General features: G+C 38.5%; 1 pseudogene; it reads right to left on the reverse strand.

Annotated features, from left to right (window-relative positions):
- Window positions 1-11,623: 11,623 nt before the first annotated feature.
- On the reverse strand, window positions 11,624-64,728 carry LOC149213254 (polygalacturonate 4-alpha-galacturonosyltransferase-like; annotated as a pseudogene).
- Between the last annotated feature and the right edge of the window lie 79,451 nt (window positions 64,729-144,179).

The following is a 144,179-nucleotide window of genomic DNA, read 5'->3' on the forward strand; positions in this document are numbered from 1 at the left end:
CCTGAACCGTATATCATCAGATTGTTTTCACCTCCATCAAAATCATTTGCTCCATTTCGTGTCATTGATGTGGGATTCATTAAGGCCCTCCTTTGACGGATCGCTTCTTGTCGACATCAGCTCATTATCCAAGAAGTTGATCTAAGAACACCCCATTCAGTACTTTGAAGCTTGCATGCCTTAATGGCAAGTTTCTCACTTCCGGCGACAGGTTTACATCAATGGCCTTCGACCGAAAGATTTTGCATGGTGTTCGACGCCAAGTCCTTTATTCACACTGCGTGAATTGTACTGTAGTACCTTGAGGGTCATTATCATTATCGGTGATTCCTCTCGCGCTTGTTAACAGTTTACATCATTGAATGGTAATCAAGCGATGTCTTTCGAAGTTCGACTTTAGAACATTTCTCACATGGATCGACTTGTACTTCGAGTGAAGATCGGACGAGATTGAAGACCCCGGATCTAGTTTCATCCATCCAGGCTGCGATATATATTCAGGAAAATAAAGACATTAAATGTACAGCATTGTAGAATAGATAATCATCCTACCAAAAGGATGATGGCTCTATCAGAATCATCAGTCTACACTCAGATGATTGTCTGTCCTATGTACATGAGAATGAATTTATAAAGCTGAGCATGGGAATGCCCGCCTCAGCTAGATCATGAAAAATAGTATGAAGATAATGTATTGTATCGTATCTTATTACAGGTATCCTCCCAGCATTGAAAGAACTTCAGATCCTCATAATAAAGCATGTCACCTGATTAACGACCTCATACTTTAGGGGGCAACTATTATAGACATTTTTGTGCCTTGCAGCTCCAAGCATGAAATGTCCATAAACCAAGGGATCCTAAGCCCTAAAAGTGTTGTTCCGACCCCTAAAGGAAGAAGTCCAACAAATTACAACTTCTCCCAGAAGTTCTCCACCAGAAACTGCTCAGAATCAGTCAAATCAGGATCATTTTAGCTGCTCCACTGGCTAGCTGTGTTTCATAGCACCCAAATACACTAGCTAGGTGCGTTGCAACGCACATAAATGCACTATCAGGGTGCGCTGAGCGGGAAATAACAAATGGCAGTGTCATTCCACGAGGTGGAAAGACAATGGAAGCTTCCAGAATCTTCTCCAATGACACTTGCCTCACTAAACTCGACCAAGGATGAGTAAGAGGCTCTCAGTCTCCAAGTGGAAGAAAGAAATGATAGAGAGAAGACAGTAGTCAAATTAAGCTGACTCATCCTCCTTGCATACATCTATATATGGATCCCTCATCCCAGAGATCCAGAGGCTGGAATTTTGTACATTGCAAAGGATCGTTGTTGGTTTTGAGATAGATATCAGAGTATTGGGTGATTTATGCTTTGTTGGAGGTGAAGAGGGGCTTCTTTGCTGGGAGGTTGATGCTGGATCAGGAATCATCGGTTGTAACTCCTCCTGGATCTTCTTGTTATATCAATAAAACTATTTGAGTTTCTCCTACATGCTTGTGTATCATTGATGTTTGTTACATTTGTATGTTTAGCTTAAAACTGATCCTAAGCTTTTTATGAATATAGATCCATGTCTTTGTGTAGTTTTCTTCTTCTGTGATCTTACAGGAACTTGGTGAAGCTGGGAAAGTAAGGAAGCAGGTAGTTGGAAGCTATCAAAGAAGAGAGGGATTGGATCAAAGGATTAGCGCAAGACACAGGTCGGTTCTTTCTATCCCCCTCTATCTTTAATTCATAAAGGAAATACAAAAGTAGTTTTCTCTGTTTGTTTCTAAGGTAACTGTCACACCTTTTTGGGATAGAGTCGTTCTAATAGACACTTTTCCCGGTAACAATATTCTTCCTCATGTGCATTTTCAATGTTGCTCTCATAGTCCATAGAATTAGGACTAAGTGCATCATCCTGTCCTTCATCACTGCTACGTTTATACTAATTAGAATTAGGACTAAGTGCATCATCCTATCCTTCATCACTACTGCTCTTATAGTCCTTAGAATTAGGACTAAGAGGACATTGTGACACTCCATTATTTTGAAATTCATCATCACGCTCTTCATCACTGTTGCTCTCATATTCCTTAGAATTAGGACTAAGTGGACACCGTGACACTCCATTCTTTTGAAATTCACCATCTCACTCTTAATCACTGCTGCTCTCATAGTCCTTATAATTAGGACTAACTGGACACCATGACACTCCATACTTTTGAAATTCATCATCCTACTCTTCATCACTGCTGCCCTCATAGTCCTTAGAATTAGGACTAACTGGACACCGTGACACTCCATACTTTTGAAATTCATCATCATGCTCTTCATCATTGCTACTCTCATAGTCCTTAGAATTAGGACTAAGTGGACACTTTGACACTCCATTCTTTTGAAATTCGTTATCACGCTCTTCATGACTGCTGCTCTCATAGTCCTTAGAATTAGGAATAAGTGGACACCGTGACACTCCATTCTTTTGAAATTCGTCATCATGCTCTTCAACACCTGCTCTCACAGTCCTTAGAATTAGGACTAAGTGGACATTGTGACACTCCATTCTTTTGAACTTCACCATCATGCTCTTCATCACTGTTGCTCTCATATTCCTTAGAATGAGGACTAAGTGGACACTGTGATACTCCATTCTTTTGAAATTTTTCATCAAGCTCATCATCACTGCTGCTTTCATAGTCCTTCGAATTCAGACTAAGTGGAATCTGCGATTCTTTATTTATTTGAAATTCTCCATCCCCTCTTTCATCAGTGCTGTTCTCATAGTCCTTAGGATCAAGACTAAGTGGAAGAATTGACTTTCTATTAATAGTGGAAGACTTCCCGCTATATTCATCCATATGAATAGAGTTGTTACGCGATGAAGATATTGATGCTGTATAAATCGAAACTTTACTATCAGGACAATCCATCCCTTTCAAATAGAAGATGTTGAATGATACAAATGGAGAGTCTCATAAAGATATTATATAGCTTAGAGAATGAAATTTTCCCTCCAAAAATCCCCCCCACAAAAAGTTTCGCGAAAATATTTCCCTCCTAAAATTTTGTAAGATTTATTTCTCTTCATTATTTATTTCTACAATTTAGTGAAAAATGTAAACTAAATTTTTTTATGAAATAAATCATTAAAGTTAAAATTGTAAACAACAACTTCTACCTAAATTATTTTAATAGTCAAAGTATATAATATCTACTAAACAATTGAATGCTTTTTTTTTAATTTTTATAATACATTCTGAAACAAATTAATCCCACATTCACCCCTTGCTTTATCATATTTTCCTTCATCGCCATAAAAAAATTAACATGTTAAAATCTTTTAAAACTAATTAATCTCGCATTCATCGTACTGTAAAACATCTTTGTAATTTCACCTATATAGTAAAGTCGATTATCACTATTACTCAGATTACATCAAGGTTTTTTGAGGTTCGTTGAAAGACTTGGAGAAAATTTGTGGAGCAGCTACATTGCTATCAACAACATATTCAACAAAGAATTCTCGCAATGAAAAGTTTAGTTAATTTTTTTTCCTTGAAAATTTTCATATGAAATTAGTTTAATGAAGTAGTTTTTTTTTTTAATTAATACTTTTTGTGAGCGAAATTAACTAATACATCCGTCGTGAGCATGGTGGGCCCAGTAAAGTTGGGAACCCCCACCCCGCGCGGCCCCGGCAGCCCACTTGCCAGCCCGGGGTGGTCGGGCGAATCTTGGAATCGCCCGGCCACCCCGAACGGGCTTGCGGGCCGCCGGGGTGGCATGGGGTGGGTGGCAGCGCCCCACCCTGTGCCACCCCGGCTGCCTGCCCGTCCGCCCGGGGTGGCCAGTCGATTTTGAGAATTGCTCGGCCACCCCAAGTGGGCGAGCGAGCCGCTTCGGTGGCACGGGGTGAGGGGCGGCACCCCACCCCGCACCACCCCGGTGGCCCGCCCACCCGCTCAGGGTGGCCTAGTGATTCCTGGAATCGATCGGCTACCCCGAGCGGGCCGGCGGGCCAGCAGGGTGGCGTGGGGTGGGCGGCGACGGCCCACTCCGTTCCAACCTGGCGGCCCGCCTGACCACCCTGTGCGGGCGAGCAGGACGCCGGGGTGGCGCGGGGTGAGGGGCGACACCCCACCCTGTGCCACCCTGGCGGTCCGCGCCGCCCGCTCGCCTGCCCATCCCCCCGACCACCTGGTGCCCACCTGCCCACTTGCCGACTCGGTGCCCACCCGCCCACCCACCCACCCGCGCACCCGACGCGCGAGCGCCGACCTGCCTGTCCACCCGGCTACCCCATGCCCACCCACTCGCCCACTCGACGCCCACCCAGCACTCGCCTGCCCACCCAGCCAAATCCCCACCCACCCGCCCACCCGCCTGCCCACCCCCCTGCCCACTCGCCCACCTGCCCACCCAGCGCCCATCCCCCCGCCCACCCAGCGCCCACCCGCCCCCCTGCCCGCCCACCCGCCCGCCTGCCCCTCTCTCCTGCCCGCCCACTCGCCACGCCCGCCTGCCCACTCGGTGCCCACCCGCGCACCCGACGCCCACCTCCAGGCCTGCCCACCTGCCCGCCCGCCAACCCAGTGCCCGCGCCCACTTGCCCGCCCACCCAGCGCCTGCCCACCCACCACCCACCTGGCAACCACCTGCCCACCTGCGCACCCGGCGCCTGCTCGCTTGCCCGCTGACACAGTGGCCACCTGCCCGCCCGCCCACCTGGCGCCAACCCACCTGCCCGCACCCGCTCGCTCGCCTGCCCACCCACCCCGGCGGCCCGCATGCTTTTGCGTTGGTGGGCGAATTTCTTAGTGTTAATATTTTTTTAATTTCAATTATCTAATTATACAAATTAAAAATTTATGATATACTTTCGTTGTGGATTTAAGTTAATATGTTTTCGTTATTTACTAATTTATGTGTTTCTATTTTTCAGGAAAATGGCATCAAAGAAGATTTCTGTGAATCTTTCTGAGCCAAAGAATCTTAAAGGTGCATCTTCAAAAAACATTGGTGAACGAACTCCACTTGAGCTCATGGCTACCAATATTTCAAGTGCCTCAAACGATAAGAATATGATTTTATACTGGAAGAATTCAAAAGAGGTGAAATTTCCATCAAGAATCTGGTATGTGAAAGAGAGAGAAAGCCAAAATGTGAATATATATCTATATATTGATATATCGAATGATAATGGAATTTATGAGGTGATGGGAAGAATCATAAATATGTGTTCGGTAGCGGACACTGAAGTTTTTACATACTTACAAAAGCTCCCAAGTCACATGAAAGGATTAAATACCGACTATCATATTCATTGTATGACATGAGAGAGGTATCTACAAAGTTGTGTAAACAAATCATAAATGAGATGAAACAAAACATCGTAAGTATTGTTCTTTATATTTGTATTTTGCGTTCTTGAAAGTGTCTTGCTATATTTTTTTAACTTTGTTTTTATTGACATATGATATTTTGTTTGGCAGAATTTTGTTAAAAGTTGTTCAATTAGGTTGGGATGCATTCATTTCATAGAGCATGATATCACAAAAGTTGTCAACAGTTTTTACTCAGTGCCAGAAGAAGATATGGAAAACAAGCAAACTGTAGTAATTGATGATGCTACAAAACTACATCCATAGGATAAGAAAAAAAGGCCTCTAGTGGATAAATCTAGCAAGGGTAGACAAGTTACTTTTGAGGACGATGAAGTTGAAACTGATAGTGAAGCATATGTTGTCGTTACTGAAGATGACATTGGAACTGAGAAGAGCCGTAAAAGACCAAAAGTAACAATGCCCAAGAATAAATCTGTTGAGAATGTTATGATGAAGAAAAGTAAAGTTGAAGATTTTGGAGTAGTCATTACCAGCAGTCAAGAACCTAGTGAAACATCAAAAGGAAGCAGAGAAATTGTTACACTAGGAGCTGATTTAGTGGATGGCATTATCAAAACAAAACAAAATGCCATTCGACAGAATTTGACAAAGAGAAACTTAATTGATGGTGGTCGTACATTTCAGCTTAATGTCAGACAAACCTATAAGGCAAGTGAAGGACAATGTCAATATCAAGTCAGAAAGCCACATCATCTGCATGTTCACAACTTGAAGACATTGAAGAGGTACAATCCATATGCTTATGTGGTTAGTTATGTGCCTCTTATTGATCCAGTTCAAGTTCCCAACAAAGAAACATTTGATAAGTCAAAATGTTTTGAATACAATTGTTATGTGCTTGGGGGGAACCATTCTGTAGAAGCTCAAAGACAATTGATGGAGGAATATCCTAATAACCCACGTTTTGAAACAATGAAATGTATCATTTATGCTGGTTTATCAGATACAGAAGCAAAGTTAGTGGCATGGGATCATAATTCAGATAATGAATATAGGATGTCTATGACTTTCATCCAAAGGGTTAGATTTATTCATAGTGAATTTCAAGAAAAATGTGGTGGGGATAGGATAAATGTTACTGCAGATTTCTGAAAGGAATGTTGTATGGAAATAGGCTATCAAATTGAAGAGAAAACCAATTCAAAAGGTGGAAAAGACAACAAAATTAGTGATTTATTTAAAGGTGTTGATAACATTTTCCAATTGGCATTTAGAACTGGAGATGTTTGGAAGTTGATTGATGAGATTTTTAGCATGTGGGAAAACATTGGCATTAAAAACCAGAAGGTCAAAAAGACTAAGCCATTGATATGTAGCAGTAGTAAATCAGCTCCTGAAATGAAACAGCTTCCAGAAGATATGACTATCACACCTTGGAGAGCAATGCAAGGAATGAAAGATGAAAAAATTGTGAAAAAAATATTATCTCGTGTGAGGTCAGGGGAATTATCATTGGAGGAAATGTCTGAGGAATTTCAAAATTAAGTTTGTTGAATTATTTTTATTTATTTCTAGATTATAATTTTCTTTTAAATAAAACAAGTTGTTCTTGGTAGTATTTGTTATACATATCATTATATTAACTTTTTGTTACTTTATCTATGTAGTCACAAAGTTTACATGAAAATTTAAGAACAAATGGTTAAATTGTTGAATGAAGATAGTTGGGATGATGTTGTACGCAACTATCCAGATTCAAGTTCTACATCAACATTAAAATCTTTTTATCTTGCATTTAAAAAGGTATCTTGATTTATACATTCATTTTTATTCATCTATGTACTATTTTTAATTTATAACTTACACATATATTTGTTTATTTTATAAAAGATGAAGAAGGATGATAATGGAGCACCAGATAGCTTCAGAACCTTTATTGAAAAAATAAAGATCGAAAGACTGAGGAAGCAACGTATTAAGAATGTTGAACTTGATCCAACTCTTACTCATTTCATTTGGAATGGGCTAGACACTATTCAATATCAAGTAATACAAAGCGACTGTGAAGACATCGCTAAACTCATACCTAAAAGGGATTATGCCCTAGTTATTGCAGATATTCTCCATGGTTTCAACATTCCAAACATTGACTATGATAGTGACCCTTATACTTATCAAGCTCTTAGTAAAGTGGTTGCAGGATTTGTAGAAATCACGTCATCACCATTATGGAGATTTGTGACATTTCATTCAGACACACAATTGGCAATGATATTGTCAAGCTTCAAAGGGAAAACAAATTCAAGGATGCAACTTACATGGTAAGATGTTTAAATTGTATATTTTATTAATGTCGAAATATTAATTTATGTACAAGTTAATTGAACTTTTACTGTTTCATGTTACAGGCAAAAGTCAAATCTTCTTAACCATGAGGATCAACTATTTATAAATGATTGTGAGTTCATTCATATTGATAGTTGGGCAAAAGATGATAGCTATATATCTATGATTTTTAATTGGGTAGACGGAAAGATTCATAGCCAAATATTGACTTATGATGCTGTTGTGAGAAAACTAACATATGAAGACAAAGAAGAAAAAGGAGAGATAGTTAACATTTATCAAAAACCACAATTATTGATTAACTATCTTATAGACATATGTTCAAATGAAGGAGATTGGGTTCTGGATTTATTTTCTAGCTTAGGGAATTTTTATTATATAGAATTGAATTTCACTATGTTATTTTTTAATTAATATGTCATTGTACTAATTTACTTCATTATTTCTTTTGTGCTCGATAATTAGGTACAACACTAGTATGTTGCCTTCAAAAAGGAAGAAATTGCATTGCAATTGAAAAAGATCCAATACAGTGCAATTTCATTCAACAAAGAATTAATGTTCTTCAATTTCTTCCAGATGCAGTGCAAGAAATTGGGTTGAAGAAAGGGGACTTTAGCGAATCACGTGTGGAAAAAAACGCAAAGGAACCCCAAGCACCATTACATGGGATGTTTGGAAAGACATACATTGGGAGATTCGCAGACATCAAAGATCCATTAGAAGACGAAAATGAGCAAAAGGAAGCATAAAATATTGTAGAAGAAGACAATGATGAAACTCTAGAGGACGAAGAGTTTGGATTACATGACATTGTTGACTAAATTTAAGTTATGCTTGGAAATCAAGCTCATTTTTTGTAACTATTAAGTAGTTATACTTGTAATGTTTTGACTTTGACATTTTATGAGAAGAATATACACCCAATTAAGGTTGTTATGCGTTCAATATTTGTAATATGTGATTTTCGCATTAATTTTTAAGTTAATCATTAATTTTTGAAAAAAAATGATTATTATTATTTTTTTGACATGAAATTCATAAAACTCGGATGCGGGTGCCACGCAGCATAAGGACAGCGCTCCACCTGCTCAGCATGGGCGGCCTCATGTCTGATCAAGCCATTAACTACCCTCCGCCGCCCTGGATGGCAAGCGTGAGAGCTAAGGAGGGAGAGGACGGCAATTCATTGCCGAGGTTAGGCGCCATCAACCGTTGCAGAGAGGAGTTATGGCTTTCCAGTTTCGAGGCAAGCCAGCACAGTTTAAGTATGGCAGGCATTTGGAATGTTTTGCATCGAACAAGGTTCGAATTGGGGATTTGGGCTTCTGGGCTTCAGGTTTCAGGGCGCAAACGCGAGAATTCCCTCTGGCATCTGAAGGTGGAGATAAAGCATCACAGGGGGGCGAAGTTGGTTTCACTCCCTCATCGAACTTCAAGGAAGCCATGCCGCCGAGACAGAGGCTCATTAGCCGTCGAGGCACGGGTCGAGGCGGATCCTCACGCCCCCCGGCTGCCAATCCATCATCAAGCTGCTGCCGCTGTCTGTGCCACCGGGTGGCTGAAGCAAATCCCATCCAGTCGCAGCAATACATGGACGCCAGGACGCCGGATTCAAGTGCTGCTCCGCTACCCGCGTTTGGTACAGCGGTATTCTCCTTCAGCGGTGCCCAAGGCAATTCCAACATTCAAGCTCACGTCTCAGTCCTATTCCTGGAGGAAGCGAAAGAAGAGATTGAGGAGCAACCCAGCGCCCAAATTCACATTGCTGAAAGCTCCAGAGCAGCTGAGCAAAAGGCAGAAGCACAACCTGAGCCAGGGGTCGCTCCACCTTCATCTCAACCAGCGCCCGCTTCAGGCAAGGCCAAGTATGATTGGGGACCTCCCCCAGAAGGCGAATACTGGATTTATCCGGAGGACTCGGACGAATAATCGCCGGCTCAACCAAGCCCCTGCCCTCAGACAACGTTCAGGTTTTTTTGTAAACTGTCTCTCTTTTCGCAAATACTCAATGTATGCCGTGAATGTTTATGTTTGGCCTCACAATTATGCAGTTTTGTGCATGACCATGCCCCTGCGAGGGATTTTGCTGGAAAATTTCTTACTCTCTCCCCTGCCCTTGCGTGGGCTAGTTAATTTTGTTTTTTCTGGTCTTCAAAGCTCTACAGCCCCTGCGTGGGCTTCCAGTCTCAGTTACAGAGCCCATGTACGGTTGAATGGTTTAATGGTGTCGCCCTTGCGTGGGTTTTCAGTTACTGGTCTTAATGGTGTCACCCCTGCGTGGGCCTTCAGTCACGATGAAGATTACCATCCTTCCAGAGTGCCACCCCTGGCCTCTGACGACTTGTTATCTTGGTTGTAATTGTTTTTTGCTGATACTGTAAATAATAGAAGTAGCATAGTTTTTAATGATAAAAAAAAAGACATGAAATTCATAAAAAAAGCTATTATTTAACCATTTTTAGTTAAAATTTTTGTATAAAAATTGTGATTTTTTCATGTCAATTGTAGCAAAAAATTATTAAAACATGTAGTTTTTTAGTTATATTTATGTTAAAAATGGCTATTTTTATGTCCATTGTTAAAAAATATTGTTTTTTAGAAACAATTATTTCTTGTGGATTGAAAAATTAATTAACGATGTATAAATATGTAGAATATCGAAAATTCAAAATATTGTCATTCTTCTTTAAATATGGAAAACAATAAAAACCTCACTACAAAAATATTAAAATTAAAATAAAAACAAGAAAATATGAAGAAAAAGACCACTTCAAAAATGATTAAATTTACAAAATAATTATTTACATTTCATACATTAGAAAAAAAAAAAAAAAAAAAAAATTAAGAAAAGGGTCTACTGTAGAATTACCAAGTTTTTAAATCAGCATTAAAAACACTACCATTCTAAAACACAATGTACATAAAAAAATTTATAGTGCCAAAAACTATGCTCTAAAAAACACGTGTGTTCTGCATCACTCCTTTTCAAAATCAAGTCATTTTTTTGCAAAACGGGTAACAGTATGAGTTCCCGTTTCAAAGTTTACATCGTTAGAATGATATCGAGGCATTTTAGCCTATATTCGACCTCTTTTGGGTAGCAACCAAGAAAGTGAAAAAGCTCGAAGTCTATAATCCAATAGGAGAAGAAAAATTGAGGATAAAAAGAAGTCTACATCACTTGAAGAAACCGAAGTCTGTGACTAAGCCGAATCTTAATCTAAAGCTATCTATTTGCAGCAGGATCTGAATATTTGTGGTAAAGAGTCAAGGGTTTGCTATAGTAGCCAAAGATCAGTAATAGAAGGCAAAGAGTCTGTAATTGGAAGTCATTGTATTATAATAAGAGATTAAACCCGCAATAAGGACAGAAATTCAGAAGCTACTTCTGACTTTGACTAGGTAGAGACTCAACTATTGACCTTGACTTAAATAGGAGGGCTGACTTGGAGGGAATCTTTGGTCTTTTGTTGGATATCTCATTTTGAATAGATTCAATAAGAGGAGGATTGTTGGGTTTTCCCCTATTGAGAGGTTTTACCTTGCCTTGAAAGCCTAAATCTTTGTGTTTCGTACTTCTTTGTGTTCTTGGAAGAACAATTTGTGTAATTACTTGATGAAAGAGAAATATTAACTAACAAAGAAAAAAATACTTATATAGGAGTTTACTTCCAACTATGAAGGAATACAATGAGGACATAAAATTTGTAAATCTTAAACTTGGTTAGGCCACTGCACCTCCAAAAACCTGACTCATTAAGCCATAAACTAGAAACCTTCTGTGGAACTCCAAAAACAAATGAATTGGAATGAATTATCAACCAGAATCAAGGGCCTTTACACTTTACATTTGACAATCTATTGCAGTATGAATATTGAGGTCACAACTATTCATTTATATTGCACTGTGTAAGAAAGCATGATCATATTTTTTATATTTTGTCTAGTAAGGCTTGTACTTCATCATTGCCAGCTCTAACCAAGGTTTCATGTTCCCATTGTAATGAACAATAGTTGCATTGTCAATCTCTCAACAGTCCACACTAGGATTATATCCTAAACCTAGCACATACCAAGACTTGTCCAAAGGATGGGTCAGGCCATAAAATGTTCAATCCAGGGGGTAGTGTTCCAATCTTCCACAACACTCTATCCTCATTTTGACATACAATAAAAGAAAAACTTAGAAATTGAACAAAGAAAAACCGATTAAGTTTTCTAGCTAATTACTTCAGATTTACTTCAAATACTTTAAAATAAGCATCACAGGAATTAACATAAATAAACCAAACTACACACTTACCATGTTCTGCCACTTGTGATATATTCCAGTTATATCTTGTTTCTCCCATTCTTTGAGATCAAATACATTCATCCCATATGTCCAACCACAAGCATTAGGATCAAAGTGCCCGACTATGTGCGGATTGGAAAAATTAAGGTATTTATCAAACCGGTGAAAGCTTTCTCCACAAGTTTCCACTGAACCATTAGCCTTTCCATGAAGATCTACTGACCACAAGGGCGTCAAATATTTCTGCACAACAATATCATCATCCAAGAAAAGGATCTTTTCCATTTTGGGATAAACTTGTGGAAGATAGAAACGAATATGATTTAGCATTGACAAATATTTTGGATTTATATATTTCAAATTGGAGGAATGTGCTGAGAGTGTAGTCGAGTGATCTGCCTTGAAATAATACTCTTTCATAGCTGCGGATTCAAGTTGGCGAAGCACAGGGCAATAGGAGGAATTGAGCCATTTAAAATCATCTACATTTTCTACATGTATCGCAGCTTTCCCTAGGGGATTAAGTAAAAACCACATTTTCATGGCCCCAAAATTTAACTTGTCTATGATGGGACAAAATACATGTTTCTCAGATTCCTTCAAACACAAGTAAATCACCTACAATGAGATCCAAATATTAAATGTAAAATGCAGCACAACTGTTGGACTTCCAAACTTTAGAGTAATTTAAATTAATAACACTTCACCTTAGCATTCATGACAGTTGAATTCACAAACACAGATGTCAGATCCTCCAACTTGTCCTTTTAGGAAATTATCACTTTCCAAGAGGAAGAAAGTAATAATCTATGGTCAATCGCATGGACAGATAGTGCAAGCCCTTGGAAATAGACTTTGTTGCCACCTAACTTAAAAAATTACTTTGCTTTTCCAAAGTCCTTACTTGCTCGTCTGTAGACTGAAGCATGGCTTGCAACTTCTTTGTTACTTTTTCACAACCATAAAATTGTTTTCTAGCCTTGGATAGGACATTACCCATAGCCTTGATCTTCTCAGGTGCACTGAAACAATCATGTCAATTACCAGTCATGAAAAAGAGAATGAAAAGCAGAAAGATTGACACACAGACTGCAACTTTAAAAGAAACAAAGGATATGAACACCAAATTCAAATGGAAGCACTTACTACTCTTGATTTAGAAGCAGCCAATGTACAAATCCAGGGGGTAGTGTTCCAACCTTCCACAACACTCTATCCTCATTCTAACATACAATAAAAGAAAAACTTAGAAATCGAACAAAGAAAAACCCATTAAGTTTTCTAGCTAATTACTTCAGATTTACTTCAAATACTTTAAAGTAAGCATCACAGGAATTAACATAAATAAACCACACTACACACTTATCATGTTCTGCCACTTGTGATATATTCTAGTTATATCTTGTTTCTTCCATTCTTTGAGATCAAATACATTTATCCCATATGCCCAACCACAAGCATTAGGATCAAAGTGCCTAGCTATGTGCAGATTGGAAAAATTAAGGTATTTGTCAAAACGGTGAAAGCTTTCTCCACAAGTTTCCACTGAACCATTAACCTTTCCATGAATATCTACTAACCACAAGGGCATCAAATCTTTCTGCACCAAAATATCATCATCCCAGAAAAGCATCTTGTCCAGTTTGGGATAAACTTGTGGAAGATAGAAACGAAGATGATTTAGCATGGATAAATATTTTGGATTTATATATTTCAAATTGGAGGAATGTGTTGAGAGTGTCTTCAAGTGATCTGCGTTGAAATAATACTCTTTCATAGCTGCGGATTCAAGTTGGCGAAGCACAGGGCAATAAGAGGAATTGAGCCATTTAAAACCATCAACATTTTCTACATGTATCACAGATTTCCTTGGGGGATTAAGTAAAAACCACATTTTCATGGCCCCAAAATTTAACTTATCTGTGACAAGATGAAATACACGTTTCTGAGATTCCTGCAAACACAAGTAAATCACCTACAATGAGATCCAAATATTAAATGTAAAATGTAGCAAAACTGTTGGACTTCCAAACTTTAGAGTATTTTAAATTCATAACACGTCACCTTAGCATTCATGATAGTTGAATTCACAACCACAAATGCAGCCAATACATTGTCAGAAAATAATGCATAGTGATAAAGAGTTGGATCCTCCAACTTGTCCTTTTTAGGAAATTTCACTTTTCAAGGGAAAGAAAGTAATAATCCATGGTCAATTGCATGGATAGACAGTGTAGGCCCTTGGGAACAGTCTTTGCTGCCAGCTGACTTAAAAATGTACTTTGCTTTTTCAAGGTCCTTGCTCGTCTGTAGACTGAAGCATGGCTCGCAACTTCTTTGTTACTATCCCACAGTGATAAAATTGTTCTCTAGCCCTAGATAGGACATGACCCATAGCCTTGATCTTCTTAGGTGAACTGAAACATTTAGATCAATTATCGGCCATGAAAAAGAGAATGAAAAGCAGAAAGATTGACACACAGACTGCAACTTTAAAAGAAACAAAGGATATGAACACCAAATGGAACTGGAAGCACTTACTACTCTTGATTTAGAAGCAACCAATGCGAAAACTATTACCTTTAAGGTAGATCAGAATCTGCATTAGCCTCACCCAATGTATGTTGACATTCTTTAACACGAAGCATCAATTCATGGTATAAATCAAGATTATGCCTAGCCTGGGAAGTGCTTGAATACACCCTAGCCATGATCAGTTGGTCTCGCATCAATCTAACAGTGGAGTCATAATTCTCGTTCTCATTCTCAAGCCTCCAAACGCAGTATTTTTCTAGGACAACAGAATCTACCTCCTTGGAATGTTTAATTGCTGTGTTTTCAAGCTCAACTCATTTTTCTTCATCCTGTTGAATCAGCTCTGTTGACATTTTCTCTCTCCTCTTTTGTCTCAATTGTTGTAAGCATTAAACTACTATAAATTAAAGCATACTATGCTAAAATCTAAGAAATATAAAATTTTTCTATTGGAGAAGTAACATTCAAAAAGCATTTTGGAAAATAATATAACAATTTGCTTTTCCATGAGAACAAAAAGTAGCGATCTAGTGTAGCCAAGAATTTTACCCTCCGTGAAACTTTTGTTGGACTTCCTTCAAGCTGCAAATGGTTTCATTACAACAACTGTTATAGACATTTTTGTGCCTTACAGCTATAAGCATGAAATGTCCATAATCCAAGGGATCCAAAGTCCCTAAAAGTGTTGTTCCTGCCCCTAAAGGAACAAGGTCAACCAATGACAGCTTCTCCCAGAAGTTCTCCACCAGAAACCACTCAAAACTAGTCAAATCAGGATCAATTCAGAAGCTCCACTAGCTGCCTGCGTTCTAAGCACCCAAATGCACTGGCTAGGTGCATTGCAACGCACTTGAATGCACTACCCAGGTGCGTTGAGCAGGAAATGACAAGTGGCAGAGTCATTCAACGAGGTGGAGAGACAATGGAAGCTTCCAAAATCTACTCCAATGACACTTGCCTCACTAAATTCGACCAGTGATGAGTAAGAGGATCTCAGTCTCCAAGTGGAAGCAAGAACTGACAGAGAGAGGCCAGAGTCAAAACATAAGCTGACTCATCCTCTCTGCTTACATCTATATATGGATCCCTCATCCCAGAGATCCAGGAGGCTGGAATTTTTTACTTTGCAGAGAATTGTTGTTGGTTTGAGATTGAGATTAGTGCATTGGGTGATTTATGATTTGTTGGAGGTGAGGAAGGGATTCCTTTGCTGGGAGGTAGATGCTGGATCGAGACTCACTTGGTTGTATCTCCTCTTGGACTTTATTATCAAATCAATAAAATTATTTGAGTTTCTCCTACATGCTGTGTATCAATGATGTTTTATTATATTTGCATGTTTAGCTTAATCTGATCCTAAGCTTTTTATGAATGTAAATCTATATCTTCATGTAGTTTCTCTCTTCTGTGATCTTGCAGGAATTTGGCGAAGCTGGGCTGGTAAGGGAGTAGGGAGTTGGGAGCTATTGAAGAGAGGAGCGATTGGATCGACAAACTAGCGCAAGACACATGTTAGTTTATCCTTCCTCTTCGTTTACATTTCATAAAGAAGAATACTCAAGTAGTTTTCCTTGTTTGTTGCTAAGGCACTATCACACCTTAGAGTGGGATAGGGGCGTTCTGAATAGATACTTTTCCCAACAACAAATTGGCGACTCCGCTGGGGATCGTATCTAGTTAGTTTATTTGTGTTTCTATTGTTGTTCTTCTCATAAACTTAGGAGTGGCGAATCGAACTGCATTTGCCGTTTACAAATGCAAAGTAGAGATCTGCTACTCTAGTCCATTCACTGGGCCTGTTTATGATCTGAACAACTGATCCAGAAATGCTCTAACTGCCCTTTGTGATAGCTCTTAGTCATCCTTTAAATCATCCCTCTAATTGTGCCTTACTAATAGCTTTTATCCTGCCAAAAACCATAGATTAAACTGCAAACCGTGACCCAGAACCCAGAGAAAATTCTCGTTTCTGCTTCAGCGCAGGCTCTGTGAAGACGTTCTGCATTTCAACGCAGGTCCCGAGAGGGATACCTGCGCTGCAATTCAGTTTCTCTGTGCAACAGGTGCGCTGACCAGCCTTTGCCCTGTGCAGCTGAGGTTCTTTGCTTCTCTTTTCAGTTTTATCTCTGATTTTTGTAGCCTGTTATCAGTGTGTGTACCTATCTGAAAACCCCTTTTCTCTGCCTTAATTCCGCCTCTTTTGTACAAAAAGACTGTAGGTGTTCTTTGTGTATTTGTTACATCATTTACAGTTTTCCATTGAAAAGTGAAATAGTCATACTGTCGTCCTTAGATTTAGATCTGTCGTAAGTGTCGATTTTGATCTTAGGAAAAAGTTCCTTTGCTATTGACAGTTGATTATACTTTTTACTTTTTCTTTGGTATGAATTTGTCTCTTTCTAGTGTCAAAACGAGTGTTTACTTCAAAATCATAAAGTGTCGTAATCTTCTATACCTTTTGATTTCGAAAAAGAAGCTTGTTTGTGTTTTTTTACTTGAAAGAAAATTCAAATTTGTACATCAACTTTCTTTTTAGGCATCAATATTAAGAAAGTGAAAACAAATACATGCATTTGTGCATTTTCATATTGATAGTTTGTATGGTTTGATTTAGGAAAAGTGCATTTACAGTGTGCTCTTTTCTCTTTGAGAAAAGATTGTGTCTTTCTTTTCCCCTTGTAGCTAGGATTTTCATTGTTGAAAAGAGATAAATGCTTGCTTATCATCTTTAGATTGCATTTAGGAATTTCATCTACATCTCGTGGTGATCCAAAAAGGCAAACTTCTAAGAAAGATCAACCTAAAATAAATTGAATGAACTTAACAACGCTTTGTAACTTAACGCACAACATAGAGGTCTAGGCTAGAGATGTGTTCCGGCGTCGTAAAACCTGGTGACTGTCGGCCTCACTGATGGTTGGGTGATTCCTCCTGAGAGACGATAAGTGCCAGTACGGATTGTGCTCCCACGTACCGTCGAGTATATATTGGGAGACCCCTATAGGCTTAAAACCTTTATCCATAGGAAGCCGTGTCGGCCGCCCTACTGATCGCAATGCACTGAACACAGCATTCGGGAAGATTGACCGCCCGTACCCTAAAAAGTATTCTGCGGTTTTGCGATTGGTTTGGCACACCCTCTACCTAGAACTCCAGAGCAGTCCCTTTCGTTCCTTTTCAGACTCCTTAACGGAAAAGGTCCATCTGAGCACTTGTCACTTCAGGCTCATTAAAAATCGAAGGAGACTAGAGTCATCTTTTGTTTTTTTTCAACTCTTAAAAACTGAAAAAACAAGTTGTGTCTAAAGCGTCTAAAATTCATTTAATTCGGAAACATATTTCCCCTTTTGTATTTTAGTGGATCGAGTAATCCGCAATCGTGGAAGAAAGTCAATTGAAACCCCGTCGTTCGCGGAGGCTTACGAGTCAACCGTCTTTGTCTCTGGAATCGAAAACAGTACGGACAAAGCGAACTCGTTTAACCAGCTTGAAATCTCCTATTAAAGTTAGAACAAGTGTTCCAACAACATCCGAGATTCCAGTTACTCCAAACATTTCTAGAAACCCTGCCTCTACAGAAGAAGTTCAATAGCCACAGAGGGACAGTGATGCTCATCCTAGTCTGAGAGCAAACACTTGTGTTATTGAACCAGTTCCATCTGCAACCGGTTCAGAGAGTCTTGCTCCTCAAACATCTTTCGCTGTCGATTCAACCCCTTCTTCGGCACCAGAAATATTTTACGGACCTGACGGTCTTCCCCTTCCACCTGGTTTGATTGCGATAGAGGAAATTGTAGAAGATCCGCAAGCAAGTACTCCAACACATTTTGGAGTCGGGGTCACTCTATTTCCTTCGACATTAGAAGTTAGTCTACCACCAGTGGAAGTTCCTATAGAATCGCTAGGTAATCTTTTGGATAGACTCAAAATGTCTGAACAACCGTCAACATCTAGGACTGTGTCGAATGACACAGCGACAACAGAACTCCCTACCGTCACTCCGACAATGTTTGCCGGCGTACCATCTCTCCCGACTAGCTCACAACCGCTAGAAGGAGTCCATCCAGGGGCTATTTCGACAGTATGGTCAGTTCCTGTTTGTTCCTACGGAATAATATCCGGCAACTCTTATGTTGAGACTCGCCAAATTGATCCATTTGGAGGTCAATTTGGGCAATCCAGTCCCCAAGGGCAGACAATCCCCTGGAGTTCCGGATTACCACCGTATGGGGGGCAGTATGCCCTTCCATTACCCCCTCCGGGAGGATATCCATACGGGAGTTCACAACAGTATTCAAGTTATACTGGAGTTACGTCAAGTGGTTGGGTACCTATACTACCCCAACAACCAAGATTTGTGTTCTATGCAACAATGTGTACCTATGTCAAACATCCCGACTACACCAGCTATTGTGACAGTGTCACAAGTTCAAACGCTGCCCGTTGTATATCAACCTCAGATTTCTCCGGTTATAATGCAACAACCCCTTGACCCTGTTGTTATAGACATTTTTGTGCCTCGCAGCATGGAGCATGAAATGTCGATTACAGGGATCCAAAGTCCCTAAACATGTTGTTCTTACCCCTAGAGGAACAAGGTCAGCAAACCACAGCACTTCCTATCAGTTCTCCACCTGAAAACACTCAAAAACAGGCTATTTTTGGATCATGTCAGCTGCTCCACTGAGCAACTGCGCTGAATGTCAACTGCTCCTCCTTGTACCTGCGCTGAAAGTCAACTCTAATGAAGGCTACCTGCGCTGGGCGAGATTGGCCAAGTGGCACAGTCATTCTGCAAGGTGTCAACTGCCCAGGAAGCTTCCAAACTGACACTTGGTTCATGGAATTTGCCCTATGATGAGTAAGAGGTACTTGATCTCCATGTGGAAGCAAGGATCTCCAAGTGGACTCAAGAACTGAAGTTTAACTGAAGAGGGAGAGGACACAAGGCAGCTTTATGTCAGTCTCAAGCTGACTCATCCTTTCTCCTTCTACCCTATATATAGAGCTCTCTCATGAGGTCTAAGGAGGCTGGAATTTTGTGCAAAGCAAGGAAGTGCTGTTGGTTTACAGTTAGAGCTATTGAGTGATTGCTTTTATAGAGGAGAAGAGGAGATTTCTTGCTGCTGGGGAGGTGCTGCTGGATTGGGGCCATTTATGGTTGTAACCTTCTCAGAACCTTTTTCTTCTATCAATAAAGCTTTGATGTTCTCCTATATACTTGTATTGCAATGATGTATTGTTTTCATCTGTATATTTGATTCATCCTAATCCATGCATCAGTTATGAGTACATGTTTCTTGTAGTTTCCTTCTCTCGTTTTTGCAGGATCTGTGTGTAGCTGGGCCGGCAAGGGAGCAAGGAGCTGGGAACAAGAGGCAAAGAGAGAAGACAGGATCGACAAAAGCGAAAGACATCGGTTGGTCAATCTTTTCTTCCTTCTCTGTATTTTCATAAAGGAAAACTATCAAAGCTTTACTTTCAGTTGTTGCTAAGGAACTATCACCCTTAGAGTCGGGATAGGGTCATTCCGAGTCGGATACTTTTCCCCACAACAAACTGGCGACTCCACTGGGGAGCCTAGTATCTTGTTGGTGTTTGTAGTATCTTTGCTATTCATTTCTTGAACAAAAGAGTACCAAATCGAAAAGCTTTTGACTATATCAAAAGCGAAGTAGAGGGGCTGCTACTCTTGCTCATTTTCTGAGCAGATTCATGATTTGAAGAGCTGATCTACAAAAGACTCTTGTGCTCTTTGTGATAGCTTTTCATCCTCTTGATCATCCCTTAGCTTGTACTTGACCTATAGCTTTTTATTTCAGCAAAAACAATGAATTTTTGAGCTTTTTATGACCCAGAAACCCTTGTAAACGCAACTCTCGTGTCTCAGTGCAGGCTGTCCAAAGGCAGTCTGCATTTCAGCGCAGGTACTCCCTTCAGGAACTGCGCTGAGAGTCAGTTTGACAGACCAGAGCCTGCGCTGAACCAGTTAGGCTATGTCTTCCTGAGGTTTCCCACTGAGTCTTGGCCTTGCTTTCACTGTTATTTTGCTGTTGATTGCTTGTCATTTGTACTTGCTGTACACCAACTTTCCTTGACATTATTCCGCCTCAGTTGTGTGATGAAACTGTGATTGTTCTTTCAGTATTTCTTGTTTCAGTTACAGTTTCCCATTGTGAAAAGCAAACCAGTATAGCTGTGGCCTCTTAGATCCTGAACTGTAAAAGTGTCTTTGTGATCTTAAGAGCTAGTTTTATTACTGTTCATGGCTGTTTGAGTTTGTTTGTTTTTCATTTTGTGGTTTGAATCTATACATTTCCAGTGTCTAAACAAGTCGATCTTAAGGTGTCTTTTGATTTTGGACAAGCTTGTTTACTTTCGCTTGAAATTAGATTCAAAGTTATACAACAGTTTCCTTTTTGTCTTACATCAACATTAAGGAAAAAGAAAAGAAATATCTGCATTGTGCATGTGCATTATTGACAGTTTGCATGTTGATTTAGGAAAAAGTGCATTTAGTGTGTGTTCTATGATCTGTGTGAAAATTTGATGTCTTTCTTTTCCCTCAGTAGATTAAGGTTTTCAAAGTTGAAAGATTGAAAAGTTTTGCTTCTCATCTTAGATTGCATTTAGGAAGTTGTATATATACATCTCGTGGTGATCCTTAAAGGAAAACTGCTAAGCAAGATCAACATTAAAATAAATCCAATTTACATAACAACGCTTTGTAACATAACGCAAACATCTAGAGGTCTAGGTAGAGACGTGTTCCGGCGTCGTTAAACATAGTGACTGTCGATCTCTACGAAGGTGGGTGATTCCTCCTGAGAGTCGGTGGCACTAATACGGACTTGTGCTCCCACGTACCGTCGAGTATATATTGGGAGACCCCTATAGGCAATTATCCTTTATCCATAGGAAGCCGTGTCGACCGCCCTACTGATTGCGATGCAGTGAACACAGCATTCACGAAGATCGACCACCCGTACCGTAAAACGTATTCTGTGGTTTTGCGAAAGGTTTGGCACACCCTCTGCCTAGATCTCCAGAGCAGTTTCTTTTGGCCTTTTTCAAACTCTATAACTGAAAAAGTCCAACCGAGCATTTGTCACTTCGGGCTCGTTAAAACATCGAAGGCGACTAGAGTCATCTTTAGCTTTTTCTCGACTCTTAAAACATGAAAAAGCAAGTTTGTGTCTAAAAGCGTCGTTAATAAAATTTATTTTAAGCGGAACAAAATCACCTGTTATTCCCACGTTGATCTTTCAGTTGAAGAGTATGGAGCCCACCAACCAAGGAGGCAACCTTGGCAGAAGTCCAAATCCCTTCTCCTCTTGGGGAGATGTTGGTGCGCCTCATATGGCGACATTGTCACTTCCAGGATTGACGATTGGCCTACCTGTATGGCTCTTTTCAACTAATGTAGTCTAGATCGCCACTAATTCTGAGCAGTCGAATCAACAGTCAGAACAGTCTAGAACTACCCACCAGCCTTCCACTTCTTACAATACTTCCTCTGATCCTTCATCTTCGCAAGGTAGAGCTGGCAAAAGTCAACCTCCCAAGGAGAAGAAGGAAAAGAAGAAGAAAGAAAAGAAACAGAAGGAGCCTATGGCGAAGGCGACTGGGGGCAAGCAGAAGACAGCTGACAAAAACTCACACACTGCACCGACCGGGCCTAAATCGCCATGTGTCATTTGCAAAGGGACCCACTTCCATCGTGATTGTCCTTGTATTCCCCGGATACTAAGGGACTGGTCCCCGAGGTTGCACAATCCGGTAGCATCGACCTCTGATAGTCATGTTGATTGCAGTCCGTCGACTAGCGAGAGTGAAGGACGAAGAGGGAGATCAAGATCACCCTGTGTATTGTGTGAAGGTAAGCATGCCATCCACAAATGTCCATTCTTAGATGAGGCCAAGAGAGTTTTGGAAGATTGTCCGGTTTCACCGTTACGACTTCCTCCTGGATACCAAAAACTCGCGCCTAATCCCTTGATAGTTGAAAATCCAGCTGACCCGCCCAAGTGGACAGCTGAAGTGTCGGTCATTGAGAATGAACCTACTGAATCCAGACCAGACGAAAGTCCAAAGGTCGATACGGCAGTTGACCCGGTTCTTCCTTCAGAGGTTTCATCGTCCAACGACTCTGTCATTGAAGACCCATCTTCAAATGACACCGTCGCCGGAGAGTCATCCTCATGCGACACCCTCACTGAAGAGAATAAGGATGACACCATCCAGGTTCTTTTCATTAGCACCGACTCTGATGAGCGTCAGGGCAATGTGCCCATTCCTTTATCGCAGGAAGGAACATCATCAGGGTCATACCCGGCCGTATATTCGGTCCCACCACCAAGCAACCTGGTTGTATCCTTTGATTGGAATCAACTAGGCAGACCCCGGTTACCAGCCAGTATACCATTCAGAATCATTGTCCAGATCTATAGAATGATTATGGCTGGTACTATCATTGATGAGGGGGCGTGTTATAGACATTTTTGTGCCTCGCGTCAAGGAGCAGGAAATGTCGATGATTACAGGGATCCTCAGTTCCTAAACATGTTGTTCTTACCCCTAAAAGAACAAGGTCATCGATCAACAGCACTTCCAATCAGTTCTCCACCTGAAAACACTTCAGAACAGGCTTATTTTGGATCATGTCAGCTGCTTAACTGAGCTTCTGCGCTGTATTGCAACTGTCCCACTCTGTACCTGCGCTGGAAGTCAAAAACAATGAAGGCTACTTGCGCTGGGCGAGATTGGCCAAGTGGCACAGTCCTCCTGCAAGGTGTCAATTGCCCAGGAAGCTTCCAAACTGACACTTGGTTCATCAGATTCGCCTTGTGATGAGTAAGAGGTACTTGATCACCATGTGTAACCAAGGATCTCCAAGTGGACTCAAGAACTGAAGATTAACTGAAGAGGGAGAGAACACTAGTCAGCTCTATGCCAGCCTCAAGCTGACTCATCCTCTCTTCTTCTCTCCTATATATAGAGCTCTTCTATGAGGTCTAAGGAGGCTGGAATTTTGTATAAGCAAGGAGGTGCTGTTGGTATACTGCCAGGATTATTGGGTGATTGTTTTACTAGAGGTGAAGAAGAGAGTTCTTGCTGCCGAGGAGGTGCTGCTGGATTGGGGCCAACATCATTGGTTGTAACTTCCTCTGGAACCCTGTTACTTTCTATCAATAAAGTTTGCATGTTCTTCTATATACTTGTTTTACATAGATGCTTTTGTGTTTACATGTATATTTGATGCAACCTAATCCATGCTTCAATTATGATTGCTTGTATCTCGTAGTTTGCTCCCTTTTGTTGTGTAGATTCTGTGTGTAGCTGGATCGGCTTGGAGAGTAAAGAGCTGGGAACGGGATACAAAGCGAGAAGGACAAGGATCGACTAAGCGCAAGACACCAGGTTGGTTGATCCTCTTTCTATTCTCTCTGTGCTTTCATAAAGATGAACATGAAAACTTTGTCATTCAGTTGTTGCTAAAGTCTGTCACCTTTAGAAAGGGTTAGTGTCATCCGCATCGGATACTTTTCCCCACAACAGGGCGTCTGTGAGTATCCTTTCCTCTGTTGCTTGGAAAGCACTGGGTTCCCCGGCGCTTTTACCTGAGTTAAGAAATCTCTCAGGTTTTGATAAAGGAACCAGTCGACCGTTAGGAATCCTCCCCAATGTGCCTGTTACATTGAAAGGGAAGACCGTCAATTTGAACGTGATGGTCGTCCAGGGACCCTTGGATTATAACCTACTCCTTGGACGTGACTATATTTATTGCATGGGAGCGATAGTCTCCTCACTCTTTAGAGTAATGTGTTTTCCACACGAAGGAAGGATGGTCAAGCTCGTAGACCAACTTTCGTTTCCGGGATCTCGCATCGCAAATAGTCAAATACCATTCCTAAATGGTCTGTTTACTCAAGATTTGCCTCCACCCCCAGTCCTACTTCCCGATGAGTGCGAGTGATTCAGAAAGAAAGATTGGAACCCAGGGGGCATGCACCCTGGTCTGCTTCGGGCAGAAGAAACCCCGGGTATAAGGCAGAATTTCCGCAGAAGAATGGACTAGTCCGTACCCCGTCCGGCAGTGGAAAGGAGGGTTGTTCTAGGATAAAATTCTTTTGTCAAAGTTATGTGAGCGAAGCGGTCGCTCCATTTGTCTAAAGAGGTGGGCTCTACTAAGGAGGGGGTCCATTTGTGACAGCAAGAAGTAACCATCTTTGGGGAAAAGCAAGCCTCACCCATTAAAACAAATGTTTTGAAGGATAAGTAGGGGCAGCCTCCAAAGAAGGAGACTCTGTTGTTGTGACAGAGGGTAACCATCTTTGAGTAACCCAATGATAGACATCGCCGAAGAAAGAGATTGATTTGCGGCAGCAAATAGAACCCTCTTCGGATAATAAGAAAGAGGCAGGCCTCGTTGAGAAGGGGCAGCCCGAAATTCTATCCTATACCTGGGGGCATGCAAACTTTTGGAATGTGAGCGAGGGACGACTATTTATTTTTTAAATTTTTAGGTCCTCCCTTTAAACCTGTAGGTCTAACCCTTTAAACTTGTAGGATTAGCCGATTCCGACCTTGCATGAAGAAAGTCTGTGGGGTAAAGGTAAAAACTTGCCAAATTTGGAGCATAGCTTCGTGAGATAAAGCTCCTTAAAAAATAGCTATCTCACAGGAGGCGTTTTTATTCTATGACTGGTATATCGAGCAGTTTTAGCACATAGTTCATGCTCTTTAAAAAATAAACGCAAGATCCGAGCAGTTTTAGCGCATAGTTCATGCTCGTTAAAAAATAAACATAAGTTTATGAGCAGGCTTTCCTTTAGAGTTCAAGCTCATTCAGAAAAAATGAACTGGTAAATACCCTTCTGAGATCGTAAATTCATCAGCCATAAAAGCCTTGGTTGTGTTTGTGCACCGTCACCTCCACCGTCATTTGGCCGATCATTCACTTCCATTTGTGTGTTTACCTCTTTTGAGAAACAGCTGGGAAGAGTGATTTCACCTAGCCATCCTTGTGACACTGCCATGATTGGAATATTCCAACCTATACCTGGAATCTGCTGCTGCCCTGTTAATCACTCGTTCCTCGAAAGACGAGTCATCTTTGAGCTCTTTTCTGACTCATAAAATATGAAAAGTTTGCCGAGTTCTGGCCTTCCAGCTCGTTAAAGGGACCGGAAGAGTTATCCCTCCTCTAGATTTTAATCTTTTTGGACCTGAGGGATTATTGCACAAAAAGATCGAGCGCTTGTTTTGTTCGGCTCGTTAAAGCAATCGAAAATTCATCCCTTCTGTATTGTTTTATACTTTTTCGGACTTAAGGGATTAGATGACGAAAAAGGAATTTTGGAGTTGAATTTATGTACCTTTTCAGACTCTCTAAAAATGAAAAGGACCGAGTTATCCTTGTCGTTAGACTCGTTAAATTCATTAAATAGCGACAAACTTGTCTTTAGACGAGAACGAGTTTCCCTATCGCTAAGCTCGTTAAATCATAGCGATGGGCTTGCCCGAAGGGCAGGTTATAGAACAAGCATATGTTGTCCTCCTCAAGCTTGACAAAAATAAAGAGGTACTGGTCAGAAATGACTGGGGAAAAATTGGGAGAACATCAAGGCTTAATGGTAGCAAGTCGCTCTTGAACATGACACTTTTCTTCCGTACCACATCGGGTTGGGTTGTTTCATTCACCGGTCTCATCACCATGGTCTTCGCCAAACCATCCACATTTTGGGGTAATGCTACCGATCCATCGCATCAGTGTCATTATATGTTCAAGAGAGGTCATTCTGAAAGTGTCAACCGTGTCCCATCCACTGCCATACATTATCCTTCATCCATTCATGATCGCCACCCTAAATCATATGTCACAGTTTGTTTTCACCTCCACTAAAATCATTAGCTCCGTTCCGTGTCATTGATGTGGGATTCACTAAGGCCCTCCTTTGACGGATCGCTTCTTGTCGACTTCAGCTCATTATCCAAGAAGTTGATCTAGGAACAACCCCATCAGTACTTTGAAGCTTGCATGCCTCAATGGCAAGTTTCTCACTTCCGGCGACAGGTATACATCAATGACCTTCGACCAGAAGATTTTGCATGGCGTTCGACGCCAAGTCCTTTATTCACGCCACGTGAATTGTACTGTAGTACCTTGAGGGTCATTATCATTATCGGTGATTCCTCTCGCGCTTGTTAACGGTTTTCATCACTGACCGGTAATCAAGCGATTTCTTTCCATGTTCGACTTCAGCGAAATTCTCACATGGATCGACTTGTACTTAGAGTGAAGATCGAACGAGTTTGAAGACCCCGGATCTAGTTTCATCCATCCGGGCTGCGATACATATTCAGGAAATATAAAAGCATTTGTCATGTACATCATTGCAGCAGATGATCATCCTACTCAAAGGATGATAATTTCAGCAGAGAATTATCAGTCTACCATCAGACGATCGTCTGTTCTATGTACCAAAATGTATTTATAAAGCTGAGCATGGGAATGCCCGCCTCAGCTAGATCATGAAAGCAGAATGAAAAATAATGTATTGTATTGTATTGTATTACAGGGCACCTCTCAGCACTTGAATGAACTTCGGACCCTCTGGATAAAGCATTTCACCCGATAAACGACCTCATACTTTAGGGGGCAACTGTTATAGACATTTTTGTGCCTCGCAGCATGGAGCATGAAATGTCGATAATTACAGGGATCCAAAGTCCCTAAACATGTTGTTCTTACCCCTAGAGGAACAAGGTCAGCAAACCACAACACTTCCTATCAGTTCTCCACCTGAAAACACTCAAAAACAGGCTATTTTTGGATCATGTCAGCTGCTCCACTGAGAAACTGCGCTGAATGTCAACTGCTCCTCCTTGTACCTGCGCTGAAAGTCAACTCTAATGAAGGCTACCTGCGCTGGGCGAGATTGGCCAAGTGGCACAGTCATTCTGCAAGGTGTCAACTGCCCAGGAAGCTTCCAAACTGACACTTGGTTCATGGAATTCGCCCTATGATGAGTAAGAGGTACTTGATCTCCATGTGGAAGCAAGGATCTCCAAGTGGACTCAAGAACTGAAGTTTAACTGAAGAGGGAGAGGACACAAGGCAGCTTCATGTCAATCTCAAGCTGACTCATCCTTTCTCCTTCTACCCTATATATAGAGCTCTCTCATGAGGTCTAAGGAGGCTGGAATTTTGTGCAAAGCAAGGAAGTGCTGTTGGTTTACAGTTAGAGCTATTGAGTGATTGCTTTTATAGAGGAGAAGAGGAGATTTCTTGCTGCTGGGGAGGACCTGCTGGATTGGGGCCATTTATGGTTGTAACCTTCTCAGAACCTTTTTCTTCTATCAATAAAGCTTTGATGTTCTCCTATATACTTGTATTGCAATGATGTATTGTTTTCATCTGTATATTTGATTCATCCTAATCCATGCATCAGTTATGAGTACATGTTTCTTGTAGTTTCCTTCTCTCGTTTTTGCAGGATCTGTGTGTAGCTGGGCCGGCAAGGGAGCAAGGAGCTGGGAACAAGAGGCAAAGAGAGAAGACAGGATCGACAAAAGCGAAAGACATCGGTTGGTCAATCTTTTCTTCCTTCTCTGTATTTTCATAAAGGAAAACTATCAAAGCTTTACTTTCAGTTGTTGCTAAGGAACTATCACCCTTAGAGTCGGGATAGGGTCATTCCGAGTCGGATACTTTTCCCCACAACACCTGTGACTCAAACACAATCGCCGACTGGTGGGGCGACACAGGTCCAAATGGGTACAATTACCCCACACCTTGGTCCAACGGTTAGTATAGCGCAACAGAACATGGCTTCACAACCGTGGCTGGTGCAATACTAGCGACCACAATTCCAACAAGTATACCAAGGTTCTGAGCAGCAGATCTTTGTGAACAGTGGACAACCGTACATTCAAAACGGTCAAAATCAACCACTTTACAATGGTCATGTCCACCAACCGTATCAGTCGTACTAGCATCAACTACATTATGCTGGTATGCAAAGGCCAACTGCTCAAGCAATTCCATCATATCCTGGGTATGCTTCACCTAACCTGAATCAACAGTTACCATTCATGGCAACTTTAGAGTTACCTAATTTACACCAGTTAACAAACGATCCAATTGCTTACGGCCCTTGGTGGCCAGCGATCCCTCATAAACTTCCATAAGATATTTCTAAATTTAATGGAAATCCAGGTGAAGATCCATCGAATCATGTGATGACATTTCATCTATGGTGTTCATAAAACACCCTAAATGATGATTCGATAAGGCTTCGCCTTTTTCAGAGGACGTTAACGGGTCCAGCAGCAAAATGGTATATTGAATTGCCTAGAGCTTCGTTCGACAACTTCAGTACCTTAGCCACGACTTTCTTAACCCATTTTCAATTACCGATAAGGTATGAAATGGGAACGGAACTCCTAACCAACTTCAAACAAACAACGACCACTCACATATCTGATCATATACATGAGTGGCGACGTCGTCGTAGGATGGTAAAAATGTACATTCCCGATCAGATATTAGCTGAATGGTTTATCAAATCCTTACTTCCTGCCATCACGAAAGATGTGGCAAAGGGGGGAGTCGTAACGGAAGAGCAAGTCATCGCTCGTGCGCAATACCTGGACTTGGTCTATACTCAGTCTGGCACGCTCTACGACAAAATACCTGACGCTCCTAGACCGGAATTCTCAATTCCTCCTGCTCCAAAATCAAACAATGACTCTCACGCTGGCGATGGCGTGATCGGCACGACAAACACGAAATCGACAAAGGCTACGTCCAAGAAAGCCCGTAAGATTTCAAATCAAAATGCAAAAGACGAAATTGTTGCTTCGGAAGTAAATGCCGTATCAGCAGATAAGGGCAAAGAAACCAAACAACCAGGAAGCAAGAACAAGAAAGGCAAAGGGAAGAAGAAGAAACAGGATGAGTCATCTCCTGAAAAAACTTCTTCAAACCCTCCTGGGAATAGGAAACCCCCTTTCGGGTGTCAAATATGTGACGAGGATCATTGCACGGAAGAATGTCCATACAAAGCTGAGCTTAAGAAATTCTTTAAAAGTTCGAAAACCTCAGCTATGTTAACTGATCCGTTTCCAAATCCAGGAACAAATCTGGTTGATAGTGGAAATGCTTCCTCGTCTCAAGTGCTAATGCTGTCGGTTTCAAAACAGCAAAATGATGCCTTGATTTCGACAAGGAACAAAGATTACGGGAATCCGCAGCTGTCGAACGACAAGGATAAAGATCAACCAAGTAGTTCGACAAAAACTTCGACAGAAGTTGTACCACCCATCATTCCTGAATTAACAATAAAACCGCCAAAGGGAGTAGTACACAAGTCGACGTTTAATCCCCGCGCTAGATCGGCGCAACATTATAACATAGTGGAAGATTTGGCCCAATCGCCATCCGCTATGTCGACTCTTGAGGTGCTACAAAATTGCCCATCCCAAAGGCAGGCTTTATTATCAGCCGTTGGTGGGATTGACCCAAAGGATTCCAATCTTGTATCCTTCGATCATAAAGGATACGATCCTCAGTTACCAGCTCAACTAGCTTTCCTTGTTCAAGTGAAAGCTCTCAAAAAAACTGTTCATCGAACAATTATTGATGAGGGGGCATCTACATGTATTATGTCGATGAGTTGCTGGAAAACTTTAGGATCTCTAACCTTGTCGCAATCTTCAACGACATTAAAAGCATTTGATGGACGGACGTATGCCCCGTATGGTATCCTAAATAACTTGAAAGTTGAACTAGGAGGGAAAATAGTAGAAATAGATGTTGAAGTCATCGATGGGAATCTTGATTACAACATCCTACTAGGAAGACCATGGATTTATGCCATGGCAGCTGTTGTGTCGACCTATTTTAGAAAGATTGCATTTCCCTTTCAAGGAGGGATTACAATCGTCGATCAACAAAACTTCCTCCCCAATGGTTCTCAAGTTACTGGAAGCATTCCCATGATCCATGGAAGTGATCATTCGCTCCAAAATATCGGAGTAGGTCTCCTAAAAGACCCTGCCTTAATGGGTACTTTTGCCCTACCGCCTCTGAAAAATCTGGCGGAAGTGGCCTCAGTGGAATATGAAACCTTCTATATCTAATGGACTTGGGTTCCGAGGACAGTTCTTATCTCGTGTCAACCTCGTTAAAAAATGAAACAAGGAGTCTTGAGGATGGTTCTTTTACTGTGTCAACCTCATTAAAAAATGAAACAAATCCCCTTTCCAAATCTCAAAGGTAAACCTTCATTCCAACCACCGAGTTGAATGCAATGAAGCTTGGGGGGCATGCACCTCGATTTGCGTTATTATGCTGGGGGCATGCACCTCGATTTGCGTTATTATGCTGGGGGCATGCAAACTTATCATGAGCAGTGTTACCGCAGGGTTCAATCTCGTTAAAAAATAAACCCGCCTCGAGCAGTGTTACTGTAGGGTTCAAGCTCGTTAAAAAATAAACCTGAACCGAGCAAATGTTTCCACCCGCGTTTAAGCTCGTTAAAAAATGAACTATTCCCCGGTAAATAACCACCGTGAATGTAACATTATCAGCCATTAAAGCCTTGGTCGTGTTTGCACCGTCACCTCCACTTTTCTATTGGCCGATCATTCACCTCCATTTGATTGTTTACCCATTTTAAGGAACAACTGCGAAGAGTGATTTCACTAGCCATCCTTGTGACACTGTCGTGCTTGAAAAATTCCAGCCCTTACCTGGAATCAACTGCTACCCGTTTTATCACTCGTTCCTCAAAAGACGAGTCTTCTTTAAGCTCTTTTCATCTGACTCGTAAAATATGAAAAGATTTCCGAGTTTTGGCCTTCCAGCTCGTTAAAGCGACAAGAAGAGCTATCCCTCCTCTAGATTTTAATATTTTTGGACCTGAGGGATTATTGCACAAAAAGATCGAGCGCTTGTTTTGTTCGGCTCGTTAAAACTATCGAAAATTCATCCCTTCTGTATTGTTTTATACTTTTTCGGACTTAAGGGATTAGATGACGAAAAAGGAATTTCGGAGTTAACTTTACGTTCCTTTTCAGACTCCCTAAAAAGGAAAAGGACCGAGTTATCTTTGTCATTAAACTCGTTAAAAACATTAATAGTGACAAACTTGTCTTTAGATGAGAACGAGTTTCACTATCGCTAGGCCCGTTAAAACATAGCGATGGGTTTGCCCGAAGGGAAAATTATAGAACAAGCATATGTTATCCTCCTCAATCTTGACAAAAATAAATAGGTACTGGTCAGCAACGACTGGGGAAAAATTGGGAAGAAACTCAAAGAACCTTTATTGGTAGCAGGTCGCTCTTGAACATGACACTTCCACTCCATGCCTGAGTCGGGTTGGGTTGTTTCATTCACCGGTCACATCACCATGGTCTCGCCATACCATCCACCTTTGGGGTAAATGCTACCAATCCATCATATAAGTGTCGCCGATATGTTCAAGAGAAGTCATCCAGAGAAGTCACCCGTGTCCCATCCACTGCCATACATTATACTTCATTCTTTCATGACCGCCACCCTAAACCATATATCATCAGATCGTTTTCACCTCCATCAAAATCATTTGCTCCATTCCGTGTCATTGATGTGGGATTCATTAAGGCCCTCCTTTGATGGATCGCTTCTTGTCGACATCAGCTCATTATCCAAGAAGTTGATCTAGGAACACCCCCTTCAGTACTTTGAAGCTTGCATGCCTCAATGGCAAGTTTCTCACTTCCGGCGACAGGTATACATCAATGACCTTCGATCGAAAGATTTTGCGTGGTGTTCGATGCCAAGTCCTTTATTCACACCACGTGAATTGTACTGCAGTACCTTGAGGTTCGTTATCATTATCGGTGATTCCTCTCGCGCTTGTTAATAGTTTACATCATTGACTGGTAATCAAGCGATGTCTTTCCATGTTCGACTTCAAAACATTTCTCACATGGATCGACTTGTACTCAGAGTGAAGATCGGACGAGATTGAAGACCCCGGATCTAGTTTCATCCATCAGGGATGCGATATATATTAAGGAAAAGTAAAGACATTGACATGTACAGCATTGCAGAACAGATAATCATCCTACCAAAAGGATGATGATTTCATCAGAATCATCACTCTACCATCAGACGATTGTCTGTCCTATGTACATAAAAATGAATTTATAAAGCTGAGCATGGGAATGCCCGCCTCAACTAGATCATGAAAACAGTATGAAAATAATGTATTGTATTGTATCTTATTACAGGTCTCCTCCTAGCATTGAAAGAACTTCGGGTCCTCCTAATAAAGCATTTCACCCGATAAACGACCTCATACTTTAGGGGGCAATTGTTATAGACATTTTTGTGCCTTACAACTACAAGCATGAAATGTCCATAATCCAAGGGATCCAAAGTCCCTAAAAGTGTTGTTCCTGCCCCTAAAGGAACAAGGTCAACCAATGACAACTTCTCCCATAAGTTCTCCACCAGAAACCGCTCAAAACTAGTCAAATCAGGATCAATTCAGAAGCTCCACTAGTTGCCTGCGTTGCAAAGCACCCAAATGCACTGGTTAGGTGCGTTGCAACACACTTGAATGCACTACCCAGGTGCGTTGAGTGGGAAATGACAAGTGGTAGAGTCATTCAACGAGGTGGAGAGACAATGGAAGCTTCCAGAATCTTCTCCAATGACACTTGCCTCACTGAATTCGACCAGTGATGAGTAAGAGGCTCTCAATCTCCAAGTGGAAGCAAGAACTGACAAAGAGAGGCCACAAGTCAAAACATAAGCTGACTCATCCTCTCTGCTTATATCTATATATGGATCCCTCATCCCAGAGATCCAGGAGGCTGGAATTTTGTACTTTGCAGAGAATTGTTGTTGGTTTGAGATTGAGATTTGTGCATTGGGTGATTTATGCTTTGTTGGAGGTGAGGAAGGGATTCCTTTGCTGGGAGGTAGATGCTGGATCGGGACTCACTTGGTTGTATCTCCTCTTGGACTTTCTTATCATATCAATAAAATTATTTGAGTTTCTCCTACATGTTGTGTATCAACGATGTTTTGTTATATTTTCATGTTTAGCTTAATCTGATCCTAAGCGTTTTATGAATGTAAATCTATATCTTCATGTAGTTTCTCTCTTCTGTGATCTTGCAGGAATTTGGTGAAGCTGGGCCGGTAAGGGAGCAGGGAGCTGGGAGCTGGGAGCTATTGAAGAGAGGAGCGATTGGATCAACAAACTAGCGCAAGACACGGGTTAGTTTATCCTTCCTCTTCGTTTACATTTCATAAACAAGAATACTCAAGTAGTTTTCCTTTTTTGTTGCTAAGTCACTATCACACCTTAGAGTGGGATAGGGGCGTTCTGAATAGATACTTTTCCCAACAACAACAACCATTGTCCTAGGAGTTTGACTAAACTTACCTTACAGTAGGCTACCAACATCATAAATCATTTAACCAGGGAAAATCAAAATTTACCATCAAGAGCATTTTCTTTGATGTCTCGATGTTCACTTCATGTGTCATCCTCTTGAAACCTCTTAAGAAGTTCTTCATCATTGGAAGTTTTTTTTTCTGCACCTTGTAATTCATTTTACCCCCCTCAGGATTTTCCTTGCCTTCTTCATTGAAGATCACACCATCTTGTTGTGAATGTAACTTTTCTGAGCTGTCTCCAAAATTCGTTTGCCTCTGCTTGATGTACACCGTTAGAAATAGAGAAGCACCCCTGCCAATGTCAGTTTTCACTTCCTGCTTAATACAACCCTACTCAACTACATAGATCATCATCACATAGGTTTCCTTACATGTTCAATAGAGAAAATAACAAAAATCTTCAGCAATCCTACCTCAGAGTTAGTAATATCCCTTTGGTTTACTTCAGAGGGCTTTCTAATACCCATGAGGAAGATAAGTCATTCCATCCAACAAGTCATTCCGTCCAACAATATTTAAGTTTAGCTTTCTCGAGTCCTCTGTGATAGCTGTTATGACATCAATCACCTACCCAGTAAATAAAATTTATTTTCAATTCTCTGCTCAATAGGGGAGAAATCAAATTTAAGATATCCAAATGCAGCAGGTTTCTTATACTTGCCTCCTTTGGGAAGAGAGAGTCAATGCTCTCTGTTAAACTCTGCTTTCTCCAGTCATATTCCTGTTCCTGTGAACCCCACAAATAAATAGATAAGAGTGATTTTAAACATATGGCAGAGCTCCAATATCCTCAATAATTCCTCTCTATTTCAATCCACTCAGGTCGATTAAATTTTAGTTTAGGGACATTATTTATTTTCTGGGATTAAACTAACGTAAGTCCAAGTGCATTGCCCAGATCCTGAAAAAGAACAAAATGGCCATAGAAACGTGGAATTGATTTTCAAGATGTGGAAAGAGAATACCATTCTAACAGATCCATCTCGTGAGAAGTTGTGCCCTGTTGTTTTAAATGATAAAAAATGCATAACAGGTCAGGTAGAAATAGTTGATGGAGAAGAATATCTATAAAAATACTGAAACGCTAAAAAGGGGGTTGCTTTACTATCATGCATATGCTAACATCGAGATTTCGTTACACATCAATAATAAAATGGTGTGTATAATATCTATCATTTGTTTTGGCCAATGTGCTCTGAACACTGTGGGAACAGTGTGAAAATGATATGTATAGCAGAAAGTAGCTGGTGAACAAGATTGTCATTGTGAATTGGGTCTAGGTTGGGTGGATCAGAACTGGTTTTAGCTTGACTGATGAGAAGTGGATTTAGCTTTATGGATGGAAAGTGGGTCTGGCTTGGATAATGAGTGGATGGGAAGAATGATTGTTACCCTTCCCACCTAGATTCAATTCCCATGAGTAAGATGTTGAACTGAACTCTTAACAAATATATTTTTATAATACCCATCCAGCTTATGCAGAATCCAGCGCACACTTAGTACCATCCTACTCAGAATGAGGAGTGCCTAGCAAATTCACCGAGCAGTTGCCCAGTGAATTTACCAGTCATATGCATTTCCCTTTATTAAAAAATGGAAAGAGCATTGTTATTTCTTGCTATTGGGATGAATGGTTTCATTATCTTTGGCAAGGGAAATTACCCTAGGGGCAGTTGGTAAAACCTTTGCTCTTGCATGAGAGAGGTACAAACTTTGAATCTTTCTCCTGGTAGGTATTGTACTGTGTTAATGCAGAGATGGATTTCACAGCTTCACATAGATCAAATGAAAGGAAACCTATAAAGAAAACTCACAAAATGTCAAGAAAAATGATAGAGGTGCTAAACTTTTGACAATAAGCAAGGAAAGTGAGTTGGATAACATATGCACCTTCAGATCCTACGAAAAAGCTAAAAGGAAAATCAAATTCCAAAGTAGGTCCATGGGGTTTTGGTTCAATGGTTAACTAGGGGTGGTGAAGGCAAATCAAATTTCGAAGCAGGTCCATGGGGTCTTGGTTCAATGGTTAACCGGGAGTGATGATAATTCCCCGCCAAGGCTCAAATCACATAAATACATTGTTCAATGGGTTCTCAATGAAAGGGATATTTCTAAAATAGTATAAGACGACTACACTTCATTGCAAGGGAGATCTTACTTCAATGTTGTAAGAAGTCTACACTTCATTGTAATACTACCAGATTAAGAAAGGGCATGCTTACCAATAAAGATAAATTAAATAATGAACCACCCCAAAAAAAGAGACAGAAGCAACCTGACAAGGGAGGAGGGAAGGAAGAAGCTTACCAGCAAGGGAGGAGGGCAGGAAGAATCTTACCAGCGAGGGAGGAGGGAAGGAAGAAGCTTACTAGTTGCAAATGTAGATACAAAGTGACGAAACCTAGCTGCAAAAAAAACCAATGGCATGACCACAAAGATAACAAGGAAGCCCGCCACAGCTATTCGATGATGAAAACCCCGACCTCCCCATCCTCCATTTCTACCAAGCTGGTAGCCCTGCCACCCTCCATTCCACACACCTCCTCTTTTCACAGGAATCTTTAGCTCTCAACCCTAACACCACTTTTCTCCTTCTCCTCCTCCTAAACAGATATAGAGCAATGCAAACCTTACACAATCATAATCCTCTACATCAAACCCATATCATGGCTAGCATAAATATATGAAGTCAGCAACAACCAAAACAACACTTAGATCTCATATATACTTTAGAGAATTTGATAGAAAAATTTACCAAAGGCATTACAAAATGGATAGATCAACTGATTTCATGCAGTTTTGAGAAAGAAAGGGACATTGACATGGTAAAAACCTAGATGAAAATGGGCATAGGGGCCGGAAGTAGACAAATTTGAGGGTCTCTATCTCTGTTAGCCTTTTTGGTTAAAAAACGAAAACATATGATTAAGGGAAACATGTCATTCTGATTCAGATGCCAACATATATGTTATTATTAATGGGGATCCTCACCAGTCTGGTTGACTGTTCATACGCTACGAGATAGGAAGAGGAAGAACAGGTAGGCAGCGTTGGGTATATATGATGCCCCTCAACTTACTAATTTAATTGAGTAGGTACCGACTTCGCATGCCTTGCATTGAGGCATGTAAAGGTAAAGGGAATGCTAGGGGGGTAATTTGATGCAAAGCAAGGGTGAATTATGCCTCCCTGAATGCACATCATGAGACTGTGTTTAAGATTCGTGATTCTGAAGCTGCGAGAATGCTAGAGTGTAAGCACAAGAGAGAAGCTAAACATATTGTGATCTAACATTTAAAATGGTGACTTGTTGATTGATTTCTCATTCAGAATGAAGAGAAAAAATTTGATTATTAGGGAAGAGAAATGATGAGTGTTCTATTGAGTAAAGGAAATACATCATTTGAGGCCATGGATAGATATTAATGGTCTGGGATGCCAGTGTTAGTAAAACCTTACCTAAATGCCTTATGACTACCACATGGATGAGTGTTACACTTACATTATTGATGCACTAACCATAGGGAGTTGGTATAATATTCATGGTTATGGGTGCTTACAAAACTAGGTTTTCATATACCTATGAAGTGAAAGGGAAGCAAGTACCCTTTCTTCAAGATATGAGTAAGGCTATAAGCTTTAAACCAACCGACAGAGAAATTTTTTGTTAAAGAATACATTTTACACATACTGTGTCCATTAGTATGAATCGGTTTATAAGCATAGTGTTGGATTAATGTCATAGCACTTCTAGAAGTTGTTTTGATTCTTAGAAAACATGTTGTATGTTGTCGTCTGCTTCGAAGTTTGCACAAGAAATAGTTGGTCCTTTAACAAGACTTGAGTGTGCCAACATGGACTACAGAAGAGCTTATTAGAATTGCAAATCCTCTTCTCAGATCAGTATGTCATTTTTAAATTTAGCAGAAATTGGCAATAAAACATATGATGTTCTAGAAGCTAAAAGACAGACAACACAAGAATCTACAACTTCTTACCTCTATTGTTGTCATGTTTAGCTTGCCCCGCCATAATGGTATCAAAGTTAAGGTGAGGGCAAGCCCAATCAAGGAAGAAAGAAATCACAAGAAGTTTTCTGACAACACTGACCTCCTTCGTCTTCAAAGATCAGTCATCATGAAGCACTGAAACTCCTCTAAAGTTCTAGGTTGTAGATCCTAGAAAGGAAATGAGATCAAGGCCTCATCAATCAAGCATCTCTAGGATAGAGCTCTTTGTCAAATTTTTGGTCAAATGGTCTATATCTAAGGCCTTTTGTCATGACTACAGCCAAGAAGCTTTGGTTAGTTTAGGGTCAAATCTTCTATTATGAAATCACCCTTCAATTGAATTTGGTTTGGAGATAGTGTCTCACTCAGAATTCCTTCTCTGTTATCTGAAGCTATAAAGTTCCTAGCATCTAAGATTATATATATAATATTATTCTTGAGCTCATTGACATGCCTTCGGCCTTGTATTAGCGCTTTGTCTGTCTCACAGAGAGGTATAAAAGGCTACAAAAGGTGAAGTATCCTCGACCCTTGGACATCAATCAAGAGGGTTTGAAAAATAGTGTTCATGGTTTTCCATTGGGTAGATGCTTATTGAAGGTAAAGGATCAACCTTTGTGCGTCTCTGAGATTCTGGTATCAAAGGAAAGGGGGTTCATGACAAATAAAGATCATTTGAAGGATCTTGAAATATGAAACACAATGTTCTAAAATCTCATTTAAATAGGTATGACTTTTATTGGTGTTTAAGCTAAATGCATCTCAACATTTCTTCTCATATCAACTCATTCAGGCAATCAGGACAGACACGTGGGTTTAGCCTAGAGGCATCAATTTTTATATGATTTTTACATCTTGAGTTTAAAAAACCTTTATATACTCTAATTAGTAATTTCTAGTACCCATGCTCAGTGCATGCTGCACATTATTTTTCATAGCTGCCAAATTTGCATTCCATCAGTTAAAGCTAGGATAGAATCATTCTTAGTTAAAGAAGTCTATTTTATTTGATGGATTCAAACTGAATTTAATTTACTATGGTTTTTCCTTTCCTTTAATTTACTTTGGTTTCAATAACCATCAAATCTTCCAAAGACAGAAATTCGATAATAGAACTAGAGTCGGATAGAGACTTACCGCCGCGAGAAATGGATATAGTCGAAAGTTCTTTCCCAAGGCTTGGCGGGTCGACGAGCTCCATTTATTTTTTTCCCTCTTCCCCAGATTTATCAACGGCCTTTGCTGTAGCAACCTTAGAGGGGTTTTTGCTGCCTGTGCTAGGGAAAATGTATGATTCTGAAGGGGATGTCCAACAACCAAAGCTTTTTCATCAGTTACTCGAGTCCAGAATTTATAGAATAGGTCTATCAACCTCTTTCATTGCCTTGGAGGAGAAGGCGAAAACCTATAGAGAGAAAGTGGCATTTTTTGGGTGACGGTGGAAAGGAAAATCCCTGTTTGAACCTTATGTGGGTCTGGGGTTCCATAGCAAAATGAAGGAGCCGCACAAGTTCCAATTAGGTGTCCTGTTCCCTGCACAAAACCCCAACAATCCCATACCTCTATCAAACTAGAAGGGAAAAATAGAAAAACGTTGGTCTCCATTTCTGAAACCTCCTCCAAAATTCAAAAATTCATGGTTTCAACAAAATTGCTGAAACCTTCTCCAGAATTAAAAAATCCAGGTTATGAACAAAATTGCATTGCCCATTGTTCTTCTTCCATTATTGAAAGCTCCTTGAGGGTTTGAGCAAAAATGGCATCACCCACCTCGAAATTTTATTTGGTGACTAGTACGCGGGAGACATAATGTCTTCAATAAAGTTATTAAATTTCCATGGTATGTTTTAACAAGCTCTTATGAAAAAAAATATATATATCTTCTAATGCCTTTCAATGTCTTCCATGGGGAATTTTGATTATGATAAATTTAATAATAAAATGAAATTTTAAGATGAATTCATGTAGTAGTGATTCAATGGAATGGAATCATTTTTAAATGCTTTGGAAACTTTTTTTCACGATATTTTCAAATATATTTTTTTCTAGACAGTTTCACCTTTTTCAAAGGGGGAAGAGGCGATAGTCTCTTGTAGCAGTGATTCAATAAAATGGAATCATTCTTAAATTTCTGGAAACCTTTTTTCATGATGTTTTTAGAGATTTACCCTTTTTCTAAAAAGTTTCACCACTTTCAAAGGGGCAAGAGGCGACAGTCTCTTGTTGCTATTTCACAAAAGGTGTCATGTCACTCGTCAAAGGGACTAGAGTGACACGCTTCAAAATGTCACATTCTGCCATGGTTTGAGTCCAGATTTTAATTAAGTGAGGTGGAAGGGTCTCTAAGCTTGTTTAGGTGTACAGTTAAAAATGAACATTTCACTATCATTCTCATCTTCAAATAAAAGCTCATGGAAGAGCTCAATCTTCTCTTTTTATCAATCTGATAAATAGTTTACATATGGAAGAGGGTATATCTTGGCTACAAACATGGGCTATAAAGTTTGGGGTGCCATGGGACAGCAATAAAAAGGTTTGTTGACAAATGTAGATCCTCCCAATCTCCCCCCAGGAATAGGCCTCGGTGCAAAATGGCTACATGAATCTTCAAAGGAAATTTAGGATGAATATTGTGCTCGCAAGCTAAAGTTTCATGAACAAGAGATGGGAAAGGATATTGTTGGGACGTTTAAGAAGAATTTAAAGCAAGATACGTAAGCTCAGAAACCCCAAGGAGAAACCCAAGATAAACATATGAGCTCTAACCCTCGTCCTGAGTCATCCAATGCTACTTCTTCACCAAAAGTATATTATTGGTGTTGGTGGATAAAGAAAAAAAGGAGAGGGATGCTAATGATAGGGAAGGGAGAGTGAAGATGAGATAGATGATATTGACGTTTCCCCTAGACAATGCCATTTCCCCTATCCTCCAAAGTCTGTTTCCTCTTCTTAATGAAAGGCATATTACATTAAATATATAAATAATTAAAGCATTGCATTTTGACGCCCTTGTACATTCTTTTTAATTAATGAAAAATCTTCGACATACAAAAAAAAATAACACACTATACTCACACACAATGCAATAAGCAAGCCCCCATCGATGTTATGCACTACTTTAAATGGGCTTAATAGCCTTTGATGGCTCTAACAATCATAGTTGAATGTATATGATGTTAACTCATTTAACCAACAAAACATGCCTTCGACAATGGTAACTAGATTTACACTCCATTTACTGCATTAAACAATCAAGTGAGGCTTTAATAATTGTAACCAAACATACAAGTCGTTGAACAAGCTAACCAACCTAACACAACTTTAATAGTGATAACCAAAATGTACACGTTACTAATCAATTGACAATTGTGTCATGCCTCTAACATGTGTAATAAAACATAAATGTTGTTGATGGGGTTGACCTATCTAACATATCTCCCACAATTATAGTCAAACATGCATGTTGATTCGGTTAACATCCTAGATAATGTTAATCAAAAATACATATTAATATTCAACCTAACATGTCACTAATAGTGACAATGGAATGTGCATGTCAATGGCTAAGCTAATTGACCTTATATGTTGTTCATTGAGATGATTAACACATAGCTCACTAAGCTGACCAAGTTGACAAACCATTGCTTTTGTCATTGAACTAACATGCCTTTAATAGACACAACTAAACCAATAAACCATCATGACATGCCTTTAACAGTAGTAACAAAGTGTGCAAGTTCTGGATTCGGAAAACCAAACTAATATACCTATGATAATCATAATTGACCATACATGTTTGTTGTGATCAACCCTTCAAGTTTTCCCTTGCTTCTATACAAAATTAAGCATTCCATGCAACTCTCAAAGTAACTTTGATACGTATACAAATTAAGTTTGTATTTACATGTTCGATTTGTGTTAAAGTGTTTCCTCTTTAAAAGTCATAGGATTCGATCCAATGGAAATTAAAATATGTACACATCCATAGATTAAATAGTTAAAGCATTGAATGGAGGGCATCCCTTGTCTCACAAACAAGGGGGTCTCATATGTCAACTTGGCAGCTACCTGCATTATAACTTAATATTAAATAATACTCTTATTTTTTCAATTAATATGAATGCTTCTAATATTTAATATATTGTTAAGGAGATTACCCCTTGACTAATTAGTAAAGTATTTAATATTGGATGAGAGAATTGTAAGGCTGAAATTTTGGCTACCACGGGTTAAGTTTGGTGTTTGTATTATGTCAATGCAAAATTAGATTTCACACCTCTCCAGGAATCAATCAAAATCATTTACACATACCAATCAAAGGCATTCAATAGATGGTTAAAGAAGTGGTTGGGAGGAGTTCACTGTGATATCCATCCAAGGGTTTCCAAACTAGAGAAACAAGGGCATGTGTTTGATTTATGGGCTAACGTTTGAAATATTGCTATGAGGAGAGGAGTTGGTGGGAGTCCTTATTATGAAAAGGCCCTGCACCTCTTCGTTTATTTCTTAAGGTAGGCTTGAAATAAGTGATTATAGATATATGATACATATAATATGAAAACCACTCACAACAAAACAATATTGAACATTTGCATGAGACATAACTTAATTTATTTTCAATATATTTTTGCTTTAAAAAAGGCAAGATATGCTACCATGATGTAATACAATGATCCACCAATATTGGGCACCAAACAAATGACTTCGACCACATATGTTATGTACGATGACAATCATCCACTATAAGCTATGATTATTAGCCACTCTGACACCCCTCATTTATGGTCACTCATTGAACATTCTCATGAAATTTGAGATCATTGGACATGGTTAACATGCTTTGGTTAACACAATCTAGTATCGTGTGAGGGCCTTGCCTACAATGCAAGCTTTATAACACCCTTTACAACAACATTGCTTCACAAAAGGCATTTGACATTGATTCATAACTTTGCCTTTGTATATGAGAGAGAAACTAAATGTTACTTCTCCCTTATCTAAGATAATGCTCTTGATTACAAATTGAACAATTGATCATGACATTGCCTTTCTCTCTTTGTGTGAACTTGCTCAATTAGCATCTAGATACCTTGTGAGACAAAACTCAATGTATGTATTGTATTTGGTATTGTGTCAATTATTCATTTTTTATGTCCTAATATTGTGTTAATGGCCTTCCAATGCATGGTCAGTCTTGAATTAAAATTTTGACATGGAAAATCCAAATTTTACAATTTTGGCAATCAAAGGCACAATGTTGGGACAATGTGTATCCATCTTGGTGGAAAATGGGGCAAACAGAGTTTTTATTGATGCACAGTTTGTGGAGTGTAGAGGCAGTCATAGATTTATATATATCCTGAACAACATGGGCGAGAGAGGATTCCCATGCTTCACCTCAGTTGTCTTCTTGATTGTTGGTTCGATATGTTGAGGATATGGTTGATGGGACAAGTGTTGAGGATATGGTTGATGGTTTGATATTGAAGTCAAAATCCTTCGTTGACCCTTTAGCCAAAGAGGTGTCTCCTAAAGTATCTCCAATAATATCCTATGAAGATTCATAACATTTAACCTCGAATTATGGCCCACCATGATCATCTAATAATTAATTGAAATACCGCTAAAACCCAATTTAGGTATTGGGTGAATCATATGGTGGGACTATGCTAGTGGGAACCCTAAATAAATGACTTGAAAACCCCTTGATTTTCTACCTTGATGTCATTCATCTCCCAATTTTCTTGTTGGATACACAAGTCCTAGAAAACATGACAAGGAAGATGAGAGGGAGTTGAAAAGGACATTAGGTTGTCCTAGAACATCATAAAGTGCATCCACATGGATGAACATGGAATGGGAATTAAGGTCATAAAGTATACTAGAGTGTTAGACAAATAGGGTGCATCAAAATATTTTTGGAGTGTCCCAAAGGGAAATATACAATTCTTATCTCCTCTAAAAATATAATATACATTTATTGTGGTGATAGTAACCACAAGATTATTAGAAGTAGTGGTATAGTCTTTTGTCATCAATGAATATGTGGAAAATAAATCTAAAGCTTTCGAGTCACTGCCATAAAATAGTTCATGGGGCCGAATCAAAATTTCAAGGGACATGTCAAGGATCTCTGATAAAATGGGGTTAGTAGCCAAAGGATACCTTTCAAATAATTTAAGGAAAGTAGGGAATATTTAGAGGAGGCCAACTCAAGAAACCATAAGCAAGAAAAGGGGGAAAGTATCTAACAAATTTGGTTAGAGTAGGCATCAAAATCCCCATCCTTGAATGAAATGGTTGTTTACACAGGGCTCATGAGAGAATACGTGATGGACGGTATATTGGCATTGTTAGAAAATGAGAGAAGGGTTTTATCTACTAAAGGAATATGGGATGGAGGTTATGTCTAAGTTCAGGGAGGCCTTTAGCTTTTTTGACAAGGATGGAGGTGGATGTATCACAACATAGGAGCTTGGGACAGTAATGCATCCTTTGTGTCGAACCCCCAATGTATATTGGAAGTGGTCCAAATGTTTTATATTCAATAATCTAGTGCCAAATACAATAAACCACAAAATAGTAGGTCTATTCTTCCTGTAAATGGAACATATTAAATACACCATTCAAAATTGATTTTTACTTTGGAGAATCAAAGAAATAGATGATTATGGTCATCCATCGCCTCCATATAGAGTAAACAACAACCAGGCCCACTCTATCCTTTATGACACAAATTGTCCCATGCCAAGATGAAGCCGGAAAGATACATTTAGTCATATTCTTAGGCAGAGCGAAAATATGAAGCCAATATACAGAGATGCTCTGAAGGATTTCTCGAACTAGAGTCAACTTGCCTCCTAGGGAGAGCCTCTTGTGTGCCCATGATAAAAGTATACAATGGATTTTCTCTATAATTCAGCTCCAATCCTAAATTCTATAACAATTAGGTTGGATCATAAATCTAAGATATTTAAAATCTGCATCCAATGTAGTGGATATAACACCAAAAATATGATAAATCTCCAGTACCAATGTATCATCTGGGTAAGAATAAATCATGTGAAATTTAATATTATTCATAAGGAGTCCAAATACCGATAAAAAGAGGTCAATCTACCAAATAGTAACACATCATCGACAAAAATCAAAGGAGTAATTGTAACTTGTCTACCTACACACATGCATCCAAAATTACATTTAATCCATCTACCTCCACACCTGCAACCAAAATTACCACCCTTGTGAATTTTGTGACTAATTCTTCGAAAATCCAATCTTTTATCCTCAACGTCTTCTTCTCACAAAAGTTCTCATGGATATTTTGAAGTAGTCATATTGTCTACTAAGGAATATTCTGTAATTTGCCTCCACCATCCTTGTAGAAATTATGGTGTAGAGTTGCAACTACTCATGAAGTTTTAATCTAAATCATAAGATACAAGCCTACTCTACTGCTCTCCGGAAGTTGATTCACAATTTAGAACCAAAATTTCATACATGCAATAAGAAATAACACACATGCACACAAAATTTTTCCTAAGGAAAACAATATGCTAAAAACCCCAATGTATGTTTGCACTAATATGATCAATATAAATGTATTGCAATTTATTTTCTCAATTGAGCACAACCTACAAGTGAATAACCTATCTCTCTGCTCACTGAGAAGCTCTAAGCCAGAGTTAGTAAATTTATACCTCTGCTTGAGCCCATATTTCCTTGTGCAATTCCTTGAGAAATTAGGCCCCTATTATTTAAGAATTTTTACAAAATGGATTGCAAAATTCCCAAGGTTGATCATCTGATTGTATGCAACACCTATACACTCAAGGCTAGTCTACGGTTGATGTTACGTTGCCTTGGAAACTCCACCACAACTGGGGAACTCGAATTCTCCATGCATTAGATTGATTAGTTAATTGGATGATCACTGAGTTTGACTGAAGTCCCACTGCATAATTGGCCTTCCACTAGTTCCTTAAGCAGTTGGAACTAGTTTAACTAAAAATAACTTGAGATAACTGACTTTGATTTCTACAAATTAACAATCATACATGCTTAACTGAACTATAACTCCAACTCGAATTTACTGTGTAAACCAGGTGACACAAGCCATGTCACACAAGTTAACTGCATCCAAGCTGTCCGTTGATGTGGAAATTCAAGTTTTCTCAATTTAATCAAGGGAAAATCAAATTGAGAATTTATTGCTACATTTTTAAGACTCCCTCTCTGTAAGAAAGGGATTATTAACCACCCCTATCCTGCACCTAAGGAATTTGAACTTCCCTCTTGACAAAGATTTTGTCAAAATGTCAACATCTTACTCCTCTATCAAAATGGAGTGTAGCAACATCATCTGCCTCTAGTCACAGTCTCGTAAATGTTGGTATTGGATATCTATATGCTTGGATTGATCATGAAATATAATATTCTCGGAGAGATTGATGCAACTCTGATTATCACAATTGGATCGATCATCTGACCAAATAGTCCAACAAGTATCTTTCTCATCCATTTCGCATCACATGTTTCTTGACTTGCAGCCATGTATTATGCTTCTGTCTAGCTGAGAACCACAGATCTTTGCTTCCTGTCATACCAAGAAACAACTACAAACCCAACACTAAAAATTATAGTTGATGTACTCTTTCATTCTAATGGACTTCGTGCCCAACTTGCATCTGTGAAGCCGCACAACTTCACTCCCTCTGCTCGTCTATACCATAGCCCAAACTAGGCAGTGCCTGTGACGTACCGTAAAACATGCTTAGCTGCCTTCCAAAATAGTTTGGTTGACCTAAACATAGCATGTCTTAGCTCGTTGACTGCACATCACATATCTGGTGATGTGTTCACAAGATACATGAGTGGACCCACTAGCTGTCAATAAATGGTAGCATCCACTTCACCTGAAGTGGCATCCTCTTTCCTCTAGTTGTTCATTAGAGGTGTTTCCATGGGTTTTGTTATCACTAAAATAGGGCCTTGATAGGCTGCTGATCAGACTATCTCAGTGTAACTATTTCAAACCAATCTTTTAGGTAAGGCTTAGCCTCCTCAGCCTGAGAAGGCTCTCTCAAAGGGTTAATGATATTGATTAAAGATATAGATAGATGGCTAACTCTATGGTTTTTTATTTTATATGTTTATAGGTTGAAAGATGGAGACTTGCTGCCATTGGGCTATGAAATTAGTGAGAGAGATAAAGATAACAAATAACTCTTCTTATAAAACTGAGGCTTGTATATACTTCAATGAAAGAGTAACACATTCAGGAAAGTTTCAATAGCTTGAAGTTCATAGGAGTCAAAGCATGTGGGCATGAATTCTGAGTAATGACACATCAGGGTATTCAAAAGGAAAGTATTTAAAGTGATTCATCAAAGTTTAATACTCAAAGGAAGTCAAAGCATGAGTAACCATGAATTCTGAGTGATAAGTATTAAAACATTGAAGAAAAACATCCAAAGATAGGACCCAAGAACTCAATTCACCATAGTTTAACACTTAAATGAAGTCAGAGCATGTTCCTCCATGAATTCTGAGTAATAAGCATTAAGACTATTGAAGTAAAACATATCAAAGATAAAATATAAAGCTCACTGAAGTACACTAAGAATCTCAGCTTCAGAAAAGTCAAACTGCTTCTGTATATATCAGTCCCTGCACAACATTTACAAAAGTAGTCTTTTTCTATCTCATTTTCCAACCCTTTCTCATTTCCTGTCTTGCTTCATATATAGCTTTTACAATAAGGATTCCATCATCCCTCATCAAGAGAATTAGAATTTGCTATGAGTGACACCCATTCTAACCATAAAACAAACCTTTAAATGCATTTGACAGCTAACTAATAGTCCTAGATTCCTAATACAATTAGGAGTACAACTCTTTGTTATGACTAAACCACCTTAACTAAACATTGAATGCATTCTTTGACAGTTGCAACCTCATGAGGTCGAATTTGATGAAGCCTCCCACGTTGTCACTTTGCTGCTGATGATAAACCCTAGAAATTAGGGAACATGTTTCCCTATTTTTAGGTTTAGGATCTTCGAACATTAGCACGTACGACAGAGCCCTTATCTTCTAATCCATGACATATTTTATGAAATTGAAGGAGGTTTTTGTAGTCCATGCTGTCTAGAACAAAAACCTCTCTTGGTTTTTAAAAGACTTCTATAGCAGTTTTGTAGTGCAAGTTGGGTCATCCATTTCTCCCAGATCATAATGAATTTGAAGAAACTGAATGAGGTTTTTGTAGTTCATTATGTTAGGAATAAAAACTTCTTTCAGTTTTCCAAAATATGCTTTCAGCTGTTCAAAAAACCTCCTAGAAGTTGACTACCTAAAACATTTTTTTTTTTTTTTGTTGAAAAAAGACTGCTTCAGTGATTTCGTAGCGCAAAACTGGTTTTTTACACTGTCTGCGCTACGAAAACGTGGATTCATAGCTAGTTTCAATTATTATTTTTTTAAATGGATAAACATATGACTTTCAAAACATGATATGGGACCCATAATGTGTAAAACAAGGTTGTTGAAATTTATTTGATGATTGAAATGAGACTCTAACCCTATGACTTGGACTCTAAAAACCACAAAAGTGACTTAACCACCATCTAACATTATGACTTAGGAACAAATGTAAACTGTCCAAGTTTTAGAAAATTTTAGGGTGATAACAGTGGCTCCACTAGGGATAGTGTACCCTTGTGGTACACTAAGAACCTGTAGCTCCAGTGCTGCTATCCATCCTCTAGAATAAAACTCTGAACTTCTGCCCAATCTGCTCCTCAAGCCTTTAATGGTTTCTATAAGAGGAATTCAAATTTCACCTACTAAAATAGATGCGCAGTCAACCTACCCTGAGCTTATTTGCACATTACTACCTACCCTATCAGCTGCAATCTCCACTTGTACCTCAAGGAACATGAAATTTCCAATGAAGCCAGTCATCGATCTGATTTGACAATTGAATCTCTTGATTGTGCTTGAACCAAAAATAAACTAGATACTGAAATAACCAAGGCAGCATGAGGTGTAACTGTTCTTCAAGATGAAAATATAACTGGAAGCCTGAACAATAAATCTTTTCCATGTAGTCAGCTATAGGGTCAAAAAACACATGGTGAGTTTGATGTTTCTTGTGATATTCTGCAGCTTTGGACAACTCACCAATACTTTGATCATCTGCATAAGGCTTCAGATCCAAAATAGGACCCTGATAGGCTGCTGATCAAACTATCTTAGTGTAACTATTTTAAGCAAATCTTTTAGCTAAGACTTAGCCTCCTCAACTTGAGAGGGCTCTCTCAAAGGGTTAATGATATTGATTAAAGATATAGATAGATGGCTAACTCTATGGTTTGTGATTTTATATGTTTATAGGTTGAAAGATGGAGACTTGCTACCATTGGGCTATGGAGTTAGTGATAGAGATAAAGATAAAAAATAGCTCTTCTTATAAAACTAAGGCTTGTATATACTTCAATGAAAGAGTAACACATTCAGGAAAGTTTCAATAGCTTGAAGTTCATAGGAGTCAAAGCATGTGGGCATGAATTCTGAGTAATGACACATCAAGCTATTCAAAAGGAAAGTATTTAAAGTGATTCATCAAAGTTTTAATACTCAAAGGAAGTTAGAGCATGATTAACCATGAATTCTGAGTAAGTATTAAAACATTGAAGAAAAACATCCAAAGATAGGACCTAAGAACTCAATTCACCATAGTTTAACACTTAAAGGAAGTTAGAGCATGTTCCTCCATGAATTTTGAGTAATAAGCATTAAGACTATGGAAGTAAAACATATCAAAGATAAAATATAAAGCTCACTGAAGTACACTAAGAATCTCAGCTTCAGAAAAGTCAAACTGCTTCTGTATATATCAGTCCCTCCACAAAATTTACAAAAGTAGTCTTTTTCTATCTCATTTTCCAACCCTTTATCATTTCCTATATTGATTCATATATAGCTTTTACAATAAGGATTCCATCATCCCTCATCAAGAGAATTCGAATTTTCTATAAGTGACACCTATTCTAACCATAAAACAAACCTTTAAATGCATTTGGTAGCTAACTAACAGTCCTAGAGTCCTAATACAAATAGGAGTACAAATCCTTGTTATGACTAAACCACCTTAACTAAACATTGAATGCATTCTTTGACAGTTTCAATCTCATGAGGTCGAATTTTATGAAGCCTCCCACGTTGTCACCTTACTACTGATGATAAACCCTAGAAATTAGGGAACATTTTTCCCTGTTTTTAGGTTTAGGATCTTTGAACATTAACACGTGGGAAAAAGCCTTTATATTCTCATACATGACATATTTTATGAAACTTAAGGAGGATTTTGTATTCCATGTTGTCTAGAACAAAAACCTCTCTTGGTTTTTTAAAATACTTCTACAGTTGTCCAGAATCTGTCCTTGAAAAACACGTGTAAAATAGGAAAAATATGTTCTCTAAAATTAGTGTTTCAAAGAAATCTTAGTATCTCCCAACTAATAACACTTATGAAGAATGTTAGATAGGTTATTGTAGCTGGAGAGTTTATGAAGACAAAGCTCCTTCATAATTCCAAAATACCTCTTCCTGTGACCAGAAACTATCTTTGAATATGAGGTGTAAACTGGAAATTCTGATTTGTGAAAAACTCCACCTACAGCAGTTTCGTAGCGCAAGTTAGGTCATCAATTTCTCCCATATCATAATGAATTTGAAGAACTTGAAAGAATTTTGAGTATTTAATTATGTTAGGAATAAAAACCTCTTTCAGTTTTCCAAAATATGCTTTTAGCTGCTCAAACAGCCTCCTGGAAGTTGACTACCTAAAACAGTTTTTTTTTTTTTTTTTTTTTTTTTTTTTTTTTGCTGTTGAAAAAAAGGCTGCTTCATTGATTTTGTAGTGCAAAACTAGTTTTTTACATTGTCTGCATTATGAAAATGTGGATTCGTAGCTAGTTTCATTTTTTTTTTTTTGAATGGCTAAACATATGACTTTCAAAACATGATATGGGACCCATAAAGTGTCAAAAAAGGTTGTTGAACTTTATTTTATGATGGAAATGAGACTCTAACCCTATGAATTGGACTCTAAAAACCATAAAAGTGACTTAACCACCATTTAAAATTATGACTTAGGAACAAATGTAAACTGTCCAAGTTTTAGAAAATTTTAGGGTGATAACAGGTTTACAACTCTCCATGCAGAATCTTTGTAGTATCTCATTTTCATACTTGCCTTGAGAGACAAATAACTACCCATCATCTTGTCATACTTCCAACCCGAGAAAGTAGTGCATGAGACCCATGTCCATTTAAAATTCCCTTGCAAGGTCCTCCTTGCAATATATGATCAACGTCTCATCACTAGTTAAAATAAAATTATCAACATGTAAGACAATAACGACAAATTTACCTTCTATCCATACGTGATGAGGTTTACATCTGGTTCACTTATGGTGAAGCCCAAACCGGTGAGATAACTATTGATCTTGGTGTACCAAGAATGAGGTGCTTGCTCGAGATCATACAGTGCTCACTTGAGTTTGAAAACATGAGACTCTTGATCAAATGTCTCTTTTTGTTACTCTATGTACACCTCCTCCTTAATAACCCCATTCATAAATGTTGTTTTTACACCCATCTATTGGATATTTCAGAACATCTGTGTAGCGAGACGAAGAATTGATCTAATGGATCAGTACCTTACTACAAGAGAAAATGTCTCCTCATAGTCATTTCCCTCAACTTGAGAGTACCACTTGGCCACAAATTTGGCCTTATACGTCCCTATTCTTCCGTTTTTTGCCTGCTTCACCTTGAAGATCCATCTCAAACCCACTATTGATTTATATGTTGTTCTTGGGATCTTCTCCCAAACATGGTTCTTTGGAATCAATTCATATTCCTCCACCATTGCATCAACCCATACAGGTTTCTCTATTTCTTCCTCAAAATAGGATGGCTCAATCTCTATAAGCTCAGTCATAAGAGCCATGTCGCTAGTGTACCTTTCAGGTGATCTCCTTTTCTTACACAAATTTGAAGGATATCCCACATTCTCCCTCACATCCTGCACAAGTCTATCAACTTCCTTATTTATTTTTCTGCCTTCTCTAGAGGTTTTGCTTTAGTGAATGTCTCCACTCTTTGCTCCATAATTTGTGGTTGCTCTACAACTTCTTGAGGTTCCTCTTTTTGAGCTAAAATCTAATCTTTTGGTGGCATCTAAAGCTCCCTCTCAAGAGAGCACCACATGGATTTATCTTCATCAAAATTTACATCCCTTAACATAACTATCATTATGAGTGATGGCAAGTACACATGTTAGTTGTGGGGATTTTTTGTATAACCCACAAATACCCCTAATTTTGTTGTTGACTAAAGCTTCTATCTTGATTCTTTGGAGACATGGCAGTAAACAAAGGCTCCAAAAATCTTGAAGTGAGACACATCTGGCTTTCTTCCTGAGAAAGCCTCCTCAGTGTAATATCATGCCAAGAATCTGATGAGAACTTCAGTTCTGCAAACAAATTGTTGTATTGCATGCCTCAACCCACAAATGCAGAGGTAGGCCTTGGTCATGCAACATCACCCTTGTTGCTCCCAAAATGCTATGGATATTTCTCTCAACCACCCCAGTCTGATGTGGGTTGTGCGGTATTGTCAACTCTCATCGAATGCCTTCTTTTGCACATAAATTTTTAAATTCATTCAACACACACTCACCTCCATTATTGCTCCAGAGAGCCTTCACCTTCTTGTTGGATTCTTTCTCAAACAGTGCCTTGAATTCTATGAACTTAGAGAATGTCCCATCTTTCTTCCGCATGAAGAGATCCAACACTTATGTGAGAAGTCATCAGTAAAAGGACAAAATATTTGTGTCGGGCAGTGGAGGCTATAAAGAAAGGTCCACAGACATCAAAGTGGATCCTTTTTTGGATTGCATGCGCTTTGTTGTCCCGATCATGAAATTCGGATTTTATGTACTTCCCCAAGGTACATCCTTTGCATACATCTTGTTGCTCAAGTGCTCCTTTAGGGAGGCTAGTGGATATTTGTTGTATACTATTCGAGGTGCCATGATGCAAATGGCCAAGGCTTATGTACTAAAGTTCACCTACATCATGGCCCTGCACTTTCTCTTCCTTGGTTTTTAATGCAACACAATCATCCACATCTAAATTATATAGATTCTTCACACAAACCTCGATCTTCTTCATTTGTCTCGTGGCTATGTGTCTCAGGAATGTTTTTCCTTTGTTGACCATCACGTCATAACCAAGGTCTTCCAAAACGGAAATAGAGATGAGATTTTTCTTTAGGCCTGCAACAAACATGACATCCTTGAGCCTGAGAGGGGAGCCTGACTCCCTCTGAAAGTTGATTGTACCAATACTGGTAATGTTGTACCTTCCATCATCCCCTAGCTTGATGTACATATGGAGATCGTTCTCCTCCAAGTCACTGAAAAGTCTCTACAACCTGTCATGTGGAACAATGCACCTGAGTCCTAGTACCACACACTCCCCATCACCATGTTGGACATGCATGCAATAAGGGTAACGTCAAGGTCAAATTATGAATCCAAGGCTTCACCCACTGCTCCTCCTATGGTCTTCTCACTTGCCTCTTTCTATGGGCACTTCGTGGCATAGTGCTCGTATTCGTGACAATGGAAGGATTTAATTTTTGACAAATATTTCTTATTTCTCCCATGGTTGGATTCTGGTTTGGTCTAAGATTTCTTACCCTTTTCCCTTCTTTCCCTTTGCAATCAATGCAATTTTTTCTTCATCCTTTCCCTTGGATGAGGTCCCATCTCTAGTATTCTAGCTTATTTCCTCTTGTACCAAATCGTACCATGAGTGTTCCCAATTCGGTAGTTTCTCCCTCCTGTTCACTTAATCTTGATAGGTATGCCAACTCTTGGGAAGGTCCAGAAGGGATATTCTTACCAAGTCATCCCTTGAAAGAGTAACACCAACTCCTACAATCTCATCATGAACTTGTGTGAACCTCCTCAGATATTGCAGGGTAAACTCATTCTTCTACATCTTGATATTTCAAAGTTTATCCTTGAGCACCAACTTTTTGTGGTCACTACTATTCTAGAACAGATTTGTGAGTGCCTACCACATTCCATAAGGATTTTCTATCCCATGGAGATTGCTGACAATGTGGTCTCGTACTCCCTCTAATATTATTATCCACACCTTGGCTACAACTTTCTTCGACTGAGCAAGGTTTTGGGCATCAGATTCTGCTGGTTTTGTAACATCTCTCTTGATTTATTCTAGCAATCCATTTTCATTGAATACCTCCTCCATGCGATCCTTGCAGTCAATGAAATGAGAGTTTCCTTCCAAGGAAAACTCTAGCCTCAGCCCGTTGAAGGTCATATTTTCAATTCCTAAGAGCTCTTGCTACACTGAACTGCAAATTCGAACCTCCTGAGAAACAAATTCGAAATTCATGCTCTAATGTGAATCCTGCTATGATACGATGTAGAAATTATGGTGTAGATTTGCAACTCATCATGAACTTTTTTCAAAATCATAAGACACATACCTACTCTACTACTCTACGAAAGTTAATTCACAATTTAGAACAAAAAATTCAGACATGCAATAAGAAATAAAATACATGCACACAATATTTTTCTTTGGGAAAGAAATCTTCTAATAACTCCAATGCCTTCTTGCATCAATCTTATGAATATAGATGTATTACAATTGATTTACTCAATTGTGCACAGCCCGTAAGTGAATAACCTATCCGTCTGCTCACTAAGAAGCTTAAACCAAAACTTTGTCAATTTCTACCTCTGCTTGAGCCCCTATTTACTTGTGCAATTCCTTGAGAAATTAGGCCCCTATTATTTAGGTCTTTTCCAAAATGGATTGCACAATTCCTAAGGTTGATCATGTGACTGCATGCAACACCTGTACACTCAAGACTAGTCTACAACTAATATTAAACTACCTTGGAATCTCCACCATAGCTAGGGAACTCGAATTGTTTACATGCACTAGCAATTTTGGGATGATTGATCACTTAACTAGATGATCATTGCATTTGACTAAAGTCTCACTGCACAACAAGCCTTCCACTAGTTCCTCCAACAGTTAGACCTAGTTTAACTGAAAACAACTTGAGATAACTGACTTTGACTGCTACAAATTAGAAATCACACATGCTTAACTGAACTCTAACTCCTCCAACTCGAATTGATTGAGTAAAATTGGTGACACAAACCATTTCGTACAAGCTAATTGCATCCAAGTTGTCTGCTGATGTGGAAATTCAAATTTTCTCAATTTTATCAAGGGAAAATCAAATTGAGAATGTCTTGCCACATTTTTCAACAATCCTTCAAGTGAATCTAATCCATGTTGCCAATCTAGCACAACAATTTGCTAATAACAACAACCAATGTATATAGGTAGCGTTCAAAATAAATAAAACAATAAAAAAACACATATTAAAACACAATCGATGGAGACACCAAAAAGTACTCCAACTATGTTACCACCCATTAATGTTCTTCGAAAGTGCCTCCATTGGTCCTCTCACAATGCACACCTCTATTTTCAGCCTCGATAGCCCTAAATCACATTAGTTGTTGTCAACTTCCATCACTCTATTTCCCGAAGAAACCATCAATAGCGTAAAGATGAACCCCTAATCCTTTACCATTTTTACTAGCACATCATATTTGAGAATTTTAAGACAAAAGATGTATTTTGTCTTAAAATTCCCCTCCATGTAGTAGTCTAGAATGCAACGACATACTTTAGGAAATTGGTTCACTAAATTATTGCCTAAGGTAAAGGAAGGTTTTAATATGTAAAACCCTATCCTACATGGTGCATTTTTATCAACCTAGTAATACATGACTAGGTGATCATTTTTTGGGTGATAACAGATTGTTTCCCAACATAAGAGTTTGAGGAGCACATCGTATGCTAGAAATATGTTGTAGCTTCACTTTCGCAAAACACCGAAGGGAAGTCATAGGGAGAGACAAAGATCACTCAAGTAATAGGAAGGAGTGAAGTTGGACGGGGTGAATCCTACCTGTGAGATAAAAGTTTCCTTTATTGATGAGTACAAGATCTCAATAAGGTGGGGGAGATATACCCATACCTATGATATAACCGCGTACAAATGATAATGGCGTGCCTAACAATCTAGGTCTGAGGTAAATAGTACATGATACATGATATCTTGGCATCAATGGGGCAAAAAATGATACAATGAGATAATGATCCCCATATACATAATTTCCTCGAATACAATGGCCAGGATTGATACAATTACGTATGTTGATTTGAGGACATGAGACATAATTCCCCCACATTGGTGTGGTGAAGGGTGCAGGGGGGGAGATCACAACCAAAGAAGCCCTGATGAATAGGAGAGGTATTTAAATATCTCAATGGACCATTTTAAATAGAGGTTCATGTTGTGTGTTATGCAATCGGCAGAAACAAAGCCATTCAAATAAAAATAACTTCTTTGAGGCTAGATCATAATTTTCTGACATCTAGGTATTTGATGGGCTACCTGAAGGGACATCTCCTGATGAGGTCTAGAACATCTCACACACACCTCAGAAAATCTAGGAAAATATGCTAGATCACTATACTTCCAAGTGTATGTTTCTTGATTGTGTGATAATGAGTTGAATTTGAGCATGTGAGAAAAAACCAAGTAAAAGGGAAATAATGATTCACTTTGCTTGATTAGAGGCACCAAGAAAGGATGAAAGATGAAACCAAGGTACACCATCCTCTAGACTACTCTCCTGGAATAAATGTGTTGATGTTAACAAAAGCAGGCCCACCAGAGTTTAGGCAATTATGAATCCTCAACAAAGGCACAAGGATCATAGTATTATGGCTAATAACGACTAACACTGGGGATGATAATTGGAAGATATGGGGACTCGTGGAGTTATGATTTACCTTGTCAGAGCATAACATGCAAGGTTGACCTCGTAGTGACTGACACAATTCCATAAGGGATGGTCAATTACTCAGATGGAGGATTTTCAAAGGCACATGAGGATAGATGGAGGTCAAATATAAGAAAAATGGGATGAATGTGACACATAGATGGATAATATATTGTAACAGGACTCAATGGGACTTTGAACAGACTCCATAGATGTAGGGGTGACTCATCTCTAATGCTTTGAAGAAAGGTGACTATATGATGCTTCCACATGGGAAAGGCCCACAACGCGCCATAATAGAATCAGTAAATAGTGATTACTCATGCCATAAATTGACTCATAATTCTAAAAGTTGAACAGACAAGTGGTATGAGAGTACATGTGACTCATATTAAGAGATTTGATTTAATGCGCCAAAGTGAGACCTCATGGAAAAAATGGCTTTGTGGCGAAGTTTCAAATTACGAGAAACATGGAGACCCATTGTAGAGATCGGTGAGAGAATTCCAACAGTGCTGACGGTTTGTCAAACTGAGCTACCATTTACTCTTAATGGCCAAAAGAAACTAGAGTTTTTCCTAGAAAAGGGCTTCTTGCCCCCAATTCCAATTCATTTGTACATTGATTTGTTGGAGAACTTAGAGAAGAGTAAGAGGTACTAAATCTTGGTGAGCTCATAGCAGAGTTGTTGGATTTCGAATCTATGACTTAGTAGGTGGCCTTACTTATCTGGAAATGGTCTTAATGCCTCTGGGAAGGATGGTTTGTCATGAAGAATTATGGAAATAAGGTTGTCCATTTAATTTATGGAAAAGAGACATTATGTATGGAAAAGATACAAGTGAAAAGATGTTTATTTTTAAAATAGACAATATCTCCTATCTCTCTCTCATCCAAATCCCAAAATCAATAAGGGATATCATTTAAATTTACTGCCCCGAGCTACATTTTTAAGACATAGTTAGGATTCTTAAGAAAATTACCCAAAAGGTAACACAATTCTTGTTATTGTTAGACCTATGCATTAGGGATTTCTCTAACATCCACTTTAACAAGCATCTTTCCATGTGCTCAATATTCTCAATAAAAATAACATACTTTGTGGTGTTGATGAGTAATTTCTATTAAGTTTCTTCTTTTATGGATCTTGGGGAATTCCTAAACATAAACTTCTTAGACTAAATAAGAAGCGATCGATTTGTAATATTCTTTTTTTTGTGGATATGGTTAAAGTGGACAGAATCTACCCATGGTATTTACCGTGGTAGTTGCTCATGGCATTGACCCATGGTAGTTGCCTTTGTTTTTCGAGTGAAAACAATAAAATAAGTCTCTAGAGATTCAATGAAGCATATAAAAGAGGATAAAAGCCTAACAATGTAATCATCAAGAGTTATTTATCTATTTTTCTTTTGTTGAGAGCTTGTCAATGCAAGTTCTAGTTGATCCCAAGGACGGAAATCCCATGGGAGTAATTTCTCTGGTGGATCCATTGAGGATCTAAGGTTGTGCTTCAGCATCTTTAATTTCTCTATTGATGGGAAGCCATACATGCCAAGGCACGAGCTTTAGTAGTGCTTCTGTGGGCATGTAATTTTGTTTATATTTTTTTACATAAATAAGATGCTGCATTCTCAAATCTTTATTGTGTTCAGTGTTTTTACTGCAAGAATTTTATTAGAACACCTACAATGTACCATAATTGATTAAAATTTCGATGATTGGGAAATTACAGTGGTATCAGAGCTGTGCATCCCACCAGCCTGGGGGTTTTATTGGAAAATTCTAAATTATTTGCAGGGTTATTTGGAGGTTTCATGCAGGGAACTTTGGTGGAATTTATGCTCACCCTAGCCAAGATTTCCATCTTCGATGGTATTTCATATCATCCTAGTTGGCTCTATTTTTTGGTTGACTGGAAGGATAATTTTTTGCATTTTTTTGAGAGTTATTATTTTATTGGAAACAAAAGAGAAAACATTACTCTGCAAAATTTTTAGATTGGACCTGGGTCTGCTTTACCATATTTATCCATTCAAGTTTACGGGGTCAAGATCGAACCCCTATCAGATTTGAGGGTCTCTTTTCAATTGTATTGCAGGGATGTGAGATTTGTTGTAGGAAGTACTACCATCTTGACTATAATTTGATTATAGGTCTATAGAAATGCAACAGAAGAGTTCATCTCCTTCTAGTGGGTCAAACACCAAGGGTTCAAAGGCTAAATTCTGAGCACAAGTATCATATCAAATTATGTCCGTTTCATTTCAAGATCAATGGTATGAATATATTTTTGTAATCTATATTGGAAAGAGGCTGGATCATTTAAATCTAAGGAGGAGACCCTGCCTTTCGATGCCATTTTTAACTTGCTCATAGATCTAAAGTGTCTCCTTGAAATAATTGTGGATTGATTTCATTGGAGGTAAAAGAGGTCAAATTGCAAAGGTTGGAAGGTCGAGTTTCTAAACTTGATCCCAAGGAAGAATATAAATTGTTTAATCAAGCTCATCCTAGGATTGAGGTTGAACCCATAGCCAAACTTGGAGATTGATCACTTGGAGGCCACATTTCTCTTCCAAAGACTGAGGGTTTCAAGGGTCCTTGCTCCACGCATTTTCCAGAATTCTTTCTCTTGTAGTGTTTTCTTCTCAAAGATGTACGAAAAGAACCCACTTAAGACTGTGGATGATAAACAGTATCAATAATATAAATGGTTGCTAAAAATTGTAGATTTGCAACAAATGATAGAAACAAAACCTGCGAAAGTCCTAACCTATGCCACAATCATAGTTAAACAACAAAAAGAAACAGTAATAACTCAAATAATCCAATGGAACTTTTTTTTTCCCACCGGAAAAATCGTAATATTTCATTATATGGTGAAAAACTACATGTAGTATATATTGTTCTGCATATGCGATTTGAGCCCATATATCTATAATATCTACAAACCATTCCTGTAAATGGCTGTGTCAAAATAAAAAAATCGTCACGCAGGATGATGCTATATCAAATTCAAAAAATCATCACGTAGAATGATGCTGTAATAGTGTTCTATATGATGATGTAGATAATTTAGTTTTATTTATGATCAGCGCCCTGCGAGGTGTAAATAATTATTATTAAATGAACACTCAATTACCTAATATAACTAAATTCTAAAAGTAAGAGTATTTTAATACCATTTATGCGTATTTAAATAATATTAGAATAATAATAATTATAGATTAATTAATTAATTTAACCATTATACGAGATATAATGACCATTATATTTAATAAATATGGATATTATATTATTTAATATACTCAAATTAACCAATGAATTATCTTAATACTGAATTATATTTAGATATACATATACAGTTAATTAAATTGAATTCTTTTATTTACCGGGTTTAGCTATTTATAGGAATATTAATAATTAAATTAAGGGTTTGACTAGGTTCATTGGGTCAAAATTAGCCGTTAAAAATATAGCCGTTGGAGTCTCTGCACACTTTATTTAATCAGCTAAGCCAGATTGGTTCTGCAACTTGTCCTGATGATGAAACACACTGGTTGGTTCGAAACGCGTCGACAAAAGATGGTTTATGTGATTTTGCCGAAGATTTTCTAAACATCATCATATATGTTCGATAGTTCTTCAAAACTTTAGTGGCCATGCACCCGATGATAGATTTGATCTATATAAGGAATGTGGTAGTACTGGTACTGTGAGGTACCCCTCTGTTCTTGGATTATCCACTGTCCTCTTGGCAAGTTCGTGGCTTCCTTGAATAATCCGTTGGCACTTTGGTTATGATCCCTGTAGATATGACGAACAAGAAAGGAATTATATTGAGATTTGAGATGCATTACTTCGTCTAGAATATTTAAGAGTGTGTGAGCGTGACATCTAGTATTCTGATTGATCCAATTTATGATAATATTTGAGTCACCATATATCTGTAAGTCTCTGCATTCATGATTTAAAGCAAAATGCATAAGATGACGAAGAGTTATGAGTTTTGCAATGTTGTTCGTTCCTACGCCTAGGTCCATCTTGACTTTGTAATAACGCTGATCTGATAGATATAGAATGAAAGCCCCCCCACATCCGTGTTGTTGAGCAGCTCCATCAAAAAATTCCCATGGTGAGGAGTGGTCTATGGGATTGGGCACAGTTGGTTTTCGGGAATGAGGAGGAGTATGTTCATGCAATTCGTGATATGATGCCATGATTTTGGCAATAATGGACTACCAGCAAATCGGGCCATTTTCAAAGGTCAATTTGTTCCTTGCCAGCCAAATTTCCTAGCAAATGATGAGAGGAAGACATGGGAGGTAAGTTCCTGAATGTGCTTGGTTCCAGGCATCCCATGCTGCTGTGATGTTGTCACTTTCCCATGTTCTCGTGAACCTAATTCCATCAGCCACGTCATTCCATATTTGTTTTGTGGTATTGCAGGAAAGGAAAAGATGTTATGTCAATTCAGAGTGCTTTTTGCAAAGTATGCACTAGGTGGGACCATACACGAATCTGTGCATAAGCAAGTCCCCTGTAGGAACCTTATTTCGGAGAATGCACGAGAAAAAGAGTCTAGTCTGGGGTGGAGTCTTTAATTGCCAAATGAGCTTCCACCATCTCTGAGTCATTTCTGGTTGTTTCTTTATAATCAAACACAAGTAAACTTCCTTGGGGGAGTAGTAACCAGATTCGGCCTTTCTCCACATGAGCTCATCTGGGCCTTCCTTGATGCAGATGTGGGATTCACTCAGTGCGCTTGTGTAATCCTCCTAGTTGTGGTGCCAGATTAGAGGAAAATTTAGCTGCGCTGCCGATTTCCATGCTTGTGTGAAAATGGATGAATTCTCATGGTCTGTAATATGGGTGATTACTTTTATGTTCTGTTGATCCAGTAATCGAATAAGCTCACGAGGGAGGTAACATCTCCCCCCTCCACTGGTCCATGGGTCCATTCCAATGCGATCCCTGGATCCATCATTGATTCTCCAAGTAAGATGGCTGCGAATGAGGGGGAGTGAGCACAATAGAGCTTTAACCGATGAGATGCCTATTCTGTTCCAACCAAGCAGTCGGATCCAATCCATAACTTGTAGGGGCCAGATGTATTTGTAGTATGAGATAGATGTCCAAAGATTTTTCTTGGTGAGTAATGTCCATTCCATTTTCGTAGCTAGAGCATGTGCAAAGGATGATAGATCTTTAAGACCCCATCCTCCCCATTTTTTAGGCATGGCAATATTATCCCATCTAATCCATGCAAAAACTCGTTTATCCTGTCCTCCATTCCAAAGGTATCTGCAACAAATTTACTTGAGATGAGCTAGAATACCTCTAGGTATCTAGGCTAAAGCCATCCAGAATACAGGTGTAGCCTTCAGGATAGATTTAATAAGCACCAGCCTTCCTGCTTTGGATAGAAAGCAATGGCTCCAATGAGAAATCTTCTTCTCAAATTTGGAGATCAGCCAAATCCAATCCGCTATCTTGTGTCCCAAGGGCTTGATCCAGTAACCCAAATATTTGAAGTCCTGCTCCAGAGGTCGAGGGGTATATGGGAATCAATGAAAGGAAATATTGGAGTCTTGTGCAGAAGTATATACCTGGGAAATAGTAGATTTTTAGTGGTTTTCCATCATACCAGTGGTTCTGTAAAAAGTAGCAAGGATCTTTTCGAGAGTGATCAAATATTGAATACTTCTGTCCAAGAAGATGAGGACATCATCCACAAACAGGAGATGAGTCAGGTAACACTGATCAGTAATATTTAAACTTGATAATCTGCCATTCTGCTTTCCATGATAAATAAGTTTGCTCATGCATTCCATAACAAGCAAAAAGAGGAGAGGTGAGAGTGGGCAACCTTTCCTGAGTCCCCTTTCAGCATGGAAAAAAGGAGAGGCAAAGCCATTAATGAGCAGACTATAGGTGGGGGTTGTTATGCAAGCCATTATCTAGTTGGTAAATGAGAGGGGAAAGCCTAGGTGGATAAGAAGCATTTTGATATAAAGCCAGTTCACTTGATCAAAAGCCTTGGCCAAGTCAATTTTGAGGATGATACCTTTTAGTCTGCGGGCACGAATGAAAAGAATGGCTTCTTGAGTAGTGCCAATAGCTTCATGAATATAGCAGTCTTCAAGGAAAGAAAATTGTTTAGGGAGGATATGCCGAGAAAGGATAGGCCTGATATGATTCGCAATGATTTTTGGAGATGATCTTGTAAAGGCAATTGCAGAGAGAGATGGGACGGAAATCATCAAAAGAGGTAGGGGAGTAAGATTTTGGGATGAGGACGATGAAGGTAGAGTTGATAGCATTATACAATCTACTTGATGATCAGCATTCCTCCACAACCTGTAGAAGATCCAAGGCCAATAGATCTTAAAATTCCAAATAGAATTTGATTGTCCACCCGTCAAGTCCCAGGCTTTTATCCTTTTTGAACCACTTTAATACCCCCTCAAGTTCTTCCAGAGTGATAGGTGAAATCAATTCATTTGCTTCTTCTCCCCTACAAAACGAGGGAAGAGTCCAGCCACTTGTATGATATCTGCTAGATTAGCCTATGGGGAGATCTAAACAGAGTCCGAAAGTGGGAGGTGCCAAGTCTGGAGAGCTTTCGGAAATTTTCAGCTTGCTCTCCATCAGGAAGGGGCATTTTCCAAATCATGTTTGTAGTATTCCTTCCCTTGGAAAAATTTTGGTAAAATTTGGTGTTTTCATCTCCTGCCTTTAACCAAATGGCCCTGTTCTTTAGTCTCCATGATTCTTCCCTCTCCTTGAGTATCTTGTCTTTCTGCTTCTCAAGCTCAATCAACTTGGTCTTCTTTGCTGCTGAGGTAAAACCAAGATTCTTGTCATCCAACAATAATTCCAACTTAGCTTCAATGGCTGAAATCTTCTGATCATCCTTAGCCTTCTTCTCCTTAGCCTAGGCCATGGTTAGTTGTTTTATCTGAGAAAGGTTGTGGCAGAAACCTTATGCTGTTGTTCTGTGATTTTTTATAGGGTGGGTGACCCAAAAGTGCTTGACTAAACTTGTATATCCCTCATCTTGGAGCCAGACATGATTGAATTTGAAGGGTGCCTTTGGCTTGGCAGCAGGTCCAAGAATCTCTAGGTAAATAGGAGAATGATATGATATTCACCCTGACCCCACCCATTGTCTGTATCTGGTCAATCTTTGAAGCAAGGGGATTTTGATTAGGAATATGTTGAGTCTTCTAGCCAGGGCTGCATCCCCTACTCTTCGGTTCCTCCATGTAGGCATAGGCTTGTTCATGGGGATGTCAGCAAGATGGTGCTGGTCTAGAATGTCCTTAAAGAAATCAGACAATGGGTCAACTTGGATATGTGATCCCCAAGATTCCCCATATCCCATGGAGAAATTAAGATCACCCCCTATGATAACCTGATCCATAGATGTTGAGTTTAATCCAAGAAAATACTACCAGAATTCCTCTCTCTACTAGCATGGGCCATATACATTGATGATCCTCAAGGTCCCCCCTAGCTTAGCCGAGAAGAGATCCATACCTATAAAGCCCACTCCTCCCCAGGTGACAGATACGTTGATGGTCCAGGGATTATATCCGATGGCTAAGCTCTCAGCTCTACGTATGGCATCCAGTGCATGGAAGTGCCATCCAGGTCTGATGGTGAATAGGGTTTGCTCAATAGAATCAGCATTGCCCAAAGTCTCTTGCAGCATAATGATATCAGTCGGTTCATTCTCAATCAACCTCCGCATGGCTAGTTTTTTGGAGGTACTAGCCAAACCTATACAATTAAAGGAGAGGCATTTCATGGTGGAACTCCATCTGGGGTTTGCAATGCTCTAAGAACCCCTTCCATGGTAGATTGCTTGCCAGATGCAACCCAGCACCGCCTTTCTGAATGGCCTTTGTCAGGAAATATTTTCGTCCTCGGGAAGATTGTGCAGGGGGTCCAGGGTAGGTTAGCCCCAGCCCAATATGTGAGTCAAGACCCGGTATGTGCCTAGAGCGAAGGTTGTAGGAGTAAGGCAATACCAGGTGGGAAGAGGCCGAAACCCTAGATGAGGATGGGGTTGGTTGGACAGTAAGGGAAGAGGGGGCTATGATGGGGGGAGGGATGGAAATCATGTAAGTAATGGCAGGAGAAAGAGGTTCAATAAAATCCAATGATGAACCAACGGAAAGTCATAATGAAGATGAGTGAGAGGATAGGGGAGAGAAAGGAGTAGTACCTATTTTTCGTGCCATCTTCGTAGTAGCAGCAACTCTTGCCTGAGTCAGAGGGGGGAGGGCGGCTTGTAGGTTTCTTCCACATCCTTTGAGGATTCACCCAAGTTATATAGATTTGGGACCGGGATGTAGTCACAGGAGCTCGAGTTGTCGACACAGGTGCTTTTCATTTTTGTGGCGGTGGAGAGCCAAGGGGATCAGCTGGTTTCGTGAGCAGAGGAAATTCCTTGAATACGTACCCTACCTTATGACACCTTCTATAGCAGAATGGAACACCCTCGTAATCCTAGATCTGTGTTCTGGTGTAATGCCTCCATTTCAAGCTGATCTTCTCTTCTAGACCCTCCCTTGTGTCCAAGTGAACCAGGATTCTTTTCAACACATGGTTTTTTGTCTGAACATAGGTTTTATCATATTCCAGATACGTCCCAAGGGCATTTCCAATCCTAATAAACACCTCTTTAGACTAGAATTGTAGAGGAAGACCTGGTAATTTCACCCAGATAGGTCTTGCTCCAATTTTCTCCCGTTCCGGATCAAATAGTGGTGACTAGCGCTTGAGGAGGACCAGTGCCATCTCTATGTGCTAGTATTTTGCAAGAATCAGATCAGTATAGTCTACCTTTGAAAAATGTAGGGAAAACTAACCCCAAGCCAGGCTTTGAACCTATGGGAGTTCTTGAAGAATGCCACCCCAAATCTCTTTTATCCAATTTGTGAGCTTGGTTGCTGAGTAATCCCTTCCTCTCACATGCCCAATAAGTACTTTGTTGGCCTTGTCCACCACCTTGCCCATTGGTATGTCTTCACAAAATGTGATGGTAAGGTCCTTTGCTAAGGTCTTCATGCACTTGACCTTTCTCTTCCCTGTTCTTGGCGCCCATGGGTGTTCCGTCAATGGATCTAAGCCCACATCCTTCAGGGGAATCGCCGCTTTTGATTTTATGACCGGAGAGTCGAAACAACCCGAAGGGAGGGTATTAGGGTTTGCAGTAAACGAAGGAGGCGAGCTCAGGGGGGCACCGGATTATGGAGAGGGAGCGGATCGAATGTAGGTGAGGGAGGCGATATGGCGATGAGAAGATCAGGAGTGCTAGGGGAGAGCGGGGCGCAATCGAGTCCCGAGGTTTCCAGAGAGAGAGATCCAAAGCGTAGCAGTGAGGCTGAGGTTCCCGGAAGCGTGATAATCGACGAAGAACCTAAGTAAGGAGAAGCAGAACTGTCAATGTTAGGGTTAGGGCTATGACTGCCAAATATGGTTTGTCCCTCGAACGGATCCTGGGAATAATCAAGGGCCTCCTCTTCGATATCCATCTATTCCATTAACGGAAACCGCCACCAAAACCACCAGGAAGATAGTTGACCGTGCGCACAGTAAACAAATGTCGACAGGTCGAATGGTAGGGTAACAGCTATCGCGGGTGCCCAATTTACTGAGTTTAATATTTGTTCTATCTCCATCTAGGTGCAGGGATGCGCACGTGCCACCTGCCCGCCTGTGGCCACGTTAGAGCCTTGAACATTCATATCAATTATCGGTCATGAAAAAGAGAATGAAAAGAAGAAAGATTGACACACAAACTACAACTTTAAAATAAACAAAGGATATGAACACCAAATGCAAATGGAAGCACTTACTACTTTTGATTTAGAAGTAGCCAATGCGAAAATCCATGGGGTAGTTTTCCAAGCTTCCACAACACTCTATCCTCACTCTGACATACAATAAAAGAAAAACATAGAAATCGAACAAAGAAAAACCCATTAAGTTTTCTAGCTAATTACTTCAGATTTACTTCAAATACTTTAAAGTAAGCATCACGGGAATTAACATAAATAAACCACACTACACACTTACCATGTTCTACCACTTGTGATATATTCCAGTTATATCTTGTTTCTTCCATTCTTTGAGATCAAATACATTCATCCCATATGCTCAACCACAAGCATTAGGATCAAAGTGCCTGGCTATGTGCCGATTGGAAAAATTAAGGTATTTGTCAAACCAGCGAAAGCTTTCTTCACAAGTTTCCACTGAACTATTAAACTTTCCATGAAGATCTACTAACCACAAGGGTGTCAAATCTTTCTGAACCACAGTATCATCATCCCAGAAAAGGATCTTGTCCAATTTGGGATAAACTTGTGGAAGATAGAAACGAAGATTATTTAGCATGGATAAATATTTTGGATATATATATTTCAAATTGGAGGAACATGCTGAGAGTGTAGTTGAGTGATCTGCCTTGAAATAATACTCTTTCATAGCTGTGGATTCAAGTTGGCAACACACATGGCAATAGGAGGAATTGAGCCATTTAAAATCATCAAAATTTTCTACATGTATCACTACTTTCCTTGGGGGATTAAGTAAAAACCACATTTTCGTGGCCCCAAAATTTAACTTTTCTGTGACAAGATCAAATACATGTTTCTGAGATTCCTGCAAACACAAGTAAATCACCTACAATGAGATCCAAATATTAAATGTAAAATGCAGCAAAACTGTTGGACTTCCAAAATTTAGAGTATTTTAAATTAATAACACTTCACCTTGGCATTCATGATAGTTGAATTCACAACCACAGATGCAGCGAATACATTGTCAGAAAATAATGCATAGTGATAAAGAGTTGGATCCTCCAACTTGTCCTTTTTAGGAAATTTCACTTTTCAAAGGCAAGCAAGTAATAATCCATGGTCAATCGCATGGATAGACAGTGCAAGCCCTTGGGAACAATCCTTGCTACGAGCTGACTTAAAAATGTACTTTTCTTTTTCAAGGTCCTTACTTGCTCGTCTGCAGAGTAAAGCATGGCTCGCAACTTCTTTGTTACTGTCCCACAGTCATAAAATTGTTCTCTAGCCTTAGATAGGACATGACCCATAGCCTTGATCTTCTCAGGCGCACTGAAACATTCATATCAATTATTGGCCATGAAAAAGAGAATGAAAAGCAGAAATATTGACACACAGACTGTAATTTTAAAAGAAACAAAGGATATGAACACCAAATGCAAATGGAAGCACTTACTACTCTTGATTTAGAAGCAGCCAAGCGAAAACTATTACCTTTGAGGTAGATCAGAATATACATTAGCCTCACCCAATGTACGCTGACATTATTTAATATGAACCATCAATTCATGGTATAAATCAAGATTATTCCTATCCTGGGAAATGCTTGAATACACCCTAGCCATGATCAGTTGGTCTCGCATCAATCTAATAGTGGAGTCAGAATTCTCGTTCTCATTCTCTTGCCTCCAAATGTTGTATTTTCCAAGGACAGCAGAATCTACCTCCTTGGAACGTTTAATTTCTGCGTTTTCAAGCTCAACTCATTTTTCTTCATCCCGTTGAATCAGCTCTGTTGACCTTTTCTCCCTCCTCTTTTGTCTCAATTGTTGTAAGCATTAAACTACTATAAATTAAAGCATACTATGCTAAAATCTAAGAAATATAAAACTTTTCAATTGGAGAAGTAACATTGAAAAAGGATTTTGGAAAATAATATAAAAATTCCCTTTTCCATGAGAAAAAAAAGTAGCGATCTAGTGCAGCAAAGAATTTTACCCTCTGCAAAACTTTTGTTGGACTTTCTTCAAGCTATAAATGGTCTGCATTACAACAACCATTGTCGTGGGAGTTTGACTAGACATTATTACAGTAGGCTACCAACATCATAGATCAGTTAACCAGGGAAAATCAAAACATACCATCAAGAGCATTCTCTTTGACGTCTCGATGTTCACTTCCTGTGTCATCCTCTTGAAACCTCGTAAGAATTTCTTCGTCATTGGAAGTTTTTTTCTGCACCTCGTCATTGATTTTACCCCCCTCAGGATTTTCCTTGCCTTCTTCATTGAAGATAATAGCATCTTGTTGTGAATGTAACTTTTCTGAGCTATCTCCAGAAGTCGTTTGGCTCTGCTTGATGTACACTATTAGAAATAGAGAAGCACCCCTGCTAATGTCAGTTTTCACTTTCTGCTTAATACAACCCTACTCAACTACATAGATCATCATCACATAGGTTTCCTTACATGATTAATAGAGAAAATAACCAAAATCTTCACCAATCGTACCTTAGAGTTAGTAATATCATTTTGGTTTACTTCGGAGGGCTTTTCTAATACCCATGAGGAAGATAAATCATTTCGTCCAACAATATTTAAGTTTAGAGTTCCCGAGTTCTCTGTGTTAGCTGTTATGACATTAATCACCTGCCCAGTAAATAAAATTTATTTTCAATTCTCTGCTCAATAGGGGAGAAATCAAATTTAAGATATCCAAATGCAGCAGGTTTCTTATACTTGCCTCCTTTGGGAAGAGAGAGTCAATGCTCTCTGTTAACTCTGCTTTCTCCAGTCATCTGCTTGTTCCTATGAACCCCACAAATAAATAGATAAGAGTGATTTTAGACATATGAAAAAGCTCCAGTATCCTCAATAATTCTTCTCTATTTCAATCCACTCAAGTTGATTAAATTGAATTTGGTTTGGACATAGTGTCTCACTCGGAATTCCTTCTCTATTGCAGGTTTATATAAAATCATATATGAAGCTATAAAGTTCCTAGCATCTAAGCTCATATATAATATTATTCTTGAGCTCATTGACATGCCTTCGGCCTTGTATTAGGGCGTTGTCTGTCTCACAGAGAAGTATAAAAGGCTACAAAAGGTGAAGTATCCTCAGCCCTTGGACATCAATCAAGAGGGTTTGAAAAATAGTGTTCATGGTTTTCGATTGGGTAGATGCTTATTGAAGGTAAAGGATCAACCTTTGTGCGTCTCTGAGATTCTAGTATCAAAGGAAAGGGGGTTCATGACAAATAAATATCATTTCAAGGATCTTGAAATCTGAAACACATTGTTCTAAAATCTCATTTAAATAGGTATGATTGTTATTGGTGTCTAAGCCAAATGCATCTCAACATTTCTTCTCATATCAACTCATTTAGGCAATCAGGACACACACGTGGGTTTAGCCTAGAGCCATCAATTTTTATATGATCTTTACATCTTGGGTTTAAAAAACCTTTATATACTCTAATTAGTAATTTCTAGTACCCATGCTCAGTGCATGCTACACATTTTTTTCATCGCTGCAAAATTTGCATTCCATTAGTTAAAGCTAGGATAGAATTAGTCTTAGTCAAAGAAGTCTATTTTATTTGATGGATTCAAAATGAATTTAATTTACTATGGTTTTTCCTTTCCTTTAATTAACTCTGGTTTCAATAACCATCAAATCCTCCAAAGATAGAAATTCGATAATAGAACTGGAGTCAGATAGAGACTTACCGCTGTGAGAAATGGATACAGTCGAAAGTTCTTTCCCAAGGCTTGGTGGGTCGACGGGCTCCATGAATTTTTTCTCCCTCTTCCCTAGATTTATCAACGTCCTTTGCTACAACAGCCTCAGAGGGGTTTTTGTTGCCTATGCTAGGGAAAATGCATGATTCCGAAGGGTATGTCCAAAAACCAAAGATTTTTCATCAGTTACTCGAGCCTAGAATTTCTGGAATAGGTCTATCAACCTCTTTCATTGCCTTGGAGGAGAAGGCGACAAGCTATAGAGAGAGACGGGCATTTTTTGGGTGACGTTGGAAAGGAAAAGCCCTATTTGATCCTTATGTGGGTCTGGGGTTCCATAGCGAAATCAAGGAGCTGCAAAAGTTCCAGTTAGGTGTCTCGTTCCCTACACAAAACCACAACAATCCCCTGCCTCTATCAAAATGGAAGGGAAGAATAGGATAATCGTAGCAAAACGTTGGTCTCCATTGTTGAAACCTCCTCTAGAATTCAAAAATTCATGGTTTGAACAAAATTGCTGAAACCTTCTCCAGATTTCAAAAATCCAGGGTATGAACAAAATTGCATCGCCCATTGTTCTTCTTCCATTCTTGAAAGCTCCTCGAGGGTGCTCCTTTAGGGTTTGAAGAAAAATGGCATCGCCCACCTCGAAATTTTATTTGGTGACTAGTACGCGGGAGACAAAATGTTTTAAATAAAGTTATTAGATTGCCATGGTATGTTTTAACAAGCTATTATGAAAAATATATATATATATCTTCTAATGCCTCTCAGTGTCTTCCATGGGGAATTTTGATTATGATAAATTTAATAAATAAAATGAAATCTTAAGATGAATTCATGTAGTAGTGGAACGGAATCATTTTTAAATGCTTTGGAAACTTTTTTTCACAACGTTTTTAGAAATATTTGTTTTTCTAGACAGTTTCACCTTTTTCAAAGGGGGAAGAGGCGATAGTCCATTGTAGTAGTTTTTCAATAAAATGGAATCATTCTTAAATTTTTGGAAACCTTTTTCCATGATGTTTTTAGACATCTACCCTTTTTCTAAAAAGTTTCACCACTTTCAAAGGGGCAAGAGGTGACAGTCTCTTGTTACTCTTTCACAAAAAGTGTCATGTCACTCCTTTTCAAAGGGACTAGAGTGACACGCTTCAAAATGTCAAATTATGCCATGGTTTGAGTCCAAATTTTAAGCCAGTGAGGTGGAAGGGTCTCTAAGCTTGTTTAGGTGTATAGTTAAAAATGAACATTTCACTGTCATTCTCATCTTCAAATAAAAGCTCATGGAAGAGCTCAGTCTTCTATTTTTATCAATCTGATAAATAGTTTACATATGGAAGAGGGTATATCTTGGCTACAAACATGGGCTATAAAGTTTGGGGCGGCATGGGACAACAATAAAAAGGTCTGTTGACAAATGTAGATCCTCCCAATCTCCCCCCAAGAATAGGCCTCGGTGCAAAATGGCTACATGAATCTTCAAAGGAAATTTAGGATGAATATTGTGCTCACAAGCTGAAGTTTCATGAACAAGAGATGGGAAAGGATATTGTTGGGACGTTTAAGAAGAATTTAAAGCAAGATACATAAGCTCAGAAACCCCAAGGAGAAACCAAAGATAAACATATGAGCTCTAACCCTCATCCTGAGTCATCCAATGCTACTACATAACAAAAAGTCTATTATTGGTGTTGGTGGATAAAGAAAAAAAGGAGAGGGATGCTAATGATAGGGAAGGGAGAGTGAAGATGAGATAGATGAGATCGATGTTTCCCCTAGACAATGCCATTTCCCTTATCCCCCAAAGTTTGTTTCCTCTTCTTAATGAAAGGCATATTACATTAAATATATAAATAATTATAAGCCATGCATTTTGACGCCCTTGTACATTCTTTTTGATTAATGTAAAATCTTCGACTTACAAAAAAAATAACACAGTATACTCACACACAATGCAATAAACAAGCCCCCATTGATGTTATGCACTACATTAAATTGGTTTAATAGCCTTGGATGGCTCTAACAATCATAGTTGAATGTATATGATGTTAACTATTTTAACCAACAAAACATGTCTTCGACAATGGTAACTACACTTACACTCCATTTACTACATTAAACAATCAAGTGAGGCTTTAATAATTGTAACCAAACATACAAGTCATTGAACAAGTTAACCAACCTAACACAACTTTAATAGTGATAACCAAAATGTACATGTTACTAATTAATTGACCATTGTGTCATGCCTCTAACATGTGCAATTGAACATAAATGTTGTTGATGGGGTTGACCTATCTAACATATCTCCCACAATTGTAGTCAAACATGCATGTTGATTTGGTTAATCTCCTAGATAATGTTAATCAAAAATACATATTAATATCCAACCTAACATTTCACTAATAGTGACAATGGAATGTGCATGTCAATGGCTAAGCTAATTGACCTTATATGTTGTTCATTGAGATGATTAACACATAGCTCACTAAGCTGACCAAGTTGACAAACCATTGGTTTTGTCATTGAACTAACATGCCTTTAATAAACACAACTAAATGTACATGATGTTACACCAGTAAACTTTCATGACATGCCTTTAACAGTAGTAACAAAGTATGTAAGTTCCGGATTGGGAAAACCAAACCAATATACCTATGATAATCATAATTGACCATACATGTTTGTTGTGATCAACCCTTCAATTTTTCCCTTGCTTCTATGCAAAATTAAGCATTCCATGCAACTCTCAAAGTAACTTTGATACATATACAACTTAAGTTTGTATTTACATGTTTGATTTGTGTTAAAGTGTTTCCTCTTTAAAGGTCACAGGATTCGATCCAATGGAAATTAAGGTATGTACACATCCATAGATTAAATAGTTAAAGCATTGAATGGAGGGCATCTCTTGTCTCACAAACAAGGGGGTATCATATGTCAACTTGGCAGCTACCTGCATTATAACTTAATATTAAATAATATTCTTTTTTTTTTCAATTAATATGAATGCTTCTAATATTTAATATATTGTTGAATAGATTACCCCTTGACTAATTAGTGAAGTATGTAATATTGGATGAGAGAGTTGTAAGGCTGAAATGTTGGCTACCACGGGTTAAGTTTGGTGTTTGTATTATGTCAATGCAAAATTAGATTTCACACCTCTCCAGGAATCAATCAAAATCATTTACACATACCAATCAAATGCATTCAATAGATGGTTAAAGAAGTGGTTGGGAGGAGTTCACTGTCATATCCATCCAAGGGTTTCCAAACTAGAGAAACAAGGGCATGTGTTTGATTTATGGGCTAATGTTTGAAAGATTGCTACAAGGAGAGGAGTTGGTGGGAGTCCTTATTATGAAAAGGCCATGCACCTCTTCGTTTATTTCTTAAGGTAGGTTTGAAATAAGTGATTATAGATATATGATACATATAATATGCAAACCACTCACAACACAACAACATTGAACATTTGTATGAGACATAACTTAATTTATTTTCAATATATTTTTGCTTTAAAAAAGGCAAGATATGCTACCATGATGTAATACAATGATTCACCAATATTGGGCACCAAACAAATGACTTCGACCACAGATGTTATGTACGATGACAATCATCCACTATAAGCTATGATTATTATCCACTATGACACCCCTCATTTATGGTCACTCAGTGAACATGCTCATGAAATTTGAGATCATTGGACATGATTAACATGCTTTGGTTAACACATTCTAGTATGGTGTGAGGGCCTTGCCTACAACACAAGCTTTCTAACACCCTTTACAACATTGCTTCACAAAAGGCATTTGACATTGATTCATAATTTTGCCTTTGTATAGGAGAAAGAAACTAAATGTTACTTCTCCCTTATCCAAGATAATGCTATTGATTACAAATTGAACAATGTATCATGCATTGCCTTTCTCTCTTTGTGTGAACTTGCTCAATTCGCATCTAGGTACCTTGTGAGACAAAACTCAATGTATGTGTTGTATTTGGTATTGTGTCAATTATTCAATTTTTATGTCCTAATATTGTGTTAATGGCCTTCCAATGCATGGTTAGTCTTGAATTAAAATTTTGACATGGAAAATCCCAATTTTACAATTTTGGAAATCAGAGGCACAATTTTGGGACAATATGTATCCATCTTGGTGGAAAATGGGGCAAACAAAATTTTTATTGATGCACAGTCGGTGGAGTGTAGAGGATTTTATAGATTGATATATATCCTGAACAACGTGGGCGAGAGAGGATTCCCATGCTTCACCTCAGTTGTCTTCATGATTGTTGGTTCGATATGTTGAGGATATGGTTGATGGGACAAATGTTGAGGATATGGTTGATAGTTTGATATTGAAGTCAAAATCCTTCTGTTAATTTCAGTCTTTGTAGCCTTTCTCTAGTGATCAAACATGCTCTTACAACGTGATTTTAAGGTGTCAAGGTCAAATTTTATCATTTCAGTGAGTCTTCAAGTAAAAAATTGGTCACTAGGTATTAGGTCTAGGGTTTGCTTTTACTCCTTTCAAAGTTGTCCAAATGTCGGTCCATGTCACCATTCAGCTGAGTGCACCATCATTCAGAGGGTTTTCATCATCATGTCAAGTTCCACTGGGTCATTTTACACCTTGTTCATGCTTCAGTTGCGCCTAGGTAAGGTTCATTTCCCTCTCCTAGGGTTTTGAAGGCAATTTCTCTTGGATGGTCAAATCATCAGCAAAACTTGTATCCTGATGTTCATACACCTTCCCCTATCCTTAATGTACCTTATTAAACACTTCCCATCACTGAGATCCCCCAAATTCCTCATTTTCGCACAAACCCTAGTTTCTTGCTACAACTTGACAATTTTCTAGGTTGGGCCTGTGTTTAGCCCTTTTGGACCCCTTACCCTCACTAAATCTTTTAAATTACACTTTCCTATGCTTCCTAACATCCCTCCCTACTTCCAAAAATTTTCTCAAGAATTTATAAGCCCCTTATCCCCTTCATTTCGCTTCATTTTGACAAATCCCCTGTTCCACACATCGGGGTAGGTTTTACTCAAATGATGTTTATGAGCAAGAAAAGATGAATTTTGGAAAAATGAGAGAGGTGTTTTTCCACAATAGGCCAAGTAAGAAAAACCTCCTTCACTTTTTACACATGTGTCATGGTTTTAGAGAAATGTAAAAAATATAGTTTCCTCGAGAGAATTGATGCACCTCTGAAGTGACCTTGGGAAAATCAATTTTTTGCCTCGATTGGTTGGCCACATGACTTGCTTGATGCATCAAATGATACCTAGACACAAATATATTTCCAATTAGCTATCATGAGCTCAATTTGGAGTTGTGGAAGACCTTCAAAAGTTGACTGCAACAACACTCTACCTTTAGGCAGCCTCATTTGGCACATTTTGACCAGTCTTGGGAGATTTGATTTTGATAGGGAAAATGAACTCAAAATTGAACAATTCCAATTGTTTTGGAAATTAGACGCAAATACATTTCCAATGAGATATTTCGTGGCCAATTTGGACATTGCGAAGGCCTCCAAAAGTCTCCTGCAAAAAGCGCTATGCACTAGGTGGTGGCGCGGCGCACATAACAGGCGCGGCACATTGGGCAGTGCTCTGCAGTGTAAATTTACAAAGGTGGAGCGCATAGAGAAGGCGCGGCACGTTGGGCTTGAGGTGTATCACATAGAGCTTCCAATCCCAATTTTCTCAAAAAATTCATCAGATTTCCCAAAACGCGTGGATTTGTCTTGCTACAAGTAGGTTGAAGCTTCTATCATAGTTTTTTATCCCATGTTGGTGTTTGTTGGATGGTGTTTGTCTTATGGTATTGAAAAAGGAAAATCAAACCCTACCTCTATCTCAAAAGAAAACAGTGCTAGGGTTTTGTATTGACTGTTTTGCTACCAAGTTATCCCCTCACCTCACCACTCCCTTGGTCCATTTTTTTTCTTGATTTCCCTATTCCCCAAAACACACCCCTAAATTCACTAAATCCCATGCCACAATTCCCATTTCCTAAAACCAAAATACAAACTCCCAAACCCTAACCCCATACCAAAAATTCTTAAATCATTTCCTAATTCCCTAAATCCCTCACTATTTGTTCTTCCCCCTATAGTTGTATCACTCTTCCCCTTGGTGGCAAAAGTCAAACCACACCATCAAGACAATTCAACACATCACAGCTCACCTATTTCTCATCAAGGCAGCTCCAAGACAATTCATCCACTAGCAGAGATGGAATCTGATCCTTCATATGATCATGAAGAAGAGACACACAGTGACTCTCCCACAGAGGTACATGCACCCAGGAGGCCTCATAGAGGTGGCGAAAACATAAAGAAAAATCGCCAAGTTGCCCAAAGGAGGAGGGTGGAGTTCACTTCACTTGAGCAAGAGATCAATGCCGATTGGGAATCATGGCTTGAAAGAGCCAACATACACTTATAGAGATTGTTGGAGAAGACCAACAAGGAGAAAAACTTGTTGCAACACATGGCGAGGAACAAAGTTTGCAAGGCGAGAATCAAGAATTTGAAAGCAAAATTGAAGAAGGCACTAAGGAGGCAAAAAGATGATGAAGGACTTTAGATCTTGGTTGAGGCTTCCTTGGACCAACATAGCTCTTGATAGAGAAGACTCAGCCCAAATTTCAAAAAATTTGGGACACTTTTTGCATTTTTGAAAATTTTGGACTAAAACACAGAATTTTTTGCCTTACGCGCCACGCCACATGGCGCTCACTTTTTCTAGAGGGCTCCAAATCACAAAAACTCAGCATTTTTGGATTTTTCATGAAAATTTATGCTTGCCTACCTATGGCCAAGAAATTTGGGCAGGTTTTGAGCCCTCAAAAAGGTCAAAAACACTCAAAAAATGACCTCACTTCCCCTATTTTGACACACAGGAAGCAGTGTTGGGATAACTGACTTTGGGAGGGGTAAATGGAGGCCAAATTGAAAAATTTCATTTGGGTTGGAAAGTAGACAGGCAGGCCTTTCCAACAAGCACACCAGGAGCTCATTTGGACACCGGGAAGGCCTCCAAAAGTGGGTCGAAATAGGAACGGCACATAGAGAATCAGGGGCGACGCATAGAGGAAAAATTGCCAGTTTGACCAAGTTTTGCTCTGTTTTTCACCCAGCTTTGCCTAGTTTGACTTTTTTACTTTCCTAATGGAAAATTTGTGATGTAATTTGATGAAAATTGATGGATCATGATGTAAATATGTTAAATTTTCACTTGTAGAGGTAGATTCATCAGTTTAAAGATTGTTTGAAACTGAATGAATCAGTTCCCTTGTTCCTAGAGGCATGCTGTTATGTTGCCTATTTTCTATTTCTCAGTTTAGAATTAGTTTTATCAGCTCCTAAACATGTGAGCTCGACCCCTAGAGGCAAGGATGAGCTATGTTTGTCTATATTATGTTGTTTTTCAGTCATTAGCATGGTTGGACTTTTGAGAAAGCCTTGAGCTTCATTGTACACTCATATTTTCATTTTGGCTAAGGAATTGAGACTAGGATTTGCAGTACTCTTTGGGATCCCTGTGGCATTTGTTGTGCTTTCTTATGTGTTTGTGAATTTATTCATATGTGATTGTATGCCATTATCTATCTTATTTCTTCTCAACTAAATCAAACAAGAGTGTAAGTAGAATACATTGAAATTGCAGTGCTTTACTTGAAGTTTGCTTTTAGTTTTTGATGTTTTCCATTGTTTGGAGAGGATCCATGGCTTCTATTGCCCTATTCAACTCCTCCTCTATCTGTACCATCCATCTCACTTGATTTAGAGTGCCAAATTCAATTGCCTACCTTGCCCCATCAAGATCCCTGCAGGGCTGTGCCTCATTCCCCGCACCCAAAATCTGCCTTCTCATCTGAGCCAAAGATCATCACTTTATACAATAAAAATCTTGCATACATATACCTAGCCTAAAATCAGTAATCAAATCAGTCATCTCAGGCCCTTAGTGTTCATAATTTTCCAAGATTGACCAGGAGAGAGCCCTCTCCTATCCTGGTAGGGCTAGCTACCAGCCTGAGTGTGGTTTGATGTTGGTCCTGGATCCTACCTTTTCAGCCTGAGGTAAATCTAGGCTCTAACACCTTCCTTGACCCTTTATCCAAAGAGGTGTCTCCTAAAGTATCTCCAATAATATCCTATGAAGAGTCATAACATTTAACCTGGAATTATGGCCCACCATGATCATCTAATAATTAATTGAAATAGCACTAAACCCCAATTTAGGGATTGGGTGAATCATATGGTGGGACTATGCTAGTGGGAACCCTAAATAAATGACTTGAAAACCCCTTGATTTTCTACCTTGATGTCATTCATCTCCCAAATTTCTTGTTGGATACACAAGTCCTAGAAAACATGACAAGGAAGATGAGAGGGAGTTGACAAGGACATTAGGTTGTCCTAGAACATCATAAAGTGCATCCACATGGATGAACATGGAATGGGAATTAAGGTCATAAAGTATACTAGAGTGTTAGACAAATAGGGTGCATCAAAATATTTTTGGAGTGTCCCAAAGGGCAATATACAATTCTTATCTCCTCTAAAATACGATATACATTTATTGTGGTGATAGTAACCACAAGATTCTTAGAAGTAGCGGTATAGTGTTTGGTTATGAATGAATATGTGGAAAATAAATCTAAAGCTTTCATTTCACTGGCATAAAATAGTTCATGGGGCTAAATCAAAATTTCAAGGGACATGTCAAGGATCTCTGATAAAATGGGGTTAGTAGCCAAAGGATACCTTTCAAATAATTTAAGGAGAGTAGGGAATATTTAGAGGAGGCCAACTTAAGAAACCATAAGCAAGAAAAGGGGGAAAGTATCTAACAAATATGGTTATAGTAGGCATCAAAATTCCCATCCTTGAATGAAATGGTGGTTTACATAGGGCTCATGAGATAATATGGGATGGAGGGTAGATTGGCATGGTCAGAAAATGAGAGAAGGGTTCTATCTACTAAAGGAATATGGGATGGAGGTTATGTCTAAGTTTAGAGAGGCCTTTAGCTTTTTTAACAAGGATGGAGGTGGATGTATCACAACAAAGGAGCTTGGGATAGTAATGCATTCTTTGGGTCGAACCCCCAATGTATATTGGAAGTGGTACAAATGTTCTATATTCAATAATCTAGTGCCAAATACAATAAACCACAAAAGAGTAGTTCTAATCTGCCTGTAAATGGAACATATTAAATACACCATTCCAAATTGATTTTACTAAGGAGAATCAAAGAAATAGATGATTCTGGTCATCCATCACCTCCATACATAGTAAACAACGACCATGCCCACTCTATCCTTTAAGACACAAATTGTCCCATGCGAAGATGAAGCCAAAAAGATACATTTACTCATATTCTTAGGTAGAGAGAAAATATGAAGCCAATATACAGAGATGCTCTGAAGGACTGCTCGAACTAGAGTCAACTTGCCTCCTAGGGAGAGCCTCTTGTGTGCCCATGATAAAAGTATACAACGGATTTTCTGTATAATTAACCTCCAATCCTTAATTCCATAACAATTAGGTTGGAGCATAAATCTAAGATATTTAAAATCTGCATCCAATGCAGTGGAGATAATACCAAAAATATGATAAATCTCCAGTACCAATGCATCATCTGGGTAAGAATAAATCATATGAGATTTAATATTATTCATAAGGAGTCCAAAGACCGATCAAAAGAGTTCAATCTACCAAATAGTAACACATCATAGACAAAAATCAAAGGAGTAACTGTGACCTATCTACCTACACACATGCAGCCAAAATTACATTTAATCCATCTACCTCCACACCTGCAACCAAAATTACCGCCCTTGTGAATTTTGTGACTAATTCTTTGAAAATCCAATCTTTGATCGTCAACGTCCTCTTCTCGCAAAAGTTTTCATAGATATTTTGAAGTAGGCATATTGTCTAGTAACGAATATTTTGTAATTTGCCTCCACCATCCTTGTAGAAATTATGGTGTAGAGTTGAAACTACTCATGAATTTTTAGTCAAAATCATAAGACACAAGCATACTCTACTGCTCTCCGGAAGTTAATTCACAATTTAGAACCAAAATTTCATACATGCAATAATAAATAACACATATGCACACAAAAATTTTCCTAAGGAAAGCAATATGCTAAAAACCCCAATGTCTGTTTGCACTAATATGATCAATAGAAATGTATTGCAATTTATTTTCTCAACTGAGCACAACCTACAAGTGAATAACTTGTCTCTCTACTCACTGAGAAGTTCTAAGCCAGACTTAGTAAATTTCTACCTCTACTTGAGCACATATTTCCTTGCACAATTCCTTGAGAAATTAGGCCCCTATTATTTAGGAATTTTTACAAATTGGATTGCGAAATTCCAAAGGTTGATCATCTGACTATATGTAACACCTATACACTCAAGGCTAGTCTACAGATGATGTTACACTACCTTGGAATCTCCACCACAGCTAGGAACTCGAATTCTCCATGCATTAGCTATTTTGTGTTGATTGATTAGTTAACTGGATGATCACTGAGTTTGACTGAAGTCCCACTCCACAATTGGCCTTCCACTAGTTCCTCAAGCAGTTGGAACTAGTTTAATTGAAAATAACTTGAGATAACTGACTTTTATTGCTACAAATTAACAATTATACATGCTTAACTGAACTATAACTCCTCCAACTCGAATTTATTGTGTAAACCAAGTGACACAAGCCATGTCTCACAAGCTAACTACATCCCAACTATCTGTTGATGTGGAAATTCAATTTTTCTCAATTTAATCAAGGAAAAATCAAATTGGGAATTTCTTGCTACATTTTTTAAGACTTCCTCTCTACAAGAAAGGGATTATCAACCACCTCTATCCTGCACCTAAGGAATTCGAACTTCCCTCTTGACAAAGATTTTGTCAAAATGTTAACATCTTACTCCTATATTAGAATGGAGTGTAGCAACATCATCTGCCTCTAGACATAGTCTCGTAAATGGTGATATTGGATATCTATATGCTTGGATTGATCATGAAATATAATATTCTCAGAGAGATTGATGCAACTCTGATTATCACAATTGGATCCATCATCTCACCAAATAGTCCAACAAGTATTTTTCTCATCCATATCGCTTCACATGTTTCTTGACTTGCAGCCATGTATTATGCTTCTGTCTAGCTGAGCACCACAGATCTTTGCTTCCCGTTGTACCAAGAAACAACTACAAACCCAACACTAAAAATTACACTTGATGTACTCTTTCTTTCTAATGGATTTCTTGCCCAACCTGCATCTGTGAAGCCGCACAACTTCACTCCCTCTGCTCATCTATACCATAGCCCAAACTGGGTAGTGCTTGTGAGGTACCGTAAAACATGCTTAATTGCATTCCAAAACAGTTTGGTTGACCTAACCATAGCGTGTCTTAGGTTGTTGACTACACATCACATGTCTGGTCATGTGTTCACAAGATACATGAGTGGACCCACTAGCTATCGATAAATGGTAGCATCCCCTTCACCTGAAGTGGCATCCTCCTTCTTCTACTTGTTTGTTAGAGGTGTTTCCTTGGGTTTACAACTCTCCATGCAGAATCTCTGCAGTATCTCACTTTCATACTTGCCTTGAGAGACAAATAATTACCCATCACCTTGTCAAACTTCCAACTTGAGAAAGTAGTGCAAGAGACCCATGTCATTCATTTAAAATTCCATTGCAAGGTCCTTCTTGCAAGATATGATCAACGTCTCATCATTAGTTAGAATAAAATTATCAACATATAAGACAATAATAAGAAATTTACCTTTTATCCATACGTGATGAGGTTTACATCTAGTTCACTTATGGTGAAGCCCAAACCAATGAGATAACTATTGATCTTGGTGTACCAAGCATGAGGTCCTTGCTTGAGACCACACAGTGCTCACTTGAGTTTGCACACATGACACTCTTGATAAAATTTCTCAAAACCTTTTTGTTACTCTATGTACACCTCCTCCTTAATAACCCCATTCATAAATGTTGTTTTTACACCCATCTGGTGGATATTCCACCCCATCTATGCAGCGATACGAAGAATTGATCTAATGGATGAGTACCTTACTACAAGAGAAAATGTCTCCTCATAGTTAATTCCCTCAACCTGACAGTACCCCTTGGCCACAAATCTGGCCTTATACTTCCATATTCTTTCGTTTGTTGCCTAATTCACCTTGAAGATCCATCTCAAACCCACTATTGATTTATATGTTGTTCTTGGGAGCTTTTCCCAAACATGGTTCTTTGCAATGGATTCATATTCCTCCACCATTACATCAACCCATACAAGTTTCTCTATTTCTTCCTCAAAATAGGATGGCTCAATCTCTATAAGCTCAGTCATAAGAGCCATGTCGCCAGTGTACCTCTCGGGTGACCTCCATTGCTTTCGCAAATTTGAAGGATATCCCACATTCTTCCTCGCATCACGCATAAGTCTATCAACTTCATTAGTTATTTTTCGGCCTTCTTTGGAAGTTTTGCTTTAGTGAATGTCTCCACTCTATGCTCCACAATTTATGGTTGCTCTACAACTTCTTGAGGTTCCTCTTTTTGAGCAAAAATCTCATCTTTTGGTGGCATCTAAAGCTCCCTCTGAAGAGAGCACCACATAGATTTCTCCTCATCAAAATTTACATCCCTTCACATAACTATCATTATGAGTGATGGAAAGTACACATGGTAGTTGTGGGGAGTTTTTGTGTAACCCACAAATACCCCGAATTTTGTTGTTGACTAAAGCTTCTTCCTTGATTCTTTGGAGACATGGTAATAAACAGAGGCTCCAAAAATCTTGAAATGTGACGCATCCAACTTTCTTCTTGAGAAATCCTCCTCCGATGTAATATCATGCCAAGAATTCGATGAGAACTTCAGTTCTGCAAACAAACTATTGTATTGCATGCCTCAACCCACAAATGTAGTGGTAGGCCTTGGTCATGCAACATCACCCTTGTTTCTCCCAAAATGCTATGGATATTTCTCTCAACCACCCTAGTCTGATGTGGGTTGTGGGTTGTTGTCAACTCTCATCGAATGCCTTCTTTCGCACATAAATTTTTAAATTCATTCAACACATACTCACCTCCATTATTGCTCTAGAGAGCCTTCACCTTTTTGTTGGTTTCTTTCTCAAACAGTGCCTTGAATTCTATGAACTTGGAAAATGTCCCATCTTTCTTCCGCATGGAGAGATCCAACACTTATGTGAGAAGTCATCAATAAAAAGGACAAAATATTTGTCTCGGGCAGTGGAGGCTATAAAGAAAGGTCCACAGACGTCAAAGAGGATCCTTTCTTGGACTGCATGTGCTTTGTTGTCCCGATCATGAAATTTGGATTTTATGTACTTCCCCAAGGTACATCCTTTGCATAAATCCTACTGCTCAAGTGTTAATTTAGGGAGGCTAGTGGATATTTGTTGTATACTATTCGAGGTTCCATGATGCAAATGGCTAAGGCTTATGTGCTAAAGTTCACCTACATCATGGCCCTACACTTTCTCTTCCTTAGTTTTTAATGCAACACAATCTTCCTTATCTAAGTTATATAGCTTCTTCACACAAACCTCGATCTTCTTCACCTGTATTGTGTCTATGTGTCTCAGGAATGTTTTTCCTTTTTTGAAGATCACGTTATAACCACGGTATTCCAAAGCTGCAATAGAGGTGAGATTTTTCTTTATGCCTACAACAAACATGACATCCTTGAGCCTGAGAGGGGAGCCTGACTCCCTCTAAAAGTTGATTGTACCAATACTGGTCATGTTGTACCTTCCGTTGTCCTCTTACTTGATGTACATATGGAGATCTTTCTCCTCCAAGTCACTGAAAAGTCTCTACACCCTGTCATGTGGAACAATGCATCTGAGTCCTAGTACCACACGCTCCCCATCACTATGTTGGACATGCATGCGATAAGGGTAAACTCAAGGTTGAACTATGAATCCAAGGCTTCACCCACTACTCCTCCTAAGGTCTTCTCACTTACCTCTTTCTGTGGGCACTTCGTGGCATAGTGCTCGTATTCGTGACAATGGAAGGATTTAATTTTTGACAAATCTTTCTTCTTTCTCCCTTTGTTGGATTCTGGTTTGGTTTGAGATTTCTTCCCCTTTTCCCTTCTTTCCCTTTCCAACCAATGCAAATTTTTCTTCATCCTTGCCCTTGGATGAGGTCCCATCTCTAGTATTCTACCTTATTTCCTCTTGTACCAAATCATACCATAAGTGTTCCTAATTCGGTAGTTTCTCCTTCCCGTTCACTTAATCTTGATAGGTATGCCAACTGTTGGGATGGCCCAGAAGGGATATTCTTACCAAGTCATCCTTTGAAAGAGTAACACCAACTCCTACAAGCTCATCATGAACTTGTGTGAACCTCCTCAGATATTGTAGGGTAAAGTCATTCTTCTACATCTTGATATTTCAAAGTTTATCCTTGAGCACCAACTTTTTGTGGTCACTACTATTCTAGAACAGATTTGTGAGTGCCTACCACATTCCATAAGGATTTTCTTTCCCATGGAGATTGCTGACAATGTGGTCTCGTACTCCCTCCAATATTATTATCCACACCTTGGCTACAACTTTCTTCGACTGAGCAAGGTTTTGGGCATCAGATTCTACTGGTTTTGTAACATCTCTCTTGATGTATTCTAGCAATGTACAAATTTCACTTGTAGAACAAACCGATATATGCAATGTCCTAAAGCATTATACTTGTTCTACTTCCACAAAACATTAAGTGGAAACATAATTGAATTCATGAGCAACATCAAGTAGAAACATGCATAACTGATCAAGAGAAATAATGACACATAACACAAGATATATCTAGGGGAAATCACCAACATAAAACCCCAACAATGTATTATCAATCAAGTGTAGATCCTCAACAACATACAAAAAATAATTAGCTTAATAGCTATCTTGCTCTCTCTATAATCATAAGATCCTGATGATCTTGAATTCGAGGATGAAAATCACGGACTACCTAGACCTCATTATCTATGCCACAAGTCCTCCAATCTCCTATAATATGTATTTCTCTTGAAATATATCCTTCTCCATGCAAGGAATACCTACTAGAAATATCCAAGCATTAGATAGTACATTGTCCCTCATTTGATCTAAACTGGGTCTCTGACAGAACTAACATGCAACAGTTATCCATGAGTGAATCCTCAGTTATCTAAAATAATAGTTGTCACATGCATGCAAGCATTAACAAACCATATTTTATTATTTTAACAACTTGTTAAAATAATCTAACTAAACTTGACTAGTTAGAACTAAGTCAACTGATTCTCTCATTATAGAACTCATACTTATTCCCTTAATCAGTGGAGGAAATTAAGGATAAATTCCTCAATCAATGGGACAACTCATGTGCGTGCTCACAAAGACTTCAAATTCAAATTTCCTTAACTAATTAACTCAACTGAATTAATTAATTAATATTTCCAACTGCTATTAAGACCAAAATTAATTTTACTTCCTATAGATAGACTAGGGACCACTATAAATAGGAAGGGACCCATAAATGTTACTTTTAGAACTTTCTATTTTTAGCAGTTTCACCTCTCACCCAATGTGGCCAATGACCTCACTAGCCAAACTACTATTTTTAGACATGCTATTTTTAGCAGGTCTATTTTTAGCACATTCTAAATTTAACATTTCTTGTTGCACATTTTTCAACACTCCCTCTCAACAAGATCCTGTAACTCTGGAATGTTCTGCATGTAACACATCTACCAGGTTCACTTGCTCCAACAACACTTGGAACAAAAACACTCCCAATTGACCACTCTGTTGGGCTAGGAACATACTCTGATGCTGATGCTCTACCTATTGCTGACAAGTGCTCCCTCTCTAACATCTGCGCTACTACAACATCTCCATGCATCTCACACCATTGCACACCTCTCTGTTCCACCTGGCACTGTGCAAAACACTTGTGCCTCTCGCATTGCTGCAGCCTGGTAGCTATGCACTGTCCTAGGATTCCCTGCACTCGCACTTTCGATTTTTCAACCTTCTTCCCATCATTGGAGGAACTGGACTCAGAAAGAGAAACCTTCTCCTTCCCCTTCTTCACCTTACTCGCTAAGGCACAATTCTCGTCATCATGTATGGATGAAGAACTGTCTTTGGTGCTCTGTGTGATCTCCTCCTGCATCAAATCTGACCATAGTTGTTCCCAATATGGCAGATTCTCCCTTCCATTCACCGAGTCTTGGTAGCTATTCCAGCTCTTAGGAATGCCAAGGAGTGCTAGACTCACCATATCCTCATCCTATGTCTCGACCCCTACACTTGCAAGCTCATCCCTGCATGTGATGAGCTTGCTCAGATACATAGAGATTGTCTCATCCCTTTCACACTTGATCTTTCAAAGTTTGTCCTTTAGTGCCAGCTTCCTCTGATCACTACTATTCTGATATAAATGTTTCAATGTTTTCCACATTGCATGTGGGGTCTCCTTCCCATGGAGGCTTGAGACAATGTGATCTTGCACTCCCTCCAAGAGAAATCTCCTAGCTCTAGCCACACACTTCCTCCATTCCACCTTCTTAGTCTTGTTAGTAGGTTTAGGGATTTCTTGATCAATGAAATCCTTAAGACCATTATCTTCCAAAACTGCCTCCATGCGATCCTTCCAAGCTATATAGTTTGAGCTGCCATCAAGGGAATACTCAAGCCTCAAACCATAGAATGCCATCGATGAAATAGATGTGATAAGAACTTGAGATCTATATCCCGAATAATAAACTTTGAATTTCTCCTACTAGTATATTGTTCATTCTTGATCACCTGTGCTCCAATACCATGTAGAAATATCACCTCTAGAACAAACCAATATATGCAATGTCCTAAAGCATAATACTTGCTCTACTTCTACAAAACATTAAGCAGAAGCATAATCGAATTCATGAGAAACATCAAGTAGATACATGCATAACTGATCAAAAGAAATAATCACACATAACACAAGATATATCTAGGGGAAAGCACCAGTATAAAACCCCAACCATGTATTATCAATCAAGTGTAGATCCTCAACAACATACAAAAAGAATAAGCTCAATAGCTATCCTGATCTCTCTGTAATCAGGAGATCCTGATGATATTGAATCAGAAGATGAAAATCACGGACTACCTAGGCCTCATTATAAAGGCCACAAGTCCTCCAATCTCCTATAATATGTATTTCTCTTGAAATAGATCCTTCTCCATGCAAGGAATACTTACTAGAAATATCCAATCATTTGATAGTACACTGTCCCTCATCTAATCTCAACTGGGTCTCTGACAGAACTGACATGCAATAGTTATCCATGAGTGAATCCTCAATTATCTAAAATAATAGTTGTCACATGCATGCAAGCATTAACAAACTATATTTTATTATTTTAACAACTTGTTAAAATAATCTAATTGGACTTGACTAGATAGAACTAAGTCAACTGATTCTCTCATTATAGAACTCATACTTATTCCCTCAATCAGTGGAGTAAATTAAGGATAAATGCGTCAATCAGTGGGACAACTCATGTGCATGCTCACAAAGACTTCAAATTCGAATTTCCTTAACTAATTAACTCAACTAAATTAATTAATTAATATTTCCAACTATTGTTATGATCAAAATTAATTTTACTTCCTATAGATAGATTAGGGACTGCTATAAATAGGAAGGGACCTAGAAATGCTATTTTTAGAACTTTCTATTTTTAGTAGTTTCACTTCTCACCCAATGTGGCCAATGACCTCACTGGCCAAACTACTATTTTTAGCAGGTCTATTTTTAGCACATTCTAAATTTAAAATTTCTTGTTGCACATTTTTCAACATCATTGTCATCAAATACCTCTTCCATGCGATCCTTGCAGTCAATGAAATTAGAGTTGCCTTCCAAGGAATACTCTAGCCTTAGCCCGTTGAAGGTCATATTTTCAGTTCTTAAGAGATCTCGCTACACTGAACTGCAAATTTGAATCTCTTGAGAAACAAATTCGAAATTCATGCTCTAATGTGAATCCTGCTATGATACGATGTAGAAATTATGGTGTATATTTGCAACTCATCATGAAGTTTTTTCAAAATCATAAGACACAGACCTACTCTACTACTCTACGAAAGTTAATTCACAATTTAGAACAAAAAATTCAGACATGCAATAAGAAATAAAATACATGCACACAATAATTTTCATGGGGAAAGCAATCTTCTAATAACTCCAATGCCTTCTTGCATCAATCTTATGAATATAGATGTATTACAATTGATTTATTCAACTATGCACAACCCGTAAGTGAATAACCTATCCCTCTGCTCACTAAGAAGCTCAAACCCAAAATTTTGCAATTTCTACCTTTACTTGAGCCCCTGTTTCCTTGTGCAATTCCTTGAGAAATTAGGCCCCTATTATTTAGGTTTTTTCCAAAATGGATTGCACAATTCCTAAGGTTGATCATGTGACTACATGCAACACCTGTACGCTCAAGACTAGTCTACAACTAATATTACACTACCTTGGAATCTCCACCATAGCTGGGGAACTCGAATTGTTTGCATGCACTAGAAATTTTGGGATGATTGATCACTTAACTAGATGATCATTGCATTTGACTGAAGTCTCACTGCACAACTAGCGTTCCACTAGTTCCTCCAACAGTTAGACCTAGTTTAACTGAAAACAACTTGATATAACTGACTTTTACTGCTACAAATTAGAAATCACACATGCTTAACTGAACTCTAACTCCTCCAACTTGAATTGATTGAGTAAACTGGGTGACACAAACCATGTCATACAAACTGATTTCATAAAAGTGGTTTGCTGATGTGGAAATTCAAAGTTTCTCAATTTAATCAAGGCAAAATCAAATTTAGAATTTCTTGCCACATTTTTCAACAATCCTTCAAGTGAATCTAATCCATGTTGCCAATCTAGCACAACAATTTGCTAATAACAACAACAAATTTATATAAGTAACATTCAAAATAAATAAAACAGTAAAAAAACACATATTAAAACACAATCGATGGAGACCTCGAAAAGTACTCGAACTATGTTACCACCCATTAACGTTCTTCGAAAGTGCCTCCATCGCTCCTCTCACGACGCACACCTTTTTTTTCAGCCTCCGTCGCCCTAAATCCCATTAGTTGTTGTCAACCTCCATCACTCTACTTCCCAAGGAAACCATCAACAACGTAAAGACGAACCCCTAATCCTTTACCTTTTTTACTAGCGCATCATATTGAAAATTTTAAGACAAAGGATTTATTTTGTCTTAAAATTACCCTCCATGTAGTAGTCTAGAATGCAAGGACATACTTTAGGAAATTGGTTCACTAAATTATTGCCTAAGGTAAAAGAAGGTTTTAATATGTAAAAACCTATCCTACATGGTGCATTTTGATCAAACTAGTAATACATGACTAGGTGATCATTTTTTGGGTGATAATAGATTGTTTCCCAACATAAGAGTTTGAGGAGCACATAATATGACAGAAATACGTTGTAGCTTCACTTTCGCAAAACACCGAAGGGAAGTCATAGGGAGAGAAAGAGATCACTCAAGTAATATGAAGGAGTGAAGTTGGAGGGGGTGAAACCTACCTGTGAGATAAAAGTTTCCTTTGTTGATGAGTACAAGATCTCAATAAGGCAGGGGAGATATACCCATACCTACGAGATAACCGAGTAAAAATGATAATGGTGTGCCTAACAATCTAGGTCTAAGGTACATAGTACATGATACATGATATGTTGGTATCAATGGGGCAAAAAATGATACAATGAGATAATGATCCCCATATACATAATTTCCTCGAATACAGTGGCCAGGATTGATACAATTAAGTATGTTGATATGAGGACATGAGACATAATTCCCCCACGTTGGTTTGGTGAAGGGGGGGGGGGAAGATCACAACCAAAGAAGCCCTGATGAATAGGAGAGGTATTTAAATATCTCAATGGACCATTTTAAATAGAGGTTCATGTTGTGAGTTATGCAATTGGCAGAAACAAAGCCATTCAAATAAAAATAACTTCTTATGAGGCTAGATCATAATTTTCTAACACCAAGGTATGTGAGGGGTTACCTGAAGAGACATCCCCTCATGAGGTCTAGAACATCTCACACACACCTCAGAAAATTTAGGAAAGTCTGCTAGATCACTAAACCACCAAGTGTATGTTTCTTGATCGTGCGATAATGAGTTGAATTTGAGCATGCGAGAAAAAACCAAGTAAAAGGGAAATAATGATTCACCTTGCTTGATTAGAGGCACCAAGAAAGGATGAAAGATGAAACCAAGGTACACCATCCTCTAGACTAATCTCCTAGAATAAATGTGTTGATGTTAACAAAAGCAGGCCCACCAGAGTTTAGGCAATTATGAATCCTCAACAAAGGCACACGGATCATAGTATTATGGCTAATAACGACTAACACCGGGGATGACAATTGGAAGATATGGGGACTCATGGAGTTATGATTTACCTTGTCAGAGCATAACATGCAAGGTTGACCTCATAGTGACTGACATAATTCCATAAGGGATGGTCAATTACTCAGACGGAGGATTTTCAAAGGCACATGAGGATAGATGGAGGTAAAATATAAGAAAAATGGGATGAATACGACACATAGATGGATAATATATTGTAATAGGACTCAATGCAACTTTGAACAGACTCCATAGATGTAGGGGTGACTCATCTCTAATTCTTTGAAGAAAGGTGGCTATATGATGCTTCGACATGGGAAAGGCCTACAACGCACCATAATAGAATGAGTAAATAGTGATTACTCCTGACAGAACTTGACTCATTATTCTAAAAGTTCAAAGGAAAAGTAGTACGAGAGTACATGTGACTCATATTAAGAGATTTGATTTAATGTGCCAAAGTGAGAGCTCATGGAAAAAATGGCTTTGTGGCGAAGTTTCAAATTACGAGAAACATGGAGACCCATTGTAGAGATTAGTGAGAGAATTCCAACAGTGCTGACGGTTTGTCAAACCGAGCTACCATTTACTCCTAATGGCCAAAAAAACTAGATTTTTTCCTATAAAATGGCTTCTTGCCCCCAATTCCAATTCATTTGTACATTGATTTGTTGGAGAATTTAGAGAAGAGTAAGAGGTACTAAATCTTGGTGAGCTCGTAGCAAAGTCATTGGATTTTGAATCAATGACTTAGTAGGTGGCCTTACTTGTCTAGAAATGGCCTTAATGCCTCTTGGAAGAATGGTTTGGCATGAAGAATTAAGGAAAGAAGGTTGTCCATTTAATTTATGAAAAAGAGACATTATGTATGGAAAAGATACAAGTGAAAAGATGTTTATTTTTAGAATAGACAATATCTCCTATCTCTCTCTCATCCCAATCCCAAAATCAATAAGGAATATCATTTAAATTTAATGCCCCGAGCTACCTTTTTAAGAGATAGTTAGGATTCTTAAGAAAATTACCCAAAAGGTAACACAATTATTGTTATTGTTAGACCTATGCATTAGGGATTTCTCTAACATCCACTTTAACAAGCATCTTTCCATGTGCTCAATATTCTCAATAAAAATAACATACTTTGTGGTGTTGTTAAGTAATTTCTATTAAGTTGCTGCTTTTATGGATCTTGGGGAATTCCTAAACATAAACCCCTTAGACTAAATAAGAAGCGATCGATTTGTAATATTGTTTTTTGTGGATATGGTTAAAGTGGACAGAATCTACCCATGGTATTTACCGTGATAGTTGCTCATGGCATTGACCCATGGTATTTGCCTTCGTTTTCGAGTGAAAACAATAAAATAAAGTCTCTAGAGATTCAATGAAGCATATAAAAGGGGATAGGAGCCTAACAATGTAATCATCGAGAGTTATTTATCTATTTTTCTTTTGTTGAGAGCTTATCATGGCAAGTTCTAGTTGATCCCAAGGATGAAAACCCCATGGGAGTAATTTCTGTGGTGGATCCATCGAGGATCTAAGATTGTGATTCAGCATCCTTAATTTCTCTGTTGATGGGAAGCCATACATGCCAAGGCATGAGCTTTAGTAGTGCTTCTGTGGGCATGTAATTTTCTTTAGAGTTATTTACATAAAGAAGATGCTGCATTCTCAGATCTTTATTGTGTTCGGTGTTTCTACTGCAAGAATTTATTAGAACACCTACAATGTACTAGAACTGATTAAAATTTTGATGATTGGGAAATTACAGTGGTATCAGAGTTGTGCATCCCTCTAGTCTGAGGGTTTTATTGGAAAATTCTAAATTATTTGCAGGGTTATTTGGAGGTTTCATGCAGGGAACTTTGGTGGAATTTATGCTCACCCTAGCCAACATTTCCATCTTCGATGGTATTTCGTATCATCCTAGTTGGTTCTATTTTTCGGTTGATTGGAAGGAAAATTTTCTGCATTATTTTGAGAGTTATTATTTTATTGCAAACAAAAGAGAAAACATTACTTTGCCAAATTTTTAGATTGGACCTAGGTCTGCTTTACCATATTTATTCATTCAACTTTATGGGGTCGAGATCGAACCCCTATCAGATTTGAGGGTCTCTTTTCAATTGTATTGCAAGGCTGTGAAATTTTTTGTAGGAAGTACTACAATCTTGACTATAATTTGATTACAGGTCTATACAAATCCAATGGAAGAGTTCATCTCCTTCTAGTGGGTCAAAGAACAAGGGTTCAAAGGCAAAATTCTGAGCACAATTATCATATCGAATTATATCTGTTTCATTTCAAGGTCAATGGTATGAATATATTTTTGTAATCTATATTGGAAAGAGGCTGGATCATTTAAATCTAAGGAGGAGACCCTACCTTTCGATGCCATTTTTAACTTGCTCATAGATCTAAAGTGTCTCCTTGAAATAATTGTGGAATGATTTCATTGGAGGTAAAAGAGGTCAAATTGCAAAGGTTGGAAGGTTGAGTTTCTAAACTTGATCCCAAGGAAGAATATAAATTATTTAATCAAACTCATTCTAGGATTGAGGTTGAACCCATAGCCAAATTTGGAGATTGATCACATGGAGGCCACATTTCTTTTCCAAATACTGAGGGTTTCAAGGGTCCTTGCTCCACGCATTTTCCAGAATTCTTTTTGTTGTAGTGTTTTCTTCTCAAAGATGTACGAAAAGAACCCACTTAAGACTGTGGATAATAAACAGTATCAATAATATAAATGGCTGCTAAAAATTGTAGATCTGCAACAAATGATAGAATCAAAACCTGCGAAAGTAATCTATGCCACAATCATAGTTAAACAACAAAAAGAAACAGTAATAACTCAAATAATCCAATGGAAACTATATATACAAAGAATAGATTTTATTATAACACCTGTGAAGGGAACAAATAAATGTTACCTATCTCCCTCTATGGGATGGGTTCTTGGCTATCCTCAAATGTCTTCATCTTCTTTAGAGTCTCTCTCCTCTATAATGTGAAAACCCAACAAATAAAATGTATGAGCTTAATGGGAACTCAAATGGCAGAGAAATGGAGTGCATCAATGAAAGTAATCAAAGTTACAGTAGTGAGTGCAACAATGAAAATAGTCAAAAGTGAATAAAGAATGGAAAACCCTTCTATTTATAGCAAAATATTGAGTTATCCTCGAATAATGAGAATTAATAAAATATTATTAACCCCATTCTTGGAATAACCACTTGGAATATTTTATTGTATTTGTTTAAGAGGGAAAAAATATTTAGACTTTTATTTAGAAATAATAAATAAATAAATGATTTATTTATCATCTCACCAAATTGGTTAAGGAATAATAAGGAAATAATGATTTATTTAATTATTCCCAAGGGATTTTTAAAATTTAACAAGGAATAATAATTAATTATTCCTAGAGAAAAATAAGATAATTAATAATTTATCTGTTGATTTTTCATAATTGGGTCAAATATGACACAGAATAATAATTGAACAATGGTTTAATTAATTATACCTAGAAGGAAATCAAATAAATAGTGATTTATTTAATTATTCTGCATGAGTTTAATTCTAAATTACTTAACAAAGGTGGTTTATTAAGTAATTTTTCATAGTGAAAGAAATTTTACTATTGTAAAATTCACTTTACATGGTGTAGTTCGATCCATCTAGTAAATTAGGCTAGATGATCAATATTTTGGTGATAACAGATTTCCCCCCAATGTACGAGTGTTAGGAGGAAAACATATGACCGAACTGTGTTGTAAAGACATAATCACTACACAACAAAGTGGAGAGAGAGAGAGAGAGAGAGAGAGAGAGAGAGAGAGAGAGAGACCAATACAACTGAAGCAGGAGGATAGGGACAGAGGGGGTAAGACCAATGCAAGTCACCTTTTATGTTGTGGTACCAGACCTCAATGAGGCGTGGGAAGCATACATATATCCGTTGGGATAACTTAGTACAAAAATAATGGTGTGCTGAGAAACATCGAACTATGCAATGAAGTACATGCTGAATGGTACATGACACGTTGGCATAACTGAGTCAGAAACTAATACAATGTGTCCCATATATATAATGCACCTGGAAAAATATGAGCCAGGATTGAATATAATATGAAGTGATTACATGAGATATAATGGCCCTTCCCTCAAAAAATGGGTTGGAGGGAGGGTAGAACAACCGAAGATGCCCTGTTGAACAAGGAAGGGATTTGCAAAACTAAATGGATCATCTAAAGGAGATGTGCATGCTATGAACACTGTCATTCGTAGGAACCGAACCCATTATATTTGCGGAAATGCATCTAAGGCTGTAGCATAATAGGAATGCATTCGAGCATGTGGGGGGCTACCTGAAGGGCCGCCCCCTCATGAGGTCTCAAACATCTCATGCACACCTAGGAACCACTGGTACAATCTGTTGCATCACTCGACCATCAAGTGTATGGATCACGAACATGAAACAACCAAGTCAAAGGGCAATAATGAGTCCCTCTTCTCGATCCAAAGTACCAAACAAGAGTGGAAGCTGGAACTAAGATACACCACCCTCTAGGTCGTTCTTATGGAATAAATGAGCTAATGTCGACAAAATAGGGCCCATGATAGGTGAGGCAATGAGGATCCTCAACTAAGGTATGAGGGAAAATAGTAATGTGACTGATGGACTGACACTAGGTATAATGGAAAATGAGGGATTGAGGGACAAATAGACAACTTCCCTTGTCATAGCATAAAGTGCATGGTTGACCTAGCAACAACTGACTCAACTCTGGATGGGATGCAGATAGTATGACTGGAGGCTAAAATGGGAAAGAAGGGATGAACGGTATCAAAATATGGATGGAATACTGTGATATGATATAATGGGATACGAAACAGACTCCATGGATTCAATGGTGACTCATCGCAGATGCTCTGAACAAGGGTGACAAAATGATGCTGCCACACAGAATAAGCCCAGTGGGGACCATGAAAAAATGAGGAAATGATGGTTACACATGATGAAAATTGACACGTGAGATGACAAGTTCCAAGGGAAGGTGGTCCCCAAATTACAAGCGTTTCATATGAAGAAATCCGATTTTGAGAGGCGATGAAGTGACCCTTCTTGGAAAAATGGCTTCCTAGTGAAGTTTCAAATCATCCAAAATTGAGAAAGACTCATTATAGCACTCGATGAGAGATTTCCAATGACGTTTATGGTTCGTTGAGCTGAGCTACCATTTGGTCAAAGCAGGTGACAAAATAATTGTGGATTTTTCTATGAAAGGACATTTTCCCTCCAATTGGAATTCATTTTTTAAGTGAGTTGTGGTAAATTTGGAGAGGAGGAAAAGGCCCTAAATCTTATGGAGATCATAGTGGACAAACTGGCCATCAAAATCAGGATCTATGACTTTCAGGTAGTGGCCTTACTCATCTCTTCAATTTCAATTATTTATTTCGTGATTTTTGGCTCTTGACAGTTCCCTGGGAGACCCTTGCTCCTCTTCACAGTCTAATCACACTTTTTGTGCCTAGAAGTGCAATTTGGATCACAAGAAACAGGTGAAAACCTGTGAGCTCACACTTTCTGTGCACAAAAATGTGATTTGGGGTTGAAAAGAGGGGTGGTTTGCTTGCTTGGTTGGGGTTGTAGGTTGATTAGTGTGGACCAGTGTTTCCTTCTCTCATCTGACAAGACATGTGGTGTTTTCCAGGCATGGCAGAGCTAAAAATCAACTGGTGTGAGTGAGACTTGGATACCCTCTAATCCAAGATTCTAATGGGTCAGGGGGTTCGAGGGGCATTGGCTCGCTATGGGGTTCTCAAGTTGGTAGAGAACCCATTGATGAGGGTAGGTGAGCCCCCTCTATTGAGAATTGTGAGCTATTGGGATCCAGACCATGAGGTATTTGTCGTGCAAGGGCACAATATTGAGATCACATTACAGGATATTTATTTCTTCACCGGACTCCCTCCCCTCAGAGTGGTGGGGGATATACATCTGGTGTTTCCTTGTGCGAGGAACATTACAAAGTTTGTGGAGCGCCATTTTCCACAGGATGTGCATGTGAAGGGTGCGACTATCCCGATTGGTGATTTAGACTGGCTAGAGACATAGGTTGTTTTCGTAGCTATGCTACGGATCTTGGGCAACCATGTGTTCCACCACATCACTGGTGGGCAGATGATGCTAGTTGAGAGTGTTTTGGCTAGGACCTACTATGGGTGGGCTGAGATGATGCTGTCGTCAGTGAAATGATAGTTAAGTCTATGTACTATGTTTCTAGTACAATATTGTGTGCATTCTTCATTGAGAAGATACCCACCATCCTTCCTCATGTATAGATATGATATGGGGGCCCATAGGAGCCCAGGATCCACCATTGGGGGCAGCTACTGTGGAGAGGAGGACGGGGAGTCGGACGGGTATTCCAACCTGTGTTTTTTGCACATTGGGATCAGATGCCCCTCTAGATTGATGATTATCCTTATAGCAGGATGAACTATCAGGGAGATCCTGACTTGCCGCTTTCGCTCAGGCAAGCATGGGGACCAAACGGTAATTGTTAAGTTGCTATTTTTACGGTGCATTTCATACTTTTATCACATGTATATGGTACTAAGTGTAAAATATGTGGTATGCAGACATATCATTAGTAAAACCAGCAAGAAATGCAGGACAAGCCACAGTGCCTGTGGCTGCAGATTGGGGAACATTGTCATATTGTCAAGGTCCAGAGGATAGTGTGCTACTCATTTATCTATATCGTAGATGTGGGGTACTCTTGACCAGAGTTTCTGAGCATGGATGGCATGTGCTAGATGATTGATACGTATATGAGTGTAACGACCTTCCCTTAGAGTGGCGAGGTATCATGTGGCGCATGGCGACGGCTGGTCATGCAGCACATGCTCTACGTGCAAGTGGGGCAGAGCATTTGGTGCGTGATCCTTCGAATAGTGTCTAGATATGGGGACATGTGGATCCCTTTGATTTTGATTTTTGTAACATGTTATGGGCATGTCAGATGTATTTAGAGCTATGGGCTGCAAACACTTATATGATGCATAATATGATTATGCATTTTTATATGATGATGATGGTTCGCCATGTGTTTTGTTTATGGTTGTCTTCTGTGGTATACATGTGATAAATGCCAATCTAGAATGTTATTTGCAATGGTATCTACATAGTTATTTTCAGCTCTAGGAACTTGACTAAAAGTAATGGTTTCAAAAGATGACGGATGAGATGATGCATCCTACCTAACTTCATGACAGAAATAAAGACATGGAAATCAAAGAGATAAGATATGAGAAAAATTTCTTTAGGTAGATTGCATTGGGATTATTAGGAGGGAAATGACCTTTAGAATCCTCTAAAAAATATTCCCCCTTGCCTAAGTGCAAGGGTAATTAGGGGTAGACATAGCTTCCATGATGTCCTCATCAAAATTGAAGATGTGCGAACGAGAGGAATATTTACTACATCATGTCGCGGTACCTAGTGCGTCAACCTAAGAAAGAAGGTTCACATATGCATCATATGGAATGGTAGATGATGAGATAGTAGATGAAGGATCTATGTATGTTGAGACCTGGGATTCTATCGAAAGAGGTTGAATAGAAGCATGCTGAGAAACCTCAGAAAGGATTGCCTACGAGGAACTCAAGGATGATGACAGGTAAAGGATATGGCCCGTGGTGTCCGTTATCTCGACAGCCGGGGAAGGGATCACAATGGTGGGACTAGATTCCCCCTATTTTGGTTTACTATTGGTACAAAAATCCACAGGAAGAGGAGAAGGTGATCCATTATGAGTGGTCTCGTATATGCAAAGTGCCTTAAGGAAATCATAAAATTTGTTGAGATGAGGGCAACAATGGGAGTAGTCACCATGATGATCACACGGGGTACAAGGGTGAATTTTGCGTAACATTGTGAGTTTCTTGGGTGGACCCTATAATTTAACATGGACTTTAGGATATTTGACTCAGGGAAGGTTTCATGAACCAAAGGTTTGAGATGAGGAAGCTCAGGACAATTATTGGTTGCGTGCCCCACAACTTTACACAAAGTGCACAGAGGTGACGACTTTGGGGTCTTGGGGACTGGAGGAGGTTGGGGAGCCTTGTCCTTAAGTTCTTTCCTCTTAGCTTTCCCCTTGTCCAGATGCTTTCACAACAACAGTGAGTTTCTCTTAAGGTTGTGATGGAACTAAAGTAGTGGTAGGGGCCATAGGGACCATTTGAACCAGGGTCAGAGCACGATAAGGTCTTAGCTGACCAAGAAGAATGCTTGCAGGGGGATCAATGTACCATACGGGGATCCCTAAAGTCATGTTAGGAAGGACCAACAAAGCCATGAAAGGGACATAAAATATTGAGGGAGGGGGAAATAAGAAAGACATTTGGCCTGCAAGGTAATGTCCCAGCGGAACAACTCCTGGATGGTTGAGACTTGGAGGAACAGTTCTTGGGGGAAGATAGGAGAGGCACCCACAAATGGAGGAGGTCCTGGGGGGTGGATCTGGATGGCTTGGCTGGGATGGTAACCGCACGGTGCAGAGGAGCTCATTGTGGATGAAATGTACCAAACTGCTTGAGGACAACTCGTGACGCTAAAAGATTTAGGCTCTAAGATGAGAGGGGGAGGACCATGGAAAGAAACCAACAATGAGGAATCTTTATAGACTCTCGATGAAACACTAGTGAGAGGAGTTTAAGACTTCTTATCTAACACTGATGAGATAATGGACTCGAGGAATGTCACGGATGTTGGCTCGTAGTAAGTCAATTGATCTATGGTAACGATCTTCCCTTCATGGGGGAAGCACATCTTGCAGAAAACCGTAGATGTGACAGCTGACATGGCATATGTGTAACTACGACCCAAGAGAATGTTGTAATCTAAAGGGGCATCAATAACCTCAATATCTACATGGACAGTCTTGCCCGCAAGGGTCACTGGATAGTTGTGGTACATGCTAAGAGGTTAGGAGGAGTGTCTGTCCCAAGCATGCAAAGTGATGGTGGAGGGGGACAACTCAGGTGACTAAAGTTTTTTCCAAATGGTAGCGGACATCACATAGGTGGATGCACCATCGTCAGTAATGCATCGGGAGATGATGACATTACGGACTCGGACTAGTACCTAGAAAGCAACGGAGCAAGGAAATGGGGGATGTTCTGATGTATCAACTGGGAAGACAATCAAACGATTGTCAGAAGGATCTACTATGCCTAAAGAAGTTATTAGAGCTTTCTTTTGAGAAGGGCATGACTGGAGTACATCCAGCATCGATATGGTGGTAGGTGATTGCGCCAAGTCATCTACTATACTGTATATATGGGAAACTCGGTTATAAGTCGTGTTATGGCATAATGGTCCCTTTGGGATCTTGGGAATTGCCTCAGCTTTAGGTTGAGGGATATGTAATGGAAAATTTGATGTCGTAAGAGGCTCATTAGAAGCTTTGGCTTTGGACTCAGTGGCTGACAAAGTTGATGGCTTATCATATTGACGCGATCGTGTTTGCAAGTTGATATCAGAGGGATTAACCTCATCAAAGCTCATCATGAGGATCTGGTAGTCACCAAGACCAGAAGGTTGGGGAGGGGGGGCTGCTTGACCTGGGTGAGGTTGAGAAGAAACAAATCCTTGTTGAGGGAAAGGATTTGTAAGCACTGTTGGTTGAGATGGTGTAGGATTCTAAGGTAATTGTTGGCCTCTAGAAGTTGCTTGAGCTTCCCACATTTGGCGCATCTGGGGTAAGATAGCACACTCATGTGTATAATGGCCATGTACACCACAACATGCACAAGGCTTGTTCATGTGAATAGCCTTGTTTTGCTTGGGTTGGCTTCCCTGTTGCTGGTTGTTGGTGTTAGGCTGGTTCCCCTGGGATTCACTGGGTTGATTACCTTGATTACCCTGGTTACCCTTGTTACCCTTCCCCTTCTTATTTTTTCTTCAAATTTTGGCGATTGGTTGCACTCTGCTGTGCAAACACCTGACCCTAAGGGGGTAGTAGCTGCGGGGGCTGAGGATGCATGGGAGGCTGCGGTGTTAATGCTTGAGGGGCTGGAGTGCTTGACTGTTCATAAGGAGGAGCAATGGTTTGGTAGATAGGTTGGGGCCCTGAAAACATGTTGCTAGTAGGAGGGGCATAAGTGTTGGAGGAACTGGTGCCCCCCTGTGGATGGCCATAACTTTGTTGAGTATATGGGGAAGGATGTGAAAGGGTTCCAACGATACGTTGGCAATGTGAGATTTCCCTGGTGCATTGGAACCTCCAGGATGGGGAAGGTTTGGAATGATGGTATAGACAGAACCAGATTGCACATAAATCAGGTCATATCTCAGAGCGGTTTGGAGAGCTTATTCCTCAGTCTGAGGAAAATGGGACACAACATCTTTTCTAATGGGTGCTAAAAAGCTCTTGAGAAACCAATCTAGATAGACATGGTCTTCGAGGTGAGGGGCACGACATGTGCTCCTCCTTCTATGCCACTCTTGAACATGGTCAGAAAGGCGAGTGGCAAAGTACTGACGAAATGAGGTCAATATCTTTTTACTAGTGTCGTATCAGAGAGGTAGCTAGAAATATGAGAGGAACAATTATCAAGCGTCATGAAAATGGAATGAAATGTGGCAGGCTAGTCTACATACCATTTTGTAGCGTCTCTAGTGAGCGTGTGTTGGAACAGCCGAAAATGAATGAAGTCATCGGTAATGGAGTTGGATGAACACCACATGTGGAAGGAGCAAACATGATCGGTAGGATCCTCTCCAGAATTACCCTCAAAATTTGGGATATTTGAGGGAAGCTTAGTCGGCATAGCATGCCAACCAGCATCGTGGTGTATTGGGTCGTTTATCAACTGGCTAAAATCCAGGAGACTTAAGCCAACCATAAAAGGGAGTATGGGAGTTTTCTGAATGGTTCATGAGATTGCTCCTCTAGATGTGATCACTAGGGTAGAACTGGAGCCAACACTAGGTTGGGTTCCTACACCAGTTGTGGGTCCAAACATGGTGACAATATGTGGTGAAGGAGGCTTGGAATCAAATGAACAAGGAGAAGAGTCGATATGGGGACTCAGAGGGCTATGAACTCGAACCCAGTGGGGAGGAGTAATATGCCCAAGTGGAAAATGGGGATGAAGCTATAAGAGTCTCTGTGACAAATGCCTTGGTGGCACAATGGTGGTAAGACACATGTGACATGAAAATGGTGAAGGGAGATCAACAATATGACTTTGTCTCAATGAGTGGAGATAAATTTATTATGTTGAGTCTTGGCTTGGGGGTGTAAATCAATTACCCTTCGCTTAAGGTGTGCTTGTGTGTGCAAGTGTATTTATTGATTAAGCCCAAATCGTGTTTGTAAAAAAGAAAAAAGATTGTTGAAAATAAACTAAAATTAACAATAGTAAATGAACAGCAAAACCATTAACTAAACCCCACCCAAACTGAATTTGCAAACACTGTGCTGGTTGGTGGTGAAATCGACTGAAAACACACTAAAAAGTTCAAGGGATCTAAGTGTCGGTGTGACTGGGATGAAATGACACTAGGCTACTAGAAAGTGGTGCAACAACAACAAAAAACCAGAGAGGAAGATCGCTACAAAAAGATAGGGAGATGGGTGTAAATCCTAGGGAAACCAATGGGACCCTAAGGCCAATGACCAAACAAGGTTTAATATGAAACCATGGATGGAAACAACCTATCTTTGGAGATCTGAAAGAAAATGGTATAGATCTGGAAAATATGGCTGAAAGTGCTGGAGAAACTCAAACTTCTTACTCAGCTAAACTCCTCCTATAAAGGTGGAAGCGTACTAGAAGCCCTAAGGGGATAAATTCCACTTTGATGAGTAAATCAGAGTATATCAAGGCCTAAGCAAGATGAGACAGAGGTCAAACAACCCAACACACAGCTCTTGACAAAACCTAGAAACAGATCTGATAAAAACTCGGAAACCCTAAAATCGTTGGTACTAACCTATTTTTAGGGGAGCTCACAGTTTTTGGGGTGAAATATGCACTCTAGACTCGAGATCGCACTTTTTGGGCTAAAAAGTGTGATTTATGATCCTTGATTCCCGGTCGGAAAATCTCATTAAAAACTACCGTCTCTGTCGCAGCTCATTCCCGTGACATGTGGAAAAGACCAGAAAACTTGCAGAAGTTAGAAATTTGACATATCTAGGGTTAGAAAGCTAGTAAATAACATTAAGAGTCTGAACAAATAAGAAACCCTAACCTGAAATTGAAGGTCACCCAAGGTTTCTGGATCTGAAGTAAAAAACCAATGGAGTTGCAAATTTTGTTGTAGTGTTTTCATCTCAAAGATGTATGAAAAGAACCCACTTATGACTGCGGATGACAAACATTCTGAACAATATAAATGACTACTAAACATTGTAGATTTGCAGGAAATGATAGAAGCAAAACCTAGCAAAGTCCTGGCCTATGACACAATCATAGTTAAACAACAAAAAGAAACAGTAATAACTCCAATCATCCAATGGAAACCAAATATACAAAGAATATATTTTATTATAACACCTGTGAAGGGAACAAATAAATTTTACCAGTCCCCCTCTATGGGATGGGTTCTTGTCTATCCTAAAACGTCTTCAGCTTGTGTAGAGTCTCTCTCCTCTATAATGTGAAAACCCAACAAATAAAATGTTTGAGCTTAATGGGAACTCAAAGGCAGTGAAATAGTGTGCGCCAATGAAAATAATAAGAGTTACAGCAATGAGTGCAACAACGAAAATAATCGAAAGTGAATAATGAATGGAAAACCCCTCTATTTATAACAAAATATTGAGTTATCCTCGAATAATGAGAAATAATAAAATATTATTAACCCTATTCTTGGAATATTTTATTATATTTGGTTAGGAGGGAAAACGTATTTAAACTTTTATTTAGAAATAATAAATAAATAAATGATTTATTTATCATCTCAAGAAATTGGTTAAGGAATAATAAATAAATAATGATTTATTTAATTATTCCTAAGGGATTTAGTCAAATTTGACAAGGAATAATAATTAATTAGTGATTAATTAATTATTCCTAGAGAAAAATAAGATAATTAATAATTTATCTTTTGATTTTTCATAATTGGGTCAAATATGACAAGGAATAATAATTGAACAATGGTTTAATTAATTATTCCTAGAAGAAAATAAAATAAATAGTGATTTATTTAATTATTCTTCATGGGTTTAATTATAAATTACTTAACAAAGGTGGTTTATTAAGTAATTTCTCACAATGAAAGCAATTTTACTATGGTAAAATTGACTTTACATGGTGTACTTTGATCCATCTAGTAAATTAGGCTAGATGATCAATTTTTGGTGATAACACTTTCATCAAAGGGGACCGAGTTAAACAGGGAGAGAGGGCGGAATATTTTTTCTTTAGCAAGTGAATCTGAGGGCCATTGAGGATAGAACCAATAGCCATAGGCATAGATTGCATCAAAACACTCTACCGACATTGCTGAGCCATGGATCAGGTCAACAATGGTCTGATCCACCGTTTCACCTTCCGGGAGGCACCTCACCACGAAAGGGAGTATTCAAATCACTAGAGCAAGGAGGTCAGCCAAAAATCGCGCAGACCCATCGAATCAATCGCATGGGACTATACCACTGACAGAAGGGAATTCGAGGCACTCATAACCAAACAGTCGCATTGCTGATCTGAAGGGTGATGTTTCTCAGTAGTAGTCGAGGTTGTGAGGAGGGTAATTTTGTGTGTTAAAATGAACACCGAGCCATCTAATGGTAGAGGTGTTAGATTGGTTTCAACCTTTGATTCATTTCAATGGAAGGCGAAAGGGAGTATGAGTGTTGCATGCTAATTAGTTGATATAGCCTGAGCATTGGTCGCTTTGCCAAAACACTATCACAACAACTGCCTGAGTAGAGAAAGGAGTTGAGCATCCCCATATTTGTTCCAGGTGAAAGGAAGTGGACATAGCCTGGGCGTTGCACTATCACCACAACCCTCTAAGTGCAAGAAGGTGCTGAGCAAGTTTCATAGGCTTCGGTTCTAGCATTAACCATCGATTCATTACGGGAGCCAAAGTTGTCATCACTCGTAATAGCAGAGACAAGATTATTTTTACCATAGCGTCGGTCAAGGAGCCATCCATGGTCCTCTTCAGGTGCACCCCAAAGTATTTGTTTTATTACATTAGATAAATTGATCTCACTACATCAAGATCATTCACACATTAGTCATAGAGGCAAAGACACCATGTTTTGCGGAATTGAGTAAATTATATTTCATCAAAAGATTTCGTGGTGGGTCACCATAATTAAATAAAGTAATGCTATGCCTTTTTCCGTTATATAGTATGTTGCATTATGTGTTTGTATTGGTGTAGAGGTTTATCATTGTCGAATATAGTCTTATCCCTATACATTGGAAACCTCTAACATCAAGTTCAATGTCGCACATGATCCATTGATTAGTCGTAAGGGAATAATTATTGGGTCCACAGACTCTTGATTAGCATATGAAGATCTAAGTCTTTACCTGGAAACTGATTCTCTTTCCATCTAGACAGATTTTCCGCTCAAAAATCTTAGTGTGGAAGCATGAAATGTGGCAGGTTATGGACTAAATCGTGTTTATAGTTTTGAAAATTTTTATTGGTTTTAGCATTTGACAAGGGGTTTGTCAAATTTTGGAGTTTGACAATAGAAATGAGATTTTGTGTTAAAAAAAAAGGGGGAATAAGAAAGGAAGGAGGTGGTACAATCATCTTACTATTACCAATCAAGTTTGTATTTACCTTATCTTGGGGCGAAATCCATTGAATAATTAGTGTATTCATGCTTTGGTATGAGGGGAGATGGGACTTTCCCTAGAAAACACTCATAAAATTTTGGACAAAATTCTAGATAAAATAAAAGAAGCATGGGGCCTTTTCTTAGCGATACCACTTTATAATAGAATAGCAAGTCTTTCTCAAAAATGGTCTATGCCATTATGCAACAAAAATTCCCATGGGAAGTGAAGGAAGGACAAGGAAGAGGAGCTAAGTTCTTCGCACTTGGATCTTAATTGCAACGAAAAAAGTCAACCATAGACCTTCAGAAATTGGAGGAATTAGACACATGGCTCTTAGAAGTGGGGCAACCAGAATGGAGGAAACTCAGTTGGAATCTCAAGCCATCTATGCTTTCATTAATACAACCCAAACTCTCGGAGCATCCTTGTGAATAGGTCAAGCTCACAATTGCTTCTTGTCTCAGCAAGATCATAGCTTTAACATCCCGAGTATTGTCTTACAATAATGATATTATGAGGGAGATATTGTAGTTGATAGTGGAAGGCCTTAAAGGGTTGAATAACATCATGCTTCCTACCTTTAGAACCGATGTATAAATTTTAACATTCATGGTAGAATTCAAATTTGGCACATTCATACTGAATTTGGAATGTGATGAGTTGATCTTTTAGTTTCTCCATAACTTTTACACTAGTATTACATTGGCTCATTCAGACCATGTCAAAACAAGCATGCAAAAGATTGTGTCTCTATTATTAGAAGGCCATGCTCACATATGCAAGATACTAAGATGTAAATTGTTAACCATTTGGAGGAAGGACCACAGGGATCCTATGTTCTAGTCTAGAAGTTTGTCAGGAAAAACATAAAATTACTCAAAAGGGTGCTCACTACGAAGGAGTTGATAAGGATTGATGGAGGAAGCAAGAACAAAATATGCATCAATAATGAACTAAGGATGAGAGGACTATGCTTTATCTGCAAGGGACCTTGGGCCCTTAACCATTCATGTCCAGGTGATAAGAGGAAACAAGGGAAGATCGTGAAGATTCATCCATAGTTTGTTTCACCGTTTTTAGAAGAGAACCTATGAAGGATCCAAGTAGTCAAGTACAAATGGTGAGCAACAACACCATGTTTTTCAGAGAAACTTACAGGACAGGTCGATGATAATCAATCAACTTGACAAAGTAAATCGGGAAAGGAAGGAGGGAATTCCTCCTGATGATGAGGTAGTTGAGTCTATAGATATCCAGGAGAACATCCATAAAGAGTATGGGCAATCAGGTATAGATAACAGTCCACCAATACATCCATGTTTGACAATCAAAGAGGGTGGACAACTTATCCCCACATGTGAAAAAGGCCAGGAAGAAGACATTCTAGGAGAACCAAATGAGGAGCCAATAATAATAAACCGACATGATGAGCATGATCATGTAGGGTATCATGACAAATATAGTATGCAGGATAAGCCATTTCTAGAGGGTCAAACAAAGGTTCAAGTTAAAGTTGTGGTCATGGGGCATCCTGTGCAGTCAAATATAGAGACATTCTACAGGGCACAAGAATTTCTAGTAGAGAACTTTTGGGAAAGGATCATGCATTTCAAGATAGATCTTACGAAGTTGAAGTAGAGAGTCGGGGTAGCCTGAGACACTGTCTTACAAGAAAATAGAAAATTTGAGAACCTCATAGGGGTATGTGTGGAATCAATGACCCAGTTGTCTAATGTTGAGGAACAACTCAAGTCCCTCACAAGGCAGGAAGAGGAGTGCATTTGGGAGTTGTAGAGTAGCCCTCTACAAGAGTACATAGATAAGGCTTGCAACTCTACCAACCTGCCATTATACATTGGTGATAGCAAGGAAGAGTTATACAAATGGATCATGATGGGTGATCAGGTTGAGCAACATGAGTTGAGCATTAGGCAACATCAGCATGGTAGATTTATTCCATGTGTAGGGATACAAATAGATTATGAGTTGAAACAATATTGAAGGGATACTCTTAGCCAAGGGCATATTGGAACTTGGGCCCTCAAGCACAAGCAATGATGGAGGGCTGCGGTGGTGTCATAACCAACATGTCCTAGGACTTAGGTGGAATTGGGATCTAGGAGAATCCATTGGGGGTAGGATTGACCAAAGGATTGTTTTGGATTCAGGTATCGAAGGATCCATTCGTGATCATTTATAATGGAGGCATGGAATAACACATTGGGTTGTATGGGATCTTGGTATCAATATACAAATGCTTCTTTTGTGGATAGAAGTGGATTACCCGAGGGAAAACAATCTTTGGGCGGGAGGATTTGTAATATATCATATATATATATATATATATATATATATATATATATATATATATATATATATATATATATATATATATATATATATATATACATATATAGATATATATATATATATATATATATATATATATATATATATATATATATATATATATATATATATATATATATTTGGATATGGTTAAAGTGGGTGGAATCTTCCCATGGTATTTAATGTGGCAGTTGCCCATGGCATTGGCCCATTGTATTTGCCTTTGTTTTTTGAGGGAAAACAATAAAATAAAGTCTCTAAAGAGTCAATCAAGCCTATAAAATGGGATAGGAGAGTTATTTATATATTTGGCTTTTGTTGTGAACTTGGCAAGGCTAGTTCTAGTTGATCCTAGGTATGAAAACCCATGGGAGTAATTTGTGTAGTGGATCCATTTAGGATCTACGATTGTGCTTCAATATATTTAATTTCTTTGTTGATGGGTAGCCATACATGCCAAGGCACGGGCTTTAGTAGGTCTTGTGTGGGCATGTAATTTTGTTTCTATTTATTTACATAAAGAAGAGGCTGCATTCTTAGATCTTTATTGTGTTAGGTGTTTTTAGTGCAAGAATTTCATTAGAACACCTAGAGTGTACCATATCTCATTAAAATTTTGATGTTGGGATATTACAGGATTCAATCATGCAATATTTGCATGTTAGTGGAGCCCTATAAGCCAAGTAGACTTTCTTCATGGTTTTTCTAATATTTTGACAAAATTATCACCATTCAACAATGGGGTTAAGGTCCATTGCAATTTATTCTTTTTAAATGAAATAGTCAATGAACACTACTTCCATAATTAAGGATAATTTGTATAAGTTCAAAATATAGATCCAAATATGCATATACCAAATAAATGGCTAACATGCATGCATATAAGCGTAGTAGTTATATTTCTCATAATGTGTTTTTAATGGGGGATTAGCCAAAAAATATATTCCATCATTCCCAACATAGCTTCATCTACAATATCCTAGTACGAAAGAAATAACCAAAATTGCTTCTCTAGAAGGCTTTGAGAAGACGGAAACTTCGAAAGGAAAGACAATTTCAAGAGGAGCGACTGCTTTTAGGAGGTAATGAGACAATAGGTGTTTTACTTGAATTGTTATTAGAGTTTTAAATATTGTGACGAGGGATTTTCATTGTTTTTAAGTATTTTTAGAAAGTATTGACATCTTGAAAATAAAAATAGAGATGTAGTTAGAGTAAAAATAATTGGGAAACAATCATGAGACATCATGGCTTATTGAGGAGGACATCATAGCTTGCTTAGAAAGATTTTTGAGTTTAGCACACTAATAAATAAATTCTAAAAAATGGTATTTTGGACAATAGCTTGGCAAGGCCACAATAAGTGGTGTCTAAGAGGAGTTATGGCCACAATGCGTGGGTGTCTGAGAAGAATAACTCCTCTGAAATAGTACAATGAGTATTTTTCTCTTTAAAAGTCTATGTACATTATTTTTAATGTGAGGACAATAGCTTGGCAAGGCCACAATAAGTGGGTGTCTAAGAGGAGTTATGGCCACAATGCATGGGTGTCTAAGAAGAATAACTCCTCTGAAATAGTACAGTGACTAGTTGTCTCTTTAAAAGTCTATGTACATTATTTTTAATGCGAGGACAATAGCTTGGGAAGGTCACAATAAGTATGAATCCTATATAAAGGATAAAGGCTCCCCATTGAGATATATCGAGTCTTATTTTGTAATCAAGCTCTGCACTATTGGAGGTTTCCCCCTCGAAGAGGCAAGTGAACACTGCTTTCATCTCTTAATAATAAAATACTTGTTGTTTTTCTCATTTTGTTCTATGTTATGGGTTGTATTTCTTTGCATATTTGGTATTCTGGAATTTCTCGCAAGTCAAGAGCATAACAATTTATGAGTGGTACATGGAGGCTTTTCCAATGGTTTTTAAAACTACCATTCTCCTTCAACATACCTTGTGTGGTTCAACAAGTGCAAGGTTATGTTATGATTGTGACACATTGTTAATCTTTGAAATATCTTGCAACCTTTTCTTTGCGAAGTATACATGAATTTGATCATTCCATCACATTTGTCTTTCTATAATCCTTGGATTTACTTCCAACATGTGAATGGATTTTATTGAGACTTGTATATTGAAGATGCCAACTATTGACATGATTTTAATGGTGTCTTGTGCTAATAATTACAAATCATGGATAAGCTTACATAACACAATGCCTTAATTTGTGGATGAGATCATCAAGGCTACCTTTATTCATGAAATGAATATAGTACTATGGATGATCCGAGTCATAATTTTCTAAACAATAATCACAAAAAGTTAAAAATGTACCTTATTTTTAAAAACTAAAAATGTTTACATTTTTCACTTTAATCAAAACAAAGATTGTTTTTAAAAATATTTACATTTTTCACTCTAATAATAACAAAGATTTCAATTTTTTTTTTCCGCCCAAGCAAAATAACTCTGCCCCTTTGCGCGTGAAGAAATCCAAGAAGAAGAACTCCTCTGTCACATTGCGCGTGCAGAAATCCTGGCAGATTTTTTTTCTTTTTTTTTCTCTTTCTTAGGATAAAAAAGAATAACTCGTCTGCCCAACTGTGCGAATAAATCTAAGTGGTTACATCAGTAAACAGGGCAAAAAAAATATATGAGGGTTTGAATCGTGTTTTTGATGGTGGAAATGGATTCAGCACCATCAAAAACATTTTGAAGTTTAACAATTATAATTTGGATTTACAAAAATCCTTGCCAGATTTTCTCTAAATATAATCAGAATTTCCATAACTTTCCAGGCAACTCCTCTGCCTTGTTAGACTACGAGATTTTTAATATTAGAAATGTATATACTTCAATTTGAAAATTTATATAGAATGATAATTATTGCACTTTTATCTTTAACATTGATATTAAAATAAATTATTAATATATAAATTTTTATCCTTTTATTTTAGTTTTAGAATATATTTTATTAATATAAACACTAATTCGGTACATAAGATAGTTGAGACTATATTTAGATAATTAATATATAATTTAATGTTATTTTTAAAATATTTTTGTTATGAAATTTTGGGGTGGCAGTATTGGTGGCCTGCCACCTCATTTATGATTTTTTTTTTATATTTATAATGAGGGGGTTGTTTTTAAATTTTTAGAAAATAAGGGTCACTGGGAAAATTAACGAGGCCACAATTTTGACCAATTCCGGGAGCTAGGTTTATGCCTTGAGGTCAGTCAAATTGTAGGACACTTAAACATAGCCCACACCCCAACTTTGACCAAAACTTTGACTGGCCCGTTCTCCCTCATACGAGCTCAGATTGACGAACTGTTCACACCTCCACGATTAGGACGACGAGATCTACGCTCTGGTCCTGGGTCGAAGTCATTCTGAGCACTTTGATTTTCGAGCATTCATAAGCCCTCTTTGTCCTATGTGTCTCTCTGGAGCCACCTGGATCACTCCTTGATGTTACTGAGGTCATTTTTTTCTATCAACATTTTCCAACATTTTCGGGTTCTTAGGGTGTTGCAAGCCCACATGCAAGTTAGAAAGTTTTAAAATTTTGGATAATACTGCAATTCAGAAGATATTTTTAGCAGCTTGGATCAAAATATCCAAGTTACTTATGGCTCCTTTCTTTATCATGGAAATGGACCATGTTGGATTCTTCATTAACATCTTTGTCTTTAAACCCTTGTTTTTTTGTTCGAGTACTTTATTTGTCTTCTTTAGCCTAGAGTTTTTGTGATACCAATAATACATTCACTTTAGTATCTTATGATTGTTTTCTTTGAGATTCTCATTTTCCCCTTTCACATGTTTCTCTAGGATTTCTAATTGAGTTATTTCTTCTTTTAATTTTATAATATTATCTTTATCCCTAGAAAAAGTTAAATCGTTATTATGTATAGGATTGTGAATGGTAGGTGTTGGAATATCACTGTTGAAAGTACACTCAAGAGTAGCAGAGGGATCCTTCACTTTTTATTTTTGTGCTTCTTGATCCAAACAATAAAAAAAATAGATATGTTTCTAAATTCCATTGACCGTTAGACTTTAGGAGAGGGATCCTTTACCTCTTCTTTTTGTGCTTCTTGATCGAGACTATCAAAATAATAATAATAGATATGCTGCTAAGTTTCATAGACATTTAAACCTTTTCTTTTAGGATTTGTTGCTAATCTTTCTGATTCTTTTAGCTCTGCAACTTTCAAATTCTCAAATGAAACAACATTGTCTACTTCTTTCATGCTTCATGTGATGCTTCTACATTTGTTTTGTCTTCTGGTGTATTCATTCCTTACAAAATCTTCCTTTTAATGCTCTTTTACTTCAGTTCAGATATCACAATGGTTTTTTTTGTAGTTTCTCGTGGATTCTTCGTAATTGCTTTTGTCACCTTTCTTTTTGGTTCTAGCATGATCCTTTTTATTCTTCTTCCTTTCATATCTTATTTTCAACAATTATCCTTTCCGAAGTAGCATTAATTTTATGGTATCTTATATTTTAGTAGCATCTTCGTCTTCCAATATCGTCATAGACTCTAGTCTTAAAATTTCTTTTGTCTCTATGATTTCAGTGTCCTCTCTCTACTAGAGTTTCTTTGGCTTATTTATTTTCTTCTTAAGGGTAAGGGTTTGAAAAAGCCCTACCTCTTCTTCCTTTTCTCTTTGGACAAATATTTTTTTCTTCTAATGCCTCAATAAAATAATTTATTACTAAACAAGGTTCCCAATTGTCACTTCTTAATTTTTTTTCCTCAACAAGAATTTTGATTAACCCAAACTAATATAAGGCTTTGTCAAGATTCCTAGAATTCTTCTAGATATTAAATGCCATTATTTTAGGGCTACTGATCAACTAGTAGGCTAAAATTATCTCCTTCCCCTTTAGAAAATGCATCAAAATCCTAATATGGTAGAAAAAAATAGTTTCATACCTACCTTCATAACTAATAAATTTGTAGAGAATGAACAATTGCTCCTTGACATTGTTACACTATATAGAAAGTATACTAGATTGTTAGACAAATAGGGTGCATAAAAATATTTTTGGAGTGTCCCAAAGGGAAATATACAATTCTTATCTCCTATAACATACAATATACATTTATTGTGGTGATAGTAACCACAAGATTCTTAGAACTAGTGGTATAGTGTTTGGTCATGAACGAATATGTGGAAAAGAAATCTAAATCTTTCGACTCACTGGCATAAAATAGTTCATGGGGCTGAATAAAAATTTCAAGGGACATGTCAAGGATCTTTGGTAAAATGGCGTTAGTAGGCAAAGGATACCTTTCAAATAATTTAAGGAGAGTAGGGAATATTTAGAGGAGGCCAACTTAAGAAACCATAAGCAAGAGAAGGGGGAAAGTATCTAACAAATATGGTTAGAGTAGGCATCAAAATCCCCATCCTTGAATGAAATGGTGGTTTACACAGGGCTCATGAGAGAATATGGGATGGAGGGTAGATTGGCATGGTCAGAAAATGAGATAAGGGTTTTATCTGCTAAAGGAATATGGGATGGAGGTTATGTCTAAGTTCAGGGAGGCCTTTAGCTTTTTTGACCAGGACAGAGGTGGATGTATCACAACAAAGGAGATTGGGACAGTAATGCATTCTTTGGGTCGAACTCCCAATGTATATTGGAAGTGGTCCAAATGTTTTATATTCAATAATCTAGTGCGAAAAACAATAAACCACAAAAGAGTAGTTCTAATTTGCCTGTAAATGGAACATATTAAATACACCATTCCAAATTGATTTTACTCTGGAGAATAAAAGAAATAGACGATTCTAGTCATCCATCGCCTCCATACAGAGTAAACAACAACCAGACCCACTTTATCCTTTACATCAAAAATTGTCCCATGCCAAGTTGAAGCTGGAAAGATACATTTATTGATATTCTTAGGCAGAGTGAAAATATGAAGCCAATATACAGAGATGCTCTGAAGGACTGCTCAAACTAGAGTCAACTTGCCTCCTAGGGAGAGCCTCTTGCGTGCCCATGATAAAAGTATATAGTGGATTTTCTCTATAATTCAGATCCAATCCTTAATTCCATAACAATTGGGTTGGAGCATAAATCTAAGATATTTAAAATCTGCATCCAATGCAATGGAGATAACACCAAAAATATGATAAATCTCCAGTACCAATGCATCATTTGGGTAAGAATAAATCATATGAGATTTAATATTATTCATAAGGATTCCAAAGACCAATCAAAAGAGGTCAATCTACAAAATAGTAACACGTCATCGACAAAAGTCAAAGGAGTAACTGTGACTTGTCTACCTACACACATGCAGCCAAAATTACATTTAATCCATCTACCTCCACACTTGCAACCAAAACTACCGCCCTTGTGAATTTTGTGACTAATTCTTCGAAAATCCAATCTTTTATTCTCAACGTCTTCTTCTCGCAAAAGTTGTCATAGATATTTTGAAGTAGGCATATTGTCTACTAAGGAATATTCTGTAATTTTCCTCCACCATCCTTGTAGAAATTATGGTGTAGAGTTGCAACTACTCATGAAGTTTTAATCAAAAACCCCAATGTCTATTTGCACTTATATGATCAATAGAAATGTATTGCAATTTATTTTCTCAACTGAGCACAACCTACAAGTGAATAACTTGTCTCTTTGCTCATTGAGAAGCTCTAAGCCAGACTTAGTAAATTTCTACCTCTGCTTGAGCTCATATTTCCTTGCGCAATTCCTTGAGAAATTAGGCCCCTATTATTTAGGAATTTTTACAAAATGGATTACGAAATTCCCAAGGTTGATCATCTGACTGTATGCAACACCTGTACACTCAAGGCTAGTCTACAATTGATGTTACACTACCTTGGAATCTCCACCACAGTTGGGGAACTCGAATTCTCCATGCATTAGCTATTTTGGGTTGATTGATTAGTTAACTAGATGATCACTGAGTTTGACTGAAGTCCCACTACACAATTGGCCTTCCACTAGTTCCTCAAGCAGTTGGAACTAGTTTAACTGAAAATAACTTGAGATAACTGAGTTTGATTGCTACAAATTAACAATCATACATGCTTAACTGAAATATAACTCCTCCAACTCAAATTTACTGTGTAAACCAGGTGACACAAGCCATGTCACACAAGTTAACTGCATCCAAGCTGTCTATTGATGTGGAAATTCATTTTTTCTCAATTTAATCAAGGAAAAATAAAATTGAGAATTTCTTGGTACATTTTTTAAGACTCCCTCTATACAAAAAAGGGATTATCAACCACCCCTATCCTGCACCTAAGGAATTTGAACTTCCCTCTTGACAAAGATTTTGTCAAAATGTCAACATATTACTCCTCTATCAGAATGGAGTGTAGCAACATCATCTGCCTCTAGACACAGTCTCGTAAATGGTGATATTGGATATCTATATGCTTGGATGGATCAAGAAATATAAGATTCTCAGAGAGATTGATGCAACTCTGATTATCACAATTGGATCCATCATCTGACCAAATAGTCCAACAAGTATCTTTCTCATCCATATCGCCTCACATGTTTCCTGACTTGCAGCCATGTATTATGCTTTTGTCTAGTTGAGCACCATAGATCTTTGCTTCCTGTCGTACCAAGAAACAACTACAAACCCAACACTAAAAATTACATTTGATGTATTCTTTCGTTCTAATGGACTTCGTGCCCAACTTGCATCTGTGAATCCGCACAACTTCACTCCCTCTGCTCGTCTATACCATAGTCCAAACTAGGTAGTGCATTTGAGGTGCCGTAAAACATGCTTAGTTGCCTTCCAAAATATTTGGTTGACCTAACCATAGCGTGTCTTAGCTCGTTTACTGCACATCACACATCTGGTCATGTGTTCACAAGATACATGAATGGACCCACTAGTTTCAATAAATGGTAGCATCCACTTCACTTGAAGTGGCATCCTCCTTCCTCTAGTTGTTCGTTAGAGGTGTTTCCATGGGTTTACAACTCTCCATGTAGAATCTCTGCAGTATCTCATTTTCATACTTGCCTTGAGAGACAAATAATTACCCATCACCTTGTCATACTTCCAACCCGAGAAAGTAGTGCATGAGACCCATGTCCTTCATTTAAAATTCCCTTGCAAGGTCCTCCTTGCAAGATATGATCAATGTCTCATCACTAGTTAAAATAAAATTATCAACATATAAGACAATAATAAGAAATTTACCTTCTATCCATACATGATGAGGTTTACATCTGGTTCACTTATGGTGAAGCCCAAACCAGTGAGATAACTATTGATCTTGGTGTACCAAGCACGAGGTGCTTGCTTGAGATCATACAATGCTCACTTGAGTTTGCACACATGAGACTCTTGATCAAATGTCTCAAAACCTTTTTGTTACTCTATGTACACCTCCTCCTTAATAACCCCATTTAGAAATGTTGTTTTTACACTCATGTGGTGGATATTCCACCCCATCTGTGTAGCGAGACAAAGAATTGATCTAATGGAAGAGTACCTTACTACAAGAGAAAATGTGTTATGTACCTAGGGGGGATAATATGGGGTACCAAGGGAGGTACCCAAGGTAATAATGTAATAATAGGATGGGCCATAGTAATGAATAAGGTGGTTAACCCATGTCATGTAAGGGACCACAAGTAGTTAATAATAATGTAATGGGCCCATGGTATTAGTTGATGGTATGAGGAAACCATGGTAATAATGCATGACATTGTATGTATGAGGCCTATATAAAAGCTAGAGACTCCAGATAGGAAGATGAAGAGAAGTATTCTTGTATGAACAGGCATATGGCTTGTGGAGTGTTCTCCTTCCTTAAGGAGTGAATGTATGGTGTTGCCCTACCTTAAGGGTTTGATCAATAAAGAATCATTTCTATCTATTTCTATCTTATTGTTCTTGGGTTTATTTCTGTTATCATATATCTTTTGGATCAGATATACAACAATTGGTATCAGAGCACTTTCTTGGGCAAACCGTGGAGAATTGTTTTTTCATTTTTGCAGGGTTTCTGGGGCGGCGAATTTGCAGATCAGATCTGTACGTTTTGGTGCCATATCTGTAGAATCTAATTGCAGATCTGTATTCCTTGTGAAAAAATACCCAAATTCAAAAAAAAAATCAATTGAATCGGAGTCCGGATGAAGGAGATATCGCTGATTTAAAAATCAGTGGGGTTGCAGACAATTTTCAGGACAGTGAGTTGCGGCACATATCTAGAAGTCCTGGTGCCATATCTGCAAGATCTAATTGTAGATATGGAATCTTTGTGAAAAAACACATGATTTCAAAAAAAAAATCAGTCGAATCGGAGTCCGGATGAAGAAGATATCGCTGATTTAAAAATAAGTGGGGTTGTAGACAATTTTCAAGGCAGCGATTTTGCGAAGCATATCTAGAAGTCCTGGTGCAATATCTGACAGATCTAATTGTATATCTGGAATCTTTGTGAAAAAACACACAATTTCAAAAAAAAAAATCAGTCGAATCGGAGTCCGGATGAGGGAGATATCGCTGAATTAAAATCAGCTCTTTTTGCAGAAATTTTGGGTGACGGCGGGAGAGTAGCAGCGCAGATCTGAAATTTCAAGTGCCTGGATCAAGATTTCTACCACATGGGCAGATGCAGAGTGGTTGTTCCGTTTCTAAAAACAGGTTATAATAGAGATTCTGAGCAATATTGACGGATCTGTGACCATTTCAAGTTTTCACCAATATTTTTGTGATGGCGGGCCTAGATCGGAGTTTGAGGGACTTGTATAAATTTGATGGCTCTCATCCAGTTAAATGGCTAGAACAAATGGAGAAATATTTCAAATCGGAATACATCTATGATCATTATACTCAGTTGAGCAGGGGAGAAATGTATTTGGACCTTGAAAGATGCAAATGGGCGGAATGGCATCAGCGTTGCAATGGACCTTTTCAGAATTGGGATGCCTTCAAAAAAGCTCTTATAGAGCGCTTTGACCGTAAATCAAATTTTGTGGATAAGCACACACAGACAGACACACAGCCTAGCAAAGCTTTTATTTTTACAGGAAAGAAGGAAACCAAGGAACCAAAAGGGTTATTTTTGGCTGGTATCTCTGTATTGCAGGTTCATGGATTGATTCAGAAGGAGAAAATCATTGTGTCTATCAATCCGAGTTGCAAACAAAATCTTATAAATGTCAACTTGGCAAAGAAATTGCAAGTCCTAGCGAAACAAATTGAACATACACAGGTTGATCATGAGGATGTTCAAGTGTACAAGGATTTGAAGCTTTCTATGGATAAGTATGTGTTTCATGGTGATTTTTACGCTTCAGATATGGATAACATGGATGTTGTTTTGGGATACCCTTGGATGGAATCCGTGGGTACTATCAATATTAATGTGCAGAAGAAATTCCTGAAGCTATGGTATAAAAAGAAGAAAATTACATTACAGGATATTTCCATCCATAAACAGGTAGAGCACATGGAGGCTGAAGCAGAAGATGTTCAAGGGACTGACATATCAGATGATGAGCAGTTGATGGTCGAAAATCAAACACAAATAGAGGCTGAAGAAGAACAGGTTACAGGTGTTGAGACATTTGACGAGGGTTCAGTGGTTGAAGTCATATTAGAAAAGAAGACACGACAACAGGCACCACAGCAGGGTGACTTAAAGAAAAAGACACCGTGGGTTAAAACTTCAACATATCATCACCCACATCACCCCGCAAGAAAACAACCAACAAGATGGCAACCAACTAGCCACAAGGACAACAACCCCCGTATGATGGATAGCAAGGAGCCTAGATCCACCTACTAGACATCAATACAGAAGAGCTGCCATGGTCAACTTCCATCTCAAGCAAGCGAGGCACCAACGAGATCGAGGGTTCACCTTTCTCTTGGATGGCTAGATGCACGTGCATGGTATCAGTGGACTACTCTTTTGAGTAGATCTTATTATTTATGTTCTTCCCATGTTTCGAGGACGAAACATGTTTAGGGGGGTGGAATGTTATGTACCTAGGGGGGATAATATGGGGTACCAAGGGAGGTACCCAAGGTAATAATGTAATAATGAGATGGGCCATAGTAATAAATAAGGTGGTTAACCCATGTCATGTAAGGGACCACAAGTAGTTAATAATAATGTAATGGACCCATGGTATTAGTTGATGGTATGAGGAAACCATGGTAATAATGCATGGTATTGTATGTATGAGGCCTATATAAAGGCTAGAGACTCCAGATAGGAAGATGAAGAGAAGTATTCTTGTATGAACATGCATATGGCTTGTGGAGTGTTCTCCTTCCTTAAGGAGTGAATGTATGGTGTTGCATTACCTTAAGGGTTTGATCAATAAAGAAGCATTTCTATCTATTTCTATCTTATTGTTCTTGGGTTTATTTCTGTTATCATATATCTTTTGGATCAGATCTACAACAAAATGTCTCCGCATAGTCAATTCCCTCAACTTTAGAGTACCCCTTGGCCACAAATCTGGCCTTATACTTCCCTATTCTTTCGTTTGTAGCCTGCTTCACCTTGAAGATCCATCTCAAACCCACTATTGATTTATTTGGTTTTCTTGGGATCTTTTTCCAAACACGGTTCTTTGCAGTCGATTCATATTCCTCCACTATTGCATAAACCCATATAGGTTTCTCTATTTCTTCCTCAAAATAGGATGGCTCAATCTCTATAAGCTTAGTCATAAGAGCCATGTCACCAGTGTACCTCTCAGGTGACCTCCTTTGCTTACGCAAATTTGAAGGATATCCCTCTCCCTCACATCCTGCACAAGTCTATCAACTTCCTTAGTTCTTTTTCTGCCTTCTCTGGAGGTTTTGCTTTAGTGAATGTCTCCACTCTTTGCTCCACAATTTGTGGTTGCTCTACAACTTCTTGAGGTTCCTCTTTTTGAGCTAACATCTCATCTTTTGGTGGCATCTAAAGCTCCCTCTCAAGAGAGCACGACATAGATTTCTCCTCATCAAAATTTACATCCCTTCACATAACTATCATTATGAGTGATGGCAAGTACACATGTTAGTTGTGGGGAGTTTTTGTGTAACCCACAAATACCCCGAATTTTGTTGTTGACTAAAGCTTCTTCCTTGATTCTTTGGAGACATGGCAGTAAACAGAGGCTCCAAAAATATTGAAGTGCGAGACATTCGGCTTTCTTCCTGAGAAAGCCTCCTCCAGGGTAATATCATGCCAAGAATCCGATGAGAACTTAGTTTCTGCAAAAAAACTGTTGTATTGCATGCCTCAACCCACAAATGCAGAGGTAGGCCTTGGTCATGCAACATCACCCTTGTTGCTCCCAAAATGCTATGGATATTTCTCTCAACCACCCCAGTCTGATGTGGGTTGTGGGGTGTTGTCAACTCTCGTTGAACACCTTCTTTCACACATAAATTTTTAAATTCATTCAACACATACTCACCTCCATTATTGCTCCAGAGAGCCTTCACCTTCTTGTTGGTTTCTTTCTCAAACAGTGCCTTGAATTCTATGAACTTGGAGAATGTCCCATCTTTCTTCTACATGAAGAGATCCAACACTTATGTGAGAAGTCATCAATAAAAAGGACAAAATATTTGTGTCGGGTAGTGGAGGCTATAAAGAAAGGTCCACAGACATCAAAGTGGATCCTTTCTTGGACTGCATGCGCTTTGTTGTCCCGATCATGAAATTCAGATTTTATGTACTTCCCCAAGGTACATCCTTTGCATACATCCCACTGCTCAAGTGCTCCTTTAGGGAGGCTAGTGGATATTTTTTGTATACTATTCGAGGTGCCATGATGCAAATGGCCAAGGCTTATGTGCTAAATTTCACCTACATCATGGCACTGCACTTTCTCTTCCTTAGTTTTTAATGCAACACAATCATCCACATCTAAATTATATAGATTCTTCACACAAACCTCGATCTTCTTCACTTGTCTCGTGGCTATGTGTCTCAGGAATGTTTTTCCTTTGTTGAAGATCACGTCATAACCAGGGTCTTCCAAAACGGAAATAGAGATGAGATTTTTCTTTAGGCCTACAACAAACATGACATCCTTTAGCCTCATAGGGGAGCTTGACTCCCTCTGAAAGTTGACTGTACCAATACTGGTCATGTTGCACCTTCCCTTGTCCCCTAGCTTGATGTACATATGGAGATATTTCTCCTCCAAGTCACTGAAAAGTCTCTACACCCTGTCATGTGGAACAATGCACCTGAGTCCGAATACCACACGCTCCCCATCACTATGTCGGACATGCATGCAATAAGGGTATAGTCAAGGTCAAACTATGAATCCAAGGCTTCACCCACTACTCCTCCTAAGGTCTTCTCACTTACCTCTTTCCGTGGGCACTTTGTGGCACAATGCTCATATTCGTGACAATGGAAGGATTTAATTTTTGACAAATATTTATTCTTTCTCCCTTGGTTGGATTCTAGTTTGGTTTGAGATTTCTTCCCCTTTCCAACCAATGCAAATTTTTCTTCATCCTTGCCCTTGGATGAGGTCCCATCTCTAGTATTCTTCCTTATTTCCTCTTGTACCAAATCGTACCATAAGTGTTCCCAATTCGATAGTTTCTCCTTCCCGTTCACTTAATCTTGATAGGTATGCCAACTCTTGGGAAGGCCCATAAGGGATATTCTTACCAAGTCATCCTTTGAAAGAGTAACATCAACTCCTGCAAGCTCATCATGAACTTGTGTGAACCTCCTCAAATATTGCAGGGTAAAGTCATTCTTCTACATCTTGATATTTCAAAGTTTATCTTTGAGCACCAACTTTTTGTGGTCACTACTATTCTAGAACAGATTTTTGAGTGCCTACCACATTCCATAAGGATTTTCTTTCCCATGGAGATTGCTGGAAATGTGGTCTCGTACTCCCTCCAATATTACGATCCACACCTTGGCTACAACTTTCTTCGACTAAGCAAGGTTTTGGGCATCAGATTCTTCTAGTTTTGGAACATCTCTCTTGATGTATTCTAGCAATCCATTGTCATCGAATACCTCCTCCACGCGATCCTTGCAGTAAATGAAATTAGAGTTGCCTTCCAAGGAATACTCTAGCCTCAGCCCGTTGAAGGTCATATTTTTAGTTCCTAAGAGATCTTGCTACACTGAACTGCAAATTCGAACCTCCTGAGAAACAAATTAGAAATTCATGCTCTAATGTGAATTCTGCTATGATACACTGTACAATGTAGAAATTATGGTGTAGATTTGCAACTCATCATGAAGTCTTTTCAAAATCCTAAGACACAGACCTACTCTACTACTCTACGAAAGTTAATTCACAATTTAGAACAAAAAACTCAGACACGCAATAAGAAATAAAATACATGCACACAATATTTTTCGTGGGGAAAGCAATCTTCTAATAACTCCAATGCCTTCTTGCATCAATCTTATGAATATAGATGTATTACAATTGATTTACTCAATTGTGCAAAACCCGTAAGTGAATAACCTATCCTTCTGATCACTAAGAAGCTTAAACCCAAACTTTGTCAATTTCTACCTCTACTTGAGCCCCTATTTCCTTATGCAATTCCTTGAGAAATTAGGCTCCTATTATTTAGGTTTTTTCCAAAATGGATTGCACAATTCCTAAGGTTGATCAGGTGACTGCATGCAACACCTATACGCTCAAGACTAGTCTAAAACTGTTATGAACCAGCTCAAGAAAAAGATAAAAAAGATAGATCAACGCCTTAGAATTTAGCCTCTTTGAGGGAGCAACCCCCTTTACATTACATAAATGAACAATTCTTGGATGATTCAAATGACAAAACCTCCTTTCTATATATAGGAGTCTAAGGAGTCACAATATAACCCAGCCGACCTAACAATAATAATATAAAGCCACAAAAATAACAATAGAGGGATTCTATGGGGCACAGTAACAAAAATATGGGGACAATAGGGGCACAACAATATTAATAAGGGATACAACTACAATAGTAATGGGGTAATCACTAGTATTATAGGGACTTATCATGCCCCTCTCCTTCAAAAAAGTGTTGTCCTCAACGCTTGAGTAGTTTTGGATGCTTCTGTATAAATTCTCATCCTCCCATGTGGAATCTTCATTGGATAAGTTCTTCCACTTGATGAGATACTCCGAAATTGATCGATTTCGTAGCTGTCAAGTTCTTGTTTCTGTGACTGTTTCCGGTTCCAATATAATTTTTCCTTCCTCGTCAAGTTCTGGCAATATTGTTTGAACTGGGAGCTTATCGTCTATAACTTTCTTTAAACATGAAACATGGAAAACTGGGTGCACTCGAGACGCTGCAGGAAGCTCCAATTTGTATGCCATAGTACCAATCTTTTACAACATCTTGTACAGACCATAATAATTTGGTGATAATTTATTATCCTTCTTAGCTTCCTTGAGGGACATTTGTTTATATGGTTGTAGCCGTAGGAATACCCAATCACCTACATCAAAACTTCTTTCGCTGCGATGTTTATCTGCCTGTTGTTTCATTCTATTCTGTGCCAACATGAGGTTATCCTTTAAGAGTTGGGGGACTTGTTGTTGATGTTCCACTGCTTGAACCTTAGAATTTTCTCTTAAATATGATGCGATGGATGGTGGCTGATATCCATAAAGTGCCATAAATGGGTTCATTTTTGTTGCTATATGGAGGGAAGTGTTATACCACCATTCAGCCAAAGGCAACCATTTGACCCATTGTGTCTGTTTATAAGATACAAAGCAACGAAGGTATCCTTCCAAACATTTGTTTACTATCTCAGTTTGCCCATTAGATTGAGGATGATAAGATGAGCTATGAGCTAACTGAGTACCAAGACAAGAAAATAATTATGTCCAAAATTTCTAGTGAAAATGGGATCTCTGTCACTTACAATAATCTTTGGGTTTCCATGTAGCTTTTGAATTTTTTCCATAAATGCAGTAGAAACTGTATTGGCTTTAAATGGATGTGATAATGCACAAAAGTGTGCATACTTGGTAAGTCTGTCAACTACCACCATGATGACACTCTTTCCCTCAGACATGGGTAAACCTATGATAAAATCCATTGAAACCTCCTCCCAACGTTGGCTTGGAATGGATAAAGGTTGTAATAGACCTGGGGTCTTAATTGTTTCAACTTTATTTTTTTGGCAAACCAAACATTCCGCCACAAACTTTTGAATATCCAATTTAAGGCCATCCCAAAAAAAATTCCTTCTTAATCCTGTGGTAAGTTTTTAAAAATCCTGAGTGCCCTCCTAAGGGAGAAGTGTGTAATGCAATAAGAATATTTTGTTTGAGTTGCGAATTCTTATAGAGGTATAAGTGATCTTTGTACCATAACGAATCATTTTGCCAGCTAAATGTATCAGATGTACTGGAATCTTGTTGTAACTTTCGAATAAGTGCCCATACTTCTTCATCATTCTTCCACTCCTCCCTTGCTTCATTTATCCAATCTGGTTGGATAATAGAAATGGCACACAATAACGCTTCCACATCCTCATCCTTTCTTGAGAGTGCATCTGCCACCACATTTTGCTTCCCTTTTTTGTAGATGATTTCAAAGTCATAACCCAACATCTTTGTGACCCACTTTTGTTTCTCTTCAGAGGATAATCTTTGTTCTAAAAATTATTTAAGGCTATCATGATCCATTTTTACCTTGAAGTGTCTTCCCATTAGGTAGGGTCGCCATTTCTTAAGTGCATGTAGTATTGCCAACATTTCCTTCTCATAAATAGCTTTGTGTAAAAACTCTTCCTTGATTGGATGACTTTCAAAAGCAATGGGTCTTTCATCTTGCATTAAAACAACACCAATTCCATTTCCTGAAGCATCACATTCCACAATAAAGGTTTTTGTGAAGTCCAGTGTAACTAAGACCGGCGCTTGGCACATTTCCTCTTTGAGATGTTTGAAGGCCTTTGTTGCTTCTAGAGTCCATGAAAATGCATCTTTCTTCAATAATGTTGTTAGAGGTGCTGCTATTCTCCCATAATTCTTAACAAACTTGCGATAATACCCTATCAACCCGAGAAATCCTCGCAGATGCTTTATGGATGTGGGTTTTTCCATTCCTTAATTTCTTTAATTTTGCTAGGGTCTACCTTAACTCCTTCATGAGATACAATATGACCTAGATATTCCACCTCTTGTACTCCAAAGAAACATTTGGATCCTTTTGCATATAATTGTTTTTCCTCCAATAGTTGCAGCACCCTGTCAACATGTTCAACATGATCCTTCCAAGACTTGTTGTAGATTAGTATATCATCAAAATATACTAACAAAAATTTTCTAAGGAAGGGTTTGAAAATGGAATTAATCAAACCTTGAAATGTAGAAGGTGCATTGGTAAGGCCAAAAGGCATGACCAAAAATTCATAATGACCCTCATGAGTTCTAAATGCTGTTTTTGGAATGTCTTCAGTCTTCATTTTGATTTGATGATATCCTGAACGAAGATCCAACTTGGTGAAGTAAATTGATCCATGCAATTCATCCAATAATTCATCAATGACAGGAATGGGAAACTTATCTTTAATAGTGAGCTTGTTGAGCTCCCTATAATCCGAACACATGTGCCATGATCCATCCTTCTTGTGCGCCAATACTACTGGAGGAGAGAAAGAACTTTGACTAGGTTGAATTATACCAGCCTCTAGCATTTCTGCAACCATACGTTCAATTTCACTCTTTTGGGCATAGGGATATCTGTATGGCCTGATGTTTGGAGGAACACTTCTTGCAATTAGATGAATAGCATGATCATGATCATGGATAGGTGGGAGACCTTTGGGAGCTTCAAATACCTTGGAATGATTGTCCAAGACTTTTTGGAGATCTGGAGAAATAGATGATTCCGATGTGGAAACATCTAGAAAACATAATTGTGCAATTACACTTCTTTGTTCCTTTTTTAGAAGCTTTGTCATACTGTTAGAGTTGATTATCTTTCCTGGTTTCCCTGCAATAACCCTTAATTCAACTTCCTTTCCTTCCGCAGAAAATTTCGTGAAAAGTTCTTGAAAATTAAAATCTATTGTACCCAAGGATTGTAGCCATTGGACTCCTAGTACAACATCAACACCTCCCATTGGAATGGAAAGCATTGGGCTAGTCAATACATATTCTCCCATGGATAGCTTGATATTATGGCACTTTCCAGAGCAATTTATCGTTCCTCCATTTGCAATCATCACTTGACACTCTGGTGCTGGATATAGGAAGCAATTCAATTCTTTTTCTACCTTACAATGAATAAAATTGTGGGTACATCTTGAATCAATCAACAATATTATCTTTTTCTTCTTGATTTGTCCTTCTATCTTGATGGTTTGAGGAGTGGTAATTACAGCCAATGCATTACAAGGTATGGTCGGATTCATTTCTTCTTTATCTAGGCTTTGTTCCTGGAGTATATCCTCTTCCTTTGACCTTTCTTGCTCCTTTTCTTCTTCCTCTTCAAAATCTATGTAGAATAATTTCTTCTCAACACACTTATGACCTTTAGTGTATTTGCTATCACAACTGTAACAAAGCCCTTTTGCTCTTTTTTCTTCCAACTGTTGTGGTGTCAACCTTATAGGTTGTGAAAGTCTAGGGGTAACAACACTTCCATCTTTATAGTTGTGACTGGTATGCTTCTTGGTTGCCATAATTTTTCTTTCCATTTTTCTTGCTAACTTGAATGCCTTCTCTAATGAATCAATTTCCCAAAGGCGAACATCATGTTGGATATTATCCTTTAAAGTCCCTATGAACACATCAATCCTATGCTCCTCTGGAATAATTTTTACCCTTATGTTCAATTTTTGGAACTGCTCAATGTGCTCCATTACTGAACCCTTTTGTTTGAGACTTATCAATTGGCTAAAAAAAGTGTTGCTTTTTGTATCCTCATAATGTGCTGTCAATTCTTCTGTAAAAATTTCCCAAGTGATAATTTTTTTATGAGAGCAAAGCCATTGATACCGTACAAGCTGATTTGGTTCAAATATAAAGTTGCAATACGTACCTTTTGTGTGTTTTGCACATTATTGAGATCGAAAAATTGCTCCATCTGTAATATCCATGTTGCGGGATCCTTGCCATCAAACTTCCTCATATCGATTTTTGGAATATGGTGGGTCTTAGATCCAACATTAGAGTCTATGGAATCATGATTAACATTTCTTTTGTTCTCATCATGAGTTTCCTTTACTACCCTTTCACCATTAGTGACCATTTCTTGTAGCAACTTATTCATATTTATCTTCAATTATTCCATGTCTATCTTCAAATCTATCTTCAAATCGTCCATCTTAGCTTCCACGTCATTCATCTTAGCTTCTACGTCTTTAAAAAATCCATCTTAGCTTCTACGTCTTTATTTAAACCATCCATCTTAGATTCTGTTTCTTTTTGTGCAAGTGACAGTCGTTGCACTTGGTCTTGTAATTTTGATATATCATGTTGCATTTATTCCTCTTCTTCATGAGTCATGTTAGAGCTTTCAGGTTGCTTACTAGGTGTTTTCATTTTCTTTCCTCGAGGCATCAATTACCGATAATAATGCTTTACTATGCCCTTTGAATTCCTTCAAACTAATTTTTCAAACCAACCTTATGCAAAAATTTAAAAAAAACTACACACCTTTTTGCACTTTGTAGGAGCCTGATATTGAATCTGATGTATCTCTGTAATTTCAGATCCTTCAGTTCTAAACTTCCAACCTATAGTAGCCCTCTGCGTCCTATTTCCAAAGCCACCAGTCTGATCCAAATTGGATTCTCCAAGAAAGAGTCATGCACAATCTCCCACAGTGACCTGATTATAGACTAGTTTAGTAGAGCAAACTTGTACAATGTGCCACAAGTCACTGTTTCGACCTTTGGCTCTGAAAAATATATACAAGAAACTATAGTCCATCCTCTTTCTTTACCTTCTTACGAAATTTCAATCCAATGCTTAGAATGAAAGTTATGATGATTTTCCCGAGGTCACCTGTTTGGAATGTAATTCAGGGGTCTGCAAAAAGACCAACTTCCTCAGATCATATCTCCGCAAATATAGTGCGAAAAGCTCTAAAGTTCAGACCTGAGATTCAACGCGATTTCTTCTCAAATGGGTTTTTTTTAGCTTCTAAAACGTTGCAGAGAAAAGTTATAGCGAAAATGCTACGATGACCTGTTTGGAGCTGCGAAACCCTAGAATACAAAGCTCTGATACCAAAATGTTATGAACCAGCTCAAGAAAAAGATAGAAAAGATAGATCAACGCCTCAGAATTCAGCCTCTTCGAGGGGGCAACCTCCTTTACATTACATAAATGAACAATTCTTGGATGATTCAAATGACAAAACCTCCTTTGTATATATAGGAGTCTAAGGAGTCACAATATAACCTAGCCGACCTAACAATAATAATATAAAGCCACAAAAATAACAATAGAGGGATTCTATGGGGCACAGTAATAAAAATATGGGGACAATAGGGGCACAACAATATTAATAAGGGATACAACTACAATGGTAATGGGGTAATCAATAGTATTATAGGGACCTATCAAAAACTAATATTAAACTGCCTTGGAATCTCCACCATAGCTAGGGAACTCGAATTGTTTGCATGCACTAGCAATTTTGGGATGATTGATCACTTAACTAGATGATCATTGCAATTGACTGAAGTCTCACTGCACAACTAGCCTTCCACTAGTTCCTCCAACAGTTAGACCTAGTTTAACTGAAAGCAACTTGAGATAACTAACTTTGACTGCTACAAATTAGAAATCACACATGCTTAATTGAACTCTAACTCCTCCAACTTGAATTGGTTGAGTAAAATGGGTGACACAAACCATGTCATACAAGCTAATTGCATCCAAGTTGTCTGCTGATGTGGAAATTCAAATTTTCTCAATTTAATCAAGGCAAAATCAAATTGAGAATTTCTTGCCACATTTTTGAAAAATCCTTCAAGTGAATCTAATCCATGTTGCTAATCTAGCACGACAATTTTCTAGTAACAAAAACGAATGTATATAAGTAGCGTTCAAAATAAATAAAACACTAAAGAAAAACATATTAAAACACAATCGATGGAGACCCCGAAAAGTACTCCAACTATGTTACCACCCATTAACGTTCTTCGAAAGTGCCTCCACCACTCCTCTCACGACGCACACCTCTGTTTTCAGCCTCCATCGCCCTAAATCCCATTAGTTGTTTTCAACCTCGATCACTCTACTTCCCAAAGAAACCATCAATAGCATAAAGACGAACCCCTAATCCTTTACCTTTTTTACTAGTGCATCATATTGAAAATTTTAAGACAAAAGATTTATTTTTTCTTGAAAAAATGTCTTAAAATTCCCCTCCATGTAGTAGTCTAGAATGCAACGACATACTTTAGGAAATTGGTTCACTAAATTATTGCCTAAGGTAAAAGAAGATTTTAATATGTAAAAACCTGTCCTACATGGTGCATTTTGATCAACCTAGTAATACATGACTAGGTGATCATTTTTTGGGTGATAACAGATTGTGTCCCAACATAAGAGTTTGAGGAGCACATCGTATGACGGAAATATGTTGTAGCGTCACTTTCTCAAAACATCGAAGGGAAGTCATAGGGAGAGAGAGAGAAAGATCACTCAAGTAATAGGAAGGAGTGAAGTTGGAGGCTGTGAAACCTACTGTTGGAAATAATACTGAGAGGGGGGGTGAATCAGTATTATCAGATTAATCAAACTTTTAAATGCCCAGAAACATATACGCTACTTCAGTTAAGTGAACCAGCGTGTACACGCTACTGTGACGAAGTAAAACAGCGTATAAGCAGAAAACTCACAATTTAGTTGGCTTATTCTTCCATTAAGTGCATCAGGACATTATTCATCATATTAACAGTAAACATGTGCAGTATAACAGAACAGATAAAAAGCCACACACATGAACACCAAGATATAAGGTGGAAACCCAATGTGGGTGAAAACCACCTGCTGCAAGTTGTCTCTATCTTTCTTAATATGAAACTTCAGTTTACAATCTTTTGTACTGGTGCAGCCTTATACCAGTACGCAGGCTACAACCTGCAGAAGGCTTCAACCTTCTCTCGTTCTCCAAACTTCCTTGGAAGGGAGCTCCAACCCCCTTTGCTTTTGTACTAGCCAAGATACTAGTACGTAGGTGCTGACCTACAATCTTCCTTCTTCCAGGTATCACTTTTCATACATTTTCAGACTTGGATATTCCTGAAGCACAACATTACAATCTGAAGACCACAATACATTCAGATCATTGAAGCATAAATCAACCAAACTTTGAATCACTGAACCACTGAACCCTGTCAATCACCAGTTACCAGAATACAGAGCAGACTACAGAACTCTGCAATAACAGTCAGACTCCACTGTAAACCCAAAACAAGCTTCAAAAGATATACGCTACTTTAATGAGCAGAACCCGCGTATACACGCCCTTTTACCGAAGCCAACCTGCGTATAGATCTAAAAATAAACTTTCTCAACTTGCAGCTGTACCAGACATTAGTTAGATTCAGAACGTAACATTGCGACAATATGCAGATCTAGAAATACGCATAATCAACCATATCATGATAGTGCATGTCAAACCATTAGATCCCGATCTATCCTTAGATCTAGTCTTCCATTAACCGATGTGATCTCTCCTTGACTTAGATCAACCAACTCAGAACCTGCATATCAGATCTCTTTCTCTCTTAGATATTCATGCCTTGTCGAAAGATGATATTTGCCTAATGATCTTCTTCTCCTTATATAGCCTTAGGCCTTTCTCAATACCAAGAGCCAAAACCATAGTAACACAATACCATCAACTTTAAAACTAGGGATCGACACGCCCGTCGAGACATAATGGTCCGAAATCATAGGCACAACTTCCAAGGTCTAACCACCATGAACCAAAGGAACCTTTCCACATACACGCGCTTTTTCTGAATCGAACTTGCGTGTACACGCGACTTGGGCTTAACGAAACAGCGTGTATGAGCTTTCTTGGCATGCTGTACTGAGATCTGTCTTCTGATTAAGTTGCCATCACCTGTACCAACCTCTGAGCACCTGTACCATCTACTGAGTGAGTTTCCATCAAGGACAATACTTGAATCATAATGCCAACAATCTCCCCCTTTGGACTTGATGGCAACCACCACACCAAGTCACTCTCCCCCTTTGACATCAAGGGCAAAGGGTGGACCAAGATATTCTCTTCCTTGGTATTCCTTCTGCTGTCCATACTGCTGTCCATACTCCCCCTGAGTACATGCTGAAATCTCCAAGTGTGCTCCCCCTTTGTGTATGCCAAAGTGTACCAATCTATCCATCCTGCTCACCAAGTGCTGTTCATGCTCCCTGTAGGCAAGATCTGCAAAAGATGTTCTTCAAGAAGAACATGACTCTATACATCATAAAAGACCTTCCTATCACCAAAGACTCATACATACATCCATTTCTCAACTTAAGTGAGGATATACAAAAAAAAAAAAAAAAAAAAAGACTCATCCACCCAACCAAGTGGGGATACATCAATATTGACTCATCCACCTAACCACATGATAATACATGAACATTTCATCATTCATCCCAGGCATAGTGGGGAAACCAACAAAGGCCGTTACATGACCTTGACACCATAAAAGAGACAAGAGAGATACATGACATAGAGACAACAGATCTAGACCAAGACTTAGGAAAGACACCAGCAGCATCTGATAAACATCTTGTTAGATCAGCAACTAGAATTTCTTTCTGAGCTCCTTCTCTTTAAACCAACAACCAAAACATCTGAATGCCAACAATGCTTTATGAGACTTTTGAGCTGCTCCCCCTGAACCTGTGCCTGTTGCACTTCCTGAAACTGTGCCTGAATACTTCTGACATTCCTATTGCTGTTCAGAACTTCAGAGTTTTCCCTTGCTGTTCAGAACTTCATATACGCGTTTTATCCTGTATAAAACAGCGTATGTACGCGGATATTCTTTCTGCAACAAGCGTCTAGCATACACGCGACTTACTCAGCATAAATCCGCGTGTATACGCTTATATCCCTTCCGTAACCTGCGTATACCAACTTTTCTGTAGAACAAACAAACTTCAACAACAGGATGAAGCATCAACTACTCCCAGCTTTTGTCTGAGATATTCAAAAGTTTCCCTGGGCAGTGGTTTTGTGAGAATATCAGCAACTTGCTCCTTAGAAGGAACATACTCCAATTTGACCTTCTGCTCAAGCACTTGTTCCCGAAGAAAATGGTACTTGATTGGTATGTGCTTGGTCTTTGAGTGCATGACTGGATTCTTTGAAATGCTGATTGCACTTGTATTATCACATAAGATAGAGACAGGTGGAGTGCAAGTGATTTGAAAGTCCTGCAAGGTCTGCATCATCCAAAGAAGTTGTGTGCAACAAGATGCTGCAGCCACATATTCTGCTTCAGCTGTAGATAAGGCAATCGAACTTTGCTTCTTGCTGAACCAAGACACTAATCTGGAACCCATGAAGAAAGCACCTCCACTTGTGCTTTTCCTATCATCCACACTTCCAGCCCAATCTGCATCTGTGTAAGCATGAAGAGTGAGATCTGTATTTCTAGGATACCATAAGCCATAGTTTTGGGTCCCTTGAAGATATTTGAAGATTCTTTTGACTGCCTGAAGATGGGTTTCCTTTGGGTTGGCTTGAAATCTTCCAACCATTCCTACTGCATGTGTAATATCTGGTCGAGTACCTGCCAAATAAAGCAAACTCCCAATCATGGATCTATAAGTGGGTTGGTGAACTGCTGCTGATTCATCATTTGCACTGAGGCTGCATCCTGTAACCATGGGTGTACATACTGGTTTTGACTCTTCCATGCCATACTTCTTCAAGATCTGCTTGAGGTATTTGGTTTGAGACAAGAAGATACCTCCTTCATTTTGTTGGATTTGCAATCCAAGAAAATATGTCAATTCTCCAAGAAGTGACATTTCGAACTCTTTCTGCATAACCAAGGCAAAGTTTTGACTCATAGTCTCTTCATTGCTGCCAAAAATAATATCATCTACATAAACAACAAGAATTAGCAATTTGTTATTTTCAACTTTTATATAGAGATTGCTATCTGCTGATCCTTTTGAAAAGCCTTGTTGGTGAAGATATTTGTCCAACCGATAGTACCAAGCCCTTGGGGCTTGTTTGAGCCCATAGAGAGCCTTTTTCAATCTGCATACAAGGTTTGGATCATTCCCAAGAATGAACACATCTGGCTGCTCAATATATACTTCTTCTTCTAAGTCTCCATTCAGGAAGGCTGATTTCACGTCCATTTGAAATACCTTGAAGTTTTGAAAGCTTGAGAGAGCAAGGAACATTCGGATGGCCTCTAGTCTTGCCACAGGAGCAAAGGTCTCTTCAAAATCTATTCCTTCTTGCTGTGCATACCCTTTACAAACAAGTCTGGCCTTGTTTCTAATTACTTCTCCATTTTCATTTAACTTATTCTTGAAGACCCATTTTGTTCCTATTACATTCTTATCTTTTGGTCTAGGAACTAATTCCCAAGTGTTGTTCCTTTCGATTTGCTCAAGTTCTTCATCCATTGCTTTGACCCAACATTCATCTTTGCATGCTTCTTTCACATTTTGTGGTTCAATGGAGGAGAGTAGAGCCAAGTAGCTTGAAGCTTCTGCAAGTGTCCTTCTTGTTTGTACTCCTGCTTCTTTCTGCCCCACAATCTGAGTTTCTGGATGATTCTTTTGGACATATCTGGATGGAGTCTTCTCTTCTATTCTTGTCTGCTCCTCTGGTTCTTCTTGAGATTCTTCTTCTTCTTGAGGTTCTTCTTCTTCATCATTTCGCCTTTGAGAGTAACCTTCATCTTCTTCATGATGAACTTGCCTAGGAATATATCCCTTCTCATCAACCACTATATCAATACTGTCAACAATTCTGCCAAGTCTTTTATTGTAGCACTTGTATGCTTTGCTATGTGGAGAATAACCAAGAAGAATGCCCTCATCTGCTCTAGGTTCAAGTTTGCCAAGTTGCTCATCAGTGTTCTTAATATAACATTTGCTCCCAAAGATTTTGAAATGCTTCACGGAAGGAGTTTTACCACTCCAAAGCTCATGAGGTGTTTGAGTGCTGTTTACTCGGACATTTGTTTTGTTAAGAATGATAACAGCAGCATGTGCGGCTTCTCCCCAGAAGGTTGCAGGAGTACCTGATTCATCGAGCATAGCACGAGCCATTTGTTGGATAGTTCTGTTCATTCTTTCCACAACCCCATTTTGCTGAGGAGTTCTAGCTGTAGAGAATTCTCTTCTTATCCCATGTTCATCGCAGAAATCAAAAAATTCATTTGATGTGAACTCCCCACCTCTGTCAGATCTGAGGCACTTGATTTTGTGTCCTGATTCATTTTCGGCCAATGCTTTGAAGGATTTGAATTTTTCGAATGCTTCATCTTTGTGCTTCATAAGCCCTAACCAAACAAACCTTGAGAAATCATCAATGAATAATATCAGATATTCTTCTCCTCGAGGTGACCTTTTCCTAAATGGACCACATACATCTGTATGGACTAGCTCAAGAGGCAAGCTAGCTGATCCTTCCTTCTCTGGAAAGTTAGTTCTGGTCTGCTTTCCAAACTGACAAGATTTGCATATGGTGTTGTCTGGAATTTTGATATCTGGAAGATCGCGAACTGCCTGATATTTGCATGCTTTCCTTATTTGTGAGAAGCTTAGATGTCCCAACCTTCGATGCCATAACCAGTGCTCTTCATCCTTGCTAAGATAGCATTGTTGTTGTCCTTCTTCAAATATGTACAGATTATTTGGAGTTCTTTTGCCTTTGAGAACTGTTTTACCTGTATCAAGATCACGAACAAGACATCCATTCGATCTGAAAATAACCTTTGTTTTTTGATCACACATCTGGCTGACACTTAGAAGATTATGTTTCAATCCATCAACATACAAAACATTTCCAGCCTTGACCTTTTCTTTCAAAGGAGCAATACCTTTTCCTTTTATAGTTGCAGGAGTATCATTTCCAAAAGAGACTTTCTTTCCCTTTTCTAAAGTAGAATAAGATTCAAGTTTTTCTTTATCACCTGTCATATGTTTCGAACATCCACTGTCAATGTACCATAGATTTTCCTGTCCTTCTGCATAAAATGCTATCCCACATCTTTCTGTTTGAGGTTCCTTTATTCTCCATGTTTTGGTGCTTGTGGCTTGTTCCTTTTTCTCCTGAAACCTGCTCCTGCATTCAGAGTCTTTATGACCAAAATTATTGCAAATAGAACATTCAACTTCATTTTCAAGCACCGAAAAGTTGTTATAGGTCCTTTTTGTAATCCCTGTCATACTTCTTTGTTTTTGAGCTTCCCTAGTCATGATTGTTTTATATGCAACACATTGAGCTGCTCTGTGACCAAAGTTGTGGCAAGAAAAGCATTGTCCATTGAAGAAGCTTCTGCGGTTATTGAATCTACCAGCCAACTGATTGTAATTTCTATTTTCATCTATTCTTGAGCCAAACTGAGAAGATTTTACCTGTGGTTGGTTGTAGCTTTTGTTCATCCTTAAGGAGGATTGTCCCTGATAGTTTCTGTTTGTAACTCGTCCCTGCTTTACCTGATTATCTTCATTGTTCTTCCGCTCATTTCCTCTTGCTGCATCAAGATAACTTTTTGAGGTGGATGCTTGAGAGGTTTCTCCATTATAGCCCAAACCTGTCTTGTTTAGAGGAGACCGCTGCACACTGATAATCTCATCCAAAGTTTCAGATCCTTTGACAAATTTAAGATTAATAGCTTTTGTTTTCTCAATTTCTTTTCTGAGACCAACAATTTCACCTTCTAGTTTTTCAAGATGTTTTTCCTTTTCATCAATCTGAAATTGCAAAGTATCAATAATCACATTCTTTTCTTCTATGCCTCTCTTGAGTCTAGTGATTTCATTATAGAGATTATCCACATCTATAGCATCCTCATAATCATCATCTTCAAATGCCATTAACAGCTTATATTTATTACCTTGTTCATCTTCATCACTGTTTGATAAGCCATCACTATCTTCATGGGTGTAGTAGCTTTTCCTATTTGCACTTTGTTTCTTGTTCCATCTAGCAGGTTCTTTTCCTTTATCCTTATAAGGACATTTTGCAGCATAATGACCTACTTTCCCACAAGCAAAGCATTTGAAAGGTAGCTTACCTCTGAACCTTCCAGAACCCCTTTGAAGATTTCTGACAAAATTTGATTCTTCTTCCTCTTCTTCTGGAACATGGCTTGCTTCATAGTAATCTTCTTTTCCTGATGCCTTAAAAGCAGCTTCCCTTCTGTCAGATGGACCTCCCTTTCTCATTTCATAAGCGGTTAGAATTCCATGTAGCTGAGACATAGTGAGAACACGGAGATTTTCTTTTTCTTCTATTGCAGATACTTTAGATTCAAACTTGGGAGATAAAGATCTTAGAACCTTTTGAACTACTATAGTTTCTCTTACTTCTTCACCCAAATTTTTCATACAATTAACAATCTCATCTACCCGGAGAAAATAATTAGCCACACTTTCATCATTATACATCCTGAGAGTCTCATATTGAATCCTGAGTGTTTGAAGTTTAGCTTGCTTTACCTGTTCATCTCCTTCATAGCTAGTGATCATTTTGTCCCATATTTCTTTTGCTGATTTGAAGTGCATGACCTTCATGAATTCTGTTTGAGATATACTTCCTAATAGAGTACTGACTACTTTTGCATTTGTTTCATATGCCCTTTTCTCAGCTGGATCTGTAGGAGTAGCTGAAGGAAAAGCATAGCCTGTTTCTACAATGTCCCAAACTTCTGTACCAAGAGATTGAAGATATGCAGTGACTCTTACCTTCCAATAATTGAAATTTGTTCCATCAAAAACCGGTGGCCTGATTGATGCTTCTTTCTCGTAGTTGCTCATGATGAATGATCTTCCTTCAAGCGATCAAGCTTCTCTGAAGGACTTGCTCTGATACCAATTGTTGGAAATAATACTGAGAGGGGGGGTGAATCAGTATTATCAGATTAATCAAACTTTTAAATGCCCAGAAACATATACGCTACTTCAGTTAAGTGAACCAGCGTGTACACGCTACTGTGACGAAGTAAAACAGCGTATAAGCAGAAAACTCACAATTTAGTTGGCTTATTCTTCCATTAAGTGCATCAGGACATTATTCATCATATTAACAGTAAACATGTGCAGTATAACAGAACAGATAAAAAGCCACACACATGAACACCAAGATATAAGGTGGAAACCCAATGTGGGTGAAAACCACCTGCTGCAAGTTGTCTCTATCTTTCTTAATATGAAACTTCAGTTTACAATCTTTTGTACTGGTGCAGCCTTATACTAGTACGCAGGCTACAACCTGCAGAAGGCTTCAACCTTCTCTCGTTCTCCAAACTTCCTTGGAAGGGAGCTCCAACCCCCTTTGCTTTTGTACTAGCCAAGATACTAGTACGTAGGTGCTGACCTACAATCTTCCTTCTTCCAGGTATCACTTTTCATACATTTTCAGACTTGGATATTCCTGAAGCACAACATTACAATTTGAAGACCACAATACATTCAGATCATTGAAGCATAAATCAACCAAACTTTGAATCACTGAACCACTGAACCCTGTCAATCACCAGTTACCAGAATACAGAGCAGACTACAGAACTCTGCAATAACAGTCAGACTCCACTGTAAACCCAAAACAAGCTTCAAAAGATATACGCTACTTTAATGAGCAGAACCCGCGTATACACGCCCTTTTACCGAAGCCAACCTGCGTATAGATCTAAAAATAAACTTTCTCAACTTGCAGCTGTACCAGACATTAGTTAGATTCAGAACGTAACATTGCGACAATATGCAGATCTAGAAATACGCATAATCAACCATATCATGATAGTGCATGTCAAACCATTAGATCCCGATCTATCCTTAGATCTAGTCTTCCATTAACCGATGTGATCTCTCCTTGACTTAGATCAACCAACTCAGAACCTGCATATCAGATCTCTTTCTCTCTTAGATATTCATGCCTTGTCGAAAGATGATATTTGCCTAATGATCTTCTTCTCCTTATATAGCCTTAGGCCTTTCTCAATACCAAGAGCCAAAACCATAGTAACTCAATACCATCAACTTTAAAACTAGGGATCGACACGCCCGTCGAGACATAATGGTCCGAAATCATAGGCACAACTTCCAAGGTCTAACCACCATGAACCAAAGGAACCTTTCCACATACACGCGCTTTTTCTGAATCGAACTTGCGTGTACACGCGACTTGGGCTTAACGAAACAGCGTGTATGAGCTTTCTTGGCATGCTGTACTGAGATCTGTCTTCTGATTAAGTTGCCATCACCTGTACCAACCTCTGAGCACCTGTACCATCTACTGAGTGAGTTGCCATCAAGGACAATACTTGAATCATAATGTCAACACCTACCTGTGAGATAAAAGTTTCCTCTATTGATGAGTACAAGATCTCAATAAGGCGAGGGAGATATACCCATACCTACGAGATAACCAAGTACAAATGATAATGGTGTGCCTAACAATCTAGGTCTGAGGTACATAGTATATGATACATGATATGCTGGCATCAATGGGGCAAAAAATGATAAATGAGATAATGATCCCCATATACATAATTTCCTCAAATACAGTGGCCAGGATTGATACAATTAAGTATGTTGATTTGAGGACATGAGACATAATTTTCCCACGTTGGTGTGGTGAAGGGGGTGGGGGGGGGTGGGCAGATCACAACCAAAGAAGCCCAGATGAATAGGAGAGGTATTTAGATATCTCAATGGACCATTTTAAATAGAGGTTCATGTTGTGAGTTATGCAATCGGCAAAAACAAAGCCATTAAAATCAAAATAACTTCTTCTGAGGCTAGATCATAATTTTCTAACATCTAGGTATGTGAGGGGCTACCTAAAGGGACATCCCCTCATGAGGTCTAGAACATCTCACACACACCTCAAAAAATCTAGGAAAATTTGCTAGATCACTAAACCACCAAGTGTATGTTTCTTGATCGTGCGATAATGAGTTGAATTTGAGCATGCGAGAAAAAACGAAGTAAAAGGGAAATAATGATTCACTTTGCTTGATTAGAGGCACCAAGAAAGGATGAAAGATGAAACCAAGGTACACCATCCACTAAACTACTCTTTTGAAATAAATGTGTTGATGTTAACAAAAGCAAGCCCACCAAAGTTTAGGCAATTATGAATCCTCAACAAAGGCACAAGGATCATAGTATTATGGCTAATAACGACTAACACTAGGGATGATAATTGGAAGATATGGGGACTCCTGGAGTTATGATTTACCTTGTCAGAGCATAACTTGCAAGGTTGACCTCATAGTGATTGACACAATTCAAGAAGGGATGATCAATTACTCAGACATAGGATTTTCAAAGGCACATGAGGATAGATGGAGGTCAAATATAAGTAAAATGGGATGAATGCGACACATAGATGGATAATATATTGTAACAGGACTCAATGGGACTTTTAACAGACTCCATAGATCTAGGGGTGACTCATCTCTTATGCTTTGAAGAAAGGTGACTATATGATGCTTCCACATGGGAAAGGCTCATAGGGCGCCATAATAGAATGAGTAAATAGTGATTACTTATGACAACAACTCATAATTCTAAAAGTTCAAAGGAAAAGTGGTATGAGAGTACATGTGACTCATATTAAGAGATTTGATTTAATGCACCAAAGTGAGACTTCATGGAAAAAATGGCTTTGTGGCAAAGTTTCAAATTACGAGAAACATGGAGACCCATTGTAGAGATCGGTGAGAGAATTCCAACAGTCCTGATAGTTTGTCAAACCGAGCTACCATTTACTCCTAATGGCCAAAAGAAACTAGAGTTTTTCCTATAAAAGGGCTTCTTGCCCCAAATTCCAATTCATTTGTACATTGATTTGTTGGAAAATTTAGAGAAGAGTAAGAGGTACTAAATCTTGGTGAGCTCATAGCAGAGTAATTGGATTTCGAATCTATGACTTAGTAGGTGGCCTTACTTGTCTAGAAATAGCCTTAATGCCTCTTGGAAGGATGGTTTCTCATGAAGAATTAAGGAAAGAAGGTTGTCCATTTAATTTATGAAAAAGAGACATTATGTATGGAAAAGATACAAGTGAAAAGATGTTTATTTTTAGAATAGACAATATCTCCTATCTCTCTCTCATCCCAATCCCAAAATCAATAAGGAATATCGTTTAAATTTAATGCCCTGAGCTACATTTTTAAGACATAGTTAGGATTCTTAAGAAAATTAACCAAAGGTAACACAATTCTTGTGATTGTTAGACCTATGCATTAGGGATTTCTCTAACATCCACTTTAACAAGCATCTTTCCATGTGCTCAATATTCTCAATAAAAATAACATACTTTGTGGTGTTGATGAGTAATTTCTGTTAAGTTTCTGCTTTTATGGATCTTGGGGAATTCCTAAACATAAACTTCTTAGAATAAATAAGAAGCGATCGATTTGTAATATACTTTTTTTGTGGATATGGTTAAAGTGGACGAAATCTACCCATGGCATTGACCCATGGTATTTGCCTTCATTTTTCGAGTGAAAACAATAAAATAAAGTCTCTAGAGATTCAATGAAGCATATAAAAGGGGATAGGAGCCTAACAATGTAATCATCGAGAGTTATTTATCTATTTTTATTTTGTTGAGAGCTTGTCAAGGCAAGTTCTAGTTGATCCCAAGGACGAAAACCCCATGGCAGTAATTTCTCTGGTGGATCCATCGAGGATCTAAGATTGTGATTCAGCATCTTTAATTTCTCTATTGATGGGAAGCCATACATGCCAAGGCACAAGCTTTAGTAGTGCTTCTATGGGCATGTAATTTTGTTTATATTTATTTACATAAATCAGATGTTGCATTCTTAGATCTTTATTGTTTTCGGTGTTTTTACTGCAAGAATTTTATTAGAACACCTACAATGTACCAGAACTGATTAAAATTTTGATGATTTGGAAATTACAGTGTTATTAGAGCTGTGCATCCCACCAGCCTGAGGGTTTTATTGGAAAATTCTAAATTATTTGCAGGGTTATTTGGATGTTTCATGCAGGGAACTTTGGCAGAATTTATGCTCACCCTAGCCAACATTTCCATCTTCAATGGAATTTCGTATCATCCTAGTTGGTTCTATTTTTCGGTTGATTGGAAGGAGAATTTTCTGCATTATTTTAAGAGTTATTTTTTCATTGCAAACAAAAGAGAAAACATTACTTTGCCAAATTTTTAGATTGGACCTAGGTCTACTTTACCATATTTAACCATTCAAGTTTACGGGTTCGAGATCGAACCCCTATCAGATTTGAGGGTCTCTTTTCAATTGTATTTCAAGGCTTTGAGATTTGTTGTAGGAAGTACTACCATCTTGACTATAATTTGATTACAGGTCTATAGAAATCCAACGGAAGAGTTCATCTCCTTCTAGTGGGTCAAACACCAAGGGTTCAAAGGCTAAATTCTAAGCACAAGTATCATATCGGATTATATCCGTTTCATTTCAAGATCAATGGTATGAATATATTGTTGTAATCTATATTGGAAAGAGGTTGGATCATTTAAATCTAAGGAGGAAACCCTGCCTTTTGATGCCATTTTTAACTTGCTCATAGATCTAAAGTGTCTCCTTGAAATAATTGTGGATTGATTTCAATGGAGGTAAAAGAGGTCAAATTGCAAAGGTTGGAAGGTCGAGTTTCTAAACTTGATCCCAAGGAAGAATATAAATCGTTTAATCAAGATCATCCTAGGATTGAGGTTGAACCCATAGCCAAACTTGGAGATTGATCACTTGGAGGCCACATTTCTTTTCCAAAGATTGAGGGTTTCAGGGTCCTTGCTCCATGCATTTTCCAGAATTCTTTCTCTTGTAGTGTTTTCTTCTCAAAGATGTATGAAAAGAACCCACTTAAGATTGTGGATGATAAACAATATCAATAATATAAATGGCTGCTAAAAATTGTAGATCTGCAACAAATGATAGAAACAAAACCTGTGAAAGTCCTAATCTATGCCACAGTCATAGTTAAACAACAAAAATAAACAGTGATAACTCAAATAATCCAATGGAAACTATATATACAAAGAATAGATTTTATTATAACACATGTGAAGGGAACAAATAAATGTTAGCTGTCTCGCTTTATGGGATGGGTTCTTGGCTATCCTCACACGTCTTCATCTTCTTTAGAGTCTCTCTCCTCTATAATGTGAAAACCCAACAAATAAAATGTTTGATCTTAATGGGAGCTCAAATGGCAGAGAAATGGAGTGCAGTAATGAAAATAACCAGAGTTACAGTAGTGAGTGCAACAATGAAAATAGTCAAAAGTGAATAATGAATGGAAAACTCTTCTATTTATAACAATATATTGAGTTAACCTCGAATAATGAGCAATAATAAAATATTATTAACCCCATTCTTGGAATAAGCACTTGGAATATTTTATTGTATTTGGTTAGGAGGGAAAAAAGATTTAAAGTTTTATTTAGAAATAATAAATGATTTATTTATCATCTCAACAAATTGGTTAAGGAATAATAAAGAAATAATGATTTATTTAATTATTCCCAAGGGATTTTTCAAATTTGACAAGGAATAGTAATTAATTATTCCTAGAGAAACATAAGATAATTAATAATTTATTTGTTGATTTTTCATAACTGGGTCAAATATGACACGAAATAATAATTGAACAATGGTTTAATTAATTATATCTAGAAGGAAATCAAATAAATAGTGCTTTATTTAATTATTCTACATGAGTTTAATTATAAATTACTTAACAAAGGTGGTTTATTAAGTAATTTTTCATAGTGAAAGAAATTTTACTATTGTAAAATTCGCTTTACATGGTGTAGTTTGATCCATCTAGTAAATTAGGCTAGATGATCAATATTTTGGTGATAACATATTTCCCCCCAATCTACGAGTGTTAGGAGGAAAACATATGACTGAACTGTATTGTAAAGACAAAATCACTACACAACAAAGTGGAGTGAGAGAGAGAGAGAGAGAGAGAGAGAGAGAGAGAGAGAGCAATACAACTGAAGCAGAAGGATAGGGACAGAGGGGGCAAGACCAATGCAAGTCACCTCTCATGTTGTGGTACCGAACCTCATTGAGGCGGGGGAAGCATACATATACCCACAGAGATAAGTTAGTACAAAAATAATGGTTTGCTGAGAAACATCAAACTGTGCAATGAAATACATGTTGAATGGTACATGACATGTTGGCATAACTGAGTCAGAAAATAATACAATTTGTCCCATATATATAATGCACCTGGAAAAATATGAGCTAGGATTGAATATAATATGAACTGATTACATGAGATATAATGGCCCTTCCCTCAAAAAATGGGTTGGAGGGAGGATAGAACAACCGAAGAAGCCCTGTTGAACAAGGAGGGGATCAACAAAACTAAATGGATCATCTAAATGAGATGTGCATGCTATGAACATTGTGATTCGTAGGAATCGAACCCATTATATTTTCGGAACTGCATCTAAGGTTGTAGCATAATAGGAATGCATTCGAGCATGTGGTGGGCTACCTGAAGGGCCACCCCCTCATGAGGTCTCAAACATCTCATGCACACCTAGGAACCACTGGTACAATCTGCTGCATCACTCGACCATCGAGTGTATGGATCACGAACATGAAACAACCAAGTCAAAGGGCAATAATGAGTCCCTCTACTCGATCCAAAGTACCAAACAAGAATGGAATTTGGAACCAAGATACACCGCCCTCTAGGTCGTTCTTATGGAATAAA

This window comes from Pinus tabuliformis, chromosome 1_1, assembly GCF_031772625.1.
Source record: "Pinus tabuliformis cultivar Carrire ecotype Pingquan chromosome 1_1, CPIR1, whole genome shotgun sequence".
Classification (NCBI taxonomy): domain Eukaryota; kingdom Viridiplantae; phylum Streptophyta; class Pinopsida; order Pinales; family Pinaceae; genus Pinus; species Pinus tabuliformis.